This window comes from Trichosurus vulpecula, chromosome 6 (genome assembly GCF_011100635.1).
Source record: "Trichosurus vulpecula isolate mTriVul1 chromosome 6, mTriVul1.pri, whole genome shotgun sequence".
Lineage (NCBI taxonomy): Eukaryota > Metazoa > Chordata > Mammalia > Diprotodontia > Phalangeridae > Trichosurus > Trichosurus vulpecula.
Genome location: NC_050578.1, coordinates 18169275 through 18313453, shown reverse-complemented (window position 1 = coordinate 18313453; position 144179 = coordinate 18169275). Strand labels below are relative to the sequence as shown.

At 39.5% G+C, this 144179-nt stretch overlaps 1 protein-coding gene across 1 annotated transcript; it reads left to right on the top strand.

Moving 5' to 3' along the window:
- Positions 1-47235: 47235 nt before the first annotated feature.
- Positions 47236-123743, top strand: ASB5 (ankyrin repeat and SOCS box containing 5). Its single transcript, XM_036762408.1, has 7 exons — positions 47236-47531; positions 104008-104087; positions 108975-109082; positions 110837-110987; positions 111147-111281; positions 117339-117530; positions 122256-123743. The coding sequence occupies exons 1-7, from the start codon at positions 47336-47338 to the stop codon at positions 122381-122383; spliced, it is 990 nt and encodes a 329-aa protein (XP_036618303.1). The 5' UTR covers positions 47236-47335; the 3' UTR covers positions 122384-123743.
- Positions 123744-144179: the final 20436 nt, after the last annotated feature.

Here is a 144179-nt window from a genome sequence, read left to right as displayed (position 1 = left end):
AACTTCCAATCATTGTTTCTTAAAGGGGAAAGGAGACCCTCAGTTTTATGTTCAAAGCTTGACTTCTTTCCCACCAAATAGCAGTTCCACAATAAACACTAATAGCGGGTAGCAGAGAAATCCAGTTATCTAAGTCGATAGCAAAACTGAAATCAGAGAAGGTATACACTGGAGGATACACACCAGACAACACAGAGTGAAGGAGCTTTCCCATTGGGATCAAGGTAACTCAGCTCAACCAAAAGGAGAGGCCCAGTTCTCACCCAAGCGGAAACTCCCTGAAGTCTCTAGATTAGAAAGCTGGGAATCTGGACATGATGGAGATTGCCAGCTCCTCTCATGTCAGCTTCCTTCCAGAGTCTATTCTCCCTTCAGCAACCTAAAGTGGAGTTTGACATTATCCATCTTCTTTCCTGAAGCTGGAAGACAGAAGCCCCTGAAACCCAGGAAGATTAAAGGGACTTAAAGAGCCTAGAATCTTGCTAACTCTGCCCCTCATCCAGGTGCAGGGCATTGATCTCCACCAGTGAGAGAGAGTCCTGTGCCAATGGGTTTTGCGGACTTGGCTTACATATGCAAAATGAATGCAAGGTAATTTGGGGAGGGTGTACACTAGCAGCAGGGTGGGGGGACGTGGTGAAGGAAGCTTTTAGAAGGTGACACATGAATGGAGACTTTCTTGAAGAAAACTTGAGATTCTGAGAGGCAAAAATAAGGAGGGAGAGGCTGAAGTCTTCCTTGTTCTCAAAAAAAAAAAAAGACTTGTCCAATCTACCCACTGGTCTCTTTTTCTCTTGTCATTCACCCACCACACTTCCTGATGTTCCCTGGTCATTCTAGTATCCCTCCCCCTCAATCCATCCTGCATACTGCCACCAGACTAATTTTGCTAAAATGCCGGTTTTATCATGTCAGTCTCCTGTTCATAACATTTCAATGGTTCCACATTAGTCCAGGCTTCTTAAGTTGGCTTTCAAATCTTTTTAAAAATCAAACGACCTTTCCAACGTTTTCTCTTCTTATTCCTATATTGCCACATAGAATTTCTCTGTTTTATTAGGCCAGCTATTAGCCCCCAAATGTTCTCTACCTTTCTTCAGACTTTTTTCCTTTACCTGAAATACCTTCCCCCATGTTCTTCACCTGTTCAAATTTTAACCAGCTGTTCCACTACTAGTCACATTTCCCAAAAAGATCAAAGAAGAAAAAGACTCATAGGTACAAACATATTTGTAGCAGCTCTTTTTGCAGTGGCAAATAATGGAAACTAATAAGGTAATCACCAATTGGGGAATGGCTGGGCAAATTATGGCATATGAACGGAATATTATTGTGCCATAAAAAAGTGTGGAAAAGATGCTTTCAGAGAAACTTGGAAAGATTTGATGATGCAGAGTGAAATGAGAACCAGGAAAACAATTTATACAATAACAACAATAATGTGAAAACAACAACTTTAAAAAAATCTTCAGAATTTGAATCAATGCAACAGCCTGACACGATTCCAGAGGTCTCATGATGAAACATGCTACCCAAATCCTGACAGAGAAGTAATGGAGTCAATATGTAAAATAAGACACATTTTTTTTGGACATGGCTAATGCAAGAATTTATTTTGCTTGACTGTGCATATTTTTTACAAGAGTTTGGGGCTCTTCTTGTTCTTGTTTTTTTTTTTTCCCCAGTGAGAAGAAAATAGATTTTTCTTAATTTTTTAAAATAATTTTTTAAATACAAATCATATTTCATGTTTTAAGTCTTATTCTCTTCATGAAAGCATCTCTGACCATTCCAAATCATGTTCAACAGGCAAACTAGAGTCAATTCTATAATACCTAAAATGTATATCAGTCAGTAAACATTTATTAAGAGCCTACTGTGTACCAGGAACTGTGCAAAGCCCTGGGGATACTAAAAGAAACCATAGACAGTCCCTGCCCTCAAGGAATTTACAATCTAATGGAGGAGACTAAATTCAAAAGAAAATATACAAAGCAAGCTCTAATCCAGATAAATAGGAAGTAATTAATGGAGAGAAAGCAATGGAATTTAGAGGAGTTGGGGAAAGCTTTCCGTAGAGATAGGGTTTTAGTTGGGATTTAAAGGAAATCAGGGAGGTCAGCCGGTCTTTGTGGAGGAAGGAGAGCATTCCAGGCAGAAGGAAGAAAATGCCTGGAGCCAAGAGATGGATGTCTCATTTGTGAAGCAGCCGGGAGGCTCAGAGAGGTTGAGTGATTGGTCCATGGTCACAAAACTAGTACATGTTAGAGATGGGACTCGAACTCAGGTCTTCCTGACTTCAAGTCCCACACTCTTTCTCCAAGCCATATGGCCTCAACAAATATTTGTTGAGTATCTACCGTGTGCAAGGTCCTATGATAGGCACTCAATAGGGCCAACAACCTCAAACAGGAACAGAACTTATAAATCGTCTAATGAAACCCCCTAATTTTTGTTGTTGTTGTTCAGTCATTTTCAGTTGTGGGCAATTCTTTGTGACTTCATTAAGGATTTTCTTGGCGGAGATACTGGAGTGTTTGCCATTTCCTTGTCCCATTCACTTTACAGATATGGAAACTGTGGCAAACAGGGTTAAATGACTTGCCCAGGGTCACACAGCTAGTAAATGTCTGAGACCAGATATTTACTCAGGTCTTCTTGACTCCATGCCTGATGCTCTATCCACTTTGCCACCTAGCTGCCTTGCCTATAACCTAGCACGTTATAAACTACTATTTAGTGACATATCTAGAACTAGAACCTAGAACTCCTGGCTCCTATTTTGGTGCTCTGTCATTTTTTTTCCACCTCCAGTCTCAATTCTTTGGCTTGTTTATTCAAGTTTCATCATATGCTGCCCATATCCTATCAATTTATTTTTCCTGCAAATTCATTTTGCAAGATTCCCCAGTATACAACCTCTGCTCTACTTAACCTGAAGTCTTTCAGGAAGAAACCCATCATACTCATTCCTGCCTCCATGCTTTCATCCATGTTGTTCCCATTAAAAAAAAATTCCTTCCCCCTGTACTTTGCATATTGAAATCTTATGCTTCTTTTAATTCTCCATTTAAGCTATCCTTCCTCCCTAGCTACTCCAATCATCAATGTTTTATTTTTCTTCCATACTCACAGAATAAGAGCTTGTATCACGTAATTTTGTGCTTTAGTGATATAGCCTTATTTTGTTCACTATTGTTATCTATGTTTGGATTTTGTTTTCCTCATTAGTCTAACTTCTTAAAGAAGGCATTATGCTTTAAATTTCTTCTGATTCCTCAGAGTATCACATAGTAATGGCCACATAGGTAGGCACACAGGGAGTTGGTTCAAATTTTTCTAGGCAACTTATATGGGGAAAGTCATTATAGTCTTTATGCCCTTGACCTAGCAACTACTAACCCAAGGCAGGTCAAAGATAGAAATAAAATTCTCATAGCAATGAAAATATTCATAGCATCACTTTTGTGGTGGTGGTGGGGAAATGGATACCCACCAATTTTAGAAATGGCTGGACAAATTGCAGGTATGGATATAATGCATTATTATTGTGCATTATGTTGAGAAATTCAGAGAAACCTGGAAAGACATGAGTTGATGCAGTGAAATAAGGAGGACAGTATAATAATGTGAAGGAAGGCAATACTAAAAAGCATCTAAATCCAAATTAGTTGAAATGACCTGTCTGGGTTCTCAAGAACAAGTGATGAAAGACACTTCCTTTCTCTTGAGTGTTCAATGTTGCACTTGTTTTCAGATGTAATTGCTTTGTTGGTCAGTTTGCTTAACTTTTTCATGTTAGGAGGAAAATTTCATTGGGGGGAGGGGGGATATCAGAAACAAGCGAGGCATAAAAACCAAAGAGTTTCAATGCGACTTTTTTTTTAAGCTCTCCTGTACTTCAATACTTAAAGTATGTACAATTCTATTACTTTGGGTCCTCTCTCCACTTATAATAGCTAGAATTTATATAATACTTTGAAGTTTGCAAAATGCCTTACATGTATTTTCTCATTTGATCCTCACAACAACCCTATGAGGAAGGTGCTGTTATTATACTTGTTTTAGGAAAATAAAGGAAATATTGGAAAATATTGGAAATAACAAGGGAAATGTTGAAGAAAATAAAATTGAGACTAGTTAAGTGACTTGCCCAGGATCACACAGCTAAAAAGTATCTGAGACAGGACTGGAACTCAGGTCTTCCTAAATCCACATCTTCCACACTTGATACCCTGCACAACCTATCTGCCACATAGGCAGATCACAGCCCTTCCAGAACTTCATAGATAGTCTTCAATAGTTATAATCATTGCAAAAGTAATCACATCACCTGGTAATAAATTTTCCCAACCTTAATAGGCTGATCCTTAGATGATAAGACATACAAGCCTTTCCAGCTTAGTCTGCCTTGCCAGAGTTTACTCTCCTCCATCATAGCCTTGGAAAATCCAGGATCACCTCCACATCAAAATGAGGCATCAAAGGGAGATGCAACTTGGAACAAATAACCCAAGTTAATGTGGTATTTCCACAAGGCCCACTTGTATCTCTAGAAAAGAGGGAGAACCAGAAGAAATTGTTGATCTGGCTAAGCAGAAGGGAACTCATCTGTAAGTTATAAAGGAATGTGCAAGAATTGGCAGAAAAGGCACGATAAAGGATGCATGTGGCCTGAGGAGGAGGTGGACAAGTAGAATCAGAGAAAACAAATGGACAGGACATTAGTCCTCCCCCTAAAGCTAAAAGAACAAGATAACTCAGACTAATTGCAGTCACAAATTTTGGAGAAAGATGAAGAAAAACATTTCAATGTAATAGGCAGATGCCCTATGGAGGATTTATGGGAAAATATGGACAAGAATCCCAAAAGATGAGAGAGGGTAAAGGGTTTTGATCTTGCATTGGTAAAGAAAGGGTATACACATACTGACAAAATAAGAGCTTTTTCAAAGCATCCAAGGAAAGCTTTGGGGGCCTTGGCATCTGCATAATTCACAAGCCACTCTGCTCCTAGCTCATTTTTATGTTTTACAACTTCACCAGATATAGGCTTTTTTCGTAGAGGAGATATAAGATTTTATTGTTGGAATTATAATTCTATCAATGATTTATATAAACACCATTTCATTTTCAGTTTCCATTTCTGTAAGAAATCATTACAAAGGAATACAAGGATTGTGATCAGTATTGGTAGAAGAAGTGCCCAAAGCGATGAAATTACAGATCTTTGGAAGCATTTAAGAAGTCATTATCATAGTCAAGTGTATTCTTAAATTCACCAACTACCATTTTCTAAAGCTGTATATACAAGTGATTAGATTGTAAAGAGGAAACAAATTTATAGCTGCCAAAGAATGGAAGAGTGTAGAAAGGCCTGCATACAATAATGTGATTGCTGAAGATACTAAAAAGGAAAAATTGCAAAGTAACTGCAAGCCCTATCATTATTTCTTGTATTCAGAGGAGGGGAAGAGCAAAAGTATCTTATTTCTTCATAACCTTTCCTAGAAATGTCTGCTCTACAAACTTTTAACCAATAGTTTCAGAAGAACATGCAACAACTCAGCCCTGAATGATGAGACAACTTCCTGCTAAGCAGTTTCCTATGTAGATAATCCCTCATGGAATAAATTTTAAAAAAGAAAAATTGTACTGGAAACTCTGTGTGGGCATGCTGCCAGGTTGTAATTGTTATACCACAAATCTGCTTTCATGGTTTTATCATGAGCCTATTTTTACTCCAGACATGAAAAGAACCGGAGTTCAATCCATGAATATGCAAGCTCCATGAATCAAACCCCACGCCTTTCTCTTGCTAAGAGAGTCCAGGAAGCCACATGAAAATAGCCAAAGAGAGGTTATTAAACTGATGGATAGAATACTTGGACAGGATTATGATTAATATCATCTTCTTTCCCTAACTCTTCCAATTGATTTCGTGAAATTTTATGGAATTATTGAATTCTCTTTTTACTCCATTTGTCTGCATCATTTATGTAATTCAGCATGATGTTTATTAAGTTCTCAGACTGATTAGGAATATTAACTGAATACAAGTTATGAGTGATAATTTTTTTTAGTTGGGCAATTCTCTCATTTTTTTTTTACAATGTACTAAAGTTATCAGACCATCCTCTCCTACCCATGTCTTGGATATAATCACTCAAAAGATTGCTTTGTTTATCACACTACCCTTCTGTAGATTTCCACTGTGGTGTGAGACTACCTGCTTCAATCAAGGTGGCAAATCTGCTGTCATTGGTCCTTCACATTACCTCCAGTATGACAGAAAAGCTGCAGTGGAGGAATCACTAAGCAATGAGTCCTACTTATGGGCCCCAAAGCTCCTCCAGCTTATCTCAATAAACCCATGAAAAGGTGTCCAGAATAGAAGTTGGATTTTATGATTCCTTTAAATGTAATACAGCTGTTTTTTTCCTAGACATAAAAATGTTCTACAAGAAGTAATTTACAATTTTCAATTCTATAGATGCTTCCTTTTTCAAGAATTTCAGAGTGAAAGGGGATGCTACCTAGAGCAAAGCATTAGGTGATTAAGTATAAACGAGGAATGAGCATCAGCAAGGCAAAGAGTATTCGCATGAACATTTCCAGGGGAATATGGAAGAAGAGTCTAGGACTTACATAGGTGGGTGCAGACCACTTAGGTGAAATTATATTCTCTTGTCTAAATGAAACAAAGATCCAAGCCTTAGTTTAGGTCCTCTTCATCTCTTCTGTATTCTATTGTGGTGGCTTCCTACTTGGCCCCCCTGCTTCCAGTCTCTCCTCACTCCAAACCAAACTCCACATAGTGTGTTGGTAAGCAAAATGGCCTTTGTTTTCTTTGAGTAACTCAGTGTATTTCATTGAGCCTTGATAGGTGCTGGGCCCCAGGCCCAGAGCCCTATTAGGTGTGGAACCTATGTGGGTGCTGATTGGTGACTGGGGTGGGGCCCAAGATGGGGCTGGCTAAGGGGAGGTGTTAACTCCAGAGCCATGCCCTATTGGGTGTTAACCTAATCTATGTGGATGTGAACCTCCCAGGGTCCTAAGGGAAGGGGCCAACTCAAGAACCAATCACCAGAGCCTGGGCTCCAGTCATTCAGTCAATGCTTGATGATGTCAAAAACTCTATAAGAGGAGAGAAGATAGCTCAAAGATCCCTTTTCTCTTTGCCATAGCAGTGGTGGCACGTGACTCTGGGCCAGCCCTTGTTCTGAGCTCCTGGGCTGAACCTAGATGTTGGTAACTATGAATTGTATTGGGTCTGTCTGTTGATGTTTGTAATTTGTTTGTATTTTGTTCTGAAGTTCAGGGTGCTGGATTTTTCCCCTGAACTAAGTGAATGCTGTCTGTATGCTGGATTAAAGTAAACTTGTCAACCCCTTTAACCTTGCTTTCCTTATTAAGGCAGATCAAAAGAACCTGTGCTTTCCCAGTGTGCCGGCAGCTTTCTGGGTGCTGGCTGTGGGTGGATCTTACACCCCCACAGAAGCTGCTAGCTGGATTGTGGAAACACATAGCTACACAAGTGACTTTCCTAAAGTTTAGGTTTAACCATCTTAGTGCTAAATCCTATGAGCTCCAATGACACCCCATTGCCTTTAGTACAAAATGTAAACTCCTCTGTTAGATTTTTAAAGCTCATCATAACCTAGGCCCAACCTACCTTTCTATCCTCCTCGTACATTACTCCCTTTCTTGCACTCTCTGATTAAAGCTGACCTCTCTTCTGTTCCTCACATGTTGCACTCCATCTCCCATGTCTATAACTTTGCATGCTGGCCATCCCACACACCCAGAATGAACTCCCTCCATGTAATCCCTTTCCTCCTTCAAGAAGCAGCATCTCAAGTACTCCCTTCTACTTGAAGCTTTTCCTGATCTCCTCCCCACCCCAGCTACCTGGAGTACCTTCCTGCTGAACTACCTCAAGTTCATTTTGGATAGATTGTCTGTACATTTGTTCTACATATACTCCTACAAGTACTTCCCATCTCCTTGGGAGCACCTGCTTTCAGTCCAGTATTCATAACCATCATCCAGAGAAGCAACGCCTGAGGAGAAGGGGCCAGCTTTCCTTAACAATTATCAATCAAATGCAATCCATGGGGCTGGTAAGTCAGTCTAACTGAAGCAGCAAGGTACTCAGAAGAGACTGGAGGCAGTATGTGCCAGGGAAGTCAAACCACATTCACCACTATCTCCCTGAGAGCCCCATGAAGACAGTTCAGGACTCTGAACCCAAGAATTTTGTGAAGAGCAATGCTTCCATTCCAGGGTCCATCATCCTGGAAACAACCCCTGTGGGGAAGGAGCCTGGCTACGGCACCTACAGGTGCTATAGCCAAATCCATTGAAGAATCAGAAAAGAAAGTTCCTGTTGCCAAGGTCCTTGGCACTACCAAATGGTTCACCATCAGAAAAAATGATAAGATTTTATCAGTGGTAATGTGTAAGGCTAATGAGGAATAAGCTCTTCCCTGCCCATCAATAGGCCTCACGTGGAGCCCATTAAGGGGAGCTTGCTTGCTTGTAGGAAGGCCTACACACTTTTTGTTAATTTATAATTACACACTGAGCCTATTAGCTGAAAGAGTACATATTCTAAGAGGTGAGCTTTTGTTTTGGGGGCTCGCTTATGAGAAAGATGTGTGTGATTCCCTGGTCAAGACGCTGAGTGGCTGTATGTTCAGAGCTCCCCAACTCCTCAGGGGTAAAGGCTCTCTCGATGCAGTGGCAGATGTAGAGCTTTGATTCAGACAGCAGAGCCCTGTCAGTCTTTATTTTTTTCTTTATTTTTTTCTGTTTAATTAAAGAAGATTGTTGATCCTGAAACAGCTATCCTTCCTAGTAAAGCAGATAAAAGAACCTGCACTAGCAGCCATCCTGGGTGTGCCAGTGTGGTTGCCTTTACATAATGACATGAAAGAAGAGACATAACCATCTGTTTAGCTGCTGCCCTTTAAGGACTATGGGACTTTTCCATTTGACTTTCAGCTGAAACTCTCCATATGTGTTATCTTCCTAATTAGAATGTGAGCTCCCTGAGAGCAGGGACTGTTTGACTTTTCTATTTGTAACTTCAACATTTAGCAAAGTGTTTTGTATATGGTAAGCAATTAATAAATGCTTCATTCATTCATTCTCCCAATAGGATGTAGGCTCTTTGACAGTGGAGATTATTTCATTCTTTGTTTTTGTATATTCAGTGCCTAGCAGAGTGCCTGGAGTAGAGCAGACACTTATAAAATGCTTATTATCTGACTGAATATGCTCATGTGCAAACCAGATTAGCAAAGAAAATCTATGAATGAAAGCTAAAGTGAAAGAGGGACACCATCTAAAATTCTAGAAATCTAGGCCCCTGGTGTTCAGAATTACCTTCTTTCAACTTTATCATAAGATCATATATTTAAAGGTAGAAATCCAACTTCTTCATTTGCCAGAAGAGAAAATGGAGGCTGAGAGAGGTTAAGAAACTTACCCAGGATTACATATCTAGTAAGCATCCAAGATAGAATTCAGACTGAGGTCTTACTAACTTCACATCAGCCATGTAAACAACAAGCATTTACTTTCTTGATAACCTGAGATGGTTGGTCCAGGGGATTTTGAGGGTTTGGGGTATGGGGAGAAGGAGAGAAGAAAAAGAGAAAGAAATGCTTCCAATTAATACATATGACACTAGCTGAATTGTCTAAAAAAAAGGTACAAAACTACTGTAAACCTAGATTTCAAAGAGTCGGATGATTGTCTAATTAGTGTTTATACTAAGTAACAACACACACACACACACACACACACACACACACATACTTTTATTTTTCTGAAGGAGATAATAGTACAGATTTGCAAGTACATCAATGTATGATATTCCCTGTGTAGAAATTTTCTCTATCTGTGAAGGTGGTTTTTAGGGTTGTTTTTTTGGGGGGGTGAGGTGGAATTTTTTTTTAATGGTGTTTAAAAATATTTATAGAAGATGGTACTTAGAAAGGCAGCATGATGAATGAATAGAAAGAGGCCCAGACTTGTAGGCTAGGAGTCTGGGTTCAAATCCTGTCTCTGATATAAACTAGCTGTATAATTATAGGTACATACTTTAATCTCTCAGGGCCCCAGGCAACTATTTATAGATGAATTGTCAGTAAGTAGAGTATGTGATAGTGGGTAACATGTTAAAGGACTACAAAGATAGGAAAGGGACAAATGGTGAAGATATTTAAATACCAAACAGAGGAATTTGGAATTTATATTTTACTTTAGAGGTAATAGGAAGTCACTGGAATTTGGTGAGGGTGTGTGTGTGTGTGTGTGTGTGTGTGTGTGTGTGTGAGTGATATCATCAAACCTGCACTTTAGGAAAATCCTTTTGGCAGCAGTGTGGAGGACGGATTGGAGCAGGGAAGAGATTTGAGGAAAGTCCAAAAAGGAGATTATTACAATAGAAGAAGAGAAGGTGATGAGAACCTGAACGATGGTGGTAGTGAGTGGAAAGAAGGGGAATTAATTATCTAAGAGAGGTTTCGAAGAATAAAATGAAATTAATTAGATATATCAAGTGAGTGAAGGGAGTCCAGATGGACAGCAAAGTGACTAGAAGGGTAGTGTTGCCCTCGAGAGTAACAAAAAGGTTTAGGAGGGAGAGAATTAGCATTTATATCCAACCTGCTCTGTGCCAGGGCCTGTGTTAAGTGATTTACAAATATCATCTCGGCTGATCCTCACAACGACCCAGTGAGGCAGATGTTATCATTCTTATTATTTACAGTTGAGGAAACGTAGGCAGACAGAAGTTACGACTTGTCCAGGGTCACACATTTAGGAAGTGTCTAAGGTTGGATTTGAACTCAGGATCCAGCTCTCTATCCACTGTGCTACAGAGTTTCCAGAAAAGGTTTGGGTGATAAAATAATGAGTTTGTTCTGTTTGGTACATGTCTAGTATAAAAGATCTATGGGACATCTACTTTGAAACATCTAGTGGATAGTTATTGGGCAATGCGCGATTGGAGCTCAACAGAGAGATCTGATCTGGATAAATAGATCTGGTAATCGTGGGAATGATCGTTGAGCTCATGGTAGCTAATGAGATCACCAAGTGAGAGAATACATAGAAGAGACCCAAGCCTGAGCCTTGGGGGCACTCACAGTTAGTGGGTGTGATATGGATGAAAATCCAGTTAGGAGACTAAGAAAAAGTGTCCAGACAGGTGGGCGGGGGAGGGGAATTAAATGAGAACAGATTTACGAAAATCCAGAGAGGAGTGAGTAACTAAGAGGAGAAAGAAGCTGCCCAACAGTGTCAAATGCTGCAGAAAGGCCAAGAAATATGAAATTCAAGAAGAAGCCATTAGGTTTGACAATCAAGAGATTATTCATATTACTGTGCTATGAGAAATGATCAATTTGATGAATGCCAAGAAGCATAGAAAAATGTACACGAACTGATGGAAAGTGAAGTAAGCAGAACCAATAAAACAACCATCACAATGACTACAATAGCATCAATGGAAAGACAATCAAACACAAAAACAATAAAAAATGAACATCGCAAAATTACAAAGAATAAGAATGGCCCCAAAGAAGACATGAAAAAACACCTCCCCCCAATTCCTTTGTAGGAAGGGATTCGCAGACATGGAACATTTCATATAATGTCATTTTTTTATGCATTGATCAGCTTCACAGAATTTTTTCTCTTCCTTTTTTTCTTTCCTAAAAAAAAGAAAAAAAAACAACTTTGTTAGAAAGGATAATTCTATGAGATGGGACAGATACAGGAAGAAATCTAGAAAATATGTACACTAAAGATATTGACAAAATCTGTCTTAACAAAAGATGCTTGGTAACTTTGGAGAAGCCAGTTTTATTTGATTGATGAGGTAGGAAACCAGATTGCAGATTTGAAGAGATTCAGAGAAAAGGAAGTAGAAGTAGCAATCGTAGAGGGATTTTTCAAGGGTTTGGCTAAGAAGGGGGGGATAGATGTAATAATATAGCTAAGAGTGGTATGTACTTACTATGTGCCAGGCACTGTGCTAAGCACTTTACAATGGCTATCTCTGGATTCTCACAACAACCCTGGGAAGTAGGTTCTATTTTTATGCCCACATAAGGAAACTGAGGCAAACAGGGATTAAGTGCTTTGCCCAGGGTCATACAGCTAGTCAGTGTATGAAGTTAGATTTGAACTCAGGTCTTCCTGACTCCAAGTCCAGCATTCTATCCACTGTACCACCTAGTGGCAGAAACAATTGGCACATCCTATCTCCACAAGGGATGACCTCCTGGGTGTTGGCTATAGCTAGTGGGATGCATAGAAGGCCAGGGGTCCGTGAGGTGCTGCTCCTAGACTCAAGAGTGCCAGCTAATCTCCATTAGGGTCTAAGGAAAGGGGTTGGGCAACGTGGCAGCAGTGGTTTGGCCTGTCTGGTACAAATTGCCTCTTGTCTCTCTCCTCAAATGTAGGCTAGGACAATGACATAGAAAAGTTTCTTTGCCCTCCCTAACTAAATTTTTCCACCTGGAAAAATTCCCCTGAGTTGTTTCTCTACACCGTCAATCCTTTTTTTCTAATTGATTTACTATGGTCAGTTTAAAATATTCATTTCCAGCTGTCCTCAGAAATCTGATAACCTACATCAGATCATTCTGCTGCCTGATTTAGTTGTTCTAAAAGTTTCCTTTCTTTTTTTACCCTTTCCCTCAAGCTAATTCACGTATCTAGGTCCTGAGTCTACAGACTCATTGGGTAACAGTCTGTTAATCAATCTATCCACACTTACTGCAAACACTGGCATATCTGAAGCTTTCATTTACTTTTTACAATCGTCTACAAGGAAACCAGTTACAATACAAGCCACGAAATAAATCTGGAGAGGAGGAGGATTTCCCACAAAAGTGTTCTAGGAAAAACACCATATCTCCGAGACAAGCTAGATTTGGCATTTGTGACAGAATCTTCCAATACAATAATAACACCCTTTGTTTACTGTCATTACTTGTCAGCCCACAAAAAAAGGTTTCACTTTGAGTGACTACAGTAGAGTTGACATGACTGTGACATACACAATGCAACTATTTTATTATAAAATATTCATCGTCTTCAGGTTTTATCATGGTTATACCTATAGTTTAGTTATGATTATTAAATAACAATAATGGTTCTTCACACTTATAGAGCATTTTAAGGTTTACAAAGTACTTCCTTCATAACAATCCTGTAAGTTAGGTAGTGAAACCATTGTCCATTGTACAGATGAGGAAACTGAGGTTCCAAGAGTTTAAAGTGACTTGCTATGGGCCACATAGCTAGACAGTATCAGAGTCAAAATGAAAATTGTCTCCTGAGTCCAAGACCAAATTCTTATTATTTCTTATTAAATGAACAATAGAGCCATTTCAAATGCCTGAGCAAATTGCCTCTCCCTACACTCACCAAAGAGGGGTACCACTTCTATCATTTTCTAAAGTCCAAGGAAAACTGAACTTTGCAACATTCAGGCTGAAAGGTAGCATTGCATAGCAATAGAGTGCTAGACTAGGAGTCAGAAGGACCAAGGTCAACTCTGCCTCTGCCCTTTACTACCAGTGTGACTCTGGGAAAGTCAATCTCTCTGAGTTTCAGGTAACCCTCAGGTTGTTCCTATATCCATAAAATAGCAAACCCTAGACGGATCGATAGGGACATCTGGGTGGCAAAATGGATAGAGCACTAGGCCTAGAGTCAGGAATACCTGAGTTCAAATCTAGCCTCAGACACTTCCTAGCTGTGTGACCTTGGGCAAGTCACTTCACCCTGTTTGCCTCATTTTCCTCATCTGTAAAATGAGCTGGAGAAAGAAATGGCAAACCACTCCAGTAGCTTTGCCAAAAAAAACCCCTCAAATGGGGTCACAGAGAGTTGGACATGACTGAAATGACTGAACAACAAACAACAAAAGAGGGATTTGATATACACTGAAGAGAGTGAATATGAGTGTGAAATAGGACCACAGATTCCAAGCTAGAAGGGACTTTAGAGTTCATCTAGTCCAACCCCCTCCTTCATTTTGCATATAAGGAAACAGGCCTAAGTGACCTTCCCAAAGTCACAAAAATAGTCAGGATTTGAATCCATATCCTTTAACTCAAAATCCAGTGTTCTTGCTATGTCTCTCCTAATATTCTTGATCACAACAATTCTTGATTATAATATTTGATTCTTAAAATATTACATTTATATTTTATTCTATATTTTGATCTCCTACTAGATGGCAGAAGTTTTAGTTCTGGTATGTTAAAAAATAAACAGGGAGCCCCATGAGGAGATATTCTTACATCCATCATAAACTTAATTGGAACAGTGGTATTATACCCGGGCCATCTGAATCATTTCACTTTTGTCTGTCATGATTATTTCTCAATGGACAATTCATCTCACTTATACATTATAGACTGGGGAATGGCTATTTTTCATCCATTTGTTTTCTCTATTACTGATTGGTAGGATAATCGCTATTGAGTGGCCTTATAGTATTCTGGGACTCAATGTAATCATCCCAATGCCGGTGCTAGAGGAAACTTGGTGCAGTGGAAGGAGCTCTGGATGTGGAGTCAGAGGCCCATTCCCCCCTCTGCACACCCACTCAGTAGGGTTCAAATCTTGGCTCTGCTAGTCACTACCCATGTGACATTAGGCAAGTCATTTCACCTTTGTGGAAAAAGTGATTCTCCAATTCCTCATCTATAAAATAAGGGCATTGGACTAGAAGGCCTCTATGGTCCCTTCTAACTCTTACTCTCTTATCCAAGAACACCTAGAGGGCCTCACCATCTCTTGAGAATGCATATACTTTGGCTAGGCACTGCACAGAGACAATGAGCTGGACCTAGAATTGAATCAGAGTTAAGGAACAGGCTAGATTGCATTTGAGAATTCATCTAACACCTTTCAACAATCCCAAACTATTCCCCAAAACAAAAACCCATCTTTTTAACACCAGTGATTTCCACTGATATTGCATTGTTGTGAAGCATGAAATATCACAGTCTCTGAAGAATTTAAATTATAAGTGAATCAAAAGACATGGAGAGATGCATGGCAGTCCAAATGATCCGCAACATATCCCCAGTGATGAACCTTGAACAAGAAGTGTAAGGGATATCATTTGGAAAGGTATGACTCAAAAAGGTGGACGGTGGACCAGGCATAGGAGAAGATTGAAGGATGATGGATGGATCACCCCAATGCTATATCTTCAAAGTACTAAAAAGCCTAGAGGAAGGCATCTGGCATGTTGGGTGAATATTCTATAGAGAACTTATGGGAAGACATAAACAAGAATCACACAGGATGAGAAAGCACACAAACTGTATAGACTCTGGGCTCACTCTCCTAATTCACTCTCAGATTAACGGGTCAGGCCCCCAGAGGGCTCTTACTATTTTCCCCTCAGGGTTCTAAGGTAATGCTATTGCTCACAGGCCCTATCCAATATGCTCTCCAATATCATTTAACCAATTAACATTAATTAGCTTTTAGAAAGAGGTATTTACTGAGAAAGTATAACAAAGAATAACACTCATATGCACACAGACACACAGACACAGACACACAGACACACACACACACACACCCCAAAATGGGAGGCCCATTTTCCCCTCTGTACACCCACTCAGTTCATGAAGAGAATGGCGTAATGATTGACATTTACATTCCCCACCTCCCAGTCTGGGCAGAGTTACTTTCCTGGACCTGGGAGTCCATTGATCCCTTTGTGTGGTCCCTACCAAGTTCACTTGTGGGTGTGGTGTAACCAATGGACAATTCACACCCTTGCTCAGCTGGGCTGGTTCCTGCCTTGTCTGGGTCAAGCAGGTTGTTCCTAAGGGATGGATCCTCATTGGATATAGCTGTTGAAGATAGCAGGAGCTTTTGCTGCCCACTTCAGCTGCAACACCCCCTGACCACTCAAAGCTCACAAACTTGAAACCTAGAACCTTTCGTTTCCAGGTACTCAATCATTTACAATCAGGAAATCCAAGATACAGGCCATCCAAGTAGGGGATAGGCTCCCCCACCGAAAGCTCACAGAAATTCTTGCCTTGCTGGTGACAAGAAAGAGAGTGAGAGCACTTCTGCTCAAATTTTTTTGTATACACACTCATTTCCAGCCCAGCAAGCAATTAAAAGACCTTTACCATCAATACACTGGAGGTGATACAATCATAAGATATATTTGTATGCTCTGAAGTGGGGGTGGGAAGGTTTCTCCGTTCTTCATGCTCAGAAGCAGTTTTACCAAGCCTTCATGGGGATTGGAACCAGGCAGGCCTATTGCATATGCTCTAAAGTCCCGGGCCCTCATTGGACAATATCCCATTATTACACATGGATGGATGATGATGTGCACCAGTAAAGGAAATGCCCACATTGATGAGATCACGGATCTATTGAAGTTTATAATATATTTTCGGATATTCCTCCATTTACTACTATTTAAGTAGTTGGAGCTAAATGAAAGAATTGTTTGCAGTTTTTCTTTGGAGAATCAAATAAAGGAATTTGTGGAATTGTTTTTCTTGGGCAACCAAAAGTAATAAGACATATCATTTCATGGTGCATTTGGTTATCTCCTACTGAAATAGAAATATTTGCAAAAAAGATCATCACAAAAACAATTTATGCAGCACATATGACAATATCTATTGCTAAATAAAGATTTTGTGCAAAACGCAATAAAACCCTCCAAATTAAATCAACATGTAATTAAAAAAATAATTTTCAATTGATTTGTTTTTACATCACTTACATTTCTCACCATCTATATATATTTTAATGGTAGGTGACTTCAACACAAAAATGAACATTGGGGAAGATGTTGAAAAATACAAATTTTAGTTTAAAAGTAAAAAGCAGAAGCCAAAGTTTTATAAACTAAATAGATCCTTCATACCCTATATTTGGGTATTTTCTTTGCTTTTTTTAAATTAGATTTCATCTTTCAATTAATAAAATCTACCTTCTCTCCCTCTAAAATTCCTCTCCCCTGTTTTCTCATCTTTAAAATGAGCTAGAGAAGGGAATGGCCACTCCAGTATCTTTACCAAGAAAATCCCAAAAGGCATTGTGAAGAATTGAAAATGACTGAACAACAACGATGAAAAGAAAAACAAAACCCTTTTTAAAAATATGCATGGTCAAGCAAAGCAATTTCCTGTATTGGCCACCACATGTATATATACATATATACTATATATACATATATATATGTATATGTATATGTTTGTGTATGTGTGAATCATGGTTGGTTATTGTGTTGATCAGAGTTCTTAAGTCTTTCAAAATTGTCATTACAATGTTGTTATTATATACATCATTTTCTTAGTTCTTCTTATTTTATTTTTCATTAGTTCAAGTCTTCTCAAGTTTCTCTTAAACAGTTCCTTTCATTATTTTTTCTTGTGCAGTAGAATTCCATCATATTCATATAGCATAATTTAGCCATTACCCCCCCAAATGATGAGCAACCCCTTTAGAATTCAGTTATTTGCCATCACAACGTCTTATTCCCCTTTCTTTGATCTCTTTGGGCATAGACCTTTGGGGGCATAGTTCCAAATTACTTTCCAAAATGATTAGACCAATAACAGCTCCAAGAGTGTGTTAATGCCCTGTTTCCTCATAGCCTCCCTAGTGTTTTTCATTTTCCTTTATTTGGCAGTTTTGCCAATCTGATGGGTATTAGGTGTACCCATCTGAAGCTTATCTTATACATCATGGGACGTATTAGTCTATATCTAGTTTCTGTAAAACTATTTTCTAGTTTTCTCAGCAGTTTTTGTCAAATAGTGAGTTTTTACCTTAATAACTTAGATAGTTGGGTTTGTCCAACACTAGACTACTGTGTTCATTTTCTTCTATGTATTGCACTGTACCTAATCTGTTCTACTGTTAGACCTCTCTATTTCTTAACCAGTACCAAATTGTTGTTGATTATTGTTTGGTAGAGTAATTTGAGATCGTAACAACAGTGTTGCTAGCAGCTGCTATGGGGGGTGCAAGACCAATAACACCAGCACACAGGAGGGCTGCTAGCACAGATTCTTTGATCAGCTTTTATAAGGAAAGCAACTTTAAGGGGTTTACAATCTCACTTTAATTAAACATACATATATCATTCACTTAGTTCAGGGGAAAAAATCAACACCCTGAACTTCAGAGAAAACATAAGCAGAAATTACATAAACAGAGCAAATAAACACAAATCAACAGACAGGCTTCTGTCTGACCATAGCAATACATACATAGTTACCAGAGAGAGAAGCACCAACATCTGGGTTTTTCGAAGAGGTGGAGAGGGGGAGGACTCCTTAACGGCTACCCAGAGTCTCATCTGGCCAAATCACACAAATATTCTTCCCATGAGTAAGCCCCCTAAGGAAAATGCTAACCTCAAGAGCATATATACCCTGCTTAGGGCCCTGGGGCTTAGTGCCTACTTAGCAAAAGGGTGTAGGCCTGAGGCTTAGCATCTACTTAGCAATCTTTAATCACCACTAGCATCACATCATATATATTGTTTCCAATCAATGACTCTTGATTCAAACAAAGGCAAGACTCAAAGGCACTTGATTGCCTTAGTGATGAAAAGCACTCCAAAACAAAAGACAACAAAAAGTCTCACTTTGCTTGCCATTACAGAGATCTTGTACTAAAGATTCCCTTCCTTCCCACTTTTTTCATTATTTCCATTAAGATCCCTGACCTTTTGTTCCTCCATAGTAATTTTGTTATTTTTTGTAGAGTAATATCTTGGCTGTTTGATTGGTATGGCACTGAACTAACTAATTTAGATGGTCATTTTTGTTGTATTGGTTTAGCCTACCCATGAGTAATGAGTATTTTTTCCAATTATTTAAGCCTGTCTTTATTTGTGTAATGAATGCTTTGTGGTTGTATTCATATAGTTCTTGTGTATTTATTGGCAGATAGACTCCCAAGTATCTTATACATCCTGTAGTTATTTTAAATGGAATTTCCCTTTTTCTCTCTCCCCGCTGAGATTTTTGGAAATACACAGAAATGCTGGTGATTTATTTTACATTTTTATATCCTGAAACTCTGTTGGTTATTGTTTCAATCATTTTAATTGACTCTCTAGAGTTCTCTAAGTAAAGCATCATATCATCAAGATACATAATTATTTCATCTTTACCTATGCTTTTATTCTTTCTATTTCTTTTTCTTGTCTTATTACTATGTCTCACATTTATAGCATGATATCACATGATATTGGTAATAAAAGGCATCAGTTTACCCCTGTTTTTATTGGAAAAGCCTCCAGTTTACATATAGCACTGACTCTTGGTTTTAGATAAATACTACTCATCAATTAAGGAAAAATCCATTTATTATTATGCGTGCTAGTGTTTTTAACAGGAATAGGTATTATATCGGATACTTTCTTTGAAAAAAAATTCAAGGAGTACTGACATGATGAATACCAAACAAACCAAAAAAGCAATAATTTTAACATATCCCAAACTGGCTGTGAACTAATATGGGAGTCATTCCCAAATCATATGTATATAATCATACTACTGACCTGTTAGAACAAAGACCAAAATCAAAACAAAACTAGGAAAATGTACCTTAAATTAATCACAACCTGAGCTATTTAAGCAAGTTGTCAATAACAAGATGGAAATTTGATAAAAGAACAGAAATACAGAGTACTGGTATTTCCTAATTAAGTTTAAGCAATATAAGTCAATAAATATAACAAAGAGGACAAAAGAGCCTAGAAACTGTCATTCAGAAAACACTTGATCTCTTTGATAAACAGGGAGATACAGCAGCCAAAGACACTATCAGCTTAATACATAAATTCATTTGCAAAATCTTACAGAGAACAGTGGAAAATTATGATCAGCAAAGACCCATAAAACAGTATTAGTGGACCAAAAAAAAAATTACAGAAAAATTTTCAAGACTTCCACCTAAGCAAAGGGAAGCCAAAGAAGAAAAGCGGACAGAGGCTAATAAAGCGAAAAGAGAGATCTATACGTTAAACTTTTAAAATTGTCAGTGACAGTAGAATCTCCACATTTAGACTCTCACACTACAGCAGTGGATAAGAAAGTTGAAATTACACTAAACAAAAACAAAGTTGGCAAGAATTAGACAGATTGAGGATGTATTGGAGAAGAGAGAGACTCAATTCAGGAAACCCAATTAATAAACTTGAGTAGCTTCATCTATAGAATCAAATACAAGCTCCCTTATTTGTCATTTAAGCTCTTCATAACCTAGCTTCTTTCTAGCCTTTTTATATATTATTCTCCTTCACTCAGTCTAGAGGCTGTTTTAATTACTATACTTCACATATAACATCCCATCTCCCATCTCCATGATTTTGTACAGGCTATCCCCCAATTATAGAATTTACTTTTTCTTTACTTCTACCTTTTTGAATAAGTAGTTTCCTTCAAAGTTCAACTAAAGTGCACTGTCTACGTAACCTTTTCCTTAGGGATGATCATCCCTCTCCCTATTCTCTGTTGCTACTGATTTCCCTCCAAAATTATTCATGCGTGTGTTTGTATAAATATATATACACACATATGTATGTGTGTGTGTTTATGTACATTAGTACATACTTATTGTTGATATTTGTTTTTGCCCGTGATAGAATATAAGTTCCTTGAGGATAAGGACTGTTTCATTTTTTATTTTGTCTCTTCAGCGCCTAGCATAGGTACTAGTACAGGAGCAGACACTTAATAAATGTTTCTTGTTTGATTGATAGTAGAAGCCAGCAGGCTGCAACACATCATAAATAAAGAATTAATTAAACTATATTAACTGAATGCAGGAGATATAGTATAAAAGATGTCAACAAGTAAATGTACAACTGGAATAAAAAATAAAGTTTATCATTTGGCAGGGTTGTGGATACTTTATGGCTAGCCTGTGTGTTCCATCTATATCTTCATAATACTGAAAGGAATAGAACAAAGCCTCCAGCACCTTGCATGGACCCCTTGTAGCCTGTTTATATAGGAAATGGACAAGGTTTATTCAGAGTGCTTAGGCACGGACAGGTTCCACTCTACATCATTGGAAGATTTACCCATATCATCATGATCCAAAATTTGTCAGAGTATCAAGCTATCTTTCATTGGCTTCCAGCAGAAAAATGTCTGGTAAATTTTATCGTCATAATTTACCTTATAGATCAGAAGGATTTCTAAAGAATAGAAAAAAACTTTTTGGATTGATTGTCTACCGCTGAAATGGCTAAGGTGCCATTTTATTGATATATCATGCATAACCTACAAGATGATTATCTGACCATTAAGCAAATGGCCTATGTGTCCCTTTCCGTGTTTTTTGTTTGTTTGTTTGTTTGTTTTTGTTGTTGTTGACCTTTCCATGTTAAAAAAAATAGTTGATCCAGTTACACTAAAAACATAAGAATCATGAATCCAAAAGTTAACAATTATCTGATGTTATTCAACTTGTTGTTCAAGGGGTTCTACGCGTTGTTCTATGATATTTTAATTTTTCTTATTTTTTATTTCATGCATAAAATAATACTGCATCTCCGTTCTCCATATCCCATATGTAGAGAAAGTGGTTTAAAGTAAGCATCGTTGGTGAACTTGAAGTACTGTCCTAAGACTGAAGCAAAAGGCAAGTTAGATAATTAATTGTGATTTATTAAAAATACTCTTCCTACTTCACAGGAGATTTATGAGGATTGCTGCCTATTGTATAAGATTTAAATGGTGCCCTGAGTTCGTTAGAATGTACCTAATAAATGCAAAGTAACTAGACTCCTGCCTTTCTGCCATTTGTGACATATAACCCTTTAAAGAGAAATCTCTATGCCTCAGAATTACTAAACTTACTAAATCCATTGTAGATATTGTTGTTGGTAAATCAGGAGCAGAGTACATAAGGAGGCACCCAATAGGAATATTGATGAACTAGACTGGGCAGGGAGACAAGTGTATCCATTTTTGCTTTGTCATGTGCTGTGTAGATGGTTAAAATGGAGTTTGGAAATGACATTTTGGCTGAATAACAAAATACATTTTCCCTAGGCAGGCAGAGCCTATATGTGGATTTCATCTGTCAAGTGGAGGAAGGGAGATTACCGTAAGAAGAAAATCAAATCTGTAAGAAGAAAATAAAAATCCTAAGAACTAAAAAAACCCTCTCATTATTGAGACATTATGCATTAAAAAGCACACGAACCAAGTGGCAAGCACCCCTGAAGCATAAGGCTTAGGCCAATAGGTTTATTTGAGCCCAAGATGTGCATAATTCCCACTGTTAGGTCACAGTCAAAGTACATTGCAGGCCTTGAAGGTGACACTAAGGCTGATTATCTCCATTCAAGCCCTCTCTCATCTGCACCTGTCCCGGAGCTGGAGACTGACGCCTGGCCCAGGATCAGAGGAAAGGAAAATCAAAGTCAGGTCTTGCTGCCACTTCTCTTGTCATATCAAATGCAGAGATCTGAAGTTTAGAGGAGGGGCCACCTGTCCACTGGCCCAGAATGTTGCTCCCTACCTTACTGAGCTACAATCATCATAGGGTAAGATCCAGTCTATTTCAGGGACCCCAAGATGCGGAATCTGGTCGTCTTCCCTGTGCTGCTAACTGTGGTTTCATCTTCGGGTCTGGGAATGCACATCAGAAGTTTCCCAGTTTGTCACTGGGAGAAAATAGTTAAGAAGTTAAAATTAAACAGAGCAAATGGGGACAATTTATTGCTATCTAGAAGGTGAATGCTTATTTGATTCTTCAGATTTATGCATGAGAGCGATCATGGATTTAAACTGCAGTATTGGGGATATGTTTTTGAACAGCAGAGGGAGTCTGATATCCCCCTAGGATGATCTGTGTGACCTTAGCATTCAGTGCTTGGGAGATGGCTTTGGAATGACTTTATATTGTAGGTTTAATATTCTATTAACTACAAATAAGTCATTTTAATAGTGAAACAAGAGCTTTCCTGAGCCATGGCAGTCAGAAGCAAGTTCTCCCTTTTGAACTCTTACTTTCTTTACACCTGTTTGACATTTTACTTTGTATCATAATTATGTTTAATTCTATTAGTAGGGATGGGCGGAGCCAAGATGGCGGCAGGAAAGTAGGGACTAGCATGAGCTCCCCTCCGAGTCCCTCCAAAAACCTATTAAAAAATGGCTCTGAACAATTCTAGAACTGCAGAACCCATGAAATAGCAGAGGGAAGCAGGGCTCCAGCCCAGGACAGCCTGGATGGTCTCTGGGTGAGGTCTATCCCACACAGAGCTGGGAGCAGGGCTGAACAGAGCCCAGCGTGAGCAGCGCAGACCAATCAGACCAGGAGCTGGTGGAGCGGGCCCTAGCGCCCTGAATCAGTGAGCTGCAACAGTTACCAGACTTCTCAACCCACAAACACTAAAGACAACAGAGAAGGTTAGTGGGAAAAGCTGCTGGAGACAGAGTGAAAAAAGGAGTTCGTGGTTCAGCCACTGCCCCTGGGGCAGCGGAGGTGGGGCAGCTACAGAACTACAGCTGCAGTTGCTTCAGGCCCCAGGCCCACCTGGTGGGAGGAATTAAGTGGCAGATCAGAGCAAGAGTGCAGAGCCTGCTGAAGATCTGAGTCCAGTCCAGGTTGGGGGTTCTTGGGGAAGGAGGAGTGCTGGTGTGGCAGAGCTGACACATCCCCCCAAGCTTGGAACATAGCTCTGTTACCTCTACAAGCAGTCATACCCTGCTGAAAAACTCAAGGGTCAAGTTAGTTGACTGGCAACATGGCCAGGCAGCAAAAATGCACCCAGATTCAGTCTCTTTGGTGACAAAGAAGACCAAAACATACAGCCAGAAGAAGTCAGCAAAGTCAAAGAGCCTACAACAGAAGCCTCCAAGAAAAACATGAACTGGTCCCAGGCCATGGAAGAGCTCAAAAAGGATTTGGAAAAGCAAGTTAGAGAAGTAGAGGGAAAATTGGGAACAGCAATGAGAAGGATGTGAGAAAACCATGAAAAACAAGTCAATGACTTGCTAATGGAGACCCAAAAAAATACTGAAAAATACACTGAAGAAAACAACACCTTATAAAACAGACTAACTCAAATGGCAAAAGAGCTCCAAAAAGCCAATGAGGAGAAGAATGCCTTGAAAGGCAGAAATAGCCAAATGGAAAAGGAGGTCCAAAAGACCGCTGAAGAAAATACTACCTTAAAAATTAGATTTGAGCAAGTGGAAGCTAGTAACTTGATGAGAAATCAAGATATTATAAAACAGAACCAAAGGAACGAAAAAGTGGAAGACAATGTGAAATATCTCATTGGAAAAACCACTGACCTGGAAAATAGATCCAGGAGAGATAATTTAAAAATTATTGTACTACCTAATTCTATTAGTAGGAAAAGTTGTAGCTAGCATTTGCATAGTTATCCAAGGTTTGCAAAGCACACGTTATCTCACTTGATCTTTGACAACTGCACTGTGAGGTAGGTAGTATTGTTACTCCCATTTTATTGAGGCTGAAAGAGGGTAAGTGACTTGCCCAGGGTCACACAACCCTGAAAGGTAGTGTGGTTTAGTGAACAGAATACTAGACTTAGAGTCAGAATGGCATGAGTTCAAATCCTTCCTCAGAAATTTACTGTCAGTTTAATCAGGAGTAAGTAACTCAATCTGTCTCAGTTTCCTCATTTGTAATTGGAGATGGTAATAGCACCTACTTCACTGGGTTGTTAGTAAGGATCAAATAAGATAATATATATAAAGTGCTATATGCTAACAAACTAATATAATATACACATATATGATATAATAACATATATCATTCCCTCTATACATTAAATTATAAGCTCCTCGAAGGTAGGTACTTATTCATCTTTATATCTTCCTTGGTATCTAACAGTCCCTGGAACAAAATATATCAAATACCCCCCAAATTCAAAACTATCCCTGTCCTAAAGAACCTTATGAAGTATGAACAAAGGATTCACGCAGAAAGACTTGATTAGATATATTTGTATTCTTTAACAAGCCCTTACCAGTTGTATGGCAACCAAAAAAGAAGCAAGAATCCCCTGGACATAGAAAAAAATTCCTGTTGTCTCCTAAATTTCCCCCCTTTCCTGAGCATGTATGATGAATGAATTTCTGTAAACCTGATCGATCTGAAAGGCTCTTTTCTAATCCCCCCTTACAGAGATATGTCATATGTCATGGGATATATGCAGCCATAGCATAGAATCATAGCTGGAAGTGAACTTAGACACCATCTAGTGAAACCCCTTCCTTACACAGATGAGGAAACTGAGGCCCAAGGAGGTTATTTCATAGCCAGTCCCTAGGTAATGGACTATGCAATATCTGTCATTTCTCTCTTGGGTCACGGGTACTAGGAAGTTAGGAGAGACCTGCAAGGAGGAGTATCAATTTACTGTTTAATCCTCTAGGTAAAAGAAGTAGCATACAATAATAATAATAATTAATCATAATAAATACCAATTCTTTTCATTATTACATGAATAGCAACAGATTTTGAAATCTGTAGAACTAAATATTTTTAGAGCTATAAATTTGTACATTCTCAGACCCGTAATAGTAGTTAAAAGTAGGTGTAGAAAGACAAAACCATGAAACAGTGCCTATGGTTGTCAAGGAAACCATAATCTTAGAATTCTAAACAGGATCATTCACAGATTCCTATCTTATGAACTAGTCTGCCACGTCTAGGGGTAATCAGCATCTAATGTTCTCCAAGCATTATTCATTTCTTAAGGGGTAAAAGAAAAAAAACAGTTAGATTGCAGGACCCTCTGAACCTTTTTCTCCATCACTTTTAGCAGGCCAGTTGATTCTCTGCCTTCATCTGTGATTGGTATAATGCTTTTTGGGTGATAGGATAATAACAATAAAAAAACTTACTTTTAACAAAATAGTTGGCATTTATAGAATGCTTTACAAATATTAATTCATCCCCACAACCTTGGGAGAGAGGTGCTTTTAGATAGTATCTTTGTTTTCCAATTGGGGAAACTGAGCCAGACAGAGATTTCTTTTTAAGTGATTTGCCTAGGATCACATAGCTAGTAAGTGTTTGAAGCAGAATTTGAACTCACGTCCCCCTGACTCTTCATCGTTCACTCTATCTGAAGGATCACCTCGCTGCTTTTTATATAGCATTCAAAGGTTTGCAGAGGACTTTAAATATTCTCTCATTTAAGATTCTAGAGAATTTTATTTTTGTATACAGTTATAAAATATATTCAATCCAGCTATGTGGTGCAGTGGATAAAGTGCTGGGCTGGGAATCAGGAAAATTCCTCTTCTTATGTTCAAATCTGTCTTCAGACACTTACTAGCTGTGTGACCTTGAGCAAGTCACTTAACTCTGTTTGCCTCAGTTCCGCATCTGTAAAATGAACTGGAGAAGGAAATGGCAAATCACTCCAGGATCTTTGCCAAGAAAACCCCAAATGGAGTCATGAAGAATTGGACATGATTGAAAAACAACCAAACAACAAAGAAAATATATTCACTTGAGTTTTTGTTGAGCAGGGCCAGGTTGGGTGTAAAGGAGTGGGGGGTAAGTGTAAGGGCAGAAAATGTAGGAGAAAAAGGACAGGGTTTAGAATCAGAAGATCTGAGCTCAAATCTCAGGATCTGATACTTACTATTTACATGGTCTTGGCAAGTCAATTGGTCTCTCTTGGGTCTGAGTTTCCTCCTTTGCAAAATGAGAGACTTGAACCAGATGACCAAAAATCCCTTCCAGCCTGAAAGTGTGATCTTACATGTGCTATTATTTACAGATGAAAATGAGGCAACTGGCCTTAACATTTTAAGTATCAGTGATGGGTTATCATTAAAGCCACATGAATTCTCATATTTTCCTTCTTTCTCTGTAGTCAAGAGCATAGGTTGATGAGATGATTGACAGGTGTTACAGATGAAGTATGTGGCTGCAGACATATATTTTTTTTCTTATCATGAGGCTAACTGAGCTCTTCTCATTAGTGCCATTTTAGGGACCCAGGAATAGAGGAGGGCTGATAAAGCAATGTCAAGGACTCAGCTCTAAGTCACTGTGACAGAGACACATTCTCCACCAAACGCTTTGGTATTTTTTTCTGCTAAGACCTCAGGCAAGCTCATAATACAGTCAGATGCACAAAATTTCCGGCAAGTATACAAACATCACAAGGGAATACAACACAAACACAGACATAAAGGGAAAGTCATTCATGCATACGGCATCCTCAGACCTTCACTGTTCTGCCACGAAAAGGTCTCATGTGACTCACTTCCTTACCCACCTTCTAAAACACTTTTTCTGCTATAGTAGAATAGGCCAAGCTAAACACCCATTGATCTGCTTTTACATAGTGTATTTGGGCTGTATGGCCCCAAACACCTGGCTAATATAGGCAACAGAAGCCTGCACAACTGGCTTTCAACAGACTACCTGTTTCCTGATTTGACTTACTCGTGGCCACCCGTCCTGCCAATTCTCAGAATTGTTCCTGTGTCTTATTTAATATTACCTACCCAACTTGGCATCCTTGGAATTACTAGGTGGTGAGGTGGTTAGGGTGCTGGAACTCAAGTCAGGAAGACCTGAATTCAAAACTGGCCTCAGATATTTTAGTTGGTGAGTAACCTTGAGCAAGTCATTTAATCTCTCTCAGCCTCAATTTTGTCTTCTGTAAAATGGGGCTAATGATGTCACCTACCTCGCAGGAAAGTTGTATGAATCAAATCAAATAACATATGTAAAGGGTTTTGCAAACAAAGCAGTATGTAAATGCTAGCTTTGTCATTCTTCTTGTTGTTAATATTATCATTGTTATATTCCTCTACATCTGCTCTAGTTAAGCCACCTCCAACCCTAAGACAGCAGCTATTGATCCACCTTCGGAATGACTTGTTATAATTTGGTAACCTTTTGGGTATGACTCTGTGTTTTGATTGGTTAAACTTCATGCTCTGATTGGCTGGGGTGTAACATGCAAGGACACGTTCTCTTTGGAGACAGCCATTGGATTATTGTGTAATGTTTAAAAGCTGATTGTTTCATGACTGGCTTTTGCTCGCTTTTTGTGCTCCTGGAAGCAGCACAAAAGCCTACATGTTCAGTCAATCTCGTTTCACTTAGCCTTGGACACAGAGTGCCAAGCTAGTTAAGACCAAAGAGAAATGCCCAGAGGTGCTAGACTCCTGCTCAAACTGTAACACTTCTGAGAGCAATGATGTCACTGGCTGCCCATAACTGAGCGTTAAAGTGCATTATAGAAGACCCTTAGCTCTCATCCAAAGCGGATGAGGCACTGTCACGTTTCCCAATGTTCAGGCATTCTGGTGGCCGGGGCTGACTTTGGATTTTCCTTCCTAGGCCTAAACCTGAATTGAAATACCAAATACCCAAAGATGTCTCAAAGTGAGACAGAGGGTGCTGCCCTCCTTACAGCTGTTAGCAGAGTTTCTATCTTCTTGCTCCCATAGTTCAAATGCCCTGTCTCCCTAATGGTTACAACTGCACCCTAATAACCATGCTTTAACAATTATAAGGGGGATAGGAATCCCTGCTAAAGGAGATGAATGCCCTCAACCAATCCGATGGTATTATAGTATATAACACATATGCCATACAATATTATAATACAGCATGTTATAATACCCTATATATAATGTATTGTAGCATATAGTATGTAACTCTCTGTTTGAAGGCATGCATCTAAGGAGCACATCCCCATGAAAGGCTTGCTAAGGGGACATAGGGAATGCCTCTGACTGGTCCCTAGAGAGAAGGGCTGTCTTCAACATGAGTGTCAGTGGCCAGGGGGAGATATCCTCTTTTTGGAGGAATATACCCCTCCCTTCGTGAACTATATAAAGCAAACTGGTGGGTGCTCTTCTCTTCTTCTTTCTCTTGTATCTTCTGTTGGTATGTAGCCAGGGATGGGGAGAGGATTTCTCTCTTCTTCCCTCCTCCCAAAGGAGTAGAAGCAACTTGCAGCAAAAGCACATGGTAAAGAAGGTGTGTGCCTTCTCTGCTGGATAATGCTTGTGAACCCCAAACTCCTACATAAAAAGTGAGGGGGATATTAAAGTAAATCCCTAGGTAACATGTTCCCAGAATCTAGCCTTTTAGCTAGAGAACAAAAATTCCTTGGGTTTCTGGGTAACCCCAAGTTTGAGAACTCAGAGAATTCAGGCACCAGACAACTATGAAAGAGATTTCCACAACAGTGTGTTTCTTGAGGAAGAAAGAGGATCACCAGTGTAGCCCCTTGAGGTTAGAGGGCTTAGGAGGCGCCAGGTCATCAGGACCTTGCCCTCTCCCTGATATTGTTGTGAGTTGCTCTCAAACAGTGGAATAGAAGTATGATTATTTGTCCATCAACTACTAAGTGTGTTTATCTTGAGGTTGGGGAGTGGGGGAATCTAATTGGCTATTTTTGTGCTTTATGTGTTTCCTGACAGTACCTTGTAATTCTTTTGCATCTCATGAATTTTCTGTGGGATGAAATAAAGGAATATGTAGTAATTGAGACCTTAATGCTTACATTTGGGTGAACCTAGATATGATATAGGTAGGTGAACTGTGAATATAGTTAGACAATTTCCTAGAGCACTCCTCATATAGGCAATGAGCCAGAGGAAAAATCTGGGCCTCATGGGGTCAAGACCCTAAGTTTAGATATCTATGCAAACTCAAAGCCTTTGTGAGGGGTCCTGGCACAGGTTACACAAATAAAACCAAAAGTATTTAACTAGAAATGTCTAATATTACCATTCTTGGGGTTCCCTACTCTTCTGGGTGGTTCCAGGTAAGCCACATAATTTTTTCTTAAACATGCCAAATAAAAGGACCCTTTGTCTTCAATAACATTGACTCATTCATCTGATTATTCTGTGAAGGCCTTTGAAGTCCCAGCAACAGAACCACTCCAATACTGAAATCCTTGGACAGAAGATTACAGTTTGTTAGTGTCTTACTGAAAGGAGACAAAGCTGGATTTAGTTGTTGATTTCTTTCAGGTAGTTTAACCGAAGGTATGTGGTCTCAATATACGTTCCTGTAGGTATAGGCATTAAGTTGAAATTGAATTGAGTGAAATTTCAACATGTCTATAACCAGATAGGAAATGTAAAGACATCAAACAGTTAACATTAAAGAAAGGTTTCTCTGTTCTCCCAAGAAATCTTTCCTGTGAGAAGCCACATATTTCTGAAAAGATGAGTTTAAAACATCTTTAGGCTTCGGCTGGCTGTATGTATTTATGAATGGCCAGGAATGTGGCTAGGCAGGTAATAAAAATGACTGAGCTTACTTCCTGGGCTTAGATTTTGTCTAGGTGCTTTTCCCTACCCCCTTATTACAAAAAAGATTGTGTAAGTAGTTAGGAGTTAGAAAAACTGGGGAACCTCAAACCTCAGAACTGTTTGGTAGACTTCGAGTAAATAACCTTACATAAAAAATTACCAGGTATAGATAAAAATAGGGGGTAGAAGGTATGTTCACCATGATTCTCCAGTGTGTTGCTCGTGGAGATCCAAAGCCCAGTGACCAGCAAATTTAGTCAAAAGAAAAGATTAAACCTGAGGGCATCAATTAGCTAGAAGGACACATCACGGGGAGTGTTTTTGGGGGAAAGGATTTAATCACTTTCTAGCCAAGAGTCTGGAAAGAAACAAGTGAAAAGAGTTTCTCTCTTTTTTCGCCCTAGGGTTGTTGGTCTAATATCAGAGGCATAAGGATGGCTGTTTTCTAAAAAAATTTTTTTTATTTTAAGTCTGGTTTTTGAACTAAAAGAGCATTGTAAAGCCCACTCTTCTCATGACAAAGGGGAGACTTTTATATAGCGAAATGATTCAGCTGAAGGCAGAAAATGGAAAGAAAGAAATAGCTCTATGGTCAAGGGTCCAGAGAGACCGTGTCTGGCAATTCCCAACACAGATCTCATGTTTAGTTGGAACAGTGTACAGCCAAGCAGCAGAGAGTGGAGCAATGATCCAACAGAGCAGTGTACAATGGAGACCATGCATCCGGCAGAAATGTAGTGGGAAGCAAGTCTGACCAGAGCAGCATAATAATGAGATCCCTACTGGCAGCCCTGCAGAGTTGCCCCTCCATACAAGCGCCCTGGCCACACCTGATCCCTTCACATGTGTGCCCCTACACATATGTTCTCTCTATGTGTATCCCTCTACTAACTGTGCTTTGAACACATACATTTCCCACATATTCCTCTCCAGGTGTTCCCTGTGATTGTCCACTGTTCTCACTGATGATGTCAACTATCAACCGATAAACATTTATTAAGTGCCTACTATATGCCAGTCACTATGTTGAGCCCTAGGGCACAAAAAGAGGCAAAATACAGTTTCTGGCTTCCAAGAGCTTACAATCTAATGATAAGATATGTATTTGTAGGAGGGTATTGTTATAGTTGTTGTGCAGCTGTTTCAGTCGTGTTCAACTCTTTATGACCCCACTTGGGGTTTTCTTGGCAAAGATACTAGAGTGGTTTGCTATTTTCTTCTCCAGCTCGTTTTACAGATGAATAAATGGGGGCAAACAGGGGGAAGTGACTTGTCCAGGGTCATAAAGCGAGTAAGTGTCTGAGACAGGATTTGAATTCAGGTCTTCTTGATGTACTATCCACTCTATCCACTGCACAACCTAGCTGCCCATATGGCACTTTCAGTTTGCCAAATGCTTTCACCTTTGACTCTCCCAGCAATCTTCTCATATAGAAAAGGAAGATCATCCCAACTTAAAGACTAGGAAACCAGGGTTCTGATAGGGTACATGATTTTTACTTCATGGTCACCTAATGGTAGAATCAAAGTTATTACCCAGATCTTCACTCCATATATTAAGGGCTCTTTCCCCTACACTATACCACACTCTCTCTGCCTTGTGCATTTAAAGATAATACATCTAAGTATCTAAAGATAATAAGTCTAAGAATAATACTGTGTTTTATTTCTTCCAAGTATCAGAAGAGATTATGGATGTCGTTTTACCTTAAACAGAAAATCCTGATGGTCAATAACTAGTCCAAGGAAACCTGAGTTTCCATGTGTGTGGCAGTCCTTAAAGGCATACTTGAAAACTTAATAGAGACCCCCAAACTTAAGGCTGAATGGGATAGATCAGAAGTGACTTCAGGTGAGGTGGTAGAAAAAATTCTTTCTCAACAAATCATGAACTACCTATTCGGACCCAAGTGGGTTCACTTTTTATTATGATGATAACAGATCTTTGCTGCAAATGACTGTAGCTCTGGCTAATACAGAATCCAAACACTAACCAGGCATATTTCTTGCACAGGTAGCGAGGTTTTACAGGACTGCTCAGACTAGGAAAGTCTGTGGGTTTTTTTTTCACCAAGAATTATTATCAACCTTTATGCAACCTCAGAGATTTATGTGCAAATGAAGCTTCTTAGTGTGCATCAGATGTGTGGCTAGCCAATCATCCATAACAAACATTTGCTAAACACCCAGAGGGTACATGGCACTATACTGAGCATCCTAATATTAACTGCTTGAAAATGTACCCGTCTATTTTTTGTTGTGTGGAGTCACTTCAGGAATAAGAAAGTCAGATGAAGTCTTTAGATCTTTTGTCAGGCAATGAACAGATACTTTGCCTTTTCGTAAGAAAATTCAAATCTCTATTGAAAATAATTTGTATTTTCTCTGCATATTGTAAAAATGGAGGTATCCAACACTGTGCCAAACAAATCTCTAGAAACTGGCATTTCTGACATGCAACATTTCAATAAGATTCAAAAAAAATTGTTAAATATCTGCTTTGTGTAGAGTTCTTTGCTGGTGTGGGAGATGGAAAGTTTAAATAAAACAGAAGACAGTCTTTGTCCATGACGTTACTTAATTCAAAGCAACACAAAAAAAATTACTTCAGTGAGAAAGAAAAACAGCAACTATTCAAAGAGATCTGTGTGGATGCACAGGGGACTCGTCAACAGATTTTAAAAAGACTACAGAGGGGATGTAAGCAAGGTGAGTAACTGAGGACAGAAGCTTCGAATGAAGTCGAAGAATGCAAAAGACAATAAAAAGGCCAAGGGAGCTATTAAAGAAGGGACTTAGGTTTCTGTATTCTTAGGCACTGGGGAAAAAATAACCACAGAGATGGGAAGAATCATCTCTAGGCAGGATTCTTTAGGCAAAACTTTTATAATTACTAGGTGATTAACCTTCAGGAAATTCTGTTTTCCCCTCTCAGTAAAGGAGTGGTCATTCTCGAGGTAGAGAAAAGATGGCAGAGTAAAGGCAGGGACTCACCTGGGCTCTCCCCCAAACCCCTCCAAATACCTTCAGATAAGAACTCTAAACAAATTCAAGAGTGGTAGAACGCACAAAAAGACAGAGTGAAATAATCTTTCAGCCCAAGATAACTTGGAAGGGCAGCAGGAATGGTCTGTTGCACCAAGGTGAGAGAGAAGCACAGTCCAGTGCAGGCCACTCCAGCACAGACCAGGCCTAGCAAACCAGGAGCAGGCCTCAAGGCAACTGAATCAGTGGCAGCAGTGGCAGTTTCCAGACCTCTCAGCCCACAGATGACAAAGACAACTTAGAAGGTCAGCAGGAAAGGTCTGCCACACCTAGGTCAGAGTGGCTGTAACAAACCAGGAGCAGACCTTGGGAGCCACTGGGAGCAGTGGCTGCTTCCAGAGCTCTCAGCCCACTGACTGTAAGGGAGTTGAACAACTAGTCAGAAGGAGACTACAGGGGTCTCTTTGCTAGCACCAAGGCAGGTCTCTGTTGCTTGCCCATACTCGAATTTAATCATAGTCCTGGGTTGCAGTCCCAGGGTGAAAGGGAGCACCAGCACACCAGAGCATGTGGCCACTTTGGAGCAGGGATCCTCCTCACAATTCCAGGGCAGAAAAGAATGCTTGTGGTCACTCATAGACCAGAGTGCAGGCCAGGAGAGTAGTAAACACCTCTCTCTAGTCATAGGTTAACAAAGTGGGCAATACTGCAGGTTGCTAGAACAATCCAGGGGTGGTAGTAGCCTTGGGTGCAATTGAAGGATGTTGAATAAAAATAAAGGGGTGGTAGAAGCATAAAGAAAGAAAAAAAGATAAGAAAAATTTGAAAAACCATTCATACATGTTTCATCTGTTATATGAGTTATTTTCCAAATAAACACACAAAATGCAAGTTACAACAGATCAGAGATCAAGTCCACTGACAGATCTTGACAAGCAAGTGTTGGCAGGCTAGTGTGTTATGCATTGTTGGGAAGTCCAGCATGCATTGGCAGGAATATGTGAGTGCAATGACTTATTTACAATGCGATACTATATGATTACATGATGCAATATTGTGTCATCAAAATTTCAATGCAGGAAAAAAACCCACAAATTTACAATAAATTATTAAATTAAAGATGTATCATTTTAAAAATTTTGTTACTTTGAAATGAAGAAGATTTTATAAAAACTGTTAAAGAGTTAAAGAAAGTAGATTTCCAGGGTTGCACTGTGTATTTTCTTTTTGAAAAGGGGGCAGTAGCCAAATAAGTTTGGGAAACTGCCTTAGATCGCATTACCTTGGAAGAACTGCAAACTTACAGGTTCCTTGAAGTATCTCTGAAAACAGCTGCACGAAGTCCCTGAAACTTGGGAGAGTGTGCCCTTCACGCTGGAAGCAGAGCCCTACTTTAACAAACAGTTAAAAATCAAGTAATACACTGGCAAAATGAGCAAGCAACAGAAAAAAATTCTGACCACAGAAAGTTACTATGGTGACAAGGAAGATTAAGGTTTTATAGCCCTTTGGGCATAGTTCCACATTGCTCTAGAGGGACATTTGGAGGAAGATAACAGTCAAAGCTCCTACATCCAAAGCCTCCAAGAAAAATATGAATTGGTCTCAGGCCATGGAAGAACTCAAAAAGGATTTTGAAAATCAAGTAAGAGAAGCAGAGGAAAAATTGATAAGAGAAATGTGATGCAAGAAAATCATGAAAATGAGTCAACAGCTTGGTAAAGGAAACACAAAAATTACCAAAGAAAATAACACCTTAAAAACAGACTACGCCAAATGGTAAAAGAGGTCCAAAAAGCCAAATGAGGAGAAGAATGCCCTAAAAAAGCAGAAATGGCCAAATGGAAAAAGAGGTACAAAAATTTATTGAAGAAAAAAATCCTTAAAAAGTAGAATTGGTCAAATGGAAAAGGAGGTACAAAAGCTCACTGAAGAAGAAAATTCCTTAAAAATTAGAATGGAGCAAATGGAAGCTACTGACTTTATGAGAAATCAAGAAACAATAAAACAAAGCCAAAAGAGTGAAAAAATAAAAGACGATGTGAAATTTCTCATTGAAAAAATAACTGACTGTATTGGCAATTAAGTTGGGGCTTTTTTTTTTTTTACTGTTTTAGAATGATTAATTAAGTGTCTTTGATTGAACCTTACTAGGTGCAAAGTCCCAGGCCCAAACCCCTATCTACTAGGTGCTAAGCCTATGTGGGTGTGAACCCCTCAGGTTCCTAAGGGGAGTTGCTAAGACCAGAGCCGATTGTAGGAGCCTGAGTTCTGGTCTCTTAGATGACATTTGATGATGGCTAAAGAGTGTATAAAAAGAGAGAACAGAGCTATTTGCTTGGGGATCTCACTCTTGGAGGTGTGTTGGTGTGGAGACTCTGGGCAGCTGTAGTTAAGAGCCCTCCAGCTTGTAAACCCAGATGTTGGGACTTTGTTAAACCCTGGTAACTATGCATTGAGATTTGAATCAGACAAGGTCTGCCTGTTGATGTTTGTAATTTGTTTGTATTCGCTCTGAAGTTCAGGGTGCTGGCCTTTTCCCCTGCACTAAGTGAATGATATTTGTATGTTGGTTTGAAATAAGATTGTTAACCCCTTAATGCTACTTTCCTTAGTAAAGCAGATCAAAAGAACCTGTTCTGGCAGGGTTCTTGTTGTTGGTCTTTCACCCCCACAGCAGCTGTTAGTCAATTGTTACAACACTGACCTGGAAAATAGATCCAGGAGAGATAATTTAAAAATTACTGGACTACCTGAAATCCATAATCAAAAAAGAACCTAGACATCATCTTTCAAGAAATTATCAAAAAAAACTGCCCTGATATTCTAGAACTTGAAGGTAAAATAGAAATTGAAAGAATTCACTGATTACCTCCTGAAAAAGATCCAAAATGAAAACTCACAGTAATATTATAGCCAAATTCCAGAGCTCCCAGAAGCTTCTACAATCAAGGATCAGAGGGCTTGGAGTCTGATATTCTAGAGGGCAAAGGAGCTAGGATTACAACCAAGAATCACCTACCCAGCAAAACTGAGTATAATTCTTGAGGGGGAAAATGGATATTCAATGAAACAGAGGGCTTTTAAGCATTCTTGATGAAAAGATCAGAGTTGAATAGAAAATTTGACTTTCAAACATAAGACTGGAGAGAAGCATAAAAAGGTAAACAGCAAAGGGACTTAAGAGACTTAATAGGGTTAAACTGTTTACATTTCTACATGGGAAGATGATAATGGTAACTCTTAAGACCTTGCTCATTATTAGAGCAGATAGGAGTAGTATATATATAGACAGAGGAGGCAGATGTGAGTTGAATATGAAGGGATGATATCTAAAAAAATAAAATTAAGGTGTGAGAGAGGAATATATTGAGAGAAAGGGAAAGGAAAAGGTAGAATGGGATAGATTATCTTACATTAAAGAGGCAAGAGAAAGCTTTTACTGTGAAGGGGAAGAGGGGGGAGGTGAGGAGGAGTGAGTGAACCTTACTCTCATCAGAAATGGCTCAAGTTAGAAATAACAAACACACTCAATTGGGTATATAAATCTATCTTGCCTTACAGGAAAGTAAGAGGGGGAAGGGGATAAGAGAAATGGGGGGAGGGTGTGATAGAAGGGAGGGCAGATTGAGGGAGGGGTAGTCAGAAGCAAAATACCTTTGAAGAGGGACAGGATGAAAAAAGAGAGAGAAAAGAATAAAAGTGAGGAATAGGATGGAGGGAAATACAGTTAGCTGTATTTAACTGGAAAAACTGGAAAAACTGGTAACTGGAAAAAATTTTTTGAAGCAAGATAAAAGCCTCATTTGTCAAATATATAGCGAATCAAGTCAAATTTATAAAAATAAGAGCCATTCCTTAATAGATAAACAATCAAAAGATATGAATAGCTTTTAAATGAAGTAATCAAAGCTCTCTATAGCCATATAAAAAACTCACTGTTGATTGGAGAAATGCAGTTTAAAACAATTGTAAGGTACTACCTCATACCTATTAGATTGGCTAATAGGACAGAAGAGGAAAATGACTAATATTAGAGGGGATGTGGGAATAATGAGACATTAATACACTATTGGTGGAGATGTGAACTGATTCAACCATTCTCTAGAGCAATGTGGAACTATGCCCAAAGGGCTATCAAACCACGCATACCCTTTGACTTAGCAATACCACTACTAGGTCTATACTTCAAAAGAGAGAAAAAATAAAAAGGAAAAGCACCTATGTGCAGCTTTTTTTCTGGTGACAAAGAATTGGAAATGGAGGGGATGCCCATCAACTAGGGAATGGATGAATAAATTGTGGTATGTGATTATGATGGAATACTATTGTGCTATAAGAAAAGATGAGCAGGATGCTCTCAGAAAAACCTGGAAAGACTTACGTGAGCTGATGCAAAATGAAATGTACCGTGTACAAAGTAACAGCCATGTTGTAACATGATCAGCTGGGAATGATGTAGCTATTCTCATCAATACAATGATCCAAGACAACTCGGAAGAACTTCAGATGAAAAATGCTATCCATCCCCAGGGAGAGAACTGATGGTGTCTGAATACAGATTGAAGCACACTTTTTTTTTTTGAAGCACACTTTTTAAAAAAAAACTTTCTTCATTTTTCTTGAGAGTCTTTTTTTGGTCTATGTTTTCTTTCACAACATGACTATTGTAGAAATGTTTTACATGACTACACATGTATTACCTGTATCAAATTGTTTACCTTCTAAATGAAGGGTGGGAGGTGGGGAGGGAGGAAGGGAGAGACTTTGGAACTCAAAGTTTTAAAAATGAATGCTAAAAATTGTTTTTACACATAACTGGCAGAAAATAAAATACTAAATAAATTTTAAAAGCCTGGGTAATTTATCTTTTTTTGTAAGTATTCATGCATTTCATTTAGAGTGTTAGATCTATTGGCACACAATAAAGATAGCTCCTTATTTTAAAAACAATATTCATTCTATAGAAGTGAACGGGAAAGGAACCTCCGCAGACTGGATCTCCCAGGGGAAAACTGAAATTCCTCTTCTAGAAACGTTAGTGCCACTTAGTCCATTAGTCTGTTGCCTGTGAGCAACAAACCAACAGTTCAATACGCTGTGTGTGTAATTCATATACTTCCCTGCTTTGAGAAGCAGCTAAGCTGCTTTGTACACAGTCCTGGGCATTTCTCCAGGCCAAAGCCTCTAGGGCAAGTGACCCAGGAAAGGACAAGGGAGAGGGCAGGGACACAGCTAAGAAGTGGCTGGAGCTCCTGAATTCTCTGGGGGCTTCCACCAGTGGTACCAAGAGGGTCCTACCTCCCAGGGCCATTAGGAGGATCAAATGGGATAAAGAAGACGAAGCTCTCAGCACTGTGCCTGGCTCCTAGTAATTGCTATACAAGAGTTAGACACTATTATTATTATCATTATCATTGTGTAGCATTCCCCTACTCCTTACCTTGTTCCAGGACTCCAGTTCAGTTCCCTCCCTTATAATGATAGGGATCAGCTTCTCATTGAGGCAATTAGATGGAACAGTAGATAGAGTGCTAGGCTTGGAGTCAGGAAGACCTGAGTTCAAATCTAACCTCAGACATTTACTAAGTGTCTGACCCTGGGCATGTCATTTAACCTCTATCTGCCTCAGTATCCTCAACTGCAAAATAAAGATAATAATAGTACCTATCTCTTAGGGTTGTTATGGGGATCAAGCAGCGCACAAAGTAGGTGCTTATTCCTTACTTCCTTATCAGTCAAAGTCTAGCTTTCCAGAGTCTGGGTCAATTCCCTGAAGGTTGAGAAAAGGGAAAGTTAGGGAATTTCCATCCTCTCCAATATCCATGTTTCTTTGGCAAACCCAAAAGGTGTAGCATATACAAAATATGAAGTCATTGACAAGGGAGGATTTATCCCACTTCCCCAAATACTTAGCTGGGAAGTATACCCATTGCCCCAGATGTCTTTCACTGAGACTTATGCAGAACCCTAGGGGCAAAACTCAAGCTCAGAGCAAACTTTCCTAGCTAAGCCAAACCATGGAGTCAGGCCCTAGGAGAACCATTTATTTCTTGGTCTATAACCTCAGTGACTCCCATCACTAAAATATCATACCATCAATTACAGACATTTGCTTCCTAGTGTCTTTGATTTAGAGCTGATGGGAACGTTACAAATGAGGCTCAGAAAGTGGCTGAGGAGTCATTGGAAGCTGGGCCTCTGACTCCAGAGCTAGTACTCTTTCCACTGTACCTACTACTTTTATTTTTAATCAAGTTACCAAAGTTCTTCTTTATTTGTGATACAAGAAGTATTGGCCTATGTTTTTAAATAAGGAAACTGTGTATGCCAAACACCAGAGGATGTGGGGTGCGGCTTGTGTGGAATGAAGGAAGTTTCTTTTGGGGAGTGGCATTGATCCCACCACTTAACCTCCTAGAGATTTCCATCTCTACTACTCTATTGAAATTGTTCTCTTAAAAGGTATTAATGACCTCCTGCTGCCCACATCGAGTGGCAACTCTCCGTCCTCATCCTCCTCAGCCTCTCTGAAGCATATGGCACTTTTTATATTCTATCTCTTTAATAGCCTTCTCTAGATTACAAGGTACAATCCCTCCTCTCTAACTCATTCCTTCTCTATTTCGTTTATCATCTTGCTATGCCCTTCCCCTTCCCCTTGAAATTTTTAGTCAGCATGCATATAACCACCTCCTCGACAGAGTCTTTCTTGATTACAATAAACTGTGTAGTGAAATGGATAGAAGTTGATCTTAAAGTCAGAAAGACTGGGATTTGAATCCCACCTCAGATATCCACTAATTTTGTGGCCCTGAGCCAAATCACTAACCTTTCTGGGCCTGTTTCCTCTTGAAGAAACAAGTGCACTGTTCCTGATAATCTCTAAAGCCTCTTCCTGCTCTAGATTTATGCTCCTGTGGCCTTCCGGTTTCCTGACTTCTTCAGCATTCAGGGTCTGTGGCCCTCCACGAAGCTCTTGGTTATATACTGGCTTCTTATTCCTGTTCTTGTTGTTGCCATTCAGTCGTGTCTGGTATTTTGTGACCTGATGGACCATAGCATGCTAGGCCCTTCTATCCTTCACTGTCTTCCAAAGTCTGTCTGAGCTCCTGTTCATTGCTTCAGTAATCTAATCTATTTATCTCATTCTCTGTCATCCCCTTTTCCTTTTGCCTTCAATTTTTCCCAACATCAGGGTCTTGTCCAACGAGTCCCATCTTCTTATGTGGCCAGAACAAGCTTTAGCTTCAGTATTTGACCTTCCAGCAAATAGCCTGAATTAATTTCTTTAAGTATTGACTGATTTGATCTTATTTTCCAAGAGGCTCCCAAAAGTTTTCTCTAGCACCGCAATGTGAAAATGTTGATTCTGTGGCAATCAATTTTCCTTATAGTCCAACTCTCACAACCATATATTACTACTAGAAAAACCATAGCTTTGACTACATGAGCCATTATTGGCAAGATACTGTCTCTGCTTTTTAGTATGCTGTCCAGATTTGCCATAGCTTTCCTTCCAAGGAGCAAGTGTCTCTTAATTTCATGGCTACAGTCACTGTCTACAGTGATCTTTGAGCCCAAGAATATAAAATCTGACAGTGCTTCCATTTCTTCTCCTTCTATTTGTGAGGAAGTGATGGGACTAGTTGCCAAGATCTTAGTTTTTTTGATGTTAACCTTCAAGTCAGCTTTTATACTCTCCTCTTTCACCTTTATCAAGAGGCTTCTTAATTCTTATGCATTTTCTGCCATCAGAGTGGTATCATCTGCATATCTGAGAATGTTAATAATTCTCCCATCAACCTTAATTCTGGATTTTGATTCATCCAGCCTGGCATTTTGCATGATGTACTCTGCATATAAGTTAAATAGGTAAGGTGAGAATATATAGGCTTGTAGTACTCCTTTTCCAATCTTAAACCAATCAATTGTTCTATGTTTGGTTCTAACTGTTGCTTCTTGGCCTGCATACAGGTTCCTCAGGAGACAAGCAGAATGATCTGGTCCTCCCATCTCCTTGAGGACTAGCTGAATTTTGTTGTTATCCACACAAAGACTCTAGTGTAATCAAAGAAACAGAAGTAGATGTTTTTCTGGAATTCCCTTTATCTGTACTCCTTTGAATGTTTGCAACTTGGTCTCTAGTTCCTCTGCCTCTTCAAAAACCACCCCATTCTTCTAGTAATTCTTGGTTCACATATTGCTGAAGCCCACCTTACAGAATCTTAAGCATAACATTGCTGATATGTGAAATGAGTGCAACTTTTTGGTATTTGAACATTCTTTGGCATTGCCCTTCTTTAGGATTGGGATGTGTAAATGAATCTTTTCCAATCCAGTGGCCACTGTTGAGTTCTCCAAATTTGCTGGCATGCTGAGTGCAGCACTTTAATAGCATCAACTTTCAGGATTTTAAATAGCTCAGCTGAGATTCTGTCACCTCCACTAGCAATTGTTAGCAATTCTTCGTAAGGCCCACTTGACCTCATTATTCAGGATGTTTGGCTCTAGTTCACACCATCGTAGTTATAGGTGATGTTAACATCTTTCTTATATAATTTTTCTGTATATTCTTGCCACCTCTCCTTAATTTCTTCTACTTCTGTTAAATACCTACCATTTTTGTCTTTTATCATGCCCACTTTTGCATGAAATCTCTCCTTGATATCTCTAATTTTCTTGCAGAGATCTCGTCTCTGTTGCATTGTTTTCTTCTATTTCTTTGTATTGTGCATCTAAGAAAACTTTTGTAACTCTTCTTATTAGACTCTAGAATTCTGCATTAAGTTGGGTATATCTTTCCCTTTCTCCTTTCCCTTTCCCTTTCTTTCTTTCCTCTGTTGCTTGTAAAGCCTCGTCAGACAGCCATTTTGCTTTCTTATTCTTTTTCTTTGGAATGCTTTTTTGTTGCTTCCTCCTATGCAATATTGTAAACTTCTGTCCATAGTTCTTCAAGCACTCTATCCACCAGATCTAATCCCTTAAATCTATTCATCCCTTCTACTTATAAAGATGTTATTTAGGTCACACTTATATGGTTAGATGGTTTCTCTACTTCAGTTTGTCTCCATTTTGCCATAAGAAGCTCATGATCTAAGCCATAGTCAGATCCAGGTCTTCTTTTAAATAATTGTATAGAGTTTCTCCACCCTTGGCTATGAAGTGTATAACAGTCTGACTTCAACACTGACATCTGGTAATATTTGTGTAATCTCATGTAAACTCAAAAATCATCATGTAATCTCAAAAATTACAGACTATCTGCTTGAATCCAAGGCAAACTGTTCAATATCACCGTAATACAAGTCTCTGCTCCAACCGCTGATGCCAAAGAGGCCAAAGTTGATCCATTCTGTGAAGATCTACAACACATTCTAGAAATAACACCAAAAAAAGACGTCACATTCACCATAGGGGATTGGAATGTTAAAATAGGAAATCAAAAGATAATCAGGATAACAGGCAAGTTTGGCCTTAGAGTACAGAATGAAGCAGGGCACAGACTAATAATAGAGTTGTATCAAGATAACTCACTGGTCATACTAAACATTCCTTTTCAACAACACAAAAGGCAACACATGAACATTACCAGATGATCAATACTGGCTTGTACTATTCTCTAATTAGTTCTCACTTATAAATCTTGTCTCTTCAACCAGACAGTAAGCTTCTGAAGAATGAAGACCAAGTCATATGCATTTCGTCTTCCCCAGAGCACCACTACACTATGCACATTTTAAGTACTCAATAAACAAATACTTTGTATTTGATTAACTGAAGGTAAGAGGAATGACACTGGGAACAGGAAAGGGTTGTTAACAGGATTTTTATTTGCCTAGTCAATAATAACTCCCACTATCCTCTGTGAGAGGGATATTGTGGTAACATCACCACCTGGCAATTAGATAACTGCTTCAAGGTTAACAAAGCACTAACATACACTATCTAATTCTACCCTCACAATCGCACTGGGAAGTAGGTACTACACATAGACAGAAAAGAAGGAAGGAAAGAAAGAAAGAAAGAAAGAAAGAAAGAAAGAAAGAAAGAAAGAAAGAAAGAAAGAAAAAGAAAGGAAGGAGGGAGGGAAGGAAGGAAAGGACAGAGGGAGGGAGGAAGGAAGGCAGGAAGGAAAAAAGAAAGGCAGGAAGAAAGGAAGGAGGGAAGGAAAGAAGGAAGGAAAGGAAAAAAGAAAGGAAGGAAGAAAAAAGAAAGAAGGAAAGATAGATGAAAGATGAATAGAGAGAAATAGACAGATAAATAGATATGATAGATAAGTGATACAGATAGATATATAGAGAGATAGATGATAGATGAGATTGATAGAAGAAAGATGAATAGAGAAAAAGAGCTAGATATGATAGAGATAGATGATAGACAGATAATAGAGACAGATGATAGAGAGAGAGATAGTGATAGATAGAGCAAGTGAACTTTTATTAAGCACTACGCACTGAGGTTATAAATATGAGCAATACAATACCTTTTAATGGGGGAAGACAGCACAGAAAGGGGGACCGGCAAGTGGAGGACAAGTCCCCACAAAGTGGTGGAGAAACCATTTGAAGAGTGATTACAACTTTGAGTGAATAATCATGGCTGGGGTCCCTTCTGAAATTGTGATCCTGGCAAGAGATTCATGACTCAAGACCAGAGGTTTCTCCCATGTGGGAAAACAACCTAGAGAGTAAATTGAGCTGATTGATACTACAGACATTATGTATCTTTTCAATGACATTTATTACCTTTGTGACCTTGAACAAGTCAATTGTCCTTGTTATGCCTCAGCTTCCTCATCTGCAAAAGCAGGAGGTCACACTAGCTGGCTTCTGAGGTCTCTTACACCTCTCTGATATATCATATTCATTTTACAAATGAAGCAGTTAAGTGAAGTTCAAAGAGGTTAAACAACTTACCTATGGTTACACAGCTAAATATTAAAGGTAGAATTTGAACTCAAGTCTCTCCTGGCTCGATGTTCAGCACTTGTTTCACTTCACCTTGCCTTTCTCTCTATAAATAGGTAACATGGAATGTACATTGAATCCAGAGTGAGAAGACCTAGCTGGCCTTGATCCATTATAACCTCCTACAAATCGCTGACCCTCTCTGAGTCTCAGTTTCTCTATCAGTAATAATTAACATAGTTATGCTTATAGGGTTTGTTGAGTGTAACATACTCTGCAAGCTGAAAAGCCAACTAAATATGAGTTATTACTATGAATTACTCTAGGAAACTTTAGTTTTTATTTGATGATTCATGAAACTGGAGGTGATGAGAAGCACACAGGGAGGGAGGGCATATTGAGAAAAGCGATGGAGATGGGAATCAAGGAAAACACTCAAGGGGAATCTCCTGTAGCGTGAAGTTGAATAAAAATGTCAACAGCCTTGAAAAAACAAATGTTTCTAGCATGGAAGAATCTAAACTCCTGACTAGCTAGCGTGGAAATGATTATTTTTAATAGCATTTACTGGTAAAGCGGAAGGGCTGAAACCTTAGACAGGCACTAGGAATATGACTAAGGAAAGGATTATTCTACACGTACATCAGTGAACTGGTTAGCATAATGACTCAGAGCAGTCTGAGCTTTCTGGAAATTTGGAATCAAATATCATTGTGCCCATCAAGAAGCTAATTGGAGTTAATCATCACATGCCCTACGTATGCCCACTCTAGCTCTTAGCAAAGGAGGTGACCCCTTTGGTAGTCTGAACCCCTCCTTGGCATAATGTCTTTAAGTACACAAAATAAAATTCATAGGATCACAGAGGAAATCAATTATATTGAAATACAGTTTTTTTTAAACACATAGAACCCAGGTTAAGAACCCCAGATGGAGAAAGGTTCTAACTTCCTTCCTCTACCTCCATCTTCATAAGGACATAAATAATGTTGTCCTTTTCAGACTAATGATCCATCAGACCTGATTTTCTCTCTCGTAGTGACACCAAAGATGGTAATAACTCCATTCTCTTTGTCTATGGGTAAACCATTTCACCACTCCGCCTCCTCATATATACAATCGAGATAATAACACTTATGCTCTCCACCTACCACACAGGGCTGGTTATTGTGAGGACCATTCTTTGTAAACTGTAAAGAAACATACAAATGTTTTCTCATCATTATTATTATTTTTGTGACATTGACCTTATTACCTAGACTTGCTCCCTGAAAATAAGTTGGGGCCTTGGGAAAAGGGGAGGCATTTTGTTTGCTAACTTTATGTCTTAGTTGTGAAATTTCTGCCCCTTTTCTGTAATACAAAAGTAAGGCTGGAAGCAAAGTCATCCTTAGATTAACTTAATCCTATTCTATCATGCTATAAAGATACTTTTTGCCCCTGGATACAAATTTCAAAGCATTAACATTAAGTCTCAGATCCTCTCTGTTCCTGGATGCTGCTCTGGGAATCTACTGCTTTAAAGAATCTAAGAGAAAGAGAGGCATGGCCCAAACCCCATCGCATTATACCAGGAATTCCACATGAGTAATATGTCAGTCTGGATTTTGGCACACATTATTTTTTAGCTTTAATAACAGGAGCTGCCATTTAACATTATTTTACTCAATATTCTACTCTATTACTCTTTTTAGCTATAAATAGCACCCATTAGGAAGCCACTTTCATTTCATTTATAAAACAAATCCATAAGAGTAGTGCCACACACTATAGGCTTAAACATGTGTCTCTTTTTTTGGTTGAATTTTTCTTTTTGGAAAACCCAAACAAAACATTATTGATTTTATTAATAAACATTCCATTACTAAGTTCTTAGTTCTTCTGGAACAGTGTCAACAGTATTTGTTGGTATCCAAATTTAGATATTTGTAAGTCAAACCTGTTATCTCTGACAACAGTCAAATACCAAGAGTCAGACTGATTAAGAGTCATTGTGGTCACCCAAGTCATGTTGACTATTGGTGGCTGATGATCTAGTCCAAAGGTATTTCATTTGGTTCCCATAGAGGCTTGACTTAAATACAAAGAGCGATAGTCAAAGCCCCATGTTCCAATCCTGACCCTGCCATTTCCTATCTTGGTCACCTTGGGTAAGTCACTTCTTCCTGATAAGCCTCACATCCTTCATTTTTTTAAGTGAAGGTGTTAATTTAGAGTAGGATTTCTCAATCATTTTTGGTATTATATACCCTTTTGGCAGTCTGGTGAAACCTATGGATACCTCAGATAATATTTGTGTTTCTTTGTTTTTAATTCATAATTGAAGGAAAGGGTATATTTCAGTTAGTGAAAAAAAGGTGTAATTTCTTTTCCCCATTTAAGTTCAGGGACTCCTTGAAATCTATTCATAGAACCCTTGGCCTAGAATATTTCAAAAGACTCTTCTACATTTGAACCTATGTTCCTATGAATCTAGTCTCAGGAAAAGCTCTAACCTCAAGTAATGCTCTTGGAAAAGAAAAAAGTATGTCATTTAGTTTTAATTTGGTAACATTGGTATTATCATTAATAAGCAAATATATAAAAATGTTCTCAAAATTATTCATAGATTTTTGTACAGAGTTAAAACAGGTCAGGGCCTTAGAGAGCATCTAGTTTATCCTCTTCATTTTACAGCTCAGGGAAGTGGGACCTAAGAAGGTAAGTGACATCCAAATTCATCCAGCTAGTGTGTGACTAGAATCTAGGCATCCTGACTCCCAGACCAGTGCTCTTCACATTATGTTCTGTACATTGAATAATAAAAATTAAACAAGATATAAATTTATAGCGGGCCGGAACTGATTTTTTAAAATCGAGGCTGGAAAGCCAAAAGTTCTAGAAATAAGGCATGTGATAAGTCGGCATCTGTGGAGTACTATTAGGCCAATAGGAGGGCCCAGTGAACTTTTATAGACGGTATAAATATTTTGAGCTGTAGGCATCATGACCACCTGATATCTTCTTTCTTCAGGATCAGCTGCTCAGGGGCCGTGTGTGCCCAGAGCCAGGCACATTTGAGAGTTGGATCTCAGTCGTACCACACAATCTCCAGCAGCCATGTCCGTGGAAGAGGAAAGCCGTCCTTTTGCTCAGCAGCTGTCCAATGTCTACTTCACAATCCTTTCTCTTTTCTGTTTCAAACTCTTCGTGAAAATCAGTCTTGCCATCCTCAGTCACTTCTACATTGTGAAAGGAAACCGCAAGGAGGCTGCAAGGATAGCAGCCGAGTTTTATGGAGTGACCCAAGGGCAAGGTAAGGCTCTGATAATGCTCTCTGATTTGTAGCCAGCCGACTTGGACTCCAGCTTCACTCCTGGGGCTCCTTTGTTCTTCACATGTTTCCTTTGTGGGCAGGCTTCAAGGCCAAACTTCTGATTATGAACGAAAATGTTTGTGAGCTCACTGCTGGATTGTTTCATGAGGCAAAGACTTAAGTTTGTTATGTAAACCCCTCTAATAAGTGTTCCTGCTAGGAAAGACAGTGAATTCATGCCAAGATAGATTTAGTGGGGGTGATACAACAACAAATTGTATCATTTCCCATTTAACACGAAGAGACTCTAATCATTCTCTTTTGCCTAAGAGTTTAATGCTGACAGAAATATTCAAACCCATTTTACCTAGATAGTGGATCTTGGATTTCTCCTTTAATCATATTCTAACTCAAGGTAATTCAGCTGACACTGAGGCATGTACAAAGTAACTGAACTCGAAGAAAACCTGGGAGTGTAGCTAGAGAGGCTGATTATTTGTTGGAACACTTACCTATAAGAATATACTGAAGCATAAAACTAGAAAATAAAGTGAAAGTAGTTCCAGCTTCCAGAATTCATGGCAGGTGCTTTTTTTTAATGGTGATTTGTTATTGCTTCAATTTGTGTAAAATAGATGACAAGTTATGCGATAATGTAAATAATTAGACTTTATGTCTGGGTGGAAAAAGGCCTTCATATTCCTGAAAGAAAAGTTGAACTCTTTGACCACATGTGGAATCAGTAATACCAATAATCTCGTTTAATGGGTGTCATGAAATCATGTGTGTATATGTCATCGGTCCAATTAGTCTGTACAGTTTAAGGGTTTATGTGACATTCTCTATAGTGATGTCACAGTCTGTTAGACTAATATCTGGCTTGAGAAGAATAATTATTTGAAAACCCTGAACGACTATAAATCAGCATAAGTTCAGATTTAAAGCTGGCATTCACAAAGAATCTAGCACAGTGGTGTGTGTGTGTGTGTGTGTGTGTGTGTGTGTGCATATGTGTGTTCACAATCACTCAAGTCAAGGGGATGTTATTCTTAGTGTCTATTGTACTAACTCTTATCATTGGGTAGCACAGTCTATTTTCAAAGGTAGGTTATATCAAGGAACATTTGTGCGGAAAGTCCCATGCAAGAGGGAGAATCCTAAATAAAGTTTGGGGTGTGAAGTTATACAATGTACAGTGGCAGTAATAGTGCATTTGTCGCTAAAAAGGAGACAATGAATTTGTTGATAATAAAACAGGTTTTGGTTTGTTGCTGTTTAGCTGTTTCAGTTCTGTCCAACTCATGACCCTTTTTTTGAGTTTTCTTGGCAGAGATAACGGAGTGGTTTACCATTTCCTTCTCCAGCTCATTTTACAGATGAGGAAACTGAGGTAAACAGGATTAAGTGACTTGTCCAGGGTCACACAGTTAGGGTCTGAGGCTAAATTTGAACTCGGGTCTTCCTAACTCTAGGCCCAGTACTCTATGCACTGTGCCATCTAGCTGCCCCAGGTTTTGGTAGATGTAAAAAATCAAGAGGTTGTCTGTTGCTCGGGCAAACCTCTCTATTAATGTGGGATCCTCTTCCACAAAGGTTAGTGAGCGAATATTTGCCATTTCCCTGAAGGAGAGGACTGGAGGAAAGAATTCATCAAAGTTGTATACCACCTAACTATCCAAATGAAAAGGGGGAAAAATCAGTCACCTATTTGGATACTTTGTCTACATGACCAGACACCAGGAAACCAGTTGATTTTTCGTTTTCTAAAGTCTAGATATTTGGATGTAAGCTGACAACTGACTGGATCTTTCATCTACCTATGCAGTCTGATTCTAAAGTGATGAGACTAATTTTATGTGTGTGGTTCGTAAAACTAGGGTATTGATTTGAGTGCCACACCTTGTATCTTAAATTTCAGTGACGAAAGGCTGGTGAGAAACAAAGAATTTCTGCCCGTTGAAACAGGTTGCAAGAGAGACCTCTGGAGGTCCTTAAAAATAGAACAGTTTCTCATCTCTCTGGGAAGGCTTAATCAGATTCTGTTTGAAGCTGGGGGATGGCTAAAATGACCTCTAACGTTCTTTGATTCTATGAAGTTAAATTATAGGTAGATAAAAACACTAACTAATATATAAACTGCCTGCCCTGCCCCTCCCTGCACTCACACCCCAGAGAGTACAAGGTAGAAAAGTATTAATTTAATCTTTTAGGATTATAATCCTTTTAAAATCCTCTTAACTGGTGGCAGTTAGGTGGCACAGTAGATAGAGTATTAGGCATGGAGTCAGGGAAACCTGAATTCTAATCTGAATTAAGACACTTAGTTACTATGTAACCCTGGCCAAGTCACTTAGTCTCTGCAACAGTTTCCATATTTGTAAAATGGGGGTAATGATAGCACCTACCCCCCAGGGTTGTTGTGAAGCTCAAATGAGATTATATTTGTAAAGCACAGTGCGTGACATATAGTAGACATTTAATAAATATTTGTTTCCTTCCTAATTAATACGTTTCAAGTCACCTGGTACAATGCCTCTAGAACTAGACCTAGATTCAAATCCCACCTCTGACATTCATAACTGCGTGACTGTAATACTAACTAAGGTGGGACTTTTTTTTGACTTTTTTTTCTTTGGATGAGTCCAGCCTTTGTTTCTTTGATTAAGTTAGGAGTCTTTGATGACCTCCTTGCCTCAAGGGAAAGCCTAGTTTGCGTAGGTTTGAGCGACATGTTTGTGACGCCAGAGGCTTTTCTGCCACATGGGTTTGAGTCCCATGCTTGTGACACTTTTAGGTCAAGTGGGTTTGAGTCCCACATTGTGATGCCCTTTGACCCTAAACAAGATATATAAACCCAGAGGTTGGTGTTCTCCCTTGGGGCTCTCAGTCACTGGAAGAGTGGCGTGGGACTCTGGGCAGCCATTTTAAGAGCCCCCGGCTTGTAAATCCACATGTTGATGCTTTCCTGGTAACTATGAATTATGATTTGGTCTGTTTATATCATGTATGTTTGTAATTTGTTTGTATTTGCTCTGAAGCTCAGGTTTCTGGCTTTTCCTCTTGAGCTAAGTGAATAATATTTGTATGTGTGATTAAAATGAGACTGTTAACCCCTTAAAGTTACTTTCCTTAGTAAAGCAGATCAAAGAACCTGTGTAAGCAGCTTTCTGTGTGCTAGCTGTTCTTGGTTTTACACAGCCACAGAAGCTGCTAGCAAGATTGTTGCTACAGTGACCTTGGTGTTGGGCAAGTCATTTAACCTCCCTGGGCCTCAGTTTCCTGATCTGTAAAATGAAGGGGTTTGGACTAAATGATCCCTCCCAGTTCTAAATTAACTCTTTCCTGCTATTCTTCCATTTGTCCATGTACTAAGTAATATTTCCTACCCAAGGGAAAGCATAAAATAACGTTTTAATTTCATATTGATTCATAATAATGTAACCCAATCCTGAACCCCACAATCTTTTTTTGTTTTATTGCTAACAAGGAGTCATTTCCGCCCTATCTATCCTTTCTTTCTCTGTCCCTTAAAAAAAACAAACCCCAACTCTCTTCAATCTTCAGTGCTTTGTTCTTAGCTTTTTAGTCAGCTAATCAGCCTTAATTGTTTTTGTATAATCCACATGTTTCCCATCTTCCTAGTGGAAGATTATCACCTTCATTCCATTTTGAATTCGGTTGCTCATTCTGACTTTCAAAGTAGCCAAACCATTCCCCCAACATTTCTGAAATGGACATGCCAAATTCCCTGAAGTCTGAGATGTCATTGCATGTCACTGCACATGTTCATTTCTTTCACAACCACAGTAGATGCTGCTGATGACATTCTGGATGCCCTTTTCATAAGCATTGTAGCACTTTAGTATAAATAAATGAACCCATTAATTTTGTTAGATACCATCTCCTATCAGATCTACCCTTTGGGGGTCCAGAGGGAATCCTGGGACAGGTGCAAAGCAAATGACAACGTTTATCCTCTGATGCTTTCCTTGCATCTTTCCATTCAGTATACGAACCAAGATGTGATGCAAACAACATGAGGAAAAGCTTATACAGTTCCCAAACTGATTCCCTCAGAATCCATTTGTTATTTCACTGAATTTCACCTTCATTTCTCTACCATCATATAGAAAAAGCCTCTTGCTTCCCTCTCCTTTCCTATATAATGAGCAGCCCTTGATTTGTTCTCCCCTGGAATATTTCCTGGACTCCTAGCCTCTACAAATCAAAAGTCTATTCTTAACATTGTTAAAGCTGTCATTAGCTTTTGAGACTGGCAGTTGGAAAATTAGATAGCTACCCAGGAATTCTAGGCAGGTTTCAACTTTATTCCTAACTGGTGGAGGGACCAAAGCAGAGTGTGACACACCTTCCTGTCCTTCAGAGAACAGATATTTGGGTTGTGCCCCATCCTGAGACATTTGTACAACCATTGGACAAAGACGTAAAAAGCTGTATTCTGTTTTACAGTCCTAATGACACCTTCACAAGAAATTCCTATCCTCTATCATGAGTGGTGTTGCTCCAGTGATAACCCAGGCTCTTAAAGAAGCATGAACACTCTAGAAAATCAGTGGACAAGGCCACCGCTGAGCAAAATTGTGATGTAATTATTTGTCTTTGGTGCTTCCAGCCTTCCCCTTCTGATTCCTTTCTTCCTCTCTATTTCATTCCCACTCTTCCTCCTTCTCAGGTACCCTGTACCCTCTTGTTTTCTTCTCTCCTCATCCTGATCAAAGCTGATCTCAAGAAATTGTCAGCACTGAGCTTTAAAACTTTAATATAAATTTATCACTCTCTCCTAGAACCATTGTATCTTTGGCCTTATTTCCATTGGACTGTAAATTCTGGAGGGCAGAGACTGTTATTGCTATTTTTTGTATCCTCAGCCCTTTACACAAATTTGGCACATACTGGGCACTCAGTAAATGTTTACTGGCTTATTTCTGATTGCAGAATAAATGACACCCTCATTAAAAGAACTTCAGGCATCGGTGGGAGCATATAGAAGAGAGAGTACTTTGGGGCACCTACTTTAATTATATCTAAGGTTCTAAAGGTGATTCCAACTTAAATTCCCTTTTTAAAAAATCAGTATATTGCCTGAATACAGAGAGCAAAAAGAACTAGATGCTATCTATTTTCATGGTCCCTAGAATGTAAGCTTTTTGGGGGCCTGGACACCTTTATCACACTTTCATATTTGTGTCCCCAGGGCCTAAGAGATTTCCCCCCCCACTGGACCTGTGATTTCCCTGGTATAATAAAATTTATTGAGAAAACTCCCTATAGCAATGCAAATCAGTACCTGCTCTGCAATTTATAGTCTTAGAGAGTCACCTTTGGCCCTGAGAGATTAAGTGACTTGCCTATCTAAAGTGTTAGAGGAGAGACTTGAAGCCAGGTCTTCCTGTTGCTGAGGTCAGTTCTCATCCATCACCCTACACTGCTGCTTACACAAGTGCCAAACATGTAGTAAGTGCTTAATAAATGTTTGTCAAGTGGTTTATTGATTGATTGATGGTTTTCAGATCTATCTCTCCAATATCAACTTCTCTTTTCTGAGCTGAATCTCTTCAGCGTTGTTAGGCTGAATAAGTCTGCTCCTCAAACTCAGCATATTTAAAGCTAAACTCCTCAGCAAGGGCATGACTAAGGCAAGGTAATTGAGTTTTTGCCTCAGGGTCCCAAAATTAAAAAAAATATTAGTAGCACTGATCCCAAAAGCATAGCAACAATGGAGAAGAAGGAAGAGGAGGAGAAAAAGGAAGAGGAGGAGGGGAAGGAGAAGGAAGAGGAGAGAAAGGAGGAGGAGGAGAATGAGGATGAGGAAGGGGGGGAGGAGGAGGAGGAGAAAGAGAAGAGGAAGGAGGAGGAGGGGAATGATGAAGAGGAGGGGGAGGAGGAAGGGGGAGGGGCAAAGGGAGGGAGGGAAGGGGAGAAGGAGGAGGAAGAGGAGGAGGAGAAGTAGCTGTTAAATAGATGTCACTACCTTTCTCCTATCAGCTGAGCTCCAGGCAGCCCTGTCCCCATTACTACAGTGCTTTTGCCATGTCCTTGGGGGCTCTGTCCTTGCACATACACAGCCTAACTGAATTTATTTTTAAAAAGTTGATTTGAAGGAGCTTCTTGCACCCCTTGCCCCAGCTGCATTTTGTAAAGCTTGTCTGAGGTATAAAACATCATAATTATGGCTCTGCTCATCAGCTTTCTCTCCCAAACCAGTTTCCTCTCCATGTTTTCCTATTTGTACCAGTGGCATAATCATTTCCAGTCATCCAAACTCAAAACCTTATAGTTATTCTTGACTCTCCTCTCTTCTTCACCACCCACAATCAAGTCCTACCCAATGCTTACCACCATTCCCCATTGCCTTTCCTGTACTTTATTACCTCACTTCAAAATTAATCTCCTCACTGGTCTTTCTGACTCCAGTCATTCCCTTTGCCCATCTCTCCTACATGCATTGACAGATAGTCTCACGAAAATAAAACTTTGTGCATGCCATAGGCTACTCAGAAACTCACGGTCTCTCCCCATTACTTACATAATAAACTCTATACTCCAAATCTTGGCATTCAAGGCTTACCACAATCTGGCCCATGATAATGCCTTTTACAAATTTTTGTTTCACTCTGGATACAAACTTACCACTTCAACAAAGCAGTTCTGTTCATCATCTCTACCTTTCCAACTCCAGACACAACATATATATTGCTGCTTCTTTTGCTCCAGTTTTCTCCCTATCTGGAATGTCCTTCACTCTGATCTCTACTCATGTAAGTCAATCAACTAACATTTATTAAGCACCTACTATGTGCCTTAGTAGAGGTATGCTAAGCACTAAGATAACTTGTTATTCAAGACCTAGATCAAGTTCCATTTTCTCCTGACAGTGCCACTTTACCATGATCTCTCCTTCCTCTAGATTGCAAACTCCCTGAGGGCAGGGACTGTGCCTTAATTTTACCTCTCGGTATTTCTCCCCAGCAAATTATAATCAATTATCTATAAATGATGTTGCAGATAGATTCTCTAATCTGAAAAAAACTGCTCTCTTGTCTGTTAAGGTCGTTATTGATATATATATATATATATATATATGTACATATACATATATATATATATATTTCAATCATCAAGTATTTTTTCTTCTTTCCCCCTCCTTAGTAATGGAAAAGAAAAGGGGGAAAAAAGTCTTGTAACAAATATGCATAGTCAGGTAAAAGAAATTCCCACATTGATCACACATAAAGATACATGTTTTATTCTGTATATTTAGTCTATCACCTCTCTCTTCTGAGATGGGTATTATGGTTCATTATGCTATCATGGCTCCCTGGAATCATGGCTGATTATTATTGCGTTGATCAGAGCTTTTACGTCTTTCGAAGTTGTTTGGTTTTTGTTGCTGTTGTTGTTCGGTCGTGCCAAACTCTTTGTGGACCCATTTGGAGTTTTCTTGTCAAAGATACTGTGGTGGTTTGCCATTTCTTTCTCCAGCTCATCTGACAGATGAGGAAACTGAAGCAAACGTTGTTAAGTGACTTGCCCAGGGTCACACAGCTAGGAAGTGTCTGAGGCCATATTTGAATTCAGGAAGAGGAGTCTTCTTGATTCCTGACACTCTTAACAACTATACCACTTAGCTTTTTTAGAATCTTGTTACTAATTTTGTCATCGTTTTGGTCAGGTCTGTTTTCTGACTAGAGTGTGATGCAGTAAAGATATCTCAACTTAAAAAAAAAGATAATCCACAACCAAAGACAGTTGTTAACATCAGAGAAAAGTGATTGGGGTTAGGCTGGGAAAAAAAAAAGGTGAGGGGGGTGGGAGGGAGGAAGGAAAAGGGGGGATATCATATGAAGAGAAAGCAGATTTAGTATTTTTTTCTCTATCATGAAAACCCAGCCAAGTTTTAAAAACAGCTCCACGGATCTGAATTTATAGCAGCAGATGCCAACAGCAGCAGCAATGTCGTTCAGTGTCTCTCTATTTCTAAGCAGCAACTTGGTTCATGCTGTTTCTGAAGAGCTAGTAGGTGTTGATTTGTGTGTGAGCTTAGCTCTGCTAGGAAGACTTGTCAGTGCTGCTATAATGAAAAGTTACTTCAGAAAGCAAGTGTGTATAGAGACTCCTCCTCCTTGCCCCTTTTCATTATCTAAAGATAGAAAAATGCCAAGGGAGTGCTAGACTTGTTTTTTTTTAATATATTTACTGGACTTAGGAGAAGGTAACTAGATAAGCATGGCCATGCATCAATAGAAATATGAATCTGTATAGACTTGATACTCTAATTAATGGTGTGACCAAATAAGGAAAAGATTTAATTTATTTAAAATTATACACTTTTTCCCCCAGCAGCTCCAGAAGCACTTTGTTGGCTGAGACAGCCACAGCATTTTAAATTAAGGAAGGAATCTGGGAAGGAAGGATCAAGTTGAGAAATGTCTTGACAACTGTTGTTTTGGTCTGAGAATGTCAAAGTAACTTGTGGTAGCTGGTGATTTGGGGGTGGGGAGAAAGGGAGAGGGAATCAGTACCACTCTCCTTACTGAAGAATGGAAGTTGCACCCCCTACATACATATTTACTTTCTTAAACTTAGGTACCTGGATCTATTTCCTCATACCCTGATTTATTACCTATTGCTATCCCTTTATTTTTCTCTTCTTTTTTTTTTCTCTTTCCCACTTTTCTTTATTTTTCCTCCTCTGTTAAAGTCCTCCTTCCAATTCCTATCTGGGCATTTATTTCCTATGATCATAGATCTAGAATCGGAAGGAGACTTGGATGTAACCTAGTCTGATTTCCCCATTTTATAGATGACAAAACTGAGACCTAGGGAACTTAAAAGACTTGTGCAGGGTCACATAGATAGTAAGTATTAGAAATGGGATTTGAATCTGGGTACCTTGATTCCAGGGACAGCACTCTTTCTACAGCACTAAGCCACTTTTACTGCTAAAGAATTTTAGTACGAGAAAAAGAATTTGTCTCCATATTTACAAATCTTTATGAAAGATGATGTCTATTTAGTATTAAAAATTGTTTCAACAGAATTGTCTAGTGTTCCTTCAGGCTCTGTTTTCACAGGAAATGTTCACAGTTTTCTTGTGCATCAACTACTTTCCAATCATGAAAAAAAAAACAACCCAGCAACAAACATGGGAACTGGACCTTGTCTTCCTGCTTCCAATTTTACTGTCTCTTTCGGCTGATAGTGATTCATTAGAGGTGGTGATTTTTCTTTTTCCCTTTCCCTTTTGTTTGACGACATTGATCAGGTTCCTTCAACTTCATTAAATTCACTGTGTGTATGTGAGTGTGTGTGTGTGTGTGTGTGTGTGTGTGTGTGTGTGTGTTATATGGGAAGAAAAAGAGAATGAGAGAGAAGAGAGAGACAGAGAGGGGGCAGAAAGAGACACGGAGACAGAGAGAGAAATAAAATAGACAAAAAGGTGGGAAAGAGACAAATAGGCGAGAAGACAGAGAGACAGAGGAGGAAGGGAGAGAGAAAATGAGAGAAAAGAGAGAAGGAAAGAGAAGAAAAGAGGAGAGAAAGAGAAAATGAGAGAGGGGAGAGAAAAAAGATAGGAGAAAGAGAGAATGAGAAGGGGAGAAGAGAGAGACACAGAGAGACACACAGAGAGAGAGGAATTTAGTGTCATTCAGCAAATATTCATTCAATTGATAAATGCTTATTATGAACCAGGCATTGTGGGCAGGTACTGGGAATTGGTTTTCTTGTTTGTTTTTCAATCACACCTGTAATTTCACTGGTATAGGACATGTCTAATGAGGAACTTCTTCCACCAATGTAGATCAGAGCCTACTCTGTAACACCATCTTCAGAGAGGTGAAAAGAAGTATAGTAGAGAATTGTCTTTGTATCTCTATAAACTTTGTAGTAAAGAGGACCTGAGTTCAAATGTCAACTCTGATCCATACTGGCTGGGTGATCCTGGGAATTCATTTAATCTCCTAGAACCCCAGGAAATTCTCCAAGACTCTGGAAATACAAAGAGAAACAGATGAACCTGAACAACTTACCTTTCATAAAGTTAACAACATGAGCAAAAAATGTAAATATGAAAAATGGATATAGAAATAAATTCAAAATCTATACAAAATAGATAGCGATCACTTTCTGGGAGGGAGGAAACTACCAACCGGTGGGATCAGGTTAGGCTTGCTGTAGAAGGTAGCACTTGAGCTAAATTATATAAATAAGGGAGCTAGGGATTCTACAAGGCAGAATTGTGAAGGAATTCCATTCCAGGCATAGAAGCCAACCAGTGCAAAGAAAGGCATGGAAACAGGAAATAGAGTGTTATGTACAGGGAGAGGCAAGATCATTTTGGTGAACCAAAAAGTGTGTTAAGGTGAATTTTCTATAACCTTGAAACAGCTGGGGGGAGTCAAACTATGAAGGGCTCTTAAAACTGAGTAAAGGAGCTTTTTGAGTCATCAGAAAGAGAGACTGGAGTCAGAGTCCAATGAAGACACTCTTACAATGGTCCTGGGGTGGATGAGACCTTGAACCTTTAGAGTCTAGTTAGAAAGGAGACAGATGTGAAAGATACTGTGGGGGGTGACAACTGACTGGAAATGAAGGAGAGTGAAGAGTCCAAAAAAGACGGTTGAGTGCAAACATGTTTTATTAAAAGGATGTTGGTGCCCTTAGAATTAGGGAAGTTAAGAAAAGAGAGGAGAGTTCTATTTTGGACATGAAGAATTTGAGATAACTTTGGGATATATAATTGGAGACGTGGTACTGGACTTAACTAAGCAGCAGGAGATGTGGGGCTGGAGTTACAGAGAAGGATTAGAGCTGTTTATAGAGTTCTGAGAGTCCTCTTCATTGAAATTATTGTTGAACCAATGTGAGGTGGGAGTAACGTGATCATGAAGTTAGAATGGAGAGAGAGATGAGAATAGGCCTAGGATAAAACCCTGGGCTGTATATATATGTCTCCACACATAAGGGGATAGGACATAGATGACAGTACAACAAAGGAGAGTACTATGTACCGAGCAATGGACTGGGCCCTTTAGGGGATATAAAAGAAACTGGCATAGTTCTCGGTATCATGGAACTTTGGGGGAAGACATTTTTACATGCAATAAAGAATTAGACATGAAACAATGAGGAATCATTGTTAAGACTGTACACAATGAAGGGCTAAATTGAGTATAATTACATGTTAATATAAGATGACAATAAAAGGTAGGGGGGGACTGGTAGAAGTCAGGAAGGGAAGATAGTCTCTGGAGTTGTCAAGACAGGTTTCAAAGGGAGGGTGGAGTTTGAGATGATCCTTAAGGAAAGCTAATATTGAGATAAACAGAGAGAAGTAGGGAAAAACATCAAGGCAGGTGGAACAACATGAGCTAAAACAAGAAGGTAGGAATGAGCAGGCTGTATCAGAGAGCATATGTTGGGACTTCTGGCCAAAATGGCTGCATGAATGGAAGAAGGAGGTCCAGCTCCCAAAAAGCCTACTCTAGCAAAAGCCTAAAAATCATCCCAGACTGAAATGATACAGAAATCAAATGAGAAACTGACTAAGTGGCTTTTCCTACCCAAGAACTGCAGAAAAAAGGTAACCAGAAACCCAGGGGCAAAAGGAAAGGGTGGCCCCATCAAAGCCAGCCCCAGGAAAGGTGGACAGTTTAGTAGCCTTTCAGCATACCAGAGACAAATGACCTTGAAAAGCTCTGAAGTCAGAAGCATCGAGAGCAGAGGGCTTCCATCTCTACAACTAACCCACAGGAAATGTGTGCAGTAAGTAAAGCATTATGGTAAAGGGTGTGAAATTGGCCTCTAATTAATCTAATTTGTGAATCTGAATTTACACATATGGTATTTGCCTAAAGTGAGACAAACTTACATGGAGCTGTAACTTGGATGAGGGGAGACATGACCTTTGCCAAGGGGACTAAAATTTAGATGGGGGCACTGATAGTGTACTCTGGGTCCTTTATCTTCATAGAAACAACACAGTTTAGTATCTCATTAGCATAGGAAGCTACCAGATGGTGGACTCAACATATTTCATCCCCACATGGCATCCTCCCCAACAATTGCCTCACCCAGATATGTTAGCGGCCTGTCTCCCCACACCGTTCTGTATTTCACTCTACTCTCATTGAGAAATGACTTCCTACCACTTGCCCTGGGTGTGATTTATGGTATGTTTCCCAGACACAGACAAAAAAACCAAACAAATTAAAAAGCTAGTTGTAGCTCTTTTACCTATATATGCGGCTCTTGATCAACTGCGTGACGTGCTGGACTTAGTTTAAATTTTTCCTTAGACAATCACAAGCTGTGTAAACCTGGGAAAATCATTTAACTTCCCTGTGCCTCAGTTTCCTTATCTATAAAATGAGGTAGTTAGATTTGATGGTTTCTAAGGTCTCTCCCCACTCTATTTCTATCATCCTCCGAGCTATCACTTTGTTTCAACAGCATTAAGTCTATTCAGGAAACGTTAAGTGCCTACTGTGTGTCCCATATCATGCTGAATACTACCACAAAAAAGGAAGCTTTTACCTTCAAGAAGCCCCACTTCTGCTTAGTGGAAACAACATACACACAGATTAGTAAGATGACAAGTACAAATTGTCTACAAAGAAATACACAGTAACTTTGGGGAGGGGGGTACTCAACAGATGGGGAGGAGGTCAGGAAAGGCTTTGTGTAGGAGACCACACTTAATGTGAGCTTTGAATGGAGGTAAGGATTCTAAGGTGGGAGGGGTGGGGAGGCCATTCTAGGAACAAGAGGCAAGAGCCTGGGTAAAGATAGAAAAGTGAGAGATCGCATATCTGTATGGGAGGTGGGAAAACTCAGGTAGATTAGTGTGACTGGAATATAAAGTAATATTTGAGAGGAAGTAATGTGAAATTAGTCTAGAAAGATGGGTTGGAGGCAGATAAGGTTTTAAATGCCAAACATAGAAGTTTATATTTTAACCTGAAACAACAAGGAATCACTCACTGAAGCTTCTTGTAGAGACATGATATACTTTGGAGATACCAGTTTGATAATGGTGTGGAGGATAGACTGGAAAAATGGGAGGGACTTCGAGAAGGGAGATGCATTAGGAGACTTTTGTAATCCAGATGAAAGGTAGTAAGAGCCTGAATTTTAGGATAAATGCTCTGAGGCTGGAGAAGGGGATGGATTTGACAGATGATGTGGAAGTAGGATTGACAAAATTTGGCAGTTGTTTGGATTTGGGGAGTTGAGGGAGTAAAAGTGTCAAAGATGAATCCCTGGGTACAAACCTGGAAAACTGTATAGTCATTCCCTCAAAAGAAAATGGGAAGTTAGGAAGAGGGATGAGTATTTAGGAAAAGATAATGGGTTCTGTTTTGGACATGTTGAGTTTGAGATACCCAAGGGACTGACATTCAGATAGCAGCTGTATAGTTGGAAGTTGGTGATGGAGCAGAGATTAGGAGAAAAATGAGCTCTATATGAAGCTCTGGGGAGTCATCAACATGGAGATGATAAGAGAACATCTGGAAACTCATGAAGACAGATTGTAGAGAGAAGAGAAAAGAGACTAGGACAGAATTGTGAACACTCATACTTAAAGAGTAGAACGTGCATGATGATCTAGCAAAGGAGACTGAGAAGAAATGGTCAGAGAAGTTAGGAGGAGAACCTGAAAAGCGTAGTGTTATGAAATCCCAGTAAAAAGAGAATAAACAGGAAACTACCAGTGGTCAACAGTATCAAAGACAGGTCAATAAGGATGAACACTGAGAAAAGGCCAATGGATTAGTGCTAATCTAGCTTTGGTTTTTACCTCTGATAATGAAAATCAAGATGGCGCAGATTCTTGGCTTGTTCCTAAAGCAACTTTGCTAACTATATAGGTTGATGTACCACCCCCTCTGGAACTGAGCTTGCCAACAGTCTCAGCAACATTAAGAGCTCCTTGGAATCCCCTGATAGAGAGCCTTTTTTCCCAGCATAGAGCCTCTCTACATACCTTTTACTGATTCAGGCTAACCAAAGGTTTCTATCAATGTCAAAAGCTTAGAGGGGCAGGCCATAATCCTTACTCTAACTTCTTGGCTCTATGTTTGTGCCTATGTTTAAATTTCAGAGGTCAAAGTACTATGAATCAAAAACTTTGAGAAAATCTACCTCTATCCTCAATCACAAAGAACTGGAGAACCCTCAGCAGAGTAGAGTGGATACAGCAGGGGACTTGAAGTAAGGTTAACTGGGTTCCAAATTCAAACACTTAATAGCTGTGTGATGCTGGAAAAGTCATGTCATCTCCATGGGCCTTAGTTTTCTTCATCTATAAAATGAAGATATTAGATGCAATAATCTCAGAGTTCCTTTCCAGTTCCCATGCCAGATTTCAAGAAGACATGTAAAATAGCAAGGAGGGTGGGTGGGAAAATGAATCTCTCCATTACCCCTATTCCTTTCTTTTCCTATACTGTTGTCCAGCTTCTTCCTTTCTCACATCTTCTGTTCCCACACTTGAATTTTCTATTCTCTGCCTCCTCTCACAACTCTCCATCTTTCTCATTTCTCTCTCTACGCACTATCTTTCCCAATACGGACACACAATTTATTCCACGTCCCAAGATCATCCATAATATGATTGTGCAGAGTTAACAGGCCTTTCTGGAGGTAATATGCCACAAGTTTTAACATCTTCTCCTTACTAGCTATTTGACCTTAGGCAAGTCCTCTTCCCTTTCTGGGCCCCAGTGTCCTGGCATTTGTAAAATGAGGAGGTTCTACTGGCTGGTCTCTAAGGTTTCTTCCAGCTCTAACTGATCCTATGATATTTCATATAGAAATGACTTGGCACACTCATAAACAGACCCAGGCTTGGCTGACCCCACATTTTCTACGACCAGAATTTTGCCTCCTTGATTCCATGAAATAAACATTGCCTATTTTCTTACCTTGGGTGTTATTCTCTTGTCCTTGGGGATTTTGTTTCTGTCCTAACTGGAACCAGAAATAGCAAATACCTTTCCCTTGTCTTTGCCAGGCAAAATCAAATGCTTAGATATTAATCAATTAGGATGGGATCCCAATTTAAAATGGATTCTGTTGGTGCTGTAGACCTTTGTGCTTAGTTAGGCCTACCGATTTGTGCTCCTTTTTGGAGTAAAGATTTGAATTGAACATTTAGTTTCAGGTTCAAAATGCAGTAGAAAAAACTGAAGTTTTTTAGGTCTTGAACATCAGGCTTAAGTGTTCTTCATAGGCTGTACCTTATCGTACCATGCCTAGCACAATGCCGTGGACTCTGAGAATTAAATAATAGAAAATGTTCATGGGGACACCTAGGTGATACAGTGTCAGGCCTGGAAAGTCAAGAAGACTCATCTTCCTGAGTTCAAATCCAGTCTCAGATAACTACTAGCTATGTGTCCCTGGGCAAGTCATTTAATCCTGTTTGCCTCAGTTTTCTCATCTGTAAAATGAGCTATAGAAGGAAACGGCAAACCATTCTAGTATCTTTGCCAAGAAAACCCCAAATAGGTCATGAAGAGTTGGACTTGACTGAAAAACTACCAAACAACAAGCACAATGTTCATGGATAATGAATGACAGTGAAAATCATTTATTTTTTACCAAGAACAACTAAAGATAGAAAAAAAAACAATACTGCCTAAACATTACTAATCATAGTCCCTCAGAGGTGTGAGGAGCCTCAGAGGCTATGTATCTAGTCCAACCCACATCAGAACACGATAATTCCTTCAATAACATATCTAATAAGTGGTTGTTTAGCCTTAACTTGAAGAGCTCCAATAAGGGCGATTCCACTGAAACAGTGTGTTCCACGTTAGGACAGCTCTACAAACAAACACACACACATATATATATGTATATGTCATAAATTATGTACAGGCACACCTCATTTTATCATTCATCAGCTTATGGCGCTTCACAGATACCATGTTTTGTTTTGTTTTTTTACACATAGAAGGTTTGTGGCAACCCTATATCAAGAAAGTCTATTAGCACCCCTTTTCCACATACTTACATCGTGTCTCCATGTAGCATTTTGGTAACTCTTTCAATATTTCAAACTTTTTCATTATTATTATATCTGTTATGGGTGATCTGTGATCCCTGATCTTTGATCTTACTGTCATAATTGTTTTGGGGCACCTTTTGAACTATGCCCATATAAGACTTTGAACTTCACCAATAAAATGTTTAATAACCCTCCACTGGCCTCTTAAGTGTTGATGGGAAAGGAAGGGTCAATAGATGTGGCAAAGTCATCGTTTCTTTATTTTAAGAAATTGCCTCACGCACTCCAACTACCACGAACCACCACAAACCACCACCTTAAACAGGCAGCAGCCATCAACATCAAGGCAAGACTCTCCACCAGCAAAAAGATTATGAAGGCTAATTTTGTACACACACACACACACACACACACACACACACACACACACACGTGTATAATAGCTCATTACATTGCCCTGACACCCTCAAATCTTCTGCAGGCTAAAAAGCCCCAGTTTCTTCAACCAATCTTTGCAGGGCACATTAATTAGGCTCTTCACCATCCCTATCACCAAACTCTAGACCTGAAATGATAGTTTGCCTTTAGTAAATCACAAGTGACTGGTGATTCTGTGTCTTATCATATGATTATAGGATTTAGAGTTGGGATGCCCATCTTATGACTTCTTGCTTTAGGTAAACTAGTTATTTTTAATGTCATAAATCATCTTCAACCATCTAAAAACCACCAGTTAAATTATAAACTAATTCATTTTTAAAAATCATCATTGTACGCACCATTTTAACGCTTTGTAGCAAATATAGCATAGATACACCCCACAATTTCCTATTTAATAGAATACTAGCCACCTTAAAAGTTATCTCTATTTTTTTTCAAAATAGAAAAGAAAAACAGCTTTCCAAAGATGCTCAGAAAAGTTCGGTGCCAGTGAGATGCAAATTCTCAGAATCAACTCTTGAAATTGGTGATACATGATTATACTAATACTAGATTAGTTGGAATTTTACCTACTGCTTAGATAAATTCAAATGACTCCCTAGCTGGCCGCCCTGACTTTAATCTCCTTCTTAATGCAATTCATCCTGACAAAGTTATCTAGCCTTTAATAGGCTACTTTCATCATGTCATTCACCTACTCAAAAACCTTCAATGGTCCCTGCAATAAATTCATCTCATGGCTTCTTGCTTGAAGTGAATGCTGTCTTTAATAACTGCAAGTCATGTCATCATTTCCCTGATGTCATGGTCCTCTTCAAAAACGAAGGACAAACACAACCTGTGAGTATACCAAGCTGCCTGAAAGGGGGCCCAGCTAGCTGGGTAGCTCACGTCCTCCTCTCTCTCTCCCTCTCCCTCTCTCTCTCCTTCTCCTCTCCAAAGGAAGGTAAATTTTGATGGCCAGAAGCTGATCACTTAACTTGGGGTTTAGTGGCCAGATTTCTTTTTTTCTTTCCCCTCCCTCCCTTCCTCTCTTCCTCCTTTCCTCCCTTCCTTCCTTCCTCAAAACCTTAAACCAGTGGTGGGATTCAAATGAATTAACAATGGAATGAGCTGAGGCACTGCCCCCACTGCTGATGTGGCAGGCACAGGCCCTACCCCCGCTAACCACGGGGTCTCAGAACTCAACCTAAAATTAGGTACTGGTTCTACCAAACTGGTGAGAACTGGCTGAATCCTACCACTGCCTTAAACCCAGTCCACTCAGAAGCTCATGAATAGGTCCCTGCCCAAGCTCCACTTAATGGCTGTATTTTGGACCCTCCTGGCTTAGAGTGATTAAAAGGGCCATCCTTTGACTCACTTCTTAAAGAGGCCTATTCACTGAATGGGTGTTACTTCACTCTAAGTGAGTACATGAAAAGGCCTTAGCCTAAAAGGGCCAGGGTCTCACATTGCATTTTGAGTCATCTCCAGTCATCCTGATGGATATCAGGTCACTGGACCCAGATGTCTCTGGAGGAGAAAGTGAGGCTGGTGACCTTGCACAGCCCTCCCTCACTCAAATCAAAGTCAACTGCGAGTCATGTCATCATTTCCCTGATGTCAATGTTCCTCTTTGAAAATGAAGGACAAACATATCAACAACATCTTTAATATTCCATATAATCTTCAGCCAGTTCAAAATTAATAGATAGGTCATAAACTTTAGTTCATTGAAAAATCATAATTGGATACATGATTTCAAAAGTTTATAGCCAAAAGAAATCATAGAATAATAGAACAGAATAATAGAATCATAGCCAACTTCAAAAGTTATTTTTCAATTTGTTGATGTACTCAAGAAAACTGTCTTCTAAGATTGCTCAGAAAAGTTCAAAGCCCATGTGGTGCAAATCTCAGAATCAATACCTGACAGTAATGATATCTGCTTATACCAATACCCAAACTGACTAGATGGAATTTCACTTAAGGCTTAAATTAATGCAAATACTTCCCTAGATGACCTCCTTGACTTTAATCCATCCTCACAGCAACTCATCCTGCCAGATATATCTTCCTTAAAATCTACTTTCAACATGTTACTCCCCTACTAAAAAATTCTTCAGTGCCACCACACTTTCTATTGCATTAAATCAGAAATCTTCTGTGTGTCTCCATTATTTAACTTAGTTTGACTTTTCACCTCCACCACTTAACACAGTGCCTACCACTCAGCTGGTGCTTAATAAATATTTGTTAACTTGACTTGCTGACTTGACTTTGACATTCAGACTTATATTCTATTACCTTCCAACATGCCCCATGTGCCTTTGGCTTAATAGAGACTGGCCTTTCCACTGTTCCATGATCGTATCATCCTCATTCCCACCTTCCACTTCTATTAAGAAGAAAAATATATCAACATATACTATATGTGGAATAATAATTACCATAATGTTCTTATCTGAAATACCCTCTCGTTGTAACCCCCACATATAACTCACATTTAAACAATGTTTTATTAAATTTTATAAAGCAATTTTCTATTTAAAAAATGCTATGGGGTTAGTTTAGGAGTGGTGTTGTGTTTAACATTTTACAGAAGTCTAAACTGAGGCCAGACTCCTAGAAAAGCAATCTGTATTCACTACCTCCACATCCTTTCCTTTCACTCACTCTTTAATCCTTTGTAGTCTGACTTCTGAGCTACTCATTCAACTAAAACTGTTTTCTCCAACATTACAAAAGAACTTAATGGACAAACACGAGGGTCTTTTTGGGTCTGCATTCTTCTTGGTGTGTCTGCTCTATGTGATACTGTTGACAACCCTTCCTTCCTGGATAGGAAGTCCAGAATTTTTAAGTGCCCAATATGCTTCTGTGGGTCAAAATTGGGAGGAAGGGGAAGACCGAAGCAGGAGCCCAGTCCTCTCCTACCTACCTCCACCAGGCAGCTTCCCCTCAGGGGTGCACTTTCAAGGCCTACTTGTTCCAATTCCTGGAAATCCATCCCTTTTCAACTTACTTGATAATTTACTGATGAACCCTGAGTTGTGGGTAAATTTCCTCATCGTGGGGATCTGGAATCATACATGAAGTCAGTCTAGTTTAAATGTCTTTTCTTAGCTTAGTCTAGGGAATATGGATGGATTAATTGATTGGGCATCCTATCTTTAAGCAAGGTGCAGTTTAATAAATCACTCACCCAATCTTTATATGGGACTAGTAAGTAACACAGCTAGGATACTTTTGAAATTTCAACAGTCTTTCCACTGTAATTTGAGGCTCATTCTCAAATTTTACCTCTTTCAAGGCTTGACTCAGCTCTCAGTTATCGACATTACCCACCCTTGAAGGCTCAACTCAAGACGCATCCCCAGCCTGCTCTGACTACTCAAGCTCAAATTATTCTCCCTTTCTTCTGAACCATAGTTTTCACCACATACTTTAGTGCTTATCACATTATGAATTTAGAGCTGGAAGGGATCTCAGAGGCTATCTAGTCCAATCCTCTTCTTCTCCAAATTAAGGAAACTGAGACCCAGGGAGGCTAAGAGACTTGTCCATGGTCACTCAGGAAGAAAGTTCAGGTCCTCTGACTCAAACTCTTCACTGTTCCTGATGTATCCCAGTGCTTGTTGTCTTTCTGTTTTCACAGTTAAAAAATTAGTTATGAACTTAACAAACAGGAATATTTCAGTACACAAAGAACAGAAAAAGGGGAGTGTATATTAAACTGTGAACTTCCATCCTACATGGTTCTATTATGTAGTTTTTCTATGTTAAATCTAACACAATAGTAGTAAAATTGACCTGCTTTTCTGCGTCTACTTTGAAAATTCCTTCTGCTCTCTTCAGCCTCATTTTTAAATGTTTGGACGCCGCTCTTTTTTTTTTTCATTTCTGTGTGTGTGTGTTTGAATCGCTATCGGTACCCTCTAATGCCCTCCGTGTCTCCTCCCACCCCCACCCCCAAACAAGTAAGATGTAATCAAGCAAAACAAATTTCCATATTGCCTGTGTCTGAAAACGTATGTCCCATTTTTTACCTCTAGTCCATCACCTCTCCGCCAAGATGTGAGAAGCATGATTCATCAGTCCTCTGGAGAGATAATTTGTCAGTGTGCTCTTCATAGATCTTGTCTTTCTTGGTTGTTTTCTTTTGTAATAATTTTATAAGTTGCTCATTTCAACCTGTATTAGTTTATACAAATCTGCTGAAATTTCTCTGAATTTACCACTCTCATCATTTCTTATGGCTCAATAATGTTCCATTGTATTCACATACCATCATTTGTTCAGTTATTTCTCAATTTATCCCTTTAGTTTCCAATTCTTATCAACAACAAAAATGCTGCTATAAATATTCTTGTATACATGGGTCCTTTCCTTTTGTCTTTGACTTCGCTGGGGACTAAATCTCATGGTCATGCTATTGATGGATCAAAGAATATGCAGACTTGACTTTTAGTGACTTTTAGGGTACAGTTCCAAATTATTTTCCAGAACATCTGGACCAAATGAGTCCACCAACAGTGAATTAATGAGTTTTTACTATTTTTTAAAAATAAATTTCAGTCTTATATTTGAACTAGCTTGTAAGTTACCAAGGACAGGATTGACATCATACTTTTTCTGTAAGTCTCATGTTGCTCAGAACAGAGCTTGGTTCCCAGAATGTGCTCAGTAAATACTTGTTCATTGATTAAACCTTCTTACCAGTTAGGAATATTTTTACTTGAAATCAACAAATGGAACTGTGAATCAAAAAAGCAAATCCAAGAAGCTGAATAAAATATTTCTCTTTTGCTTCTATTTCCTCTATCCACTCCAGGCATCATTCTAGCTGCCACACCACTTCTTCTGTTCCCAAAATAGAAAAGTGCCATCTGCATTAGACATCCTGTAGTAGAGAGGAGGTCTTGAAGAAAAGAGAGTTAATCCACTCAGCTCAGGAACTCCTTTCCTGGGGCTAAGTAGTTGTTTCCAGAAAGGACTTGACAATCCCCCATTTATTCTACTATTCACCATTCCTGTGACTTATCATTAATTAATAACTTGTTATTAATTGTAAATTCCTTGAGAGTTGCTATCCCACTTTTATATCTGTAATAAATGTCATAATTTTCATAGCTTAGTGGATAGACAATCTGGCCCTGGATCCAAGAAGATACAAGTGCAAGTTTTACCTCTGACACAAAATTGCTTCTGTATCCTTAGGAAAGTCACTTAATCTCTGAGTGTTCTGGGCAACTCTCTAAGGCTATAATTTCAGAGAAGGTGCTAATCTTATTAAAGAGTTCTATGTCAATGAAATGATCAATTTAATCTCTATCCCTTACCCCCCATTCATTCATCCATTTATTCTACCAAGGAAAACACAATATGGATCCAAAATGGCAAGGAGGAACTGAAAATCCAAGAAAAATGGAACAAAATTTGCCCTTCTTAACAGAGAATGGAAGAGGTGTTACAGGACTAGAGAAGGGCAAATTTTGTCTCAATTTTAAAAAAGAGAGAAAAAATTATTGCTTTGAGCAATTGGAGAGTAAGCTTGACTTTGACTTCTGATAAAATCTTAAAACACATTATTAAAGGGGTAGAGTATTAGCAATTGAATCACTAAGAGTCAGCATGAGTTCATTAAGAACAAGTCATTCCTGATTAGTTTCCTTTACTTTTTTGTCTGGGTTAAAATAGAAACTACCATAGACAAGGCATCTTATAAGTTTATCATAATATTCATGTGGATAAGATGGAAAGATATGAGCTGAATAAAAGTATAATTGCAATAGTTACATTCAATATCCATTTGGATGGACATCCTAAAGAGTTTTCCAATGGCATGTTTTGTCCAATAGTATGTTTATCTAGGACAGACAGTACAGATAGACAATGAGTTGAGGGATTGGAATTGACTAAAAGGAGCAAAATAGGCTGGACTGCTTTGGGGAGACTGAAAAACTCCTTTACTAACTGCAAGCTTCCCATGAAAGCAAAGGCCTGTGTTTTTAATTTTAACATTTTTACTAGTGGTGCTATATGGTAGAAAGATATGGAACACAACTGCCTCCAAAAAATTCAAATGAGTAACATGCAGCAGACAATGGAGAGGTACCTGGTAATGTGAGTAGGCTACAACATACAACCAGTGAGGAACACCCAAGGAAAAGGAGTAAAAGATACTATCAAGGAACTGTGTGATGGGAAGATATGTGACAAGAATGAGGAATAATAGATCCAGTGCTCCACTAGTACTCTTACAATGTCAGGAGAAAACAAGGAAAGCCTCTATTATATTGGGTAGATCTTGTGTCATCAACTTATAGGAGCATATGGACAAGAGTCACACAGGATGTGCAGGAATAAACAGTTTGAAATGTGCATCACTGGACAGAACTCCAGAATCAATAAATTTACCATCCTCTGGAATATTTGAGAAATGCGTGTGGAACTGGCTGAAAGACCAGATACAAAGAAAGAAGAGTAAGGGGGAGGATAATCAAATTGATGAGGAGTTTGTAGGATACTTCTATCAGAATCCCATGGGGTCTGCTCCTGGTCCCATTCTGTTCCACATTTTAGCCAATGACTCGGGTGAAGAATAGGAACACTCATCAAATTTTCAGATGACACGAATTTGGGAGAAGTAGCTTGACAAATTAAATGGACCAAATCTAATAAAGATAACTGAAGAAATACAAGAGGGAGAAAACAAGTTGGCAATTTTAGTTAACCACAAATTCATTTTGAATAAACAGTGCAACATGGTAGACAAAAAAAGTGAAAGCAATCATAGACTACCCTAAAAAAATTGTATGATCCAAAAACGGTGGGGGAAGGCAAATTAGAATCCCATTTGTACTCCAGTTACAACACATGTAGAATATGTATATTTAATAAAGTCTCTCAAGTCATCCTTGTGGTCAAGATGGAAAGATGTGTGCTACTTGATAGCAAAGTTAGGTTGAATGGTCAGACCCAAAGGGCAGGCATTAATTCATCAATATCAGTTTGGAGAGGTCTGGCATGCAGTGGCCCAAGGACCAGTCCTTGGGCCTGTGTTGTTTAGCATGAAATCACAGATTTATAGCTAGTAACTTCAGAGGTTTTCAAATCCAACTTTTTCATTTTACATATGAGGAAACTGAGATCTAGACAATGATTGGTGATTTGCCCAAGGTAATATGGTTAAAAAATGTCTGAAGCAGGATTTAAACCCAAGTCTTCTTGACAATGAGTTGAACGACATTCTATCATTTGGATGGAGGTGTAAATAAGCTCAATAAGTGTCAATTGTGACATGGTGGTCAAAAAATCCATGTAATCTTAGACTGCAAAGAGAGAGGTACAAAATCCAGAACGAGGGAAGTGATGGGTTTACTGTCCTCTATTGTTGTCAGAGCTCATCTGTGTTTAGTTCTGGGAATCACATTGTTGAAGGACATTGACAAGCTGAAGAATACATAGAAGATGGTGACCAAGGATGGTAAGAAGACTAGAGATCAGGCTGTGCAAAGAGTCAGGTTTGTAAAAGAGAAAACAGGAGGGGGTGTATGATGTCAGTCTTCAAACTTTTGAAGTGGAGAAGAGGGATTAAACTTGTTCCACCTGTGGGGATGAAATAGGAATTGTGAAGAAATTTGTAAAGAGGAAGATTTGGGTTTTATAAAAGAAAAAAACTTTCCACCAGGCAATGTGATGTAGTGAAAAGAACAATGGACTTGTAGTCAAGAGACTTGTACTTAAATCATGGCTTTGTATCCAGATGGGAGTTAGTCAGACCATTTACTGTCTATTTTACCATGGACAAGTCACAACTTCTCTTGCCTCAGCTTTCTCATTTACAAAGTTATGAATACAATCACTTGAACTATCGATCTCACAAAGATGTTTGGGGAAAAGTGCTTTGTTTTCTACATGTCATAACCAGTGAGAATAATCAGCCCATTTTAAGCTAAGGGGCATTATAATGTTCCCTAAGGTCCATGTGGTTCCTTTCTTTGTGGCTTTAGTAAGTTTATTTTAGATGAAAATTTATGAGCTCAATTACAGTGCTCTTTAGACCCTACTTAGGAAAATTCCCAACGTTCAGGCAGAGGTTGAGCTCTCTACCTAGATTTTTGCATGTATATCCAACATTAATTAAGTTTTGACCTCTTTTCAACTGAGGCAACATTCAGGTTACCAGGAATGTTTGAGTAATAAAACAGTAGATTTATACTACAGTATCTGTTGAACAATAGGAACCAGGAAGGGAAGTTGAAGGAAAAAAGACCTTTCCTTAGGACTTTCCTCAGTCCTTAAATAGGTAGGCACACCACCATTAGCCCAGGTCTTCTGCTCTGAGATGCTTGTAGAGATGATGGCCTTCTTTAATACCTTTGCCATATTTTGGTCCTGTCTTCTCTTTGTCCTTTTGCTGGTTGCCCTGGGCTACTGGTTCCTGGCCCAATTCTGAATGGCCCTGCTCTTTCCATTCCACTTCCAGACATTTGGAATGTCTACCTGATTCTGAGATAGCTTCTCCTTTATTTACAAATTTCTCAGGGCATTACTTTATTTTTTTTTTACCAATGGCTTTTATTCGTTCAAGGAGGTAAACAGGCTCTGTTCACACTCAGCTATGATTAACTCAGCCAAGAAGTATTCTTACCTAACAAAGCTTACTTCATTGATCATTTTATCTCACTTTAAAATGGGGTCAGATAATCAATGGAGCCCCCTACCTTTACTGAAACCATCTAAGCATGCAGTAGACTGTATCAAGAAGTAGAAAGTTTTCTGTCACTGGACTTCAGGATATTGTAAAGGTTATTCTTTCTGGATTACGGGTTAGAAGACCTGGTGGTCCCTTTCAACTCTGAGATTCCGTGATTCTATAAAGGGGAAAACATGAACTATTAGAGGTAATAGAGGAAATGACCCACAAAGAAGTAGCAGTGTGGTTCAGACCTTCTATTTGGTGAAACGCTCCCTAGAAATGGTCAGATTGTGCCAACTCATCTGTAGGAAAACCAGTGGGTTTGCTAATGATGTCTATTAATGTTCTCATGGACAAAGTCCAAGTTGCAGCAGCATACAAGCAGCTTCTAACTTTCTATGATTTTTGCTGTCATGATGAGTTCCTGTCAATGCTTTCATCATAGCAGGACCAAGCTTCTGTGATCATTTTGCTCAATCCTCCAAGAAAAATGTCAACATTCAAAACAATCTCATCATCTGCTGCCTATCATCCAAGCCCATAGACAGTGGTGATAAAACTATTTGTGTCTAGGGCCCTAGGGAGGGGCAGTCTTCTATGGAAGATTATTACTACATTAAGTCCTTGTTCATAGCATGAGCTGAATTTTTTCCTAGCAGCTGTTGTCTTTGGAAAGAACACACAAGGCCTTTATCCTAGGTATGAATCTGTGACCTTCTTTTAATTGTCATGCTGAGTACTTAGTAGAGATGGATGGGTACGTGTGTGACAAGGGTAAGGGAGAAAAAGGGATTGGAAGAGAGAGAAAGGGGCGCCATAGGTACTAGCCAAATGTTAATTACTCAGACTATGTCTGTATTTCTTATTTTCTTCTCTACTTCTGGCCTTGTTACATACTAATACTTATTTATGTGTGAATAATACAAAGTGACCTTAGCTTTATTTCCTTTCTTTATATAATGTTATTTTCATGATTATTATAGCAATTATTCTCATCAAAACTAGCTATATTCTGATTGAAACAACTGTAAAAATGGATTTTAAAAAGTCTAGGTCATCTAGTTTCATTTTAAATATTCTAATTCTTCTACTCATTATACTGTGTAGTCACTTAGCTACTTTGAGCCTCATTTTCCACACTTTTGGGGCAGCTAGGTGGTTCAGTGGATAGAGCACCAAGTCTGGAATCAGGAAGACTCCTCTTCCAGCCTCAGATATTTACTAGCTGTGGGCAAGTCACTTAACCTTGTTTGCCTCAATTTCTTCATCTGGAAAATAAGCTGAAGAAAGAAATGGCAAACCATCCCAGTATCTTTGCCAAGAAAATCCTGAATACTGTCACAAGGAGTGGAGCAGGACTGAAAAACAACTGAATTTCTACACTTTTAAAATGTAAGCTGATTTTTAAGCTCCCTTCTAGTTCTAATTCCTATGATTCAATTATAAAAGAGATATTCCATACGTCTACCATAATTATTGCAGAAGACCCAACTTTTCTATTGAATCAATCAACCAGATGTATAAAGTAGATAGGAAGAATGCCTAGGGGATCTTTTTGAATCAGTCAATTCATATATTAAAAGTATTTTAACTAGGTGTGCAAAAAGCCTTGATCAGTTTTGAAGAAGGCGGAGGAAGGGTCTTTGGGTGAGGTAAAGCAACAAGTGAACTTGGACATGCCCCCGTAGATCTTCTATAAAATAGCAATCTAGTTGGGAACACAGAGAATCTGTTTTCTGGCCAATGCAGAGGAGAGTACAGTGCCAAATAACCCCTGGGAGAGAATAGCTTGAGGAAAAGCATAGGAGAGCATTTCTCTCCTCCTCTCCTGCCTTGGTCTTATGATATTCAGAGGGTCACCTGAAGGGACATTTTATCAGTGTTTTAGTGTAATCCCAGGAACAGCAGTGATGGTGGCAATATGTACATCTGCACCAACAACCAACTAGACACTCTTAGGAAAGACAGCTTTTAGAAAAAACTGCAAGGACCCAATAGAAAGCTCTACCATACTTAAGGAGAAATTCAGAAAAAAAGAGCAATAAATAACCCTTTTACCATATTTATTCTCTAAACTTGGGTCCACTTTCCCCTAGATTCTGTAAATATTGGTGAGAGAGAACATCATAAACTCTATGATCTGATTCAGAGTGAACAGAACACAATTTACACAATGACAACCACATTATAGAGAAAACATATTTTGGAAGACCTTAGAACTCTGATTGATGAAATCATAAACCAGGCATCTGGAGGACTGACTGTGGATCAGGACTAAGTGTTCTAAGTGATGGACTTAAAATCCTGAATGAGATTTTTGGACAGGGCCAATGTGGGAATTTGTTTTCACTAGACTTTTTTTTTTTGCATGTACTTGCTTCAAGGGTTTTTTTCTTTCTTTTTTTTTCAAATGGGGAAGGAACAGTGAGAGGGAGAGATAAATGTTTATAATACATATATATATATATATATATATACATATACATTAGATTAAAGATCTAATTCAGGGCTGGTTATTAATGTCATGGATGCCTTTGGCAGTCTGGTGAATGAAGCCTGTGAATCCCTTTACCGAATAATGTTTTTAAATGAATAAAATAAAATACCTAGAATTGGAAAGGAAACCAATCACATTGAAATACAGCCATTAAGACATTTTTTTAAAAAGAAGTTCATGGACCGAGGTTAATAACCCCTGAACTAATGTGACCCTGTCATTTTATTTTACAGATAAAGAAAGAATACAGTCCCATAAAAAGTAAACTTGACCAAGGTCATTTAGCTAATTTGTAGCATAGATGAAATACCACCTCTAGATTTCTAGAGCATACTTTCTACCACATAACATTACATCTTGGGTCATTCTTGCCCAACCCAACCCCCAACACATGGAGAGGGCACATACACATGTACTCATATACACACGCACACAAAGTAAGCGCCTTGAGGTCAAGAATTGCTTAATTTTTGGTACTGTATCCCTAGAACCTAGTATAGTGGCTGGTATATAGTAGGCACCTAATAAATATTTGTCGATTGATTAGTTAGGTAGAATAAAAAAAGGGAGATTTGTTAACTTATTTTGTGAGCACATACTATGGCACAGGGAAAAATCTTATTTCTGGTTAAAAAAAAAAACAACTCAATACCAACTATTCAGTAGGGCCCGCTCCTTTAAAATGAAGACTTAACCCTGGCAGAAGTATCTGACACCAAACATTACTCATATAGAATGGTTTCTAATTCAAAGACAAAGAAGAGTTAAACAAAGAGGACAAACTCCATTCCCAGAGGACTCAGACAGAACTTCTTCAGTAGGAGGATGGTGAGTCTGATTATTTTGACCCCCCCCCCCGCCCTTTCTCTCTCTCCATTCAATAAACTCCACTAGCTCCCTGTAACCTGCAGGATCACATGTAAACAAATCCTCTATACATGTGAAAAAGTCTGTACTAACATCTGGATTAACCAGAAGCCTTAGGGAACTGGAGGTGGACTAGTGTGGGGCAGCAAGAACTTCCTTCCATCTGGGGGACGTGCTGACCCAGGGACCAGCAGAGGAAATGGCCTAGGAAGGGGAAAACCATAAGAAAGAACTTTAATGACAGAAGTCAGGGGAGGTATGGGGCTAGCCTTGCATAAAGGCTATCAAGAGAACAACGAAATAGAAGGAGCACAGAGAAGAGGACTTAGTGAAATAAAGTTAGAGATGTAGATTAGAGTTAGATTGTAGGAAGACTTTAAATGCCAGACCAAGCACATGTATTTGACCCTAAGAAACAACTAAAGGTATTTGAGAATGGAAAAGACATAGGGTATAAGATCTGATTACTGTGGCAGCTAAGTAGGGAAGGGCTGGAAAGATGGAAACCAGGAAGACCACAGTTAAAGAGGCTATTACAATATTCCTGGTGAGAAAAGGGAATGAATGACAGTGGTGGTGATGAGAGTAGAGAGAAGGAGGCAGTTAGATGTGAAAGTCATTGGAGAGATGGGATTGACAGCTGATAGAATGTGGCAGGTGAGGGAAAGGGAAGAATCAAGGATTCCAGCCTGGATGACGGAATGGGCAGTACCACCAAGAGAGCTGGGAAAAGGTTTGGGAAGTCCATTCTGATTCTATGAATTTATCTATTTATGTACAGGGAAATATCAAGGGCTGATCCCATTAAAATGTTCCAAAGCCTTCTCTGTAGGGACACGGATATTCTGATTTTCTTGCTTTGTCAATTTTCATGATTGGCATATTTCAAGATTAATGGTGCTGACGAACACAATGCAAAACTTTTCGGGGAGGGAAGATGGAAACTTAAAGTTTCCATTATTATTATAGCTGCAAAATAATCAGGAAGATAATTCCCCATAACTGCAGTAAGGAGGGTGACTGTGCTGATCTTCCTTATGTCTGCTGCCATAAATGTAGAAAATACGGCTTTGGTGGAAAGACTCATCACTAGAAAGCTGGCTCAAACAGCTAATGATATCTTTCGACTATGCCTTCTTATGGAGATCCACCTGCTGGGAAGTGGAGAGGTTATATTCAGCGTCATCAGCATTGATGGAAGAACACCTATACCAAATCATGGATTAAAAAACAGTGACTAATTTATTTTAGCTTATGTGGCAAGGAACAGTATTAGAAAAGGTTAAAAAGATAGCATGACACCAGATTGTGGGATGATAGACTAATGTGAACTTTATTCAGGAGGCAATAAATAGGAAGCAATTCACGAACTCTGAGCAGAGTTGTGACATGATGAGGTCTGCATAAAAATATCAATGCTGTGGCAGTATGAAGGATACTTTCGGGAAGACAGAAAGCAGAAGCAGAAAGATCTCCCACGACCATATTGAAATCATTCAGGCAGCTAGTATTGATGGCTTTTACTGGAGGTGGGAGTAGAGGGCAGTGGTAAAAGTAGACAAATTGGGATAGTTGCAAAAAAGGTTTAGAATTTACAGGAGATAGTAATTAAGATGACAGTTTTGAACATGGGAGCCTGAGTGGGTGGCAAGAACTAGATTTGGAGTTTAATCAGTATAGGGAACTCTCATGTCCTTAAGGAGTTTACATTCCATCAGAGGAGACAACATGAATGTATATACAAAATGAACACAAGGTGACTTTTTTTTCAGGTGGGGGGAAGGCATGGAATAAGGAAAGGTCTCTTATAGAAGTTGGCTTTTGAGCTGAGTCTTGAAGGAAATGAGATTCTAAGAGGTAGATGTGAAGTAGTGCATTCCAGGAATGTGGGACAGTCCATGAAAAGGGGTTGGTCAGGATAAAAAAAAATGGTTTGGTACTCATTTGAGTAGTAGAGTAATAGTTGAAGCATTGGGAGTGAACGAAATTGCTGGAGGTAAGAGTATAGGGAGAGAACACAAGGGTCAAGAACTGAATTTTGTATAATAGCCATCATAAAGATTCAGGAAGATAATAGGGAGCTATTGAAGAAGACAGAAAGGAGCAGTCAGAGGTAGGAAACAGAAGAATGTGACATCTAGGAAGTCTAAGGAGGAGAGAGTAACCAGGAGAGCAAATGTTCAAGAGTGTCAAAAGATGCAGAGAGGACAAGATATATGAGGACAGAATAAAGGCCTTTGGATTGGGCAGTTATGAAGTCATTGGTGACATTTGAGAGAGAAATTTCAATGCACTGATAGTGGTGGAATCTATACTGCAAGATGTTGAGGAGAGAGGGTGGGGGATAAGAAAGTGGAGGCATCGGGTATAGGCTACTCAAGAAGTCTGGGGAGCAGGAAAAGGATGGTATGGTAACTGGATGGAATACAAGGATCAGGGGAAGACCTGAATGTTTGTATTCAGGTAGGAAAGAGTCATTGGAAAGACAGATTGAAGGGAAGGTGGGGGTCAGAGGGAAGGCTGGCTGGAACATGGTTCTAGATTGGAACATGGTTCTAGAGAAGGTGGGAGACTATGAGATCAAGTATACACAAGAAGTCAGGACAAAGTTAGGAGATTTCCTCAGAGACAGTAAGGAAAGAGGAGTGAATCTAGTAGAATATAAGCTCCTTGAAGGGAGGAACTGTCTCATTTTTGTATTTGTATTCCCAGGGTCTACCACATAACATGTTTAATAAGTTCTAATTGATTGACTAATGATATTAAGAAGTTTGGAGGAGGAGAAGGGGACGTGTTTAATAAATTCTTGTTGATTGATGACACTAAGAAGTTTTGAGGAGGAGAAGGAGCAGAATTGAGGGAGCATAACAAAAATTGCCACATAGTCAAGAGCGATCTATTACCTAACTTTTGCAACAGTAACTTCTGGATTGGTCTCATGGAGTCTTGCCAAGTCGTTGTCTCAAAATTTTCAGGTGCTTCTTGGGCAGCATGTTCATCATGAAATTTCACAGCTGATAAATATAACCTCATAAACTTACAGGAACTCTCTGAAATGGATTTAAAGCAAGAAGAACCCCAGTCTTCTACTTACTACCTTTGTAACCTTTGAGTAAATCAAAGCCTCTATGGTCCTCAGTTCTCAAACTGTAAAATGAGAGGTGGCTGACTTAATGATCTCTATGGTCTCTTCTAAGCTTTAAATATGATGGATTAAGTCCTAAAGTACAGAGAGTTCATTAATCAAGAAATCTTTAAGAAGGAACATTTCAAAATTAAGACTTTTCTAATCTTAACATAGATTTATACCATTTATATTATCAAATTTTTTGTTCAGCATTGTTTGAGAAATCTAAAAACATTGTTTTCAAATCTTCTGTCTCACAGCAATATATTTTATCTTCATAAAATCCTTGTGTCATTATACATTTTTAAATTTGACTTTAATACCTTGTTATGTATAGAAGAAACCATCTGGCATTTAAAGGCAAATCAGATTTTTTTTTCTGACAGCTGGCATGGCCATCTATTTTGCTCACCATGGGTAGGACACAGATTTCTCATCTGCAGTAGCCATTATTTTGGTAACAGAATTCAAAATAAGAATAAATTGGGTACAATTTACATAATAACCATTGTCTTAAACTTGAATAAATTTTGTTTTAGATTTCATTTCTTTTATATCTATTGCTTGTGTTAATAAAGTTTAAAATCACCTAAAATTTTATGAATCAGTTTTATAATATTGGTTCTTACTTATAGCTCCCAAAAGCATACTAATAAGTTAACGTTTTACAGAGCACTACTGTGGAATGTGGCTTGACACTAAAGTCAGAGGACCTAGGGTCTCCTGTTTGCTGCCTGTGTGACCTTGGACAAGCCACTTAACTCTCTGAGCCTCACTTTCCTCATTTTAAAATGAGGGGATTGGACCAGATCACCTTTGGGGTCTCTTCCAGCCTCTATATCTATGGTCCTATTACCCTATTTCAATATGGCTGTCATACAAGTATATAATTAAAATAATTATCATCATATTATCTGTACTTGTCACTTACCAGATATTGGTGACCTTTCATTAAATACAAAATCAAGGACAAATAAGAGCTATGTTATGGACCATGAAATGTCACTGTAGGTTTCTAGGCAACCTTTATACAAGCAGTAAATGACTTTGAGGCCAGGGTTAATTGTTGGATAATAATTACTCTCTGCTTTTTCCCTATTCAAAGCGCCAGTGTGTGCAGAGTCAAATCTGACCCTAGACCTAACTCATCCTCTACCATCACCACTATCAAGTCAGTTGATTCAGGTAGCTGTGTCTGATTGATCCAGAGCAAGAAAGATGGAACGATAGACCATCTGAAAGAGGCTCTTTAATTCTTAAGTGTATGTGGTTCTTTTCTAAGTCCCAAAAGAAAACAGCCCTGCAGCCAACTGAATAATGGCTTCTCCCACATGCTACCACACCAGAATGAAAGTTTGGAATTGTCAGGTAAAACAGGAATCTCTCATAATTTTGAAATTTAAATTATGTCTTTCTCTAATTCTGTCTTACCTACAAATAAACCATATGTTAACTATACGTGGATTCCACCACTAAAGAAGTACTTCCTTTTATAAAGTGTGACGACTACTTGAGATCTGTGTGACTGTGAGCAAGGCTTTCTACCTCCTTCAGCCTCAGTTTCTACATCTATAAAAACCAAAGGTTTGGGTGAAATGGTCTCTAAGGTTTCTTCCATCTAGATCTATAATCCTTAATTTTATCATTAACAGTCTTCCCAAGCAACCCCTGCAAAATGATGTAATTTCTGAAGACGCAAAGCTTTGTTTTCCTGAAAATCAAGTAAAATTATTTTTGAAAATAAATTATATGATGTGACTGCCCCAAACCTTGGAGATTTTAATATAATTTTTGGACAGATGATTGGACAGATTTTATTAGCCAATATGACAAATCTTACCTACTATCAATATGACTGTAAGCAAGTCACTTAACCACCCCTAGTCCCAGGTTCTCATCTGTAAAATGAGGGAGTTGGACTAAATGTCTTTGAAGTTCCTTCCAACTCTAGATTGAGGATCTTATGATCTCATAAACTTTGCTGATGATGCTCAGAATTTTGTTAGCCTTTTTAGCCAGAAAGAGGCAATCTGGAATACTGGAAAGAGGTGGCTTGGGACCAGGAATACCTAGGTTGTAACATATTCACTATGTGATCCTATATAGGTAACTTAACCTTTCTGGGCTCCAGGCATTTTCCTAGTCTACAAATTGCCAGGAAGGTGCTGGCTTGTATAGACACAGGAAACTCCTCAACAGAGGCTTCTATACCAATGAAATCACTGGTCCAGTCCCTATTATTTTCAGCCAGAGAAGCACATTAGTCTGATGTTTTCAATGTACCCAGATTCCCAAATCATAATTTTCCCAAGTCATAATATCTCAATTTATAAACACTAATTTGGCATATCTTTTTGCAAATGTATTATCTTGCATTTGTCTCCACTAAATTTTATCTGCCACTTTTCTACCCACTTGTAGAAAGAAGCTTGGGTGGTTGTGCTACAATTTACCCCTATCAGCCTGACAAGTCATTACTGGACAAAGCTTAGTGGCATCTGCACACTCAGATATCTCACCACTCAAACACTCTTCTAGCACATTTATGAAGAATAATAACCAAGGCTGGCCTCAATACCAGTGCTTCAGGCCTATTATCAGTTATACTTTTCCACTGGACACATTTTAACATGTTTACTTCTTATTTTCTATTAACCAGTCTCCTGTTTCCCCAAATCTCACAGTGAGTTTGTATGATCAGTTTCCTTTGCTCCTTCTGGTGGTGCCATGGATTCAGTGCCAGACCTGGAGTCAGTGAGACTCTTCTTCCTGAGTTCAAATCTGGCCTCAGATATTTACTAGCTATGTGACCCTGGGCAGATCACTTGACCCTGTTTGCCTCATTTGTAAAATGAACTGGAGAAGGAAATGGCAAACCACTCCAGTAACTTTGCAAAGAAAATCCCAAATGGGGTCATGAAGAGACAGACAAGACTAAAAAAATTACTGAACATATAATTGCTTTATTGATATCTTTTGTTTTTACATCTCAAAAGTTTCTAAATGTAGGCCTGCCTTCCTGAAAGTGTTATCCTTTATTAAAAAAAATAGAACCAAAAAAAAGGGAAAGGAAAAAAAAGCCCCAACAACAAACCAGTTCCACAGCACAGCTATTAAGTCTCATGGTTGATGCAAAATAACTTACCCATAGCATACTTCACCTCTGTAAGGAGGTGGTTTTTTCTTTCTTTTTCAGGACCAAGCTTGATTATTATAAATTACACAATGCTGAGTTTCATTTTTTTCATTGTTCTTTCAGTTTAAATTATAATCATTAGGTACATTGTTTTCCTGGTACACTTTCTTCACTTCGCATGACTTTCTATGCTTTTCTGCATTCACTATATTCATTGTATCTCACCACAAGGCAGTGTTCCATTGCATTCATTTACCACAATTTGTTTTGCCCCAATCAATAGGCATATGCTTTGTTTCCAGTTCTTTGCATTTCTTAGAAATAATTTGGAGTATGTGGAACCTTTCTTTTTTGTTTGACCTCTTTTGCAGCATACACCTAACGGTTGGATAACTAGGTCAAAGTGTATGGACATTTTAGTCACTATTTTTAAATTCTAAAACGCTTTCCAGAATGGTCGTACCAATTCACTATTCTACCAACAGTGCATTGGCATGCCAGTCCCCTCCAACAATGACTATTCCCATCTGTTTTCATATTTGTCAATTTGTATGGGTGAAACCATAGGGTTGTTTTGATTTGCATTTCTCTAATTATTAATGTTTTGGAGCAATCTTTCATATGGTGGTTTATAGTTTGCAATTCTTTTGAGAACTGTTCATTTCTATCCTTTGATCTCTTCCCTGTTGGAGGGTTTTTAAAATAATTTTCAGTACAGAACTTTGTGATGGGCTTTCCGAAAGGTTTGATAAATTAAATTAAAGCCGTCGCTTCTTGCTTGTCTGTAGTTTTATTTGGCCTCTGAAAGAATTCTGATAAATATTATGCTTCTTAGCAGATATGTTTATGTATGTGTGTACCTATTCACATATGATTATACTAGATAATACTGTCAAAGTAGTCCCTACATTTTAAGGGCTGGAGAGGTATCGCTAAAGGATTATGCCTTTTTCCAATGGACATTTGCTTAGTTTTTAGCCAAAAAAAGTAAGAGAGTGCCTTACTAGAATTTTTTTCAAGGCCCCAAGTGCCAAAATTATTGGCAGGAATTATTCAGGGAACAAGAATTGGCCCCAACATTAGTAATAAGGAAGATGGCTGGATTTTTCAATAAAAATGAAGCAGAAGCGTCACAAAATTCCAAGCTGTCTTCATCATAAAAATTTAAAAGACTAAATAACATTTAATATATCATTCTTCTAGATAAATACCTTGCTTCCACCTGTGGATTTGAGCTAGAAGCCTGGATTGTGGAAGTTATAATCAACAGGGTAGGGTAAATGTAAGTGTTCTTTATCCCAAGCTGCAGCTTTCTACTTGTAGCCACCATGGGCCGCACGGCTTCCTGGGAAATGTAGTTTCCTCCCAGACTAGAAAAGAGGCTGAACAGACTGGGAGATCCTTGGGATGCTAGCAACTTCGAAGGGCTAGACAGGGAAGAGGTGAGGGGCCCACGAAAGGAAAGGGGAAGAGACCAGAACAACGGCAGCCTGGCAAAAATTACACTTCCCAACAGACCACGCATTCCAGCTAGAATTACGTGCCCAAGACTAGCGCTTCTTCCAGTGACATTCCATATCACTCTGGGTAGAGCTAATCCCCGAACTGGGATTAACAAGATCTGAGTCAACCACTCGGGCTGCCTTAGATAAAGTTGGCCCTGTGCAGAGAGAAACAGTAAATTAGGCCCTTCCGCAGCAACGTAGGGGGCAGCATCCTTTATCACAAGACACTGCTAGCGTGTGTATAGTGCAGAACAAAGGCGTCAAACATGCGGCCCGCAACCCTGCCCAGGGCAACCTGTGCCAGATTCAAATGTAATTGGAAAATATTTAACATCATAAATAAAAATACAACAAATCATAAGTCATGGTGATATGTGGTCAATATGGGCCTGTAGGGATCCTTACCTTTGGTTTAATGGTCCCCGTTTTTATTTCAGTTTGATAACTCTGGTCCAAGGGACTTTCCTTTGGCAATTCAAGTTGAGGAATTCACATCCTTGGTGTTCACTGGACTTTTGATGGACTAGTGAAATAAACCTTAACACTGGAATTTCTGTCATATTGAATCAATGATTCTAATGGAATTGATTCAAGTTGGTGGAGAATAACTGCCGTGTAATTTCGGAGAAATGAGGGAGTGTGAAGTATGTTCTATGTGTCATAATAGAGTGTTGATTCGCAATCAGGAAGACTTGAGTTCAAATTTTATCTTAGACACATAGTAGTTGTATGATCCGGGTTAAATTGTTTAATTTCCCTCAGCCTCAGTTTCCTCATCTGTAAGATGCAGGAGTTTGAAAACCTGATGATTTTAAAACTGCTTTTCAGCTTTAAATCTATTATCCTATATAAAATGAATTTAAAGTTAGTCTTGGAGTAAAGAGGGAATTCATGTCTTGTCCCTCACTTTCTGGCTCTATGACCCTAGAGTCCAGGGTCTTAATAAAAAGGATTTGTTCTGTAAAACTTGGACTCGGTCAAAAGGCTGCACCCAAGGACCTAGAAGGCCACGTGTGGCCTCAAGGCCACAGGTTCCCCACCCCTGCCCTAGACAAATCACTTAGCTAGAAACTCTAAAACTGTTTATTAGTTGCCACTATATCAGTGGATGGAGTTTCTACAATAGGATTTCCTCATACTTATAGAATCACAGGTCCTGATCCACCTCTGCCTCCAAAAAAAAAAAAAAAAGGAGAAAGAATTTTACTTCCCAAAGGTCATTTTATTTCTCCAGCTTAGTACTAGAAAGCACCAATCCCAAGACCTTGTTTTGATCAGCATATACCACCAGAGGTAAAGCCCTCAGAGTATTATTAATAATAACAGATAGCAGAATACATCAGAGCTCTGCCAAGCCCTCCCCCTCTCCTATATCCTTTTTCCATCAAAACACGTCCCAAATAAGTCACTATTGTAATAAGATCACCAGCCCAGCTAATCCAGGCGGTAATGTCCAGGATCAGTCACAGCTCTTGACTCAGAGACCATGTATCTGGTTCAAGCTTTACATACCAGCAAGTAGTAGCAGTCACATGTGTCTCAGAGATTTCCTCTGTCTCTATTAAGATTTTTTTTCCTGGCTTTTTAAAAGTGTGTGGCCCAGCTGCGCCCAAATTAACTGCAGTCTTCTTCAAGGTGTTGAAATGACCTCCCAAAATAACCACTCCACATACGTGGCACATAACTGAAACACATGTTCATTCTGCAATTTTTATCTCTGGCATAGGAACTGCACCACCGTGACCCACTATAACATCAGTAAGAAGGCTGTGAATTTGGACTGGAACCAGTTCTAAAATAAGGTTCTTACCGGTTGACAACCAAAGCTGGCCAGCTGACCTCACCTATATAGTGGCTTATTTGGTGAACATGAGGAAGAACAGTCAAAATAGTTTCTTTCTCAACCAGGTTGAGATTTTTGAGCCCCAAGCCATCCAATACTTTCTCCTACCTTCCACCCCCATTATTTTTTATCCAGAATTGTAATTTCATTGGAGCAGAGGAAACCTCTATCTACGCAGTTCTGTGACTCTTCTGAGGATTGCGCCTTCTCGGAAAACACCGAGAAGTTATAACTTGCCCTGGGGTCACACATACAACCTACATGGCACAGAAGGGGTACCGCCCAAGTTCCCAGGTCACAGCGCCTGGGTCACTGGGAGTAAACGGCTTACACAGGGTCATACAGCACCTAGATGACACTAAGGGAGTATTTTAAAGGGTCACACAGCACCCGGGACTCTGAGAAAGGAGAGCCGCTTGCCCTGGGTCACACAGCACCTGGATGACACAGTCTTTTGACCAGCTCACATCACCTTCGTGGCATTGAGAAGGGTATGTGACTTAAAAGGTTTGCATAGCACCCTGGACACTGAGAAGGGTGAAAGGCTTGCCCAGGGTTGTCCTTGGCTAATGCGCATCACTGGCAGGATTTGACCCCCGTTCTTCCTGACTTGAGGGCCAGCTCTCTTTTCCTCTAAGCACCTCTTCGTTCCCTTCCTCCTTCCCTCAACCCCGCCCCCCGCCCCTGCCAAGAAAATTCATCTCGTGTCAGTGGTTTCAACCCTTCTCCCGCCGAGGCTCGGCTGTCTCTGCTTTTAAAAATAGCCGAAGCTGGTGCAATACTTGCTGCCCATCCCCCGTCCCGCACCCACTAGCCCGCCCCGAAGTGGTCCTGGATGGCGTTCTGTGCCGTGGCCTTTGCGTGGTGTAAGCACACAGGCTCCTTTGTGCAACCAACATACAGGGAGGGGAGAGGAAGGGAGGGGAGGGGGGACACGGTCCCTCGATATCCCGCTCCTTGCGCCCAGAGGCGAGTACCCCCATGCGTCCCGAGCGCAGTTGGAAGGACCGGGAGCCCCGGAATGTCCGCAGGCATCCAGCCCCCGGGGTGCGGGAGCGGCGCTCAGCAGATGCTCCCCAAGAGAAGGCTAGAGAGCGGGGAGCAGTGCCCTTCCAAGCGAAAGGCTAGCTGGGGTCTTCTGACCAGTCAAGGTTAGTAGAGCAGCTCTTTCACGATCTCCTAGGGGCCCCACCACGTCCCCTCGATTTTGCAAAAATGCCCACCCTACCCTGGGGATGCTTTCCAGAATGCAGGCTCGGGAACATAAACGTAGGCTCCGACAAGGAGGCAAGGATGGTTTGGTTTTATTTTGTTTTTCTTGTTTTGCACTCTTAACCTGGAAGATGCATCAGCTGACTGACCCTCCTCTTTGTGGGGGTGCATATTATTGATTGCTGTGGAAAACTCTACACATTCTGGCTGTTCATCTTTCTGTTTCTGGGTGACCCTGAACCAGGGGCAAGGAGAGCAAAGTATTCTTCCTTCCTTCAGCAGGGCCCAATGGGTTTGCAAGCAAAACAATATGGACCCTCCGAAGGGGGTCAATGTAATTTAGATCCAGGGAGGAAGAGAATAATCTAAGTCATAAATATTTCTGCAGTTGTTTTCCCACACTGTACAGATGGGAAGTTCTAAACAGGAAAAAAAAATGTAAGAGATGAATAAAGACTGCTGAACAAATTAGGGAAATAAGATTTCAGTGAGACTGCTATTTTCAAAAAACAAAGACCATTATGGATGTTATCTATTTCAGGAGAAAACAGTGAAATGTTTGAAAAAGGCCTAAATGGGAAATGGTAAACTATTTAAACAAATCCAGCAATAATTATGCAAAGATTTGAAATGCCACAGAACAGTTTATATTTAAGATTATTGTAAGGGACTACAGAACAGCCATGCTTTTGTTGTTTTTAAGTAACAGCAAGTATTATTTACCTTTGGGGTTCTGGACACATGATTTGCCTAGGGAATTCTGGATATATAAACTCCCTGCACTCATACACATCATTAATTTCTCTCAAATTATAGTCTTAAAGTGTTGCTTGATACAGAGATGCTTCAGAGGATAAATGACTTGCCCAGGATCACCCTGCTAGAATATATGAGGAGCTGAACCTTGGCCCTCCTTTCTGAATAACATTATGTTTTGTCCAGGCACAAAGTATGTGCTTATGATGTTGGTTGGGAAAGACTAGCTCACTTCGTTCAGGTTCCTAAAGATGCCCCAATTTAATTGATGCGGGTCCTCCCTCAATACATCACTCAGTGAGTGGCCTTCTAGAGTTTCTGATAATGGCAGTTACAATTTTTTTTCTTTTCCATTTCCTTACCTCCTACTTTAACGGTTACAGAAAGAAGAAATCAAGTAAACTAACATAAGGGAAGACATTTAAAGTTCGAAGAAAGCACAAGCATTCAGCTCAGAAATTGATAAACACAAGCAAATCACAGGAATAACTTAGGTAATTTTCCATAGGGGAAAAAATAAAATAATTAAGTGAGTGAAGAAAGAGATAAGTTAGTTTGAGGGTGGGGGAGTCCAGTTAGGTCACAAATAAAGGCAAGATTATGTGTGTGTGTATACATACGCACACATAATATTTGTTCATTCTTCTGGGCAGATGAACAAGAGGCATATTGAAAATCATTGCTCCAAATTTTTGGAGAACTGTTACATTTTGTACTTACAAAGGGTTTTTCATTATTGCTAGTAATCAAATAACCAAGGTAATAACAAAATAATGTCCCTGAGACCAGACCCCGTACATTTGTTGGAAAAGACTGACCAAAAATGCCATCATTATTTTGAAAATGTCAATATATGCATGACATCAAGTTGTAGAAAACTATTAAAACTCTGCAAAATACAGTCTCCATTTTTTTTAAAGGGACTCATCCATTTTTTACCCTACAATCTTTCTACAAATAGTTAATGAGCAATTCAAAGCACTGTACTAGGAGGTGGGAGATATTTTTTAAAATATAAGAATCCTTTCCCTTATAGAGTTTATAATCTGGTAGAGGACAAAGATATATATTAATTGTTACCAAAAAAAGGAGATATGGGGCAGGGGGCGGAGGAAGGAACAAGCTTTTACTGTGCTTACAGATATCTCATTTGATCTCCATAAGAAGCTGGTGAAGTAGGGTGTTATCATATCTCCATTTATAGTTGAGGAAACTGAAGCAAAGAAAGATTAAGTGATTTGCTCAGTCATACAGCTAGGAAGTGTTTGAGGTTGGATTTGAACTCAGGTTTTCCCCCATCTTCCTGATAGTGCTCTATGCACTACGCCGCCTAGCTGCCTACAAGAGCTCTGAGGAATTCAGAAAAGGCTTCAGGGAGGAGGGATCATTGGAGCAAGTTCTTGAAGAATGTTTGAATTTTAACAAGTAAAGGAGGTATTCCAGGTAGCAGAACCAGCATGAACAAAGGTGCGGAAAGCACAAACTGTGTGTGTGTGTGTGTGTGTGTGTGTGTGTGTGTGTTTAATTTGGCAATAGGCTACATATAGAGAGTGAGTGGGTCCAAATTGTAGCAGATCTTGAATTTTATAGTAAGGGGACTTTGTATTTTTGGTAATGGGGAGTCATGAGACACTGAGTAGGAAAGCAACACAGTCAAAACAAAGGCTGACCTCTTGGTATTTTACCATTACCATTGTGGCGTGGATTGCAGGGAAGCAGAGAGTAGGGCTGGACACAGGGAGACCAGAAAGAGACTGAAGTACACCAGGCATGAGATAATAAAAGTCTGGACTTGGATGGTGACAGTTGCAAGGGGATAGTATGACTTAATGGAAAGACCACTGCCCAAGGGATGAGAAGACCTGGTCTCTAGCCCCATTGCTGCCACTCACTGGCTCTGTGATCTTGAGCAAATTACTAAATTTCTCTAAAACGATTTTTTTCTCATCTGCAAAATGGCATAACAATACCTGGATTTCCTCTGCCCTTCAAAATTAAGGATTATTACTTAACCTGGAAGTCTGTGAACTTGAATGGGGGAAAAATAGGTCTTTATTTTCACTAATCTCTAATGGAAACTTACATTTCCTTCAATTCTAATGAGGGGTCCATAGACTTTGTAAAGCTGACAAAGGCATCAGCGACACAAAAAAGGTTAAGAACCCCCTGTTCTAGGTCTTTTACTGAGGATAATGACTGTAAAAATCTAACAATGAATGACACCTTGAAAATCAGAATGTGCAGAACATAACATTTTGCTATTTATGATTCCTCATTTTTGACCCTGGGTGGTGCCTAGGGTAATGAATGGTAGTACCATTGGTCTGTCCTAGGGATGACAAGCGGAAGAGCAAATTTGAGGAGAAAGATAATGATGATGAGTTCGATTTGGATATTTTGAATTTGGGGGAACAGCTGAACACAAGTAAACATGGCCAACTGGTAGCTGGAAGTAATTTCCAGCTTGGGAGAGATATTGGGGCTAGAGATAAAGATTTGAGCGTTAATCTATAGCAAGGGTTCCCCAAATCTTTGTCAGAGGACCCCTTTACACCCTTAAAATTATTGAGGACCCCAAAAGCTTTTGTTTATGTAACTTATATCTCTTTACCTTATTAGAAATTAAAACTGATATTTTAAAAATTAATTCATTTAAAAATAACAAATCTATTTCATATAACTTTTAAAAATGAAAAGTAGCTATATTTAAAAAACAGTGAGAAGAGTGGCATTTTAAAATATATTTTTTGCAAATCTCTTTACTGTCTGGCTTAATAGAATGTAGCTAGATTCTCATATCTGCTTCTGTGTTCAATCTGTTGTGGTATTTTTTTGGTTGAAGTTTATGAAGAAAATTTGGCCTCATTGATATGTAATTGGAAAAAGGAGGAGTATTTTAGTCATCATAATGTTTTAGTATTATTTGGAAAATAGTTGTGAACTTCCAGTCCCCCCCCCCAACAAGAATGTTTGAGACCCCCTAGGGAGTCCACAGACCACACTTGGAGAACCACTGAATGTAGAAATAACAATTTCTCCTGCCCAAATTCATCTCTACCAAAGATTACGTAAAACAAAAGCTAGAGGAAATGTATCTCTCTAAGTAAATAGAAGCCAATTTTCCTTAGATAATCAAAGGTTTGTTGGGGGGGATGAGCCTGATATTTTGGTTAAAATGAATGTTGGACTTAGCTGTGTATTTCAGCTCTCCATAATGAAGGATTTACAATTTTCCTATTTCTCTTAGATTTCATGCTGTTTTCTGGTGAGGGTCTTTGCAAGTACTGCTCCCTTTGTCTTGAATATCCCTGTGGGAAGTCACAGTTTCTTACTTTATCTGATGTTTTTTTTTCAAATGAAACAGAACAAACTATTACATGTTCTCTTCAAGGTCAATACCTTTAACTAGTTAGATAAATAAGGCTTAGAGCGACAAATAGAGGGTCAGAAAAACAAGGTGTTGACTACACTAAGTTGGATCTCCTTTCAAATCTATACAAATCCCAACATCATTTCCAATTCCTCCTAAAATCCATGGATTTATGTCTGAACCAGTATCACTCTGAAAATAGCCTGGAGGAAGCAGTTAGATGCTTATAATCAGCAGCAACAGTAGTGGGGAGAGATACACCTTAGCCTGGCTTAATCATTCCAGTTTCTTAAGGATGCTGGCTCACTTCTTACCACTCCCTTCTTCTCCAAGGCAGATTCAGGTGGAACATATAAAGCAATCTGAATTTTGGGAAGGTAGAATGAGAGAACAGATATTAAATATTATTTTTCCATAGGGTTTTTAGGACTTGGGGTCAGTCTGCAATCTGGAACTTCAGGTACAGTTATCCACATAATTAAAACTCCTAGGTCTGCCTCAGGTAAAAATACAGTCTAGGTTTTGAAACTGGGTAGCTTTGAGGTTTGTAATGAATTGAAAAAAACAACCATCTAAAATGATTCTGCGATCCTGCTGTATAAATGATAAACAATCATGTCTTAGCCTGTTTTGGTAATGGCCTAGTTGATGGACTGCAGGTATTCATTTCCAATACAGGTGATGGATTTGTCCTGACCAATATGATTTCTTTTAGCAGCAGTATATGGCATGGTGGAAGGAGTTTTCTGCTTGAAGTCAGTAAGACCTGGATTCAAATCCTGCTTCTGAGGCTTTCTGGTGATGTGACCTTGAACAAATGGTTTACCCAGTCTGTGACTCAGTCAGTTCCCTGGTAGAGTTCTGCAAATTGATATTCTGCCTCTGGTCTTTTTGAAAATAACATCACACACAAAACTTTCTAATGGTAGGGCAGCACAAACATCAGTGAATTGATTAGGGTGCAGTGTTCAAAGCAAAGGTTGATGCCCCATCATCAGTGTCATTTCCACTGATAAAATGATCTCAAGTTCCTGATGCTGAGCCATTGGCCGGGTCTTTGGTGTTAACAACTTTCTTTACTGGGTCATCAGTAGTTGTGGCTGTAGACCCAGAAGGAGCAGTTGCCAGGCTTTCCCTCCCCAGGCTTACTTCTCAGGGTGATGGCTGAGGGCTTTGAGCTGGAAGCAGTGCTATTCCCAAGGCTCTTGGGCTCAGGGTCCTGGGGGTCTTCATCAGGGTCAATGTAATGGAAGTGGTTTGACTTATTTGGTACTTGCTGGCTCCTGTCTCTCCCTCAGGGTGTCCCACTGCTTCAGCTGGGTTGGCTTGTGGCATTTGGTGGAGATGGCTGGCTCATCTCTGTACCTGCTCCCCCAAATGATGACTGGAAGAGCTGGACTGAAAGCAAGACCAGTGGTCCAGAGGCTGTTGCCATTCCCGGGGCTCTTGTGCTTCATCTGCCAGGTGGTAGCAGTTGGTCAGGATGATGAGTTGTGGTATCAAAAAAAAATTCATAAGCTAGTAATGAACTTTATAATGAAGAGCCTCTGAGAAATAATCCAGGCTGGCCCTCAGGCAATAGACCTACTGCCTATTCCTGGGCTCATCAATCATCAAAGTCTATTCAAAGGAACAATACTTGCCAGAGCTCGAACTCTGCTGTTATGTGGTCACCTCCTGGCCACAACGATAACTAAAGTCAGAATTTGGTAGAGGATCATAGCTGGAAGAGATCTCAAGAGGCTGCCTTGTCCCACCCCTCATTATACAGAGGAGGGCAATTAAGTGACTTGCCCAAGGCCACATAGTATAACTCAGAGGCTGAACCCAAGTCCTCCAACCCTAGGGTTAGGGCTCTTTCCACAGATATATGACATGTGGTAAGGTGCTGTACTGTATATGTATATGTATGTATACATGTGTGCATATACACACATACACACATATATACATATACTGCTATCTTATAGGGCATAGCATGTGATCTGTAAAACATAAGCTTTTAGACTTGCTTTTCTAGTTGGTTATGATAGATTCACAGTGATCCTCCAATACGCTCACCTGACCTGCATTTACAACATGGTCTCAGTGTCAAGGACATAGCTTATCCATGGAAAGAAGCCAGTAACCTGGACCAAGAAGGGGCTAGACTCTCACCCAAAGGCAAGCTCCTTAGCACTGTGTTCAAACCAATTAAGCCAGCTAATCCAGACTGAGAAACGTCACAGCTCTGTGGGAATGTGATAATGACTGAAATCTTGGTTTGGCTAGGCATTCTCTCCACCATATCCCAGAATTCTAGAGTTAGAAAGACCTCTGTGCCCATCAAGTCCAACTCATACGCAGAAAGAATCCTTACCACATCATAATAACAACGTATTATGAATAACATAAAATAACATATTTATAGTGCTTTGTATATACACATATGTATTTTTTATGTATGGTTTGGTACTTAATAGTACTTTGTATATGTATGTATATACACACATACATATATGTATAAATAAAATCTTATTTAATCCTCACAGCTATTATTATCCCCATTTTTACAACAGAAAAAAAATTGAGGCTTATAAAAGCCTCAGGGTCATATAGCTAGTAAGTATCTGAGGGAGGATTTGAATTCATATCTTCATGACTCCAATTACAATACACTGTCTGCTCTACCACCTGGCTGCTACATACATACCTGATAAGTGGTCATCTTCCCTGAATACAAATCCCTCTAAAGCCCTCGGTGAGACAAGTGTTATCCCTTTTCCTGTGGGAAAACAAGAGCCAAGTGGTTGTGATAGATTCTGTTCTGCGTAAGAAATGATTGCCCTCCCTGGGGTGAACCCCCACATTTTTCTCCATCTTGCTTCTGTGCAAGGAACCAAGGTGTAAATAAAGTCTAACAGTTTATAGAGAATCCTGTTTTATATACATACATATATATACACATATATAGATAGATATAGAGTTACTCTGTAGAACGATTAATCATCAGGCATCATTTATAAATAAGAAAAAAGAAGGATGGTCAATATGTTTTCAGATGTGGTATATTCATTCAGAGGATTGTTTTTTTTTCTTTCCAAACAACAGTTTATGCGGTGAAAGGTCATAGTATATTGAGCGCCTGTCTCCTTAACAGGATGACCGAACCTGGCTAGCAAACGACAAGGGATTTTTATTTTCATAGAGTGATATGAGTCGACTTTACCTAAATAGTGGCTGGCTTGAAGTGCCGTGGGGAGATGGAGATTTAGGTATGGCCTGGACCACGGTAAAAATGATTTCTATTCATGTGGATATTTTTATTCTGGAAAGGTAATGTTTACAGAACAGTACAGAGTGCTGTTCCCCGTAAATTATATACCAGATGGCCTGGAACCAGTGTTGTTTCTAAATATAGTCAGAATTACCTCCTATGTAGTTTCAAGAGAGACCAGAACAGTAGGGGCTCGATTAGCATTTTGAAAACAGCCATTATTTGTTAAAATTACTCCATTTTGAGTCATTTATCCTAAATGGATAAAATTTAAAGTTTCCTGTTATCAAGTTAAGTTGGGGGAGGAGGAGGTGCGGGGGATACTTTCCTTTGGAATCTTTGATGTTACGTTTAGGAAGCAGAGTCCAGTAATCTTCACCTGGTCAAGGGAAAATGGAATTTTGAAACCATTCGGTTATTTTACGGGTTTATAGAGCATCTAACGTATGGCCTTGGACAAACTGGTGCATGCTTATAGCATGAAGCCTATTGGAATTGAAGGTTGAACAGAACCCACTAGCTGCTATGTTTGGGTATTCTTGGAGGGGAGAAGGGAGGGCCAAGGTACAAAATAGAACTTGGAATGGGATGGAATATCATTTGATTCTCACATGTTAATGACAGGCATTTTTTTTTCTGATGGATGACAGGGAAGTACAAATGAAGGAACGAACTTTGAGAGTATAGCAAGGAGTGCTGGAAACAAATAGAAAAATGTCAAGGTTCTTTTTTCAGTGATTTAGTATGTGTATGTGTATACAGATACATAGAATAGATACACTATAATTGATTCATCTATTAGATTTATATGGCTTTATCCTCACTGGTGTTAAATAACATTTGGAGTAGCAACTGCCAGTCATTAGCCTAAATAGATTTGAAAATCACTTGCTGACTTTATGTAATTAATTTCATTTATCTAAGTGCTGAAAATGCTTTGGGTGGTCAATAAATGCTGTTTTGTTATTTATATCTTTAAGATCCCTCCCCTCCCCACTTCCACCAACCCACCTGTGTCCCTGGGAATGTGTCATCTATCTCTGAGAATATAAGGAAGTAGTTGGGAGAAGAGGAGAATCAGCATGTATTGTCTCGTTTTATCCTCAAAGAAATTCTGCTATTATTATCCCTATTTTACAATTGAAGAAACTGAGGTGAGGCATGTAGAGGTTGAGTGATTTGCCCAGGGTCACACAGCTAGTAAGTACCTGAGGCTAGATTTGCACTCAGGTCTTCCTGACTTAAGGCCCTTCACCCTATCAGGTATCCATTGCCCCACCTAGCTGCCTCTGGAGTAGTGAGAATACCCCACAGAACAACAAAATTATGGGTTTTGCAACGCAGGACCAGTTTGGCTCAGCCCCTGGGGGCTCTCCCCAGCAAGTGTACCCATTCTCTAGAAGACCTTATAAGATGCTGCTTCAGGTTTATGGACATGTGCTCTTATCCCCATCCAGTTCATCATGTTTTTGTTTCTGTTCTTATTCTTGCTGTATCCGTCTCTCTAACCATCCCTAACAATGGAAAGCAGTGCTCACAGATCTAATACCAAACATAGGATCATCGACTCACAGAGTGTATGATTTCCAGAGTTTTGGAGAGGGAGAATCCAAATCAATTTGTGAGGCTGGCATCATGTGAAAAATATTTGGGAGTGGCATGAAGAGTGAATTCAGATACTTTCCTGTACCCCCTTTAATAATTGTTCTACAAGTCCCCCTCTTCCCCCTTTCAGTTTCTTACCTCGTGTCTACAGACCACACTGATACTGTGGAGAAGTCAAACCCAGTTTTTTTTTTGAGTGACAAGAGAAACAAGAGATGAGGGCTAGCTGAGATGAATGTCAGGAACTTCTTCCCTACAAATATCATGGCTAGACCTACTGTCATTTTCAGATCTTCATAATAGTCCCTGAAGAAGGAATATTTGGGGAAATCACCATTTCTCCTAGTACTTCTCCTTTTCAATTTTTTTTTCAGGACTATAGCTGATTAGCTGCCACACTGGGTAGCGTCAACGAAAGATTAATTATATGAATAGTATAGACTATAGAATGACGCTATGCACTATTTATTCTTTAGACCTAGTTTACAGATAATTAAATCGATTCAGTCTTGGCAACGGAAGAAAAACACCAGTCCTAACAAATGCCATAATTACAATATGCATTTTTTATTAAGAGGAATACTTTAGAATTAATCATTTAAGTGATTATTTATTAAGCACAGTGTCTTTTACATAGCAAGCACTTAATGAATATTTGGTGATGGGACCTGGTGGTTTTGCAGTGATTTACTAGAGGCAGCATGGAGTAATGAACAGAGTACTAGCCAGCAAGCTCAGCCTTTGAGGCCCTTGCACACACATTGGTTGTTATACTTGTTGGCAAGTTAACTAACTTTTTTTCCAGTGCTCAAATGTCATGCAAACAAATTTCCAGAGACTTAACGTCAATATATTATTCTGTAATTTAATATAATTTCCACTGTAAACAGGTTTTATTTTTTGATAAAAATGATGCGCCAGTTTCTATGCTTTATTTTTTTTCTTCAAAGAAACACCTTCAAAAAAGATAATTAATGTGCCATTTGAAATCTTCTCATTGTAATCAAATTGTATACACAAGTGGCAGGTGCTTATGAATCATTTTCATATTTTTTACCAAATTCTTTTACTTTGCAAAAAACATCTTTCTGTGGAGACTAATAATTAACCACGGTAGCTCCCAAAATAGAACTTATATCACAGTGGTTATTTTTAAAAATTATTTTTAATATTGAGATTATAGTTTTCTTTTTTAGCATGTAGGTCTAAAAAAAATCCCATCAATCATGAAATATTTACTGATATACAAAACACTTGTTACCTGATTTGGGGCGAAGAGCAGTTTACACTAAAAAGAAAGCATCCTACCCACAAAAAACTAGTAAGAGTAGTCCTTGACTAACCAGAATACCGCAACAAGGTGATTTCTTATGAGTTCTATTCCTTAGTCAATTAATGGTTAATGAAGAACTCTTTTTGCTTTCACCCATTCCAAAAATGTATCTAAAATAATAATGACAAAAGCGGTTACCTAAAGGGATTTTTTTATGTGTATGATTTCCTGGATGTGTAGAAACCCCCTCTACTAATGCTAATCAGCACTTGGCCCAGTGCCTGGCACATAGTTGGTGCTTAATAAATGCTTGCATCCTGGGTCATCTCCAGGCATCCTTATGAATCTGGTCACAGATCCAGATGACTCTGGAGAGAAAGTGAGCCTGGTGACCTTGCACACCCCTCCCTCACTCAAATCCAAGTCAACTGCAAGTTATGTCATCATTTCCGTGATGGCATGGTCCTCTTCAAAAACAAAGGACAAATACAACAACAACAACTGACTAATTGAGAACTTAATCTGCCACTTAAATGTTGTTGTTTAGTGGTTTCAGTGGTATCTGTGACTCCATTTGGGCTTTTGTTGGCAGAGATACCGAAGTAGTTTGCCATTGCCTTTCTCTAGCTCATTTTACAGATGAGGAAACTGAGGTAAACAGGTTAAATGGTTTGCCCAGGGTCACACAGCTTGTAAGTGTCAGAGGCTAGATTTGAACTCAGGTCTTCCTGATTCCAGGTCCATCATCTTAGATCACTGTGAATTAAATAAATGACTCACACAGCTAGAATGTGCCTTAGGAATAAACTACCAAAAAAGTTTTTATCTACATTATCTTCACCTTAACCCTCTAAGGAAGATAATTTAAGTTATTATTCGAATACTTTGAAAAGATCTATGACCTCACACCTGTAGGTTACACACATACACACACACACACACACACACACACACACACACAGGAATGGTATGGTGGTATAAACAACACACTTTTAAGTTTCATTTGCATTATTAACATTTTTTCCATCACTTTCTTAAGTCTAGACAATTAACAAGATAGATCAAGTCCTGATGTGTTGTATTTGCTGATTTCTGAGGTATAAATGCTCACACTGAAAATTTCACAATCAGCTGTTATCCTAAGCCTGTGTGAGCCAGGGGCAGCACATCCCTGGGTGTCTTAGGGGCCAATACTCTCCGTGTTTCTGGTTTCCTGTATAAATCTCGATCCCTGTCCTGGCACAAAACAGATGATTACTACTCCTGCTGAAAATTACTGTTTGAAATATAGGATGAAATAAGAACTATTGCCAAGAGAAACCCAAAAGAATTCAGTATAGTTACTGAACTGCCTACCGCTTGGTTTTTATTTTGGTCCATATCTAGGAAATAACTGAGTAAACAACTTGACTTCATCCAGGCTGCCTGGTATTCCAAAGAATAGCGACTCACAGCTCACCTTAATTTTATGTAGAGTTTTTTTTTGTTTTGTTTTTTTTTTTTGGTCAGGACAACTGTCTAAGGTAGGGAGTACAAAGAAGAAAAGATAAAATAAATCCTGCTTTTGAACTGAGAGATAAACCCCTATCACCTAGGAAACAGACATATACCTCGAAGACCTCAGAGTCTTTCCTTTACACGAGCATTTCCCAAACTATGTTCCATGGAATCCCACTGTTCTGCATGATGTGAGTAGACATTTCTTGGGAATGAAGGAATGAAAGAGCATTTGCCCAGTATTTATAATGTGTGAAGCTCTGTACTAAGTGCTGGGAATACAAAGAAAAGTCAGACAGACAGTCCCTGCTAATGGAGGGAGCTACCACATATGGGAGGTTTCAGCTCCTTAGGGTGAAGCAACAACGGAAATGGTAAATGCATCTTCCTTAGAGTCATTTCCATTGATAAAACCATCTGATACAGAACTGTTTGATAGTACCAGGGATACTGGTGGCAACAGCTTCTTTTCCAGGTTTTCCATAGATGTGGCTTACTGAGAAGTAGAGAGAGGGATAAGGCCTGCACTTGCCAAATCAGAATGCCGTCAGGGTTGCTCCCTTCAGTGATGGCTGTGGGGGCCTGAGAGGTACTATCGTTTTGGGCTTTGAGGACCTGAGCTGTCACCACCACAGACCAACGGAAAGTTGTGGCTTGAGCCATCTGGCACATGCCACCTCCTGTGTCTCTTATCTCCCTCCCACTAGTTTACCTGCCCTTCCTCTATCAATCAATCAACAAGCATTTGTTAGGCACTTATTATATGCCTGGCTGGTGATATTTTCATGTTTAAAATTTTAAATAAGAAATTTGTTGTTATTGTTCAGTTGTTTCAGTTGCGTCTGACCCTCCGTGACCCTATTCGGGATTTTCTTGGCAAAGATACTGAAGTCGTTTGCCCTTTACTTTTCCAGCTCATTTTACATTTGAAGAAACTGAGGCAAACAGAGTTAAGTGACTTGCTCAAGGTCACACAGCTAGTCAGTGTCTTGAAGCTGGATTTGAACTCAGAAAGGTGAATCTTTGTAACTTCTAGGCCCAGCACTGTATCCACTACACCACCTAGATGCCCCTAAATATCAAATTATATAAGCATAAAAATATTTATTTCATTTGAATTTTTTTGTTACAAAAATAAGCTTGATTTCCTCTATTTTGCTTTGAAATTTCCTTGAGTCATCCTTTATCCCAGGGATTTTCTATAACCCCCGACTCCTTGGAGCAGCATTTCTGGCTTCATTAATTTATTTCATGCCCCAAAGTACTTGTGGCCAAATTAGTTTGGTCAGTGTCACATAGTTGCAAAATTTTAGAATTATGTGGGAACATAAAACTATATTCTTTTAAAGAAAAACTCTGGAGAATGTAGAAGATAAGAGAAGCCATGTCTGAGTCTGTGAGACTATGCAGAAAGACAGGAAACAGACTGCAATATGCTTTGCCTTAATAGGCTGGTGACCTCATCAGACTTCGAAATGACTATGAAAATTGTTCTTCACTAGTAGCTCAGGTCCACAGAAGTCTAAGGAGTTTTGATGGAGGCGATTCACACTGGAATTGAGGGATTTTTGAAAGTTGTCTTAATTTCTTTAAGCCAAAGAGGAATAACTAATTTCTATATGATCCTGCATTTAGAATTACAGAGAGCCTTAGAAGTCACGACAACCAATCCCTTTCATTTTACAGATGTGGAAACTGAGGCCCATGGAAGTTAAGTGACTTGTTCAGCGTCATATAGCCATAAAGTATCTCACATGGGATTTGAACCCAGGTTTTCCTGACTCCCAAGTTCATCACTCTGTCCACTGAACAAGACTGACTTTCTATAGAAAAAGGAGGGGGGACCTCAAGGAGGTCCTCAGCTTTCTGTTTCTGATCTGGTATTTTGAAAACAAAGAGAAACCCAAGAGACATTGCTTCAAATACGCCATTGCTAGAACTGACATCACAAATGTCACAGGGCCTGTTGGTGCCCAGCAGATCATGGTTTTCTTCAGGAAAAGGACTGTGAAGCATGCATTCCCCTCTCCCCACCACCAACCCCATAAATTGCAATAACACTTGGAGATAATTCAAGTGGGCAAGCATCGCCAAAATGTGCTCAAATGTACTCAAGCAGTAGTAGCAAGAGAGAGGGTCAGCAACTTTTTGCTGGGGCCCCAGTTAGTGAGGCAACCAGCTGCTGGCATTCTTCTTATTACTACCCTGTGTGCAGTGACCTTTTAGGGATAAAAATAATAATCGGTTATCAGCTTAGTTTTACCCAAGCTCTATCCTACAGCTGCTGCTGCTACTTAGGCAGTTGTTGCTGAGATAAAGCAACTGCTAATAAGAAGGAAAAAACGGGAAGCAGTTGGTTAAGAGTCAAGCCATGAAGTGAGTAGAAATTAAAATGTCACTTTTTGAATGAAAAAGTTCTGCTCTGGCAATCCCCTAGATTCCCTTGTTCCTTCGGCCATGCATTTTCCCAATCTAGGATGTAGTCTGTTAATGCTAAAATGTCATGGTATGATTTAAAAAAATCTGTATTATGTATTCCTGAGTTTACCACAATAGGTTGGAGGGTTTCCTTAAGTTAAGTCTGTTAGGAGGAAGTCTTTGAAAGCAGGGGTTATTGGCCCCTTTTATGTCATGAACCCTGTAAAAAGGGACCTTTGGACCCCTTATCAGGATAATGTTTTAAAATAATTGAAGGAGATGCCAAGTTAGTGAAAATAAAGATGTTATTTTTTTCCAGCCCAAGTTCATGGGCCATCTGAAATCCATCCCTGGGTCTGTTGGACCCCAGGTTACAAATCCCTGTTCTAAAGATATCATGCTAGAGAAAGGAGAGAATTTCTCTTCCTCTTATTATCCTACTTCATGGAAGCCACATACCATGTTAACCCCAGACACAGAGGCCTGTGTCAAGCTTTTTAGTGGCAAAAGAGGGGTGCTGCTGTAGTTATGTGACCCTACTAAAGTCACGTGACTTCTCCATATCTCAATTGTTCAGCTATAAAATGAAGAGATTAGACTAGATGACTCTGAGGTCCCTTTCAGCTACAAATTTATGATTCCCTTATGAACAGTGTTTTCTGGATCTTTTTTTCTTTTGGTCTCTGGTGGCTCAAAAGCCAGTGATTCTCTGCTTAAATGAGATTTAAACCAGTCAGAAATTCCATAAAGGTACATGCTTCTTATGGAGCCAAAAGGAAAGAGTGAAGCAACATCACACTATAAAATGGTGATGCTATTAGATATAGGTGCCTTGTTTTTTTTTTTTATTTCAATGTACTAATCATCTCGTTGATATGGGTCCTTTCCATTGCTATAGATTATGTCACATATATTCTTCCTCTTGTGCAACTCTTGTCCATGTCCACCTACTATGAGCACCTAATTTGTTTCCAGTTCTTTGCTACCACAAAAGTGCATCTCTAAGCATTTTAGTGTATTTGGGGCCTTTGTTTTTGTCATTGATTTCTTTGGGGTAACATAGCTAGCAGTAGAATCTTTGGGCCCAAGAGTACATCTGTGTTGGTAATCAAAATGGGCTCCTTAGCACTTAGTTCAACAAGTGCCCTTGAAGAGTTTGGCCTTTGTTTCCTTTGATTAATTCAGTGTCTTTGATTGAGTCTTACTAGGTGCCAAACCCCTATTAGGTGTAAAATCTTAGTGGGTGTGGATTGGCAACTAAGGTGGGGCCCAAGGTGGGGCTAACTCCAGGGAGGGCCTAGTTTACGTGTCTGGGAGAGCAGAGGCTTTTGGACCACGTGGGTTTAAGTCACTTCTCTGTGACGATTCTAGGTCACGTGGGTGAGTCGCATGTGTGACTCACCCCCGACGCTGAAAAAGATACAAAAACCAGGGGTTGGCTGTCTGTTCTTTGGAGCTCTTTGCCACAGCAGTGGTGGCACGTGACTCTGGGCCAGCCCTTGTTCTGAGCTCCTGGGCTGAACCTAGATGTTGGTAACTATGAATCTGTATTGGGTCTGTCTATTGATGTTTATAATTTGTTTGTATGTTGCTCTGAAGTTCAGGGTGCTGGCCTTCTCCCCTGAACTAAGTGAATGCTGTCTGTATGCTGGATTAAAGTAAACTTGTCAACCCCTTCACCTTGCTTTCCTTAGTTAGGCAGATCAAAGAACCTGTGCTGTTGACAGCTTTCCGGGTGCTGGCTGTGGGTGGATCTTACTCCCCCGCAGAAGCTACTAGCCGGATTGTGAAAACAACATCCTTTCTCTCGCATGATTATTATTTGCTACCCAGAGTGTTTGGATCAATGAACACAATAGCAGTATACCTGTCTTTCTACAGCCATTCAACATTAATTATTACCATATTTTGTCATCTGCCAATTTGCTGTGTATAAAGTGAAAATTGAGGGATTGTTTTAACTTGCATTCCTTTTATCATTAATTCTTGGGAATATTCTTTCATTGGATTGTTAATAATTTGCTATTCTGTTTTAAGAAATAATTATTCTTTTCCTGTGACCACTTATCTATTGGTAAATAGTTTTTGATCTAAATATATTTCTATTAGTTGTTTATATATCTTGGATACCAGATCCTTTCAGAAACCTTTAATACAAAGATTTTTTCCCCCATTTGACTTCCTTTCTTGTTCTAGTTGCATTAATTTTGTTCTTGCAAAAGACACTTGTCAATTTCATGTAATTCAAATTGTTTTACGTTTTGCAATTGCCTCAGTCCCTTGTTTGGTTAAAAATTTGCCCCTTACCCACAACTGTGAAAAATATATTATCTACTTCTTGTTTTTTTATGGTATGATCTTTAATATCCTGGTCACGTTTTGAATTTATTGTAGGATATATTGTAAGATGTTGCTCTAACAGCTAATTTCTGCCAGACTGATTTTCAGTTTTCCCAGTGGTTGTTATCATATAGTGATTTTTTCCCTAGGTAATCTATATTTTAAGGTTGATTGAACACTGGCTTATGGAGTTTCATTGTTTCTGATTCTTCTTCATCTAGTCTGTTCTATTGACCTGCTCTTCTATTTTTTTAAGTAGTACCAAATGCTATAGGAAAGTACTCTTCTCCCGTGTAAATCACTAATACTTAACAACCAAGAAATTCTTGAGCAAAATTAGCACATTCTGGTGAACATTCAGGTGTTGTTACTGTGGTTATAAGACTTCTCCCTAGAGTAAGTAGGCCGAACAGAACAAGTATGAGGACCTGTTCTCGTCTTGGGAACATATCCAGAAAGTCATAGCATATATATGCCTAGTTATATACAACTAGCAAAAATATTTTGAGCACTTTGCTTCTCCTTAAATCTATCCTTCATTGGAGGTAAAGCAGGAGTAACAGGGATTAATTTTACTCATGAATTTTTGTTTGTTGGTGTTTCTTTGGTAGGTTCTTGGGCAGATCGATCACCGCTCCATGAAGCAGCAAGTCAAGGCCGTCTTCTTGCTTTGAAGACTTTACTATCCCAGGTGAGAGATGGCATGAATCCTTAAGACAAATCCCTATTTCCATATGTGGAAGTACCTTATGTTCTCAATGTGGTAGGCTGTTCAGAATATTCAGGATCATGCCCTCGGATGGTCTGAAGGGGCTTCAGTGTAAGTTCTTCCATTAGATTATAAACTACTTGAGGCAGGGTTTGACTTTTGCCTCTTTTTGTATCTCCACACTTAGCATAGTGCCTGGCATTTAGTAGATGCTTAATAAATGTTGATTGATTGATCTAGTCTATCTGAACAGGAAACCCCCTCATAAGGGCTCATACAGTTTCTGTTTAAATGAGGAACTCCTGAAATGATAAACTCTGGTCTTCTTCAAACAAATTTTAGATAGTTCTGATTACCAGGAAGTTTTTTAATCTGTTGAGCTAAAATCTGCCTCTCTAACTTCCATCCACTGTCCTTAATTGTGCTCTCTGGGGCCAGGAAAAACAAGTCTAATCCATGACTCCATATGGTAACCCTTCTATATATTTAAAAACAAGTCATGTTCTTCTGTCTCCTCCAATTCTTCTCTTCTTTAGGCTTAATATCCTTCATTCTTTCAGTCAGTCCTGCTTACACATGACGTCAAGTGCCTTTGCCACCATAACACAGACTCTGCTGGAATATTGCAGTACATCTATGAATGTACTTATTAAAGTATGACACCTAGAACTCTGAGAATAGCACTCTAGATTCATTCTGACCCACTACCACCAGCAACAATAACAATAGTTAGCATTTAAACACTTTAAGATTGGCAAAGCACTTTATACATTATGTCATTTGATCCTCTGAGGCTGAGAGTGTTTAAGTGATTTGCCCAGGGTCACATAGCTAAGTAGGTGTCTGGGGCAGGATTCAAACTAGGTCTTCTTGACTACAAAGTCTAATATCATCCCTGAGTCACCTAGCTGTAGCAAACCGAAATGTAATAGGATTATTTTTTCTTTTCTTTTTTTTTTCTTTTGGCCACTATGCCTATAATAGCCAAAGCTTATGGTCCCACTGTCATGTCACTTTGTAGACTTGACATTTATTGAGCCTGTGGTCTTCTGAGACCTCTACATTCTCTTATCAATAAGTAGTTGTCTAACTTCTTCAGCCTCTGTTTTCTAGGAACATTTAGTCTAGGCACCTGCATCTGCTTCAGCCACAGGGTAGGTATCAGCACACATGTATTGTGCTTCAATCAGTCAGTAAATATTTGTTAAGTGACTACTACATGTTAGGTACTGTGCAGAGAGCTCTGGGGATTTAAAAAAAAAAGAAAGGTAAAAGACAGTCCCTGATCTCAAGGATCTTCTAGATTCATTGTGAAGGAAGCATACAAACAACTGTGTACAAGCAAGCTATAAACTGAGTAAATTGGGAATAATCAACAAAGAAAGACACCACCAAAATTAAGGGGGGACAGGAAAGGCTTCCTGTAGAAGGGGGAACTTCAGCTGGGACCAGAAGGAAGCCAGGAACGTCAGGAGGCAAAGATGAAAAGCGATAGCATTTCACAAATGAGAAACAGCCAAAGAAAACGCCTATGGTCAGGAGGTGGTCTTGTTAGAAGAATAGCAAAGAGGCCAGTGTCACAGAATCAAAAGAGTACAAGGAGGAAGTGGGGTGGGAGGGGAGGGGAGGTGATGTAAAGTGTAGGAAACCGGAAAGGTGAGGGGGAGAGGGGGAGGGATAGGTGATGAAGGGTTTTGAATGCCAGAGTATTTTATATTTGATCTGGAGGTTGATAGGGAGCCACTGGAATTTATTGAAAAGGTGGGGTGACATGGTCAGACCTGCATTTAGGAAAAGTACTTTGGCAATTGAATGGAGAATGGACCGGAGTGGGGAGAGATGTGTGAGAGGGAGACCAGCCTGCTGGTTGCAGTACTCCAGGCACGAGGTGATGAAGGCCCCCCCACCACAGAGTCGGGGAGACAATGTCACAGAAGTGGACCTAGGGGGCACACATGAAGTAGAGGTTTTGGAGGTAAAACTGACAAACCTTGGCAACAGATTGGATATGGGGGGTGTGGTGTGAGAGAGACTGAAAAGTTGAGGATGATATTGAGATTGTAATTTTCATGACTGGGAGGATTTCTAATAGAAATCTGATCAGAGTCCTAAACCGACTTTTAATATAGTATTATCCTCTGGAATATGTTAAGGTTATTGTGCCATGAGAGGTGTAATGCTTACCAGTGGGTTACGGAACCAGTAATATGGATCAAGTGGGATATTGCATGTCAGGTGCTCTACAAACTTTAAAATGCTATATAGATGTTAGCTGTTATTATCAATAGTAATAACTAATATACCTAGGCTTTACAAACATTTTCCTCACATCAACCTTGTGAAGTAGGTTAGTGACATACATTATTATCTCCACTCAATAGAAGACAATTCTGAGGCTTACAGAATCTGATGTGTCCCCAGTCACGGGGCTAACAAATGTCAGGTTCCAGGTCGCTCAACTTTCAAGTCTAATACTCCTCTCACTGTGCCATCCAGCTGCTTAGTAATTTTCTTCTAACACTGAGAAGGCCAAGTAGAATAGTAAACCTGGGTTCTTTCTGGTCTTGACTTAGCCACTAATTAGCTGTGTGACTTTAAGTGAACCATTAACTCCAACTCTTTATCCACTCATAAAATGATGGGGTTGGCCTAGGTGATTCCTAGGGTCTTTACCACCTCTAAACAGGGAAAAATCTCATGAAGATTTTGCTACATATAATACTTCATTAGACAAAGGAACTAATAAAAGGTCAGTAGTTTCAGAAGTGTAATACCCTGGAAACATTCACGTGTTCTTTAAAGAGGAGAGCTGGTTTAAGATATTCCTTTGCGTGTGTTAAGTATGTAGTAAAACTGGCAATTATAAGTGTTTGGCAATTTTGGAACCACTTCCCACACTTGTCTACTAGTAAACCCTGAAATTTTTGTTGGGAGAATAAGGAATTCTAAACCCCAACTGCTGTATGCCAATGAGGAAGAGACAGTGTAATGCAGTGGAAAAAAAAAGCCAACAACCCCAAAACTGCAGGTTGGGTCAGAGGACGGAGGTTCAAATCTTAGCTCTCTTCCTTATTACCTGTGTGACTCTGGCCAAGTGACTTAGCCTGTGGGACTCACTTTTTTGATCTATAGAATAAAGAGGACACTAAGGTTCCTTCCAGCTCTGGTTCTTCCACCATTTGGAATCTCTCCTCTTCTGTTCTGAGAATGAGCCTAGTATAGTGTCTCCTGCTGCTGGAGATAGGCTGAAGACAGCAGTGATGGGTTAGAAGATGTTGTGAGTCACGAGAACGCTAGAGGGGCGTTTGGAGTCTGACAATGTTAGGATACTTTTCTTATGGTAGCCATGTGTCTACCTGATGAAGGCTTTGTCCTGTTCTCGTTTAACATTGAGGCCTGTATGCAGGTATTTATTTTTTTTAACTAGTGTTGAAGAGTTAAATCTTCCTCATCAGTAGGCCTTGTCTGGGATCTTTGGTGAAATTCTGAGAAAATAACTGTTCTAAAGTAGAGTTGTCGTTCAATTATTTCAGACTGGGGCTTTCTTGGCAAAGATACTGGAGTGGTTTGCCATTTCCTTTTCCAGATGAGGAAACTGAGACAAACAGGGTTAAGTGACTTGCCCAAGGTCACACAGCTAGTAAGTGAGGTCAGATCTGAACTCAGGAAGAGGAGTCTTCCTGACTCAAGGCCTAGTGCTCTCTCTACTTTATCACCTAGCTGCCCTACAGTAGTAGAAACAGGGTTGTCAAGAGTGAGGCAAGAGAACTAGATTCTGTCCTACCTTGACTACTAACTAGCTGTGTGACTGAGCAAGCCATTTCCGTTTCTGGGCTTCAGTTTCCTCTTCTGTAAAATGTAAAGGTTTTGGATCAGCTCGGGTTGAAAGTCTCTTCCTACTCGAACTCGACAAACCTATGAATCACTTCCACTTTCAAGTTTAGGTCCTATCTTTGTAAATCAGTTACATGATGCTTCATAAAGTAAACCTAGAACAGCTTTTGATAGTTGCTTTGGGCAGTCTAAGAGCAGGGATTTCATCAAAGCAAGTCACAGTCCGTAGTTATTCTGAGTATAGTTTGCTGATTGCTAGGGCTAAAGAATGCTTCCATTACTTTGCCTTTATTGTCATTGAAAAAGGAACAGATTACACCTAGGAGGTTTTCTCCCACCCTGGTTTGCCTGGAGCACCATTATTATATTTTAAAGCTCCCGCCAAACGAAGAAACAACCACCAAGAAGCACATCCTCCCCACCCCCTGGGGAAAAAAAAGAGAAAAAAGTTACAGACTCCCAAAAATCGCCAAACACAAGAATTTTTAAAAACATCCAATTTTATTAATATTATTTTGTATTGCATTTAAAGACAATATAATATGCATTTACAGCTGAAGGGCATGGCAGTGCTTTCTTTCTCAGGCACCCTGCTTTTAAAGAATTAAACATTTCTGCTTTTCAGCAGATCCCTAGAAGATGCTTCAGAGCAGCATCACATTCTGTTGGAGACAGTTAAAAAAAAAACAAGGGAGAAAAAGGGGACATCAGAGATGGTATTTTTTTTCTCAAAGTATCAGCCTCATACTTGGATTTAATGCCATGTCAAGCCTTGGTTTGAAAAGTGCTATCACAGATAGATAGTTCAGTCTGGTGGGGGTAGCGATGTACACATTTTATAGCACCTACTATGTGCACTGTCTCATTTTAACTTAAATGTTTCATCCCTCCCAGATAAAATAATCCCTGCTGTACTGAAACCTTAGAAGTCTCAGATTCTCTATCACATTGTTCCTTTCAAGTGCCATGTTTAATAAGTAGCTTTGCCTAAATTTTTTCCATCTCATTTTTGAAAGTTTTTTGTGTCACATTTAGGGATATAATGTAAATACAGTGACAATCGACCATGTCACTCCATTGCATGAAGCCTGCCTCGGAGATCATGTCGCATGTGCCAGGACTCTTCTCGAAGCTGGAGCCAACGTAAGTGTCTTTTTTGAACACACCCTGAAGCCCTTCCATTCTTAAGTCATTTTCTGTGGCTATGACAAGATTCCTCTTAACAGTCAGCTCTGATCATGGCACTTTTCTGTTTAAAATCAGTGGCTCCCATTTGCCTCATGAACTGAGTAAATATCCCTTAGCTGGGCATTCAAGGCTCTCCAAGGTCTGACTCCTCCCCTACTTTCACCAGCAACTCCTCTATGCATGCCCTCTCTTCTATTCCAGCTAGACTGCTGGCTGCTCCCTCTGCTCTTTTCTGCTCTTTTTCTTTTCCTTATGCTATCTTTTCTCCCTAGAACACATTGATTTCACTTCTTTACCTTTCAAAAAGCCTCCTTATCATTCAGTTCCACCTTCAATGCCAGTGGTGCGGTGGACAGAGTGCTGGGTCTAGAGTTAAGAAGAGCTGAGTTCAAATTCAGCCTCAGGCACTTATTTGCTAGGTGACCTCTTTGGTTTGGTTTCTTCATCTGCATATGGGCCTAGTAACAGCACTCACCTCCCAGGGTTGTTGTGAGGCTCCGAGAAGGTAATAATTGTAAATTAACACAGTGCCTGGCACACAGTGGGCATGTTTGCTGCTATCATTAATGCTGTCATTGTTATTATCCCCCCCCGAAACTCCCAACCTGATGTGACTCCTTCCTCCTCCCCAGGAACATTTCCCTTTTATAACTGGGCGTCTCTTTAGGAATCTGGACAAATAGCTTAAGCTCTCAGGGCCCACAGTCAACGCTCTAGGATAACAAGTTGGAGAGTTTAAGCTTTTGGAGGGCAGGGACTATTTTTTGCCTCTTTTTGAATCCCTAGCATTTAGCACATTGCCTGGCGTGTAATAGGCACTTGATAAAGGTTTATTGATTCATTAATTGAACTGGTTCTGATCTATATTGGTAGAAAGAATTTCCTCAGTGAGAGTACTGTGCTGCAGTTGAAATTACAGAACCAGTCAAAAGAAAAAAAAGTCTTCTCAGCAAGATTAACCATATTCTGCCTCACATTTTAGATCTACGTGTAGTTCTTAAATGCTTTACTCGACTATAACCTCCTTGAAGGCAGGTGCCAAGTCTTAGTCGTTTTTTCTGTTGCTGTTGCGCTCAGCACAATATCTTGCACATAGTTGGCCCTCCGTCAATATAGATTGGATTGAACTGGATTCCCAGACTTCCTTCTGGATACAGGAGTATCCAGAAAGCCAATTTGGCTTTTTCAATCTAACACTGATCATCCCACTTTCTGATCCACATTTTAAGCAGTCTCCTATTTTCACAGTCCTTAACCAAGTCCTTCCTCTTTTTGACTCAGAAATGTCTGCATTCCCATTATTCTGTCAGTTAATCCTAGGTTATTGCGAAAGTTAACCTTAAAATTGGACTTTATATTTCTATCTCTGAGACATAGTTTTTTAATATTTAAACTCACAAAAAGAGGAAATATTGGGGGTAGAAGTAGTGTTCAGTACCGTGCCCTACTGGAATCATTGCTGCTATCTCTAGTTCCTTTTTCTTGGCCCTGCATGATGAGAAACAAAAAAGAAAACAATAGGAATTTTAAATGGCCTTTATCCCGATTAAGCATTTTATCATTGGAAAATTGACCCCTTCTAAGTTTTCAAGCTTCTAAAAAAGACTTCATTCTTCTAAAAGTGCCATCTGAACTTTTGTTTTACAATTAAGTTTTTATCACATTGTATTTTGCCAGTTCTTTTCTCAGCTTTCTCTGATTTATTGTAGGTGAATGCAACTACAATCGATGGCGTGACCCCATTATTCAATGCATGCTCCCGAGGAAGTGCCAGTTGTGTCGAGCTTCTGTTGGAGTATGGTGCCAAAGCTCAGCTAGAGTCATGCCTTCCCTCACCGATGCACGAGGCAGCCAGCAGAGGTATGCCATTAGTGTCCCAGATGTATTATATAGTACAATGGGAAGAAAGTAAGACCAGTTCAAAGAATGCAGTCTATTTTTTGGCTCCAGGAAAAGATAGGTGGGCAACGAAAGTACATTCTTCAGAAGAGTGAACTCTTCCATATTTTATATTGGCAGGCCACTGTGAATGTCTAGAAACTCTCATATCCTGGGGCACAGATGTTGACCAAGACATTCCTCACCTGGGAACCCCTTTGTACGTGGCTTGTATGGCGCAGCAATACCATTGCATCCAAAAACTTCTTTATGCAGGTAAATTGTTACTGTGTGTGTATAAAGATACATATCTACATATACATGGAGATATGTATGTATGTACACTCATATATGTATAAAATTATACATATATGTGTGTGTATCTACATATATCATTAAGGTACTCTCCATTATATACTTTGCATTTTGACAGCCATCAATTTAGCCATATATCCATAGCTTTTGAGCATTTCTTTTTGTTGTTTGGTTGTTCAGTTGTATCCTGACCCTGTGGACCAATTGTCCATGGCATTTTCTTGGCAAACATGCTGGAGGAGTTTGCCATTTTCCTCTTTGGTTTTATGCAGGTAGGGGTTAAGTGGCTTGCCCAGGCTCCCACGGTTAGTAAGTGCCTGAGGTCACATTTGAACTCTGCTCTTTCTGACTCTAGGCCCAGTACTCTGTGCACCAGCTAACACCTTATTTTAAAAGACACTTTTTAGTAAAAGCATTCTTACTGTGTATGTCAGTGTTCAAGTGACCTTGCAGATTACCATTCTTAGTGAGTCTCATATCAAAGCTTGAACAAGAACACATAATCCTTCTCTTGATCTATGCAAAATGGAATCAGCAGTTAAGTACTGATTTGATACATAGCCCTCTATCTGCTGGTCATTTAAGTAACATAAAGTTGCTTAAATTTGAGTATAACCCAGACAAAGCTGTCTTTGCCTCAGATTACATCCCACCAAAGCCAAATGTAAGCAGTTTGGGGATTACCCATTGCTTAAATAACTTTATGTCCCACTATTGCCTTCTACAAATCCTCTACTCCAGCCAAACCGATGGCTTCATACTCTCCTAAATAGACCTTGCCTGGGTCTCACCTCAGCTGCCTTGCACATACTGTTTCTCTTATTTGGAATGGCTTCTCCTTTCCTCTAAGACCTAGCACTGGACTCTCAGCCTCTGAAAAACCTTTCCTGACTGTCTCAACTCTGTTACCTCCTGGTACTCTTAGAGCACCTTTTGCACAATGGATACAACTCTGGGTCTGGAGTCAGAAAGGCCTGAGTTCAAATCCAGTCCCAGACACCTACTAGCTGTGGGACCTTGGGCAAGTCATAACCTCTGTCTCAGGTCCTCAGCTATAAAATGGGGATAATAATAGCACCTTCCTCCCAGAACTGTTGTATATTTGTAAGGCACAGTGCCCGGTAAACGCTATTTTATGATTATCATTTGTTGTTGTTTAGTTGTTTTAAGTCCCGTCCAACTGTACGTGACACCATTTGGACTTTTCTTGGTAAAGATACTGTAGTGGTTTGCCATTTCTTTCTCCCGCTCATTTTACAGATGAGGAAACTGAGGCAGACAGGCTTAAGTGCCTTGCCAAGGGACAAATAGCTAGTGTCTAAGGTCAGATTTGGGATTCGAACTCAGGTCTTTTCAGCTCTCTCCCAGAACTCTGCCAACTAGCTAGCTCACATTATTTTTATTATTGTTTTTATTATTATTTATTATTATTACATTTCTACCTTTAACATAGGGGAACTTTTCTAATTCTTGGAATCCATATTGTAAATTATCCCCAAATGGCAATTATGACTTTTTTTTAATAGTCCCTTGCACTTGAAGCCTAGCTACACTTGTTATGTGGGTGTACTAATATGTGTATAGATAATATGGCGCAAAGACAAAATAGTTTTGCTGCTCACAGCAACAGACACGTTTTACTGGATGCCATGTATCTCATATCTCTCCCAACACATATATTTAAAGTGTTAGCATGCATAGCTATTTCATTCTTTCATTTTAAGCATATAATAACAAGGAATTACATACATTTAAGCTCATCAAATTACTTCTGAAAGGAAATAGGAATTTGTACAATTAAAGCAGTGACGTAATTTCCCGTAAGGAGATCCTGGTGGCGACACTCTCTCCATCAGTGCACATCTACAACTTAGCTCTTACTTATATAGTCTTAGAGAGTTTGGGGAGGATGGGGAGGGAGAGGTGTTAAATGATTTGCCTTTGGTCACATATCTAATATGTTTTGGTAGCAGGATTTGAACTCAGGTCTTGCTGACTCTAACCCTGGGCCTTGATTCACTGTGCCAGACTGCATTTTATTTAAAAATAAAATAAATAAATTTATGTATGTATGTATATACTTGTATGTTATAGAAACACAGCCTCTTAGAGAAATTGTAAACAAGTAAAATTTTAAAAGTTAAATGTATATACAGCATAATTTTATTTAGATATTCAGAAGCTTCTTTTAAAAAAATACCCAAGGTTATTTTTGGGGAGCCATTCATAAGCTGAAAAATTACGTAGAGAATAATAATGTGGTTATACTTTAACCTAATAAAAGAATTAATTTATGATGAATTCAACATGAAAATTAAAATAATCCCAAATATTAAATAATAGACTGTTGTTAATGAAATTATAAAGTAATAATGAATACATATATTTGTCTTGCATTAAAAATCATTTTTTCCTATCTCTACTTTTAAAATATTGATTAAATCTTTACACACTCCAGTGAGTATTAGATGGTGCAGTAGATTTGCCCAAGACTTATAACTATCAGAAAGATTCCCCAGGAAATGAAACAAAAATCATTGTCCCTCCCCCTCCCCCAATAATTTTCTCTCGTGTTTTTTTTTTACTTTTTTGTCTGTTTTGAACCTAATAGACACCGAATAAGATGAGCATTTCCATATACAACATAGAACAGAACAAGAGGTAAAACTGCAAATTCCTATTACGTAGTTTCCCTTTCCCTTTAAGTTTACAGTAAGTTTTTTTTTTGTTTTTTTTTTTTTGCTTTTTGGCAGGGCAATTGGGGTTAAGTGACTTGCCCAAGGTCACACAGCTAGTACATGTGTCAAGTGTCTGAGGCCAGATTTGAACTCAGGTCCTCTTGACTCCAGGGCCGGTGCTCTACTCACTGCGCCACCTAGTTGCCCCCCTTTTTTTTTTTTTGCTTTTTGGCAGGGCAATTAGGGTTAAGTGACTTGCCAAGGTCACACAGCTAGTACATGTGTCAAGTGTCTGAGGTCAGATTTGAACTCAGGTCCTCTTGACTCCAGGGCCAGTGCTCTACTCACTGCGCCACCTAGCTGCACTAGTTTACAGTAAGTTTAACATGTAACTTTCAAAGCTGTCCTGCTTGCCTGTGGCACTTTAAATTTCAAAGTAATTTCATATATACTACCTAATTAGATATTTAGGACAACTGTATGAGGCAGAATGGGGCAGGAACTGTTTGCATCTGCATTTTGCAGATCAAAGGGAAAAAAAAGCTAGAGAAGTTAAGTTAGTTGCCCAAAGACACAAAGATGATATGTAGAATAAAGACCTCCTGGTTTCCAACTAGGAGAGGATTTATGATTCAACCTGTGGCCCAATATTTGAGGGACATCTCATTTTGGATTCCACCTTCCTAAGCATTTGCAGGGTATCATTATCCATGAAACACCTTGATGGAGCTCTTATCTCACTGATTGGTTCCTCCCTTTGTTGGTATGCTGCTGTAACCTTTCAACCATGCGTAGGAGAATCAAAAAATTCAAGTCTGCCTCTTAAAGGTTTTTGTCACTTGGCTTTTCTATATGCTTTATTTTCAATGTAGTAATATCTCTCTCTCTCTCTCTCTCTCTCTCTCTCTCTCTGTGTGTGTGTGTCTATCTAGCTATATGTAGAGAGAAAGTTTGTTTTTCCACATGATGCTGAGTATATTAAAGTATTTTTAAAAATCTATGCTTTAGTAGCTTAAGCAAGACAGTAATAAGAAAGACTATTTTTGTCTAAAATTCTCATTCTTTGTGAGTTTTCCAAGAAAAAATTATCTGTATTGTAAATGAAGTGGGGGAGTTGATTCAAGGCAGATCAACAAGCAAACATTAATTCAGCACTACTTCATTTAGAGCATTGTGCTAGGGAGAAATGAAAATCATTAAGACTGTTCTGCACTCTGGGGCTCCCCAGTTTAGTACAGTTCTATGCCCAAGTCTCTACCATACTTAAAAATTCTTCACTAAAATCTACCTGTCCCAGAAAGCTACTATCCCATGTCTCTTCTCCCTCTCCCAGCCAAATTCCTCCAAAAAGTTGTCTGCACATGAAACCTCCACTCCTGCAGTATGGCTTCCAACACGATCATCCAACGGAAGATGCTCTTTCCAAAGTTTACCTGTGATTTCTTAATTGCCAAATCTAAGGGTGTTTTTCTCATTCTACTTGCCCTCTATGCGGTACCTGAGACTATTAACCCATCTTCACCTGGACGGTCTTAACTCTCTGGGTTTATTGTGGCTCTTCTGTATCTTGGTTCTCTTCTGACATGTCTAAATGTTCCTTCTCAATATCTTTTGCTAGATCTTCATCCATGTAACATCCATTAACTCTGTTCTTTATTCTCAAAGAGAATCTGTGACATCACGAGAGTGATGTTTTGACTTGTGCATGAATTGGATGTAAGTGAGGGTAAAGCTGCTTTCAGAGTCATCAAAGTCCAGTGGCAAGACAAAAGTCAAGATGACTGGCGATGGCCCCAGATGCAGTGGATGACCATGACATTTCTAAATTAAGGTCTAGGATCAGTCCTGAAACTTCTTATCTTCTCCCTCTGTACCTGAGGTTCTTAACCTTTTTATTTTTGGCAGGGGGAGGTCATGAGTCCTTTTGACAGCCTAGTGAAATCTATGGGCCTTCAGAAGGTTTTGTTGTCTACACTGATAGAGTAAACATGAACTTTTAGTTAGAGGTTTCTGAAAATGAGGATGTACTTTTCCCCCATCCAAGTTCACAGATCTCCTCCAATGTATTGATGGACTCCAGATTAAGAATCTCTGCACTATCCTGTGTCACAGGTGATCTCATCAGCTCTCATGAGTTCAGTCATCATCTTTATGCAGAAAATTTCCAAATCCATTCATCCAGCCCTATTCTCCTGAGCCTCCAGTTAGCCTACCAACTACCTGTTGGACATTTCAAACTGGATGTCCTAGGTATCTCAAATGCAAGATATCTAAAATAAAATTTGGGATATTTCTCTACAAACCCAGCCCAATTCAGAACTTCCTTATTCCTATTGAGAACACCACCGTCCTCCCATTCACCCAGGTTTTCCACCTTGATGTCATCCTCAGCTTCTTAATCTCACTCACCTCACATATCCAGTGTGCTACCGAGTCTTGTGATTCTTTCTTCACATATGTCCCCTCCTCTCTACTCACATAGCCACTACCCTAGTTCAAATTTGCATCACCTATTGCCTGGGAAAATTGCAAAAGTCTTCTTAGTGGACTCCCCTCTCCAATCCACCCTCCAAACAGGTGTCAAAGTCATTTCATCCTCCCTGTTCAATAAATTTCAGTGACTGTTATCCCTGGGATCAAATAGAAATCCCTCTATTTAGTTGTCCCTTGTGCCTGCAATGTTCTTCCTCCCAGCCTCTGCCTCTTAGAATCCCTGGCTTCTTTCAAGATTCAATTACTGTGCCACCTCCTTAAGGAAGCCTTTTCCAAGTCTCCAGATACTAGTTCCTTTCATTTTAAGGCCACTGTCTATCTAATCAGTATATATTTTGTGTGTTCTTATATATACACATGTATATATGTGTACATATATGTACACATATATATGCATATATACACATACATACACATTCCTGTGCATATATACATATATGTGTGTATGTGTATATATATGTATGTGTGTGTGTATATATATATACATATACACACACACACAGACACACACACACACACCTACCTATAGACTCCCCAGCAAGCTCCTTGAGAGTAGAGACTGTTTTCTTAGTATGGTGCCTGGCACACAAGTGTTTGATAAATGTTTGTTGACTGATTAATTTCTTAGAAGGAAGAAGTAAGAGGGACATTTTATAGAAGACTACCAAAGTCATTTAATCCTGATCTGGTAAAAATTATGTGAACCATTCATAATTTCCATAGAGAATTATTTGTTTAAATAATTTGCTTAAATAGACCTAGGACTAGTATTAAGTTAGAGATACAAAAGTTAAGGACTTTCAGGATTTTAATAGTCTTTTCTCCATCCTTCCCTTTCCATATGTAGGTGCTGATGTTCAAAAAGGCAGGTACTGGGACACTCCATTACATGCTGCCGCTCAGCAGTCCAGCTTAGAGATTGTGGGTGCTCTGCTTGAATTTGGGGCTGACATCAATGCTAAAAATACAGAGTTCCAGCGGCCTGTGGATGTAGCTACTCCCAGCAGCTTGGTAGAGAAGATGTTGCTGCAGCAGGAAGGTAAGGGAGGTCTTTTATATGGACACTCTTGAAAATGTTTGGAATTTTCAAGTCTATGGTTTATTCATATGGGTGTATGTATGTGCATTTCATCAAGTAGGAAAGTTGATTTGACATGATGTATTTTGCAGTTTTCAAAAACATAATACTGAGATGCTGTTCCAGTGGAGAAGTTGAACAGAGATTATACTGAGAATGAATTTTATTACCTATACCCAAAACATGAAAAGTTCCATTGCTTCAACCATCAAACAGTCAATTAATAAACAATTAATTAAGTAATTGCTATGTACCAGCCACTGTGTTACATGCTGGGAAAACAAAAAGAAGCAAAAGGCAATTCCTGCTCCTCCTTGCTAATGGAGGAAATATCACTGAAACAAATACATGCAAATATGCAAGATAAATAGGAAATAATTAATGGAGGGAAGGTGCTGGAATTGGGAGGGATTGGGAAATGCTGCACGTACAACATCGGATTTTATTTGGGGCTTAAAGGAAGCCAGGAGGTAGAGATGAGGAGAGTGACATGAAGGACCACCTGAGACTGCCCAGAGCCAAGTGATGAAGTGTCTTGTTCATGGAAAAGACTGGAGGCCAGCGTCATTGCATTGAAGTATATGTAGCGGGAGTAAGGTATAAGAAGACTGGCAAGGTAGAGGGCCAGGTTATGAAGGGCTTTGAATGCCAAACAGAATGTTTTGTGTTTGATCCTGGAGGTAATAGGGAGCCACTGGAATTTATTGAATAGGATGGTGACATGATCGAATCTGCATTCTCAGAAAACCATTTTGGTGCCTGAATGGAGGATGAAATAGATTGGAGAGAGACTTGATGTAGGGAGAATCACCAATAGGATATTGCAGTAGTTCCAGAGTGAAGGGATGAGGGCCTGCCACCAGTGTGGTGACAGTGTCAGAAGAGACACGGGGGAGTTTTCAAGAGATATTGTGAAGGTGATATTGACAGGCCTTGGCTACATACTGGAGCAGAGACCCGTGAGCTATTTTTTTCAACACCTTCCAGTTGTCATGGAGTCATCCATATAAAAGGTTAGCTTAGATGGTCTCCACAGTCCTTAACCACTCAAAGATACTTTGATTCCATAGATTGTGAGGGGTCATCTAGTTTGGTCCATCTGGATACAGAAAAACTTCACCAAAACCTTCACAGACAGAATAAGAAAATTCTATCCTTTTCTAAGGTTTTTCAAGGAAATATATTCCACAGCCTTTCTTTACAAACAGGCACTTTTGCAATTATTGTTTAGGGAATCTGGCTTATTTTTAACCTGAATCTTTCTAACTGATTTCCTCAGGTTTTGTCCCTTGTGGAATATAGATTGCGTTGCTGTCATCTTCTATATTCAGTGATCATATTTTCCAAATAAAAAATTGGAACACGTGATTCAACAGAAAGATTTCTTTTGCAAAACTTTTGTAAAAATTATGTTCTTTTCTTGAAATTGGGACTGGCCTAATAAATACAGGACAGATTGTCATTGTATATATACCCTTTCATTATTGTTTGTTGTCGTTTTGCCTGAAAATATATATAGAAAGTCAGTTAAGGGACCTCATTTCTTCTCTAAGTGATCCTAACTATATTTAGCATATAGTGTTCAGCTCTACATTTTAGGAGAGAGGACCCTGATAATCTGGAAAGCATTCAGAAGAGGGTAAACTAAGATAATGAAAAGCCTTGCGATCATGTTGATGATGGATAAAATTGGTTGTTTGGCTTGTAGAAGAAGAGACTAAAGGGAGACATGAAAACTGTCTTCCAGGTATTTGAAAGGCTTTCGTGTAAATGAGGGATCAACTTGTTTTTCTTGCTTCTAAAGGGGCAGAAGTTTCAGAGAGGCAGTTGTGGACTACTTGTCCAACTTCCTAATAATTGGAGCAATCCCAAAGCAGAACAGGTTATGGGTTTGTCCTCATTCAAGGCCTCCGAGCAAAGTGTAGATGACCACGTGCTAAAATCATTACTGGGGGGATTTTTAGTGAGGTAGGGGTTGGATCAGATTGCCTCTGGGCTCCCTTCTAACTCGAAGATCTTGGGATTCTGTGATTCTTCTAACTCGTCATTAATCCATTTTGAGGTCACTCCATCCTTCTTCTTAATCCTCACGATTCACAAGAGTAACACACAGAGCCTAAGAATTTTAGAATTGGAAGCAATCTTGGAGGTCCCATTGTCAATCCCTCTCCTTTTGCAGATAAGAAAATTGAGACCCAAGGAGACTGAATCCCAAGGTCACACAGAAGTAAAACCAGGGCTCCATTGTAGGTGTCCTGCCTACTCCCACCTCCTACCCCACAGTGTAGAACTCTTTCAGCAATGCCATGTACTTAAGAAAAAACACAGAAAAGCAAAATAAATGCACACATATACAATTAAATGCCATTAAAATGTAAATTGACTTAATGGGCTGTGACATAAGCTAGAGAAAGAGGGGAAGTAATTTTGAGTGAAAGGGTAAAATATGGCGTATGTTTTATTTTAAATATTAAGTGCAGTAAGGAATAAAAATGTCCTTCTTGAAATATAAGTGCTGTTTTCTGACATAAATATAAGAACTTTAGAAGTTTATATAGTATTTTCTAAAGAACACAGTTTCTAGGAAATATGTAAGTTATTTTTCTGAGAAAATAGATAAACAGCTTGATTCAGACTGTGTCTGTAAGGATGCCTTGTTGATATGCTCATTCTTTAACTCAAAAAAGACTTTGAAATTCTTTGCTTTTATTACAAACATATCAATAATATGTGACCTTGGGCAAATCTCTTTGCCTCTGGGATCCACTTTCTTCATCTGTAAAATGAGGGGTCAGTTAGTCACTATACATTTATTAAGCATCTACTTACTATGGGCCAGACATTGTGCTAAGCACTGGGAATACACACACACACACACACACACACGCAGAGTAAAAGATAGTCCTTGCTCTTAAAGGCTTGGGGACAGTCTAATGGGTTAGAGTAACTGATCTCTAAAGCCCCTTCTAGCTCTAAATATGCAATCCGGTATGCTCATGCTAAATTCTATTCTAATCTGTTAATTTATACTTTCATGTATTTTTTTAAAAAATACTTATTATCAACGTGGATGCTGTATTCCTAGTACTGATTTTTTTTCTTTGCATGATTTTGTCATATTCTTTCCATTTAATAATAGTAATAGTGCTTATTATGTGCCAGGCACTGCGCTAAGACCAACTGTTATTTCATTTGACCCTCACAATAACCCTGGGGGATAGGTTCTATTATTATCCCCATTTTATAGATGAGAAAACTGAGACAAATGAGTTAAATGACTTGCCCAGGGTCACACAAGTAGCAGGTGTCTGAGGCTGGATTTGAACTCAGATCTATGCTGACTCCAGGCCTGGTGCTCTATTGACTGTACCACCCAGCTAACTGTAATTTAATTTGTTAGCTTTGGAAAAGGATAACATGTAATTCTGTTTTAGGCTTTGCTTAGTAGTTTCTGGAAACTTGTACTGCTTTAATTCAACAAGTATTTATTAAATGCCTATACTATGTGCAAAATGAGAGGCCAAAAGTAATAGCCATAGAGCTGACCTAGAAGTTAGGAAGACCTGGTGTCAAGACCTGCCTCAGGTGCTCTCAGTTGGCCAAGCAATTCTCTAAGGATGTAAATTCTGAATGAATGATGTTGCATATAAGTTTGTCTGACTCGTATTACTGGAAAGAGTTTACATATAGGAGACTGCCCATACCAGCAAAATCACAGGTTCAAGTCTTCCCTCTCTCCCATAACCCCCAAATGTGCTCATCCTTGTGCTGAGTACTCCAAGACCAAAGGGAAAAAAGGCAGGGGGAGATAGGTCCTACCTTCATTCCCAAAGCCTGAAATCTCATCAACTCAATCTGAACACAGTTTTTACCCATTTGTAAAAATGTATACATGTTCATACTGTTGTGGTGGAATAAAGAAACCAAATAGTTATATCCAGATAATAATCTATTTAGCAACACATGCAGTTGCAGAAACAAACCAGGACCAAGGTTCTCAGCAGACAAGAACAATGACCATTGGCTTCTACATACTTAATATACAATTTGGAGGGTCTGAAAAACAGGATTATAGGAATTGAGACACCTGGTTTCTTATTGGTGGAGATGATCAGGCGACGCTGAGGTGAGAGGGAAAGGGGTGGTTTTGTGACATTTCTTCAGTAGGGAGACCTTTGGAGGTCCGAGTCATCTTGTGACCTCTTCAAAATCAGGTGACTTACCAGCAGCTGAAACTCAGCTTCACGAAATGGTGGTCACTCATGCAATTTTTTAATGTAACAACACATGTCCCCTTCTCAGGCTTACATGTAGATGTTACAGTAAATTTCATTTCAAAACACATGCTTCTCCCCAGTTTGGAAAAGTACTATTTTTGGTAAAATTTCCCCTTGGGTCCATTCACAATCCTTTTTTGGGGCTTGTATACTAGCCTAACTTCTAAGAGCAAAATTAACTCCTTATCCTGTACCTCAGAAGCCAGAGAACTAGGAGTGTAACCCACCACTTTTATTTCAGCTTCGAGAGGCAATTTTTATCCAGGGATCTGAACTCTTGTCAACAAAATGTACCATAGAGCGTATCATCTGTTGTGTAATATTTTGTTGAAGGGTTTGATAAAATGCTGAAGCACATAAAATCTACATGGGCCCTGATTGACAAAACCCTCTTGTACTTTATTTATAGCCACCCCAAGCTCTCTGTGCCAACTTTGCCGGCTGTGTATCCGTAACTGCATAGGAAGAGCAAGGCTACATCTTGTTCCCCAGCTCCAGCTTCCAAAGCTCCTCAAAGACTTCCTACAATACAGATAAAGCAGTAAACTCACTCTTGATGACTCAAAAAGCAAATATTGATGTTTGTTCTCTAGAGTGCTGTATGTTTCCTAACCAGATATCCCGGGATAACGTAAAATAGGGTGTGAGAGCCCTCAGGGAAGATGTATAGATAGCTGTAGCTTAGTATCTATTAATTGGATGTTGAATTATTTTGGTTGATGTTAACTGTTCTTTGTATTTTATGTATTGAGGCACCATATGGTCTAGATTTCATTAGCTAGTCCAGAGAATACCTTTGTTGATGTAAAAAAAAAATCCTCTACCTTTCATGTAATCTAATCTTTAAACAGAAACAGAAATGCAAACTCTTATTAAAACTATTCAAATTATATTATACTGTAAATTGTGATCTGTATTTCTTCAGGTGTCTGGTTAGTGGCTTAGTTGTATCTACTGAAACTGTTTATTGCAGTTTGTTTTTATATAACTGTAGGCTGTGAGTCATACTTTGGAAAGAAAAGCAAGGAGGGACTTGGATCTGAGCTGTACTGTATTAAAGGAAATACCCTGTATTGAATTTTTTTTTTTACTTTTTCATTCTAAGAAACAGGTCGAAAAGGAAAGATAAGATAGCTTTGACTCTAAAGAACCTACTAATGATAATAAACACTTAGAAAGCCACTAAGAGCCTAAATGGAGCTTGTAAAAGAAATAAAACAATAGGCGGTGTTTACCCAGGGTGGAAAGGGCTTGAAATACCATCCTGGCTGGTAGCCTACCTGCTAGGCTCTCCAGGCCTGTCATTCACCTGTCACACCTCCTCCTTCTGAGGGACAGATTACTGTATTAGAGATTTCTCTTCACTGTTTACATACATCAGCTTAAGAACCCAGGAGCAGATTTCAGGAATTGTGAAGTAGATGAGGTAAGCCAAACAGGTAGGCCTGACACTTGGTGAAAGTGATTAAGAAGCTATAATATACACTCTTCAGTCTCCAGAGGATAGGCCAGTGCAGCACTGAATAAAATGCAAGATACACCTTTTATAAGAAATTGGTGAAAAATTACATAGTTTTAAAAAGAAATACCAGTAGAGTACTAATATAAGCTAAAGCAACATCCAAATGTGCAACACTATATCCAAACATCATTAATGGTGTTTTCTTGTTGTTTACAATAAAAAGTAGTATTTGCTATATTTATAGAAAATAATGAGTGGACGGGATGGGGGTAGGAGAGAGTGGCGTGTTATAAATATGGGGGTTACTTCTATGGTAGTGGTGCCTGCAAGAGTAGGTAATATGACTGTATTCATCACTTGAGTTGTAAGTATATTTGAGTGAAATGTAAAATATTCTTAATAAATTCTGATTTTTTTTCAAAATTTTGTATAATTGATTTGGTGTGTGTTTTAATGAATCATAAGGTTTTTTTGTTTTCTTAGTTAACTACATTGGTTCAAGAGTTGATCCAGTGATAAGGACATTGGTCAGCTCCGAGTGGATCGATATTTCATATTTTTCCAGCTAGCAAACACCTGAGAAATACTATCAGTTGTTTTGTGAACTACCAAATGATCAGCAACTTAGTTTGGGAAAGCTAAAGAAGTCACAAAGACACTCAGCATTTCACACTGCATCTCTAGACCTGTTGTGTAGCTACTACCATCCATAAAGCAAGAACTCTTTACCCCATAAATGGTATTCTTAAAGACCTTCAGCTGTCAAACTTTTAAATGATAAGAACTTGGGTTATAGGTGTGGTATCACCCAGTGTCCTCCAGAAATTTACCCTTGGTTCAAAGCTCAGTGAATCTATACCCACCAGAAATCATAGTTCACTTGTCCCTGCCAGTGTGTTTGTTCTCACTAGTTAGCTAGTGATATGGTTGGTTCAAAGGAAAGGCATGTGAGAAAAGTAGCAATAGAATATTTTCCCCAAATCTTGGGCATAGGCTGCCACAAATCTATACATCATCAGTGGCAACAGTGTACACACTCTGGATCTGTGTGTAAGGAATAATATTAGGGAGATGAATTCAAGTCCTGACTGACTGGTTGGGTGACCCTGGGCAAATAAATTTCTTAAGCCCTCAGCCTTAATTTCTTCATGTGTAAAATAAGAGGGAATCGGACTCGGTGGCCTCTGGTGTTCTTTCCAGCTCTATATATGATCCTTTTATCATTATCTTTATTAAGTTGGTTCGCTTTACAGTAATGGCAATAACTATATTCTTCCACTAAGCACCTTGATGGCAGAAATTGTTTTATTTTTATCTGTACGCCTGATGCCTACCACATAGTAGGTGCCCAATTGATAGTTATTAGTTGATGGGTTAATTTGTATAACTCTATAGTTTACAAAGCAGCTAGGTGGCATAGTGGATAGAACGCTGAGTTTGAAGTCCGGAAGTCTCATATTCATGAGTTCAAATGTGGCCTGAGACACTTACTAGCTCTGTGACCCTGGGCAAATTACTTAACCTTGTTTGCCTCACTTTCCTCATCTATAAAATGAGCTGGAGAAGGAAATGGTAAACCACTCTAGTATCTTTGCCAAGGAAACCCCAAATGGGGTCATAAAGAGTCAAATATGACTGAAAATGATTCCACAACAATAATTTACAAAACACTTTCCTAAATAACCCTATGTGGTAGGTAATATAAATATTATTATTCATTGTATTAACATTCGAAATAATACTTGTATAATTTACAGATGAAGAAACTGCGACTCAGAGCAGCTAAATGACTTATTGATGTTCATAATGTAATTAAGTATACAAAATACAATTTAACTCCTTTTGATGATTCAGGGTCGTTATTATGGATATCAAGTAATACAGAATGGTGTTCTTGAGGTAGGTATGGTGGGATGTTTGCCCCAGTATGAAATGGCTACAGGTTACTTACTCTCTGCATTCTCTTGTCTACTTTTTATAGTTTTTCTCTCTTACTATCATACTATCAGTGTGTCGATGATTAATTCTTGCAGCTGCCACCGAACCTTCTAATTTGTATTTGGGCTTGGAAAATAGTTACAATTATGTGTTAAAGGAAATAGACTCTGAGTCAGGGCTCAAAGGTACTTCTCCTAAAAGTAAAGTTTATAAAAACTTTGTGTAGACTTTGGTAGCTCAGAGGGCTTTTTTTCTTTTGATTTCTTTTTCGGGGGGGGGGGGTCTTCTATTTTCTTACTTATATTCCTGAAAAGCTCAAATTACCATGTACATAACCTATGGATAGGTTCAAAACGTTAACAATTTTTTTAATATTTCAAACTTTATTAAGGACATTTAACATTATGCATATTTTCCAACTATAATCATGTATAAAAAAATTAAAGCATCATTGTTGTACATTAAATGCTAAATGGCTAGTGACCTGGAAATAGCCCTATTATAAAGGCTTGTTCCTTCAACAAATTTCTTTCATTCAACCAACAAATATTTATTGAAAATTTGCTGTTTTCAAGGCACTACGAATCTGTTTAATCTACGTGGGCAAAGCATTGTTAGCCCTAAGGCAGCAGAGCTCCAGGACAAAAACACTGGATCTGGTTTCGGAGGACTTGAGTTCATATCCTGGCTATGAATTCACTGTTTGTGTGATCCGGGTTACACAAGTCATAGGGTCAGAGAACTGAAAATGACCTCAAAGGCCATCTAGTCCAATGCCTCTTTTTGCTGAGGTTGGATCTGAATGAAGATGAATCTTCTTCCTGATTCCAAGCCGAATGCTCTATCCACTGCAGCACCTAGCTGTCTAGAAAATTATACCAATATGCTAAGTTTTGAATCTTTGAAGATAAACCTATTTGAGAAGGAGGAGAGGGAGAAAGAAGGAGAGGGAGAAGGAGAGAGAGAGGGAGAGAGGATGTAGCAACAATCTGCTAGCAGCTACTGTGGCTGTGTAAAACCAACAACAACTAGCACACAGAAGGCCACTAACACAGATTCTTTGATCTGCTTTACTAAGGAAAGCAACGTTAAGGGGTTAACAATCTTACTTTAATCCAACATACAAATATATAAACTCACTTAGTTCAGGAGGAAAAGCCAGCAACCTGAACTTCAGAGCAAATACAAATAAATTACAAACACACACAATATAAACAGACCAAATCACAATTCATAGTTACAAGGAAAGCATCAACATCTGGGTTTACATGCTGGAGGCTCTTGAAATGGCTGTCTAGGGTTCCATGCCACTCTTCCAGTGACCGAGAGCCCCAAAAGTCAAAGGGCAACCTTGTATCTTATATATCCTTGTTAGGGCCCTAAGGATTCACATCTAATCTGCAAAAGGGTGTGGGCCTGGGGTTTAGCACCTAGTTAGCAAAAGGGTATGGGCCTGGGGCTTTGTACCTAGTAAGGCTTAGTCAAAGGCATTTGATTACTTTAGCATTTCTGGTTTTGGTTTTTTTTTGGAGGGGGGAAGGCAGGGCAATTGGGATTAAGTGACTTGCCCAAGGTCACACAGCTAGTGTGTCAAGTGTCTGAGGCCAGATTTGAACTCAGGTCCTCCTGACTCCAGGACTGGTGTTCTACTCAATGTGCCACCTAGCTGCCCCAACTTTAGCATTTCTAAAAGAGAAAACAGTAAAAAAAAAAGTCCCACCTTAATTACCAATACAGAGGGAGAAGGAGAGAGGGAGAAGACAGGATGGGCTGAGTTGCCCAACTGGGACTGTGCTCCCCTCTCCCCTCCCCTCTTCACCATTCTTACTTGAAGGTGTTCTACCCAAATGAACGTAAATTTTGATAGCTGAAAGCTCAAAGACCAAGCCTTAAAACCAATTCACTCTGGATCTTGGAGATTGAATAACAATAGATCCCTGCCCAAGCACCACATAATGGTTATTTTTGGGGCCCTCCAGGCTCAGAGTGAATGTCAATAGTAACTTTCTCTTTTGGCTAGCAACCCAGAGGGTCTTCCTCTCCCAGTTTGATTTTTTTTTGAGTTTTTCATTAAAGGGGCCATCCCTTGACTCACTTCTTAAAGAGGCCTATTCACATTCATTCAACATTGAGTGTTGCCTCACTCAAAGTGAAAACCTGGAAAGACTTTAGCCTAAAAGGGCCAGGGTCTCCCATTGCATCCTGGGCCATCTCTGGTAGTCCTAATGAATATCTGACCACTGGACCCAGATGGCTCTAGAGGAGAATGTAGGGCTGGTGACCTTGCACAGCCCTGCCTCACTCAAATCAAAGTCAGCTGCAAGTCACGTCATCATCTCCCTGATGTCATGGTCCTCTTAGGGAACAAAGGACAAAAACCTCACCACAGGTAGTAAGTAGGAGAGCTGAGAGTTCAACCTCTGGTTCCAAATCCAGGCATCTTCAAGGCCTCATTTTCCCTATTTATAAAGTAAGGGAGTTGAATTCTCTGACTTAGATGGTTCCTTCCAGTCCTAAATCTATATTAATATGGAAGTACTCTCATATAAAACTAGATGCGACCATTGAATTCATTTTTTAATGAGAATCCTATCTACATTTGTTTTCAAATAAGCAGCAAAACCAAAGATGGAATTTAAAAGATGAGGTAATACATGGTACATGTTTCATTTTTTAAGGAAAATCTTATCCACATTTATTTTCGAATGAGCAGTAAAATCAGAGATGGAATTTAAACATGGGACATGTTTTCTATTTCTCCTATGGTTGTTGTTCAGTCATTTTTCAGTCATGTCCGACTCTTCATGACCTTATTTGGAGTTTCTTGACAAAGATAATGGTTTGCCATTTCCTTCTTCAGCTCATTTTATAGATGAGGAAACTGAGGCAAACAAGATTAAGTGACTTGCCCAGGGTCACAAAGCTACTGAGCGTCTGAGGCCAGATTTGAACTCAGGAAGAGGAGTCTTCCTGACTCTAGACCCATCACTCTATCTACTATGCCACCTAGCTGTCCCTATGGATCTGGTGTTAAAGAAACAGTTTCTAGAATGACATTTTAAGTTTCAGCATGTCTGTATTTTGTGCCCTATTTTGAATATTATTCTTCAGTCAGAAAATACCTTCTCTTCTCACACACTGTCAGCATCACTATCCTGGCCCTCATTATCACCTAACTAATAGCTTCCTTCCTAACTGTCCTTCCACCTTCCAGTCTCTTCTTCAATTCATTTTTCACACAAGTGCCAACATTAATTTACCTAATGCATAGTTCTGACCATGTCACTCACCTGCTGAGAAATCATCAGTGGCTTATTACTTATAGGGTAAACAAACTTAGTAGCCTGGCATTTCAGACCCTCCCCAGTCTGGTTCCAAACTACTTCCCCAGTCTTATTTCACTCCCTTTTTGCATTCTGTATTCCTCTCTGCCCTAGTAGTTGTTCTTAGAACACCTACCTAACAGGGGCAGCTAGGTAGCCCAGTGAATAGAGTACCAGCCGTGGAACCAGGGGACCTGAGTTCAAATCTGGTCTCAGACACTTGTGTGACTTGGGCAAGTCATTTTACCCTGATTGCCTCACTTCTCCCCTCCACAAACACGCACACGCACACACACACACAGAGGAATACCTACTTAACCAAGGAGCAGAAGCCAACCCTTTGGGTTGAGCTCATTATTCATTTCCTTTCCATTGTCAAGATGGTTTGTGGTAAGAATTTAATTTAAGGGAGATTTTTTTATGTGATAATTGAATATGGTACTATTATTTCTAAATATTATGAAATTCTAATCTTTTAGTTACTTGATAAATTACTTGTTAAAATATGAATCTCTCTGCCAAAGTCATTTTAAAAGTACTGGAAAAAGTTACTTATCTGACCCTGAGCCCCTACATGGAACATAGTTTTGGCAAGTTGGGATGAGATGAGATGTACCATGGCTCACATTCGAGTTAAATTGGCAGAATAACCCTGTAAATTTGGAGAAGGAGGGTGGTCTGATCCGGAGGCGGAACACTGCCTGGCTTCCTGTCACCAGATTCCTGCTGATTGTGTGTGGGCAACTGTAGGATGGGCAACAGCTCGGGAAGATGGATTTGTTCTGTGGGTACTAGAGGTGACTTCCTGGGAAAGTAAAGTGCCAAGGCCAGCATTCCATGGTTGTTGTTAACTGTGTTGCATAAATTAGACTATCAACACAGTCAGTCTGAAAGTAAATTGGGCCAATACATTTAGCAGCTAGAGACAGCTCTTGGCTTTCAGGGAACATGCAATGATCCAGAGACACTAATTCATTGTTGGTGGAATTGTGAACTGATCCAACCATTTTGGAGAACAATCTGGAATTATGCCCAAAGAGTTATTAAACTGCCTTTACCCTTTGACCCAGCAATATCACTACTAGTTCTATTTCCAAAGATGATTAAGGGAAAAGGGAAAGAACCTATATGTTCTAAAATAATTGTAGCAGCTCTCTTTGTGATGGCAAAGAACTGGAAATTGCAAGGACGCTCATCGTTTGGGGAATGGCTGAACAAGTTGTTGTATATGATTGTAGTGGAATACTACTGTGCCATAAGAAATGATGAGCTCAAAGATCTTAGAAAAACATGGATAGATTTGCACAAAATAATGAAGAGCAAAATGAGCAGAACCAAGAGAAGATTGTACACAGAAATAGCTATATTGTTTTAAGAACAGCTTTGCATGAATAAGTCACTTTGACTATTATAAATACCCAAACTAACTACAAAGGACATATAAAGGAGGATGCAATCTATATCCAGAGAAAGAACTGACAAATAGAGGTATGTATAGAATGACATTGCATGTGTGTGTGGTGTGTGTGTGTTTGTGGTGTGTCTAATGGTAGCCATGGTGGGGGGAGGGTCAAGAAGGGAAGAAAAAAAGAAATTTACATAACATCTTTATTGTATATTTTAAAGGAATAGCAAGTTGTACAGAATAGATTTGCAATTTAATGTGCAATCATCTTTTTTTTAAATTATACTATATTTGGAAATGCTTGTTTTATTCCATAAATTAAAAATAAACTTAAACAAAAGACAAAGAAAGCTGACAGGCAGCTAGTGGAGCTGGTGGCTACACAAGTGAAGGGATCTCTTCTAATGCAGATGAAGAGGGGACCCAATTTATTTTTTTTTTGTTTTTTTTAATTTAAATTTATTTATTTAACATATTTGGTTTTCAGCATTGATTTTCACAACAGTTTGAATTACAAATTTTCTCCCCATTTCTACCCTCCCCCCCACTCCAAGATGGCTTATATTCTGGTTGCCCTGTTCCCCAGTCAGCCCTCCCCTCTATCACCCCCCTCCCATCTCATCCCCTTTTCCCTTCCTTTCTTGTAGGGCAAGATAAATTTCTACGCCCCATTGCCTGTGTATCTTATTTTTTAGTTGCATGCAAAAAGTTTTTTTGTTTTTGAACATCTGATTTTAAAACTTTGAGTTCCAAATTCTCTCCCCTCTTCCCTTCCCACCCACCCTCCCTAAGAAGTCAAGCAATTCAACCTAGGCCACACATGTATCATTATGTATAACCCTTCCACAATACTCATGTTGTGAAAGGCTAACTACATTTTGCTCCTTCCCATCCCATCCTGCTTTATTGAATTTTCGCCCGTGACCCTGTCCCCTCTCCAACGGGTTTGTTTTGATTACCTCCACCCCCATCTGCCCTCCCCTCCATCATCCCCCCCCCTTTTATTTTTTTTATCTTCCTCCCTCTTCTTTCCTGTGGGGTAAGATACCCAACTGAGTATGTATGGTATTCCACCTCAGGCCAAATCTGATGAGAGCAAGGTTCACTCATTCCCCCCTCACCTGCCCTCTCCCCTCCTCCCACAGAACTGCTTCCTCTTGCCACCTTTATGTGAGATAATCCACCCCATTCTATCTCTCCCTATCTCCCTCTCTCAGTATGTTGCTCTCTTATCCCTTAATTTCATTTTATTTCTTTCAGATATCTTCCCTTCATCTTCAACTCACCCTGTGTCTGCTCTCTCTCTTTTACATATATATATATATATATATACATATATAAAAACACACACATATATATACACATACATACACATACATACATATACACATAGATATATATACATACACATTCACATATATATACATATATGTATATGTATATATATATATATATATATATATGCATATTCCCTTCAACTACCCTAATACTGAGGTCTCATGAATCATACACATCATCTTTCCATGTAGGAATGTAAACAAAACAGTTCAACTTTAGTAAGTCCCTTGCAATTTCCGTTTCTTGATTACCTTTTCATGCTTCTCTTGATTCTTGTGTTTGAAAGTCAAATTTTCTATTCAGTTCTGGTCTTTTCACTGAGAAAGCTTGAAAGTCCTCTATTTTACTGAAAATCCATATTTTGCCTTGGAACATGATACTCAGTTTTGCTGGGTAGGTGATTCTAGGTTTTAATCCTAGCTCCATTGACCTCTGGAATATCGCATTCCAAGCCCTTCGATCTCTTAATGTAGAAGCTGCCAGATCTTAGGTTATTCTGATTGGGTTTCCACAATACTCAAATTGTTTCTTTCTGGCTGCTTGCAGTATTTTCTCCTTGATCTGGGAGCTCTGGAATTTGGCAACAATATTCCTAGGAGATTTCTTTTTGGGATCTATTTGAGGAGGCGATCGATGGATCCTTTCAATTTCTATTTTGCTCTGTGGCTCTAGAATATCAGGGCAGTTCTCCTTGATAATTTCTTGAAAGATGGTATCTAGGCTCTTTTTTTGATCATGGCTTTCAGGTAGTCCAATAATTTTTAAATTATCTCTCCTGGATCTATTTTCCAGGTCAGTGGTTTTTCCAAGGAGATATTTCACATTGTCTTCCATTTTTTCATTCCTTTGGTTCTGTTTTATAATATCCTGATTTCTCATAAAGTCACTAGCTTCCACTTGCTCCAATCTAATTTTTAAAGTAGTATTTTCTTCAGTGGTCTTTTGGACCTCCTTTTCCATTTGGCTAATTCTGCCTTTCAAGGCATTCTTCTCCTCATTGGCTTTTTGGAGCTCTTTTGCCATTTGAGTTAGTCTGTTTTTTAAGGTGTTGTTTTCTTCAGTGTATTTTTCAGTATTTTTTTGGGTCTCCTTTAGCAAGTCTTTGACTTGTTTTTCATGGTTTTCTCGCATCCTTCTCATTTCTCTTCCCAATTTTTCCTCTACTTCTCTAATTTGCTTTTCCAAATCCTTTTTGAGTTCTTCTATGGCCTGGGGCCAGTTCATGTTTTTCTTGGAGGCTTTTGGTGTAGGCTCTATGACTTTGTTGTCTTCTTTAGGCAGTATGTTTTGGTCTTCTTTGTCACCAAAGAAAGAATCCAAAGTCTGAGACTGAATCTGGGTGCGTTTTCGCTGCCTGGCCATATTCCCAACCAACTAACTTGACCCTTGAGTTTTTCAGTGGGGTATGACTGCTTGTAGACTAACGAGTTCTATGTTCCACGTTTGGGAGGGAGGTGCCAGCTCTGTCAGACCCACACTACTCCTTCCCCAAGAACCCCCAGTCGCGACTGGGCTTAGATCTTCAGCAGGGTGTTGCACTCCTGCTCTGATCCGCCACTTAATCCCTCCCACCAGGTGGGCCTGGAGCCGGAAGTAACAACAGCTGTAGCTGCCCCCGGGGCTGGAAGCCGAACCGCGAACTCCTTCCACTCCAGCAGCTTTTCCCACTAACCTTCTCCACAGTCTTTGGTGTTTGTGGGTCGAGGGGTCTGGTAACTGCCGCAGCTCACATATTCAGGGCGCTAGGGCCCCCTCCGCCCGGCTTCTGGTCTGGATGGTCCACGCCGCTCAGGCTGGGCTCTGCTCTACTCCGTTCCCAGCTCCCAGCTCCGTGTGGAATAAACTTCACCCAGAGACCATCCAGGCTGTCCTGGTCTGGAGCCCTGCTTCCCTCTGCTGTTCTGTGGGTTCTGCCGTTCTAGAATTGGTTCAGAGCCATTTTTTATAGGTTTTTGGAGGGACTCGGGTACAGAGCTCACTCTAGTCCCTTCTTACCACCCGCCATCTTGGCTCCGCGCCCGGGGACCCAATTTATGATCTCTGACCCAGAAGTTCCAGTTCCTGCTAAGACAGAAGCCCTGAGACAGAGAGCAGACTTAGGTCAGAGACTGAGGAACTAACTCCTGGGGTTGTTATTTAGCTTCATTGAGATCCTGTTACTGCTCTCAAGAGGGCCTTGACTCTCTACCCTGAGGGTACAAGCTGTGGGTGAACCCTCAGTACCAAAGAGCTGAGGTTGATGTTACAGAAGTTCAAAGAGAAACCTGTTGAGTCCTCAGAGCAGTGGCTCCTAAGGGTGTGGTCTGATAGTTGTTGTCCTCTTATTGTTTCTTCATGACCCCATTTGGGATTTTCCTGGAAAGACACTGGAGTGGCTTGCCATTTCTTTCTCCAACTCATGTTACAGATGAGGAAAGTGAGGGAAAAAGGGTTAAGTGATTTGTCCAGGGTCACTGTGGCAGAGGCTGGACTTGAATTCAGGTCCTTCTGACTCTAGACCCAACATTCTATCCATTTCACCACCTAGCAACTGGATCCTCCCTTTGCCAAAACCAGGTCTAATAGAGTCAGTGCTAAAAGACTCTCTGCTTTAGACTTCCATGGCCTGGGGACAGACTTGCATGAAGATCTGGGATCTCTTTTTACAGAGCCAAGTAAAGTTGTTGGGGCCTCCAGAAGGGGTATATGTTCTTTGTCCCTTTTTAATGGTTGAGATGTTAAGTTAGTCTTACCTGGCCTCGTAAAGATGAATTCCTCTTGCAGCCAGCTCAGAGATGCAATACAACAAACATTTATTAAGTGTCCACTATGTGCCAGGCAAGTGAAAAGAGCTAGAGATACAAATAAGAGAAAGAAAGACAGCCCTTGCCCTTAAGGAGCTTATAATCTAATGAGGGAAAATAAGGGGATTGCTGCCAAAAGGGTGCACAACACGGTGATTGTGTAGTTGAAATCAATCAGAACATCTGATGGGAAATGAAGAGTTGGCTAAAAATTGCAAGCCCTCTATAAAATGGGGCTTTGGTTTTTTGTACCACCTTCCAATCAAAGAGCCAAGGGTAGTGATGAGCTGTGAGTCTCAGAACTAAAGAATTCTCCATGCTGGAGAGTTTCCTGGTGATGAGCTCATTGTGGGGGGAGCTTGATAATTATGCTGTTGAAACCCAGGAAGCAGCTAAGGGATACCTGCAAGGCGGGGGGGGGGGGGGAGTTCCCAAAGGAAATGGGTTTAATAGGTTAGATTATTTGGCCCTCCCAAGGCCTGCAATACCCCATGCCCAGTTTGTCTCTGGGGCAAATTAGATAACCACTTCTAGATGGAGCCCTATTAGAAAAGCTTCAGACTTTAGTTATAGGCTTCCCTCACTATACAACCACATGGGTTTGAGCTGACCAACTGGTGAAATTTGAGCAGGAGGTCAGGACAGTTGTGGCTTGGGGAAAGTACCACTGTCAGTGCAAACCCATACTGTGGGGGTAGGGATGAGTCACAGAGTCCCCCAACCTACAAGGTGGGCAATGGAATCTCCTTGTTTTGAGGAGTATCCTTCAGCCCCACTCAAACTTGAAGTGCTCCCCAACATCTCTGCCCCAGGATCATTAAGGGGAAAGTACAGAGGGTAGTCCATGGAGGAAAGGGACACTATGGGATTAGTATTTGTGTGGGCCCTTTCAGCAACTTCTTGGCACATCACTGTGAGTAGGCCGAATGGAAACCCTTGGTTATCTGAATCATCCCATGTGGGTAACACCATGCCTATCAGGTCTCCAGGGGAGTAAAAGATATTTCTTTTCTAGTGATGGAGATGAAAGAAGCTGAAATACTTCATTATACCAGCTCCCCTTACAACAACCCCACATTACCTGTAAGGAAGGCAGATGGTACCTGGCAGTTTACAGTGGGCTTACAGAGAACAGAACATAGTCATCATGCCTATCTCTACAGCTGTTACTGATCTCAATGTTGTAGAACAGGTATCCCAGGCCCAGGGTGAGTCATAAGGGACTATCAACCTTGCCAATGCTTTTCCTCCATCCCTGTTGGCTAAGGCTAGTCAGGAACAATTTGTTTTCACTTGGGAAGGAGTCCAAATACCTTCACCATCCCTCCCAAGATCTATCTGAATTCTCTTTCATATAGCCACATTACAGTGGGGAGAGACCTGAAAGAGGCCTCCCTTCCCAAGGACATTAGTGTACACCACTACATTCATGAAATAATGTTGACCAGGTCAGATGAGGCCACCTTGGCAAAGGCCCTGGATCAGATGGTGGCCTATATGTAGAACATGTGGTGGGAATTTAATGTTAAGAAAATCTAAATCTATCCCATTTAGTCAAATTTTAGGAAATATACTGGGCAGCGAAAACTCAGAAGATTCCAGGCATGGTCCAGAATAAGCTACTGATACTTGCTTCCCTACTATCTATGAGAGAAATAATTATTAATAATCAATTACTAATATGGGGGGATCCAGGTCTTTTTCCCTTCCTATTTCCTCCTTTAAAGACAAGGCAGCCTCTGAACACTGATGACATAGGGTTAACATTCTTCTCAATCTTGGCTGGGAATCCACCCAAGAGAGTGCGTTTCTGATTAAAGGGTAAAGAGAACCTAATCTAGACAATTCTAGCCATCATTCAACTACATAAGTGGTCTGGGTGGAGGTGGATCCCTTTGTCTAGATTACTTCCCTTCCTCCCACCATGGGGTGCGGTCTGGGTGATGAGTCTCTTTGTCCAAGAGTGAGTGAGCTGATCTGAGTCAGTTTCCTCTCCCCCTCATTAGAATAAGCCCACCTCTCATTATAATACCTACTAATTCATTCATTGTTAACTACTCAGTTGATTTCCACTGTCAGGGATAACCCCTTTCCCAAAGGTATTTAACCATTCGAGTAGCCTCTAAAGTTTTGTTTTTGATTATGAGAGAAGCCACTGACCTCAATTTATTATTTGCTAGCCATAATTAATTAATAAATCATTAATTACCCAGAAGCTATGTCTCTCAGAATTTTCATTCCTCACATCTAAGAAGGAAGCCCAGAGATTTAGTGGACTCTTTAGCTTTTGGAAAACCCACATTCCCCACCTAGATATCTTGATGTGGCCGTTTTACCAAGTCACTTTCAAGCCTGTCTTCAGAGTGGCACCTGGAAGAGAATACAGTCCTGGAAGACATAAAAGGGGTGACATCTCCCAGTCTCTCCCCAGGGCCCTTATGCCTCTGTAAAGTCTGTGTTTCTGGTCATCTCTTGTTCATAAAGCCCAGGCTCAGTGCAACCTCTGGCAAATACCAAGGAATGGACAGAATAAGCCACGGTTGAGTGTCTAGAACTCCAAAGCTCCCCAGAAAAGCCACTTATTGTACTGCATTTGTTTGCCTTTATTAGGCCCTACTTGCTACTCGACAGATAAAAGGTCAGGCATTCACCTTTTTCCCAGAGTTGCTTGTTGGGTAATGCATAAAGCTAGTCCTCCTAGCAGGATGGGCAGAGTATAGAAGCCTTTTATTGCTAAGTAAATATAGTACATGAGAAGTCATGCTTGCTTAGGTCCCTCTGGTGTTAGTGGTCTTCACAAACAGTTAATGACTACACTAGAGACTGAGGCCTTTCATCCAAATCCAGGAACCCTGCCTCCACTGGCCCAATGTGCTCCCACCTTTAAGGACTTGGCTCCTGGGGAACACCATTTTCCCTGGATAACTGGTGGTTCCATCCACTACAAAAGGCATATGCAACTGGATTTCAGCAACCACTAAATATGGTAACAGGAGATTCCCTAGGATTATGGGTGCTGGTATTTGGCTGATCTCCAGGCTTTAAGACAGGCATGTGAAAGAGCCTTGAGGGGTAGGGCTCTAAATTGTTTTAGATCATCATCCACAGAAGTTCCTGGGCAGTGGTCATAGGTCTGATGAAACAGACTGGGGCTTGAAGAGCAAATACTAGACAATTAAATGTTTTCCCCTTTAGAGTTCAGGGCCAATGGAGGAATTTTGCCAATGCCTCCTACTGCACGGAGTTGCTTGTCAGACATGCCAGTACCCATCAAAGACATATGCTAAATAAACTGTTAAAAGAATAGCAGAGGTTAGGGAGTGAGTCTAGCAGTAATTTGAACATTTGGGTGGTGATATCACCTTGTATCAGGTGATATCACCTGAGCTAGGTGGCTCAGTGTGTAGAGAGCTGGGCCTGTAGTCAAGAAAATTTGGCCTTAAACACAAGCTTTGTGACCAAGGGCAAGTCACTTAAACCTGTTTGCCTCAGTTTATTCAACTGTAAAATAGGGATAATAGCACCTAACTTTTAGGGTTGTGAGCATCAAATGAGGTAAAAGACTTAGCATAGTACCTGGCACATAGCAGGGACTACTAATGCTTATTCCCTTCCCTCTCTTCCCCTATGATGGGTACAGGACCACATTATCCTTCTCACTAAGAACAAGGTAGCTATTCCTAACCCAAGTGGCCCTCAACATACCCCCAACTGGCAAAATGGTACTGTCCCTTCTCAGTTCAAGAATTTCTCACCTACTGATGAACAGGCTGAATCATTATGCATCTGACTGTCAGACTGTCTATGCCAGGTGCCCAACACCTTAGAAGCCATGTCCCAATGTAGCTGTCAGGGAGGGAAAGATTTTGACAGGTGGGGCAGGTAATGCTGAGTAAGTGGCAGTCCAGGGAGAGCCCTCAGTATCCAATTAGATCCCAGGATAGGTTACATGCAAGAGGCTTAAGACCTTGTAGCCTCTTTACTATAGATGACCCTGATGCAGAATGAAGATTTGTTGACTGTGCCCGAAATGCACACAGAAACCCTGATATTCCTGGAGCTGCTCTTGCTCATCATCAAACACCTCACATTAGAAGAAATGTGTGATGACATGGTTGGTGTCATCATCTGTGCTGTGGTCTTGATATTCGTGGTGCTACTTGGTGCCACTCTGGTTCATCACCATTTTGCCTTAAGGGACCCACTGTGAACTGCAAAGATATGGCATCATGCATCACATGGACCACATTGAGACTTTGAAACTTGGTCTTTCTGAAGGGGTAAGGAAAAGTTTAGGATTTCTGGCTTTTGTTCTCTACACTTTTGTTTTTCCTTTTTCCCTTTCCCTTTTTCCTCCCCCACCTTTCCATCCCATGATCGGAGGACTGTTTAGTCATTAAAATGGTGGAAGGTCCTGTAAAAGATTATTAGGACCTTGCTACCAAGGGGTTGTATATGATAGGACCATTATTTTCCTGATGCAGCTTGCTTGACATAGCTCCCTCCCCACCTACAACTTGACTGGCTCTAGCTTCCATGACAGCTTCTTAGTCTTGGGGCATAAAGGTTACCAGTTTCATATAGCCAAGGCATCTCAGACTTGGTGGGCACTTGAGACCACATGAGTCATTTTGCTCTGATACTTAATGACCAGACACATTTCCAGATGCAAGAAAAGGGTGGCTGCATCCAGACAATCTAAGTGCCACTGTATCCTTGTTGCATATTCTTGCTGTGTTAGGGCAAAGTCAATCTCCTTTATAAAATGTTCACTGACTTTCTAGTGCCTCATTTCATTCCAACATTTACCCTGACATTAGAAGGTGCTGGCCTTAGAGCAACACCTACAACAGTGATCATTAATCTATGAAGAGCTACCCACAAATCTCTGTTCTTCTTCAGCTTCAGTAACACAGTCAAGAATCATCACTCTTCTAAGCAGTCTGAGTTTACACTAAAATATAAACATTTATTTGAAATGGGTGTAGGCTGAGAGTCACAACCAAACCTATCCAAGGAAAATATTTTCTTTATGTTAATTTGCCTTTAAGTTTTAATCCTCTGGAGTGTACTCCACCCACATTTCTGCCTTCTAAAATCCTTTTCATCTTTCAAGGTCCAGCTCATCTTCCAAGCTTTCCCTGATTCTCTGCCCACATCTTACCCCCAAACATATACTTTCTTTCTCTTCAAACTTTCTTAGAGCACTTTGTTTGGATCTCTTCTTGGCTCTGATCATATCTGACCTTATTTCATATCATGCAAATATATGTGGTATCCCCTTAATTTCATTTTAAGCTTCTTTTGGGCTTTGAATATATATCCTGCTCCTTTCTCACCCATACCCCACCATATATAGTCTAAAACTTCTCACACGGTTGCTGTTTCATGTTTGCTGAATTAAAAGAAACACGAAGCTTTGAAATTTTTCACTTTCTAGAAAATAACAGGACAAACACTTATGTTAATGTAAAATATTTAAATAAATGGAACTGCATCTTTTTGTTATTTTAATAAGTTGCTCCTGGTATCAGAATATATTTGTAAGGTACTGACCCTTTTATTGGTGGACTGTTTGATGACCTAAGAGACAGAAAAAGAACATTTATGTAATGTTATTCCAGCACCTGTTCCCATTGAAATGCAAGGTAATGCCTCTCTTCCAATCAGCAGCTTCCCAGCAAACCAGGAAAACTGATAAAAGGCAACTTATAAAGAACAGTGTCTGAGATTAGAGTTTTAAGGAGGGACAGAGACTATTTAGAGGACTATTTAGAGAGTCATTCTTCAGATAAACTGAGAGGATTTATTTGAAGGAAGAACTATGAATGAGGGGATGTTCCTACCTCTCAGGATTGCTGTGAGGATAAAATGAGATAATATTTGTAAAACATTTTGTAAACCTTAAAGCACTATATAAGTACTAATGATGATGATAATTAATGCTGGCTATAGGGCATTGTGGTCTATCAGTACATTCACATGTGAATATTTTTAGAGTTTTAAAGGTTACAATTGACAAAAAATGTAAATCAAGTAAGTGTGTAGAGAGTATGGAAAAATTATTGAAGTTCTGCTGGTTTTATGTCTTATAGAAAGATGGCTTTGAGTTTTACCTCATAAGGTACAGATGTGTCACTGTTCACTAGGAGGCTTTGATTTAAAGCATTATCAGCAGTTACAAAGTCAACAGAAGATGCTATAGGAAAAGTTAGGCATAAGAAACAAGACGGTAAGTTGAGCATAGCAGAAGCCACAAGAAGCCAGGGACAGAAGGTACCAAAGGCTTTTGACTGATATTATTAGAGAGGATTCTTCAGTTGCTTTGCTGGGAACTTGCTCATCAGAAGAGGGGCATTTCTTTGTACACTGGGTGGAGCAGCTGCTGAAAGTGCATTGAGAACTGAATCCTACTGCTGTGTACAGTACCGTTTAAGCTTATTGCTTTCTGGCATCATCTACAGGTTGAGAGATGGGAACATTCCCCTCTTTGGCTGTGTTACTCTCTTCTGCCCTCTCTGGTTTGAGAGGGAGAAACCATGGTAAATAGAGACTGCATCTATTTTACTGAGACTGGTTCTTTGCTGGCAGAAGAGGCAGGGAACTGATTAGACAAAGCCAAATCCCCTTCTATGTACAGATCAGAGAAACTTGACAGTTCTTTGGCTTAAGAGAACTGCTTGTCATTACACTAGTCTGACACTTTCTCAGATCCCTGTGAGCTAAAAGAGTTGTCACTGCTTCATTGGCTCAAGAATAGGGGTGGCTTTACCCAATAATAGAATGGTAAGGACCAGAAATAGAGCAGGTGGCAGAGAAGCAGCTTTCTGAGGTACAGATGAGTTCTGAAGGGACAAAGGGCAGCAACACCTGCAGTCCAGAGTTGTAAATTGCCCAGGCGTATGGGTTTCCCCACTCATGGCCCTCTTTGCTAGGTTTTTATAAGTGTGTACAGACACTATGTGTATTGGCAGGAGAGTATAACTCAGGTTTATAGGTAGACCATGATATTATGATTATTCTTACTTTTGACTTCTATTGAGTTATTGTAATATTAGATCACTTCCTGACTTTGCCTTTTATTGAGTAAAAGTTATTATTTCAACTTCAACTAACGAGAAAATGTCGTGATTATTCTTTCTTTTGCCTTATGTAGTAATGTTTTATGTTTAAGAGTTAATGGAGTCCCGGTGACTGATTCTGTGTAAATAGAAGACTAAGGAGGTTAAAGTGGGAGTAATAGTAGTATACACATCTCCCCACCCTAAGGTTACCCCTAGGTGAGGGGAGTGAGGAGACAGAGAGGGACAGACAGGCAGCCAGAGGAAGAGAGACTGGTAGCATCATGGTATTACTTCTGGGAACTGTACATGTGATTATCTAAGTACACACTGGGTGATTGAACTAGCCTAGAGAGTGAGTGGGTGGGGGGGGGGGGTTGGTATCATACTTGGGCTACTCATTTTCTAAAGTTATTTATGCTTAAATAGTTGAGCTGATCTCCTTTAGAGAATTTATGAGGACATAGACAAGAATCATACAGGGTGGGAAAATGTGAATAGACTTCCATACACATACTGTTGAAGGAAGTACTAACATGGGGGCTTAGGGGAGAGAGTAATCACAGTCCAGTGAAGTATTATAGTATGTTAATTTAGGTAGTTAAATTTGCTTATGAACTTACTCCTAAAGTGATGCCTCATGTTCCTGAAGCCTATGCCACTGGTTCTAATTTTGGCTGAATCATACCAGAATGAGAATGCTTTAAGTACAGCTCTGATGACCTTTATCTCTCTTGTCCAAGGACCAACCTAACCTAGTACACAGTATAGGTTAGTCACAATGATGAATACAATGAGTCACTGCAACTCTGGAAGGTTGTCTACTAAGGCAGACAAGTATTATGATCAGCTTGATGGAGAGAGTTTCCATATATCCAGTATTACAGGTCCTTGAAATACACGTCTTGTTGCTTGAGACATAATCTCAGCCAACCCAGTTTAACTGTTCCAGTGGGTGTACGTTTGGGAAGATGGACTTTCTGAACATCTCCACAATATGCTGTCTCCATTTCAGCCCTCATTCCCATCTCCCTTCCCCACCCCCTACCTTTGACATTGCTCCTGGGACATAGGACACTCTTCCACACCAAGGTGCCTCCTCTCTCCCCTCTCCAGCTCCCTTTTATGTAGAAGTTCCTCAAGGGCAGGAACTGGTTTGCTTGCTTGTATCCTCAGCACTTAGCACAATGTCTGGCACATAGTAAGCCCTTAATAAATGTTTTATATCACTTAAATAATAGTGAAAAAATTTTCAAGTGGCGTTTCCATCTCTACCTCCATGGTTGAGGAAAGCCTGGTACCTCTGCCACAGCCATACACCAGGGACAGTTGCTAATTATTCAATGAATCTGTACCCTGGCCTCCAACTCTCCTGTGATTGGGCAGTTATGGGGGGTATAGTGGGGTAGGTGCAAATGCAACTCTTGTTTTCTCTGCTATTGAAACTGAAGCTGCTCTTGGGACTAATTTTTAGTACCTTAAATTATTACACCATAAAGCACAAAATCGAGTTTTAAAAATTGACCTTTTCAGAGCTGCTTTAAATACAATAGTTTTTAAGATGAAAAACCTGCAAATTAGTGTCCTATGTCTTTATTCATTAAGACAAAGAGATGCATGCATATACTGTTCTTTGCTGATGGCACAGGGCCCATTCAGATAATCCTCAGAAACCTCCAAATAACCACTGACTTCCATATATTCAGAGGCTGCAAAATGAAACCAAATTCCCTTTCTGGAAAAATTACAATTTCAGAAATAGTTCAAATTCAGTATATTTTAAATTATTATTATTATATTTTACTTCCAGGATGCTTTTTTTTTTGCTTTACATATATTTGGCATATAAACCTAAAATAATATCTGCATATCCCTGAGAAAAGTAATTCAAAATGGTTCAAGAGTATTTATTTTTCTGTCTACAAACAGGACACAAATAGTAACATAAGTAAATAGAATTGTTTTTTATATAGTGTCACAATTATTAATCCAAATAAAGTAAGTTATTTCCTTAGCTTATTTAAATCAAGTACTGACAGCAAGGATGAACAGAAAGAAAATAATGGAAAATATTTATGATACACAGATCATCTTGTGAAGAAAATCACATAAATCATTCCTTTTTTATTTATCTTTTTTCTTGTTTGCTTAAATATTATATTCAGGTTTACTAAGAAACACTGCCCTCAAACTCCATTAAAACTAGTATTGCTTTGTTTTTTGCTAAAGTTAATTTTTTTAACACTTTCCCAACTCATTCACATCATAGGAAAACCTCATCTAGCTTTGCTGGAAATTCATTTAAAATGCAAAGTGAAATGTTAAATCAAAAAGCTAAGACTCAAGATTAATTTTTTTAGTTTTAGCTATATATTTGTTCAACATATAGGAAATAAAGAAATCAAACCAAATAATACTTAAGTACTAAAGAATTGCTCTTGAAAGGAGAAAACTTGGAACAAAACTATCAATCCATCTATAAGCACCAATTAGATGACTATTATGTGCCAATCATTGAAGCAGCAAGGCACCCCAGGGGATGTGCATGTGCCAAGCATGTCAAACTACCACCATCACATGGACCGCCATCGCCCTTCAGACCTGAACCCAAGAGAAGGGAATAGCAGTATCTCCCATGTCACCAGAGCTGCTTCTAGCCCAGCCCCTTCAGCCATTGCTGAGGGGAGAAATCATTGTGGAGAAAGGGTTCACATTCCTCATCACCACTTGCAACACTGCTGACTCTGTCACAGGAGCCCTGGGAGTGGCAGTACCCTCCACAGAGGTGTCAAACTTGAGGGCTACAGGCCTCTGAGCTTAGCTCCCAAGTGAGGCCTGAACCAGATTAAAACATAATGGGAACTGTTTAACAAAATAAATAAAAATACAATATGGATAATGTTAATTTGTGATTTTCTAAGTCAATATACCCCACTTCCCCGGACTATGGTATTGCTAACTGCTTGGTCCTCACAGCCACCATTCCACAGCTCCTGTGGAAAAGGATTGGCCAGCAACACTAA

What these genes read in the sequence shown, in the direction of transcription:
- ASB5 (XM_036762408.1), top strand. Translation starts at nt 47,336, where the DNA reads ATGTCCGTGGAAGAGGAAAGCCGTCCTTTTGCTCAGCAGCTGTCCAAT. An exon ending in TGAAGACTTTACTATCCCAG is followed by an intron (nt 104,088 to 108,974) that starts GTGAGAGATGGC and finishes TGTCACATTTAG; the next exon opens with GGATATAATGTAAATACAGT. An exon ending in TTCTCGAAGCTGGAGCCAAC is followed by an intron (nt 109,083 to 110,836) that starts GTAAGTGTCTTT and finishes GATTTATTGTAG; the next exon opens with GTGAATGCAACTACAATCGA.